We start from the raw sequence: 141,925 nt of genomic DNA, 5'->3' as shown, positions 1-141,925 counted from the left end.
CCTACTCTCTCACCTGTATCCACTTCCCCTGATCAGCCCTGCAGTTTATAACCGGCCCTTTTCCACACACTCTTTGCCAGTTTGTAAAAGCTGCCACGAGCTGCTGTACCTGCTGCCTGTTTATTGCTGTCTACCCACTCCCACTCCATCAGTGAGTGCCACTCCACCTTCACAGCTGAACCTACATCAAGGTGTGGTGGATAAACACAGCAGCAAGCTTTCCTTTTGCCATTAAAATAAATAAATCATTAGATAAATACATAAGTTTATAAATAAATAAACAATACGTAAACAGGGAATAAAACTTATCCCCGAGATTTATTGGTGACATTTCTTGTCTTTTACTTTCGTAAACATCTTCTCGTTTTTCACTCTTATGTTTATAAGCAGCTCAGTTTTTCAGAACCAGCAATACTTTATTGATCCCCAAGGGGAAATAGTGATTCATTACAATTGCTCTGATGTAAAGAATAGAGAATTATACAAGTAAGAATAAGAGTATTAAATAGAAGTATGTAAATAAAACGTAATAAAATACAATAAAAATTAAAGTAACAACAGATGCAGAGCGGCGAAAACAAGACAACCCCTAAAAAGGGAATGGTTTTAATGGTCTTGTCTAGTTTTGTGTTCTGCCAGTGTCCTTGTCACTACTGGTAGCATGAGGCGGTACCTGCAGCCCAATCAGGTTGCACAGGTAGTCCTCCAGGATGGCACATCCATATGTGTGGTTCATGGAGGATAGTCTGCCATAGCCCTACAAAATGACCTCTAGCAGGCTACTGGTGTGCATGTTTCTGACCAAACTGTCAGAAACAGACTCCATGAGGGTGGCGTGAGGGCCTGATGTCCTCTAGTGGGACCTGTGCTCACAGCCCAGCACCATGCAGCTGGATTGGCGTTGGCCAGAGAACACCAGAATTGACAGGTCTGCCACAGACGCCTAATTCTCTTCACAGATGAGAGCAGGTTCACACTGAGCACTTGTGACAGGCGTGAAAGAGTCTGGAGGTGCCGTGGTGAATGTTATGCTGCTTGTTACATCATCCAGAATGACAGGTTTGGTGGTGGGTCAGTGATGGTCTGTCGAAGCATATCCTTGGAGGGTCACACAGACCTCCATGTCATAGCCAACGGTACCCTGACTGCTGTTAGGTACCAGGATGAAATCCTTAGAGTGACTGTCAGATCTTACGCTGGTGCAGTGGGCCCTGGGCTCCTCCTGGTGCAGGACAATGCCTGGCTTCATGTGGCCAGAGTGTGTAGGCAGTTCCTGGAAGACAAAGGCACTGATACCATCGACTGGCCCTCTCATTCCCCTGACCTAAATCCAACTGAGCATCTATGGGATGTTATGTATTCGTACATCTGACGCCACCAGGTAAGTACACTCACAGATTATCCAGGAGTTCACTGATGCCCTGATCCAGGTCTGGGAGGAGATCCCCCAGGACACCATCCGCCAACTCATCAGGAGCATGCCCATTCATTGTCAGGAGTGCATACAGACACACGGGCACCATACTTTGATTTTCGGTGAAACTTTGAATCCAGTCCTCACTGGGTTGATGATTTTGGTTTCCATTGACCATTGTTATGCCATTTTGTTCTCAACGAACTATACAATATACATCGGTAAAGATTTCACACTTGAGTAATTTGTTTATTAAGATCTGATGTGCTGATTTAAGTGTTTTTGAGCAACTGGACTGTCGCATCACAGAGACTGGTGGTCAGTGGGATGTGAGGACTGACTGATCTTTAATGAAAGCTGTTGTCTTGTATTTTTTCCTCTGAAAACATTAACCTAATAGTCAAATAAAATGTATTTAGCCTATATTGTTGAGGGGGGGACAGGTCTGTTGATATGATGCTGATGTACATGAGGATTCATGTCAAATGGGGGCTGACCCATGAACACAAATTACAGATCGCCTGTAAAGCAATTTGTTAGCCTACTCTGTCATAATTAAAACAACTGCAGAATGAGAACAAACTGATAAATGAGTCTTTAATCATTCTAAAAAAAATTAAAATTTTAATAAATCAACTTCAAGTCTAACAAGATTTTCTGTGACTTCCTGCGCAGACTGAAGGCTGCTGCGTCCCCTCATGCGTCCCTGGTGGGACGGACTGACGCAAGGAAATGAAGCAAGCGCATGGAGAGAGAGTTGGAATGCACCCAATATGTTTTCCCTGTTAGGTGACTCTATAGGTGCAACATATGCCCCGCTGGTATTTCTCTCACTGACATCACAAGAAATGAAAGACAAGGAAACGAAACCTAACTCCTTAATTGCAGCGCCACCCGCAGTGTCCTCCTGATCACCTGCTATTGTAGACTCAACACGAACAACTCATTTCAGTGAAAAGTCCATGCGGTTTTATTACTTTTAAATATTTCTTCACACGAGAGAAGAAGTCTTCATCATCATCATGGCCACTCTGAACCAACAGTTTGAGGAGAAGGTGCGTCCCTGCATCGACCTCATCGACCGTATTCGCTCTTTGAATGTAGAGGAGGACTTTGAGCTGCCTGCTATCGCCGTGATAGGAGACCAGAGCTCTGGGAAGAGCTCCGTGTTGGAGGCGCTGTCAGGGGTGGCTCTGCCAAGAGGAAGTGGTAAGACCCCCCCAGTAGCTATCAGACAATATTTAAAGCTGCAGATTTTGGCCATGATGCAGAACTACAACAAGCAGAAAATCACACCACTCTGATGCATTATTGCCTTATAAAGTTTGTTGTGTGATCTGTTCCCTAGAAGTTCATCAGACACAGCACACAACACTTAAGTGCTTTGACCTAAATACTAATGTCACCATGCCTACATGATAGAAAGACTCACAATGTTGAGCAGGTATAGTGTTTACCATGCATGCATAGAGAGCTGGTGATACTGGCCTTTTTTAACATATGTGCTATGCCTGGAACATGTTTTTAGATGTTTTATAAAGATGATTTTCTAAGATAGCCCACTGCTTTTTATAATTTCAACGAGCATGTTGGATTTCACACATCATGTCCCCCTCATTAATTCAGGCATTGTGACAAGATGTCCTCTTGAACTGCAGATGAAGAGAAATGAAGAAGGACAGTGGTGGTCCGGGTGGATAATCTATCGGAACTATGAGGCAGACATAGAAGACTCTGAAACTGTGGCGATAGCAATAGTTGACCCTGAAGATGTGGAGGAAATGATAAGAGAAGGTGCAGTATGCAGCATTTTTAAAGGTCCAGGTCCAGGATTTAGGAGCGTCTATTGGCAGAAGTGGTAATATACATAACTGTTTTTATGACTGCATACTCACTTAAAACTAAGAATTGTTGTGTTTTTGTTACCTCAGAATGAGCCATTTATATCTAGATATGGAGCGGGTCCTCTGCCATGTTGTTCTACAGTAACCCAGAACAGATAAAGCAAACATATATGACCCATGGAAGCAGTTTCAGTTCTGCAACATCATGGCTAGAGGCCACTAAATCCTACACACTGGACCTTAAAATGTCACTATCAAAAGCTGAGTATCAATGGAATGACTATTTTTTTAGGTTTCAGTGATCTGCCCTTCCATCCTTTGTGATCATCAAACACCATGTCCTCTCTCTCCAGCTCAGGATAAATTGGCTGGGGACAGGCTGGGAATCAGTAATGACCTCATCAGTATGGAGATCACCTCTTCTGATGCTCCAGACCTGATGCTCATTGACCTGCCCGGCATTTCCAGGGTGGCTTTGCAGGGACAAGATGAGAACATTGGAGACCAGGTATGCTCGTTAAGTGTCCCCAAAACACACTGTCAGTATCGACAGCAAGGTGTGTGGATTATCCATATTATCCTGAGGGGGGCGGTCACCCCCCCTCGTGGCCCAATTGTTAAAAAACGCTTGCTAAAGTGCCTTCCTGGGAGCCAAAATGCGAGCTAAAGTGCCTTCCTGGGAGCCAAAATGCATGCTAAAGTGCCCTTTTTTTTCTTTTCGCCCCTGCCCTTCAAAAAGTCTGTGCACGCCACTGTAGCTGGTGACTCTAAATTGTCCGTAGGTGTGAATGTGAGTGTGAATGGCTGTCTGTCTCCAACAGGGCAGGGTGGATTTTGCCATATTTTTGAAAAAAATAATGACACCATCCCTATTTAACACCAGACAGGGCTCCTGCTGTCCTATACTTATTCCTGAAATGTTTTTCTGAGTTCTCATTACAATTGCTAGTGGTTCGATGGCCAGGATGACTAACAATGGGGACACATTTGTCTTTTTATTTGTTTTTATTTTTGTTGTTTGCTGCTTTGTGGTGCTGTAGCCTACAGACGAAGTTAGTACCATTAAAAGTCGAGTTTTAACTGACATGGATCAAAGATTTGTGGCAGTGTTTTAGTTGTTAAAAATACATTCATCCTCACAATTATTTCTAATCTATATTTCACATTTTATTTCACACAAAGCATTGAACAACTTCTAACTTAACATTGAACATGAATTAATACTTTCAGATAAAGCGACTGATCCACAAGTACATCTCAAGACGAGAAACCATCATTTTGGTAGTGGTTCCATGCAGTGTGGACATAGCAACCACAGAGGCTTTGAAGATGGCACGGGAGGTGGATCCTGATGGAGAGAGGACTCTGGGTAAATAGAGCTAACTTTAAAAAAGAGCCACCCAGCCCTTACGTTATGTTACACAATTCTTAGCCCCTCACCCACACCCCACAGGTATCTTGACCAAGCCTGACCTGGTGGACGAGGGTACAGAAGAAAAGGTGGTTGACATTGTCCATAATGAAGTCATCCCCCTGAAGATGGGCTACATGATCGTCAGGTGCAGAGGTCAGCAGGAGATCACAGAGAAGGTGTCTCTAACTGAAGCATTAGAAAGAGAGAAAGCCTTCTTCAGAGATCATGCGCATTTCCAGTAAGTTCATTCTTTTTAGGTGATTACGCAAAATTGTTATGTGGTCAAGTGTTTGATAGCTTGTGCAGCATGTAGCTACTCTGTCACTTTTTGTTATTTTTGTTGTAGGATTCTCTATGATGAAGGCCATGCCACTATTCCTAAACTGGCTGAGAGCCTTGCACTTACGCTGTCGCATCACATCAAGGTAAATTTGTCTTCCTTCCTGTGTACCGTAAAAAAAATTGTCAATATAGACATGCTACAAGCTGTTAGCTCAAGCACCAAAGTATAATACATTTAGATTTACGAACATGGTACACAAGAGATCTGAGACTTCCTAAGTTTTTAGTATTGTCATGTGAAGTCCATTGCTCAACGTCAACAAGCATCGCTGACTGTCGCTGTTGGAGGTAGGTCAAATTAATGATTTGGAATTGGCATGTTCTTCAATAGCCTAATTTTATACTAATATTGATACTGGTTTCAGTAAACAGTTTCATTGTATTTTTGATCTTTCTCAAGAGTTTTGTTTGAAAGGAATTGAAGGCTTGTCCCATATAAATATTTTGTCATTTGAGCAAATAAAAGCTTGGGATACTGATTGAAGTTTTACAGTAAATTATGATTAGTCACCTTTTGTCACATTCTGCCTCCCAGTCCTTCTCCTCAGCCACCTTTACCTTTCTCTGCCCTGTGCCCAAACATACAATAGCCATTCTCCATTTATCCACTGAATGCCCTTGGACTTTGCCTCATCTACCTGGCTGTAATCCCTTATCCACCTGGCTGTAATCCCTTATCCTGCAAATCGGAAATTAGTTTACCATTACCTGGAGGAGCTGTATTTAAAAGCACAAATGTCTTGATCAGTTCGATCAGACAGACTTTACCCTGCCAGCTTCTCGGTACAAAGTCCTAAACCAAACGGAGTATTTCCAGTAGGTGAGAACAGGTCTTATAAAGACAATCTCCTGTTGCTACATGTGTAAAAGGGAAACCTGATTCTCCAGGTGTTGTCCGAAGTTCATATGAGAAAACTGCATAGGACTCTGCCCGTTAAAGTTGTATTATTGCTTTCTGGCTTTGTATTATTGCTTACAAGCTTCTGTTACCTGAACCTGTACCTGGACCTGCCTGTAAACCTACTACATACCCTCGCTTTGACAGTAAATCATTGAAATATACCACTCTGCCTGCATTGTCTCTGTTTTGGTCCAATCCTCCATATCCTGAGTCATGATGCCTTAGCTGTTTAAGTTTTGACCCCATTTGCAGAGATCTCTACCTCAACTGGAAGAGCAGATAGAGGAGAAAATTGAACAGACTCAGGCAGAGTTGAAGACATATGGCAGTGTACCCCCATCCGATGAAGCTGGGAGGCTCGTCTTCCTCAGTGACGTGAGCTCCCTCACTCTGTATAACATTTACCTGGCTACAAAGACAAATGCTCACCATCATGCATGCATTTTAAATACTCATCAGATAAATATAAAACACCTGTAAACAACTGTTTCTGCTACAGAAATTGACAGCTTTCACTCAGGATGCCATCAGTCTGACTACAGGAGAGGAACTCAAGTGTGGAGACAAGCTCAATGTCTTTTCTGCACTCAGAAGAGAGTTTGAAAAGTGGAACGCCCACCTGGACCACGCAGGAGAAAAGTGTGAGTGTATTATTTTGATCTGGTCTACAGTTGACTGTCAGCAGGACTGTGAAATATACTTTGTTTGTTGCAGTTAACAAGAGGATTGAGAAAGAGGTGGAGAGCTATGAGGAGAAGTATCGTGGAAGAGAACTGCCGGGCTTCATCAACTACAAGACCTTCGAGGTCATGGTCAAGGAGAGGATCAGACAGCTGGAGGAACCAGCTGTCAAGAGACTCAAGGAAATAGCAGGTATATGATTAAATATGTATGACAGATTTACTCAGTAATATGTTTTTCTTTAATCCTCAAGTTTTCTTTTCTTGCCATGCAACCGCAAGTGAGTTGCTCGGTGGAGATCAAGCTGCTGTACCTTGTTGTATTTCTATTTCCTCCAGATGCTGTTAGGAAGGCGTTCATACAGCTGGCCAACAGTAGCTTCAATGGATTCATTAACATAAAGAATAGAGCCACGGTAGTCCATGAGTTTATTAGTGACATTCTTATGATTTGATTTGATAGTTGTTATCAGTATTTCAATTTCCATCATTTTCTTGGCTGTGTTCAGACTGACCAGAATCTTGTTTTTCTAGGCAAGGATAGAAACCATCATGCGAGACACAGAGTCCACTGCTGAATCCATGCTGAGAACCCAGTTCAAAATGGAGCTGATTGTTTCCTCTCAGGACTGGATCAACAGCAGCAGTTTGAGTGACAGGAAGAGAGAGGAAGACGAAGACAAACGGAAAGGCACAGACTCCCATAAAGAAAGGAGTATTGTATACAACATGGATAATCATGCAACACTTCAGGAGCTGATGTTGCACATTAAATCATATTACCAAGTAAGTTTTAATTTAGAGGGGTAATTTATGATCAAAAGCAGTAACAAGAAGGTTTAGACAATGGCTATGTCTCTCACTTAGTGGCCTCATCTGTCAAACTTTTCCTTTTCCTACATCAGATTGCCACCCAGCATCTCGCTTACCAGATCCCGCTGGTGATCCGCTACCACATGTTGCAGCAGTCTGTTGTCCAGCTGCAGAGGGAGATGCTGCAGATGCTTCAGGATAAAAGGGATATGAATACATTGCTGAAGGAACAACCTGCCTATGGCAGCAAGAGAGCTGTTCTACAGAGTCGCCTCGAACGCCTCATGCAGGCCCGCGCACACCTGGTGGAGTTCTAGAGGAGGTCCAGGCCTTACAGCAAGATTTTGTTGTTCAGACTGTGTCATACATTCATGACTGTGGAGTGGGCTTATTATCTGTCACACTGGGTTTTGAGTGTAGAATTACTATTATTATGTACAGCTAATATGTGAACATGTCATCATATCAGATCATGCTCTCAAAACCAGAAGTTACTAATAATAACTTGTTGTTATTGTGGCTGTCAAGGCATTTATGGCACAGTTGCTGAGTCCAAGACAAATTTCCCTTAGTGGGACAATAAAGTGTATCATGTCGTAATGCACTGTTTCATTATTTGGCCTGAACACTTGCCTGAACATGCAGACAATCAGAGCATGGTGTCTTAAGTGAGTGCATTACAATGACTGAATTAGATTTATCTAGCATTATTTCTGTTGCTGTGATGCATCAAATCCATTATGTGAAAAGCACCAAGAATTAGAGAGTGTGGTTTGCAGCTGAGTGTGAAGCGGTCGGGATGAGAGTCAGCACTTTCAAAACTGAGGCCATGGTTTTCTGCCCGGAAATCAGTGGATTGCCTCCTCCGGGTTGGGAGACAGTTACTGCCTCAAACAAGGGGGTTCAAGTATCTCGGAGTCTTGTTCACAAGTGAAGGTAGAATGGAGTGTGAGATGGATCAGTGGTTTGGTGTGGCTTCTGCTTTGATGCAGGCGCTGCGCCGGACCGACGTGGTGAAGAGGGAGCTGAGCTGGAAGGTGAAGTTTTGATTTACTGGTTCATCTATGTCCCAACCAACACCTATGGTCATGAGCTCTGGGTAGTGACCGAAAGAATGAGGTGGTGGATACAAGCTGCCGAAATGAGTTTCCTCCGTGGGGTGGCTGGGCTTAGCCTTAAAGACAGGTTTAGGAGCTCGGACATCCAGAGGGAGCTGGGAGTAGAGCCGCTGCTCCTTCGTGTTGAAAGGGGTCAGTTGAGGTGGTTCGGGCATCTGATTAGATTGCCTCCTGGGTGCCTCCCACTGGAGGTGTTCTGGGCACGTCCCACTGGTAGGAGGCTTCGGGGCAGACCCAGAACACGCTGGAGGGATTACATATCTCATCTGGCCTGGGAACGCCTTGGGGTCCCCCAGGAGGAGCTGGAAAGCATTGCCGGGGAGAGGAATGTCTGGGATACTTTCCTTAGCCTGCTGCCCCCACGACCTGGCCCCAAATAAGTGGATGAAAATGGATGGATGGATGAATTAAAATGGCCACTGTGATTTTCATTCAGTTTTATTCCTAAAGACCCATCAGGTTAGTACATGTGGATTATTAACACTGGTGCCCTCATCAGAGACAGTGTTTTGTGTGGCAGCTCTGGTAGGTTTCCAGTTGCTTGTACACATACTGCACCACATCACTAAATAGAAATAAATAGAAGAACTCAAGTAAAGTACAAGTATCTCAGGTTAGATGTAGACATTTCTGTTACATCAATTAGTATTACACACATAACACAACAGCTCCACTCACAACTAACCAGTCATCTCATTTGAGTGTCTTAATCGTCCCTCTGAGGAGAGACTGCAGGTGTTCCCTGCAGTCACCATCTACTGGTGCTGAAGTTTATCTGCAATTGTCCATTGTTATATTGTTAAAGTCAACTTTCATCTTTGTCAAGGACTGTAAAAGTGAGGAACTGCTGCTGATGTAAACATTTGAAAGCTTACAAAGTTGTGTCTGTGACTAAAGCAGCTGTTGCCATGATGATCACAGGATGTGCCATCAGTTACTCACCAGTGATGGTTGTTACTTATTTTGGCTCATTACTAGCAGGTGAGCTCATTGATTCTCTTTTGCAGTGGCAGGAGTAGGTATTTTCACTGTTTTTATTGTAGGAAGAGCAGTAGTTTTCCCCGTGGCCTGAGCAGGAGCAGCATGGCAAAGTAGTTGCCAGCTCTGGTCAGACTGGTCAACCAGTGACTTGTTGACCAGCTTAACCAGGTACTTAATATACATGACTTCAACGGGACTACAACGAACTACAATGGGTCGCGCGCCGGTGACGTCATAGGTGATAGAAACATGGGATTTTGACTGTCGGCAGAGCTCTTCACAAAAATAAAGTGTAAATAAAAACAAATCAGTTGAGTCCTTCCCCTTCAGATGAAATGGCCAGTCAGGCTAAAAGCTACGGAGAGAGTTTAAGAGTTCCTGATCGCCTTAGGTACGACAAGAAAGTGAAAATGATAGGAGTGTGCCCTTTCCAGCTGCCAGCCTCCATGTGGATGAATGACCCTGTCAGTTCATTCATTCAGTTCATGTCCTGTCAATTCATTACTTAACAGTCATTAGAATTTTCTTGGCTTTGAACATCTCATGTTATTGTTGAGATCAACTGACTTTAGCTAGCTAGCTAACGTTAGCCAACTAACCTGTGATGAAGTGCCTGCCACAGACGTAATGTTAGGTGTAGTGACTGGCTGGATCCCACAGCTTTCCGTCTGTACCCTGCCGTTTGATGGCTGTGAGCCACAGATTTCTTCTTTCCCCATTCTTCACTCTATCCGGGAGCAAAGAAAATTTCAACTTTTTTTAATTGTTTGCTGTGCAGTGAACAACGCAGCAACTTTTCAGCATTATGAACTCCTAGCCACGACTAGCGTCTCTCCCGGGTTGAGTTCAAAACTTTCACCCAAAAGGGGGCGTGGCCATATGGCAGTGAGTGATGTTGCGGTGAAGTCATATATACTGCTTAGTGTTGTACTCACTTTGGGACATCTCAAATTTCTTACTGAAAACAGCCATGTTGTTATTGTTTTGACAAAAAGCCATGAAACTGACCATGGTGGGGCTGCGCTGGCTACTGACTGCTCTTAACCTCATCCTCCTCTTGTGATGTTACACAAGGCTACCTAAAATACAAAAGCACAAAAAACAAAACACAAAGACAAAAAAGGAAAACATAACTAATTTCCCTTATGCCTCGTTAAAAATATGATTATCCAGGTTATGCATTATATGACCATCCTGCATCAGAGCTTAATATACAGTAATGGACACCTGTTTAAGTAACTGTTACATCTCCCTTGATGGCAAGGTAGAAAAGAGACAACACGACAATCAAAAATAAGATGGAGTCAGAGTGGGTGTATACACAAAGAAAATGGTTTATTGGATAATTAAATCTATTAACAAGATCACAGTTGTGGAGAGGGTGGGACAAGGTGGTTGTGCCAAATAAACTGAAAGAGATACAATAAAACTGGACCTAAACTGAGTTTGAACTCAAACAAAAACCTGACTCTTATCTAAAAAAGAAGCTTAACCAAAAATAAATACAGAGGTGTCACCAACCCTAAAACCTAGTGTTTTACAACAATGGATACCTACATGAATGAAGAAATGTAAAGGGTACCCCGTCTTACCTATGTCCACAAACCTCACTCACAAAACCTTGTTTTAGGCACCCAAGTTCACTCAACACGTGCAGCAGCTCTAGCAGGCAGAGGAGAAGAGAGTGATCACTGCAGGCATGGTCCTTTTCTACAAGAGCTCCGGATGTGATTGGCCAGTCTGCAAGCACCCACACTCTACAGGTGCAGGCCAATCAGGTTGATGGCACCTGGAGAGCAGAGAGGAGGAGAGAGAGAGAAGACCAGGAGGGAAAAACACACACACAAACACAACTGCAACTTTGCCCCTGCCTGGCATGTAAGAGTAATGAACACCTTTTAATATAGGCCTATACAAGAAAGAATACAAAAAAAATAGTACTGTTATAACAGTAGCCCAAACTTACTCAGTTTAAGTCATACAAAATGGTTTCAGCAATAACAAAATCAAGTGATGCCTCTTGCAAATCATAGGCAAGCTTAATGAAGCTCAGGGAGCACCACAGTTAGGCCTACCCCAGGCAGTGTACAGAAGTGGACAGTCTGGTGTGTGTGTGTGTGTGTGTGTGAAAGATGTTGGAGGGTAAAACTACAATTAACAGACTTTTTGGCTCATTTCAGCATCTACAGAAGCATTCAGTGCGGTGTGTGTGTGTGTGTGTGTGGTGAACAAACTGTTTAGAATGAAGAGGCTGATGATGATTGGTGGCAAATTGATACCTTAATTAATGTCTACAGCACTGTTCTACCTGCCAGGCCAGGTGCGTTATCATCCACCATGTCTGGTATTTCGTATAACAGGTCGTGTAAGGAATCGGCTCCATGAAATGAAAGTCGAGGAAACGAAACCTAACCTAACCTTACTTTCACTTCCCTTCACAGCTGCATCCCTGAGGTGTCCTCCACCGTGCAGGCACACTCTGTTTGTGCTTCCCAGAGAAATCGGTTGTCTACTGCTCTCTTTTAAACTCAGTTTCTTTACAGTAGACAAGAAGTTATCATCATCATGAACACTCTGAACCAACAGTATGACGAGAAGGTGCGTCCCTGCATCGACCTCATCGACTCTCTCCGCTCCCTGGGTGTAGAGAAGGACCTGGCACTGCCTGCCATCGCCGTGATAGGAGACCAGAGCTCCGGGAAGAGCTCCGTGTTGGAGGCGCTGTCAGGGGTGGCTCTGCCAAGAGGAAGTGGTAAGTTGGAGCTGCAGTCATTGATTTTTGGCCATGGGGCATAACGCCGGGTTCACACTGGAGGCAGAAGAATTGGGACCTTGTGAATCGAAATCGAATCGATTCAGGAGATCAGTGGTGAAACCCAGCCCTATTTCTCTCCATGTGTGTCCAGTCAACTTGTCTGTACAGTGTAATAGCAGTATTACAATATTTCTCCATTATTACCATCTGTTATAGGAAATGTCCCCCAACCGCATCTAAAAGTGTAGCTATACCCATTTAGAATTGCTGTATTTTGGGGCGGGGTGAGAAGCCTGTTGTCATAGCGCCCTCTAGCTGCATCTGGCGGCCTCTACAATCGCTTACCAAGAACTCTGTGACTTCTGCTTTTGCATGTCTTTGAAGTATAAATGCAATGAATCCATTTGCTAACATGCTCACATTGGCTTACAGTGTTATATCACTGATGTTGAACAGGTATACTGTTCATGCGTACATATAGAGCCACACTACAGAAATGTCCCTGTTTACATTTGGGTCGTGGATTTTGCTCAGAAAATGTTGACATAGGTGTTAGATTTTTCTAGCACATGTACTATGCCTGGAACATATTTGAAGTTGTAATATTGATCCCATCTTTATAAAGATGCTTTTCTAAGATAGCCTACTGCTTTTATAAATCTCATTTACTCTTCATTAATTCAGGCATTGTGACAAGATGTCCTCTCGAACTAAAGATGAAGAGAAAGAAAGAAGGAGAGGAGTGGTACGGAAAGATAAGCTACCAGGGCTGCGAGGAAGAGCTAGAAGACCCTTCAGATGTGGAGAACAAGATTAGAGAAGGTACAGTATACAGCATTCGAAATGTCACTAACAAGGCCAAGTATGGACTGATTTTTTTCAGGTTTCAGTGATCAACACTTCTACCCTGTGATCATCAGAAATCCTGCCTTCTCTCTCCAGCTCAGGATGAAATGGCTGGGGTCGGGGTGGGGATTAGTGATGACCTCATCAGTCTGGAGATCGCTTCTCCTGATGTTCCAGACCTGACGCTCATTGACCTGCCCGGCATTGCCAGGGTGGCTGTAAAGGGCCAACCAGAAGACATTGGAAAACAGGTATGCTAGTTAAAGCCCTGTTTCCACCAAACACTTTCAGTATGGTATCTCTGGAACCAAAAGTAACCCTTCAGACATGGTACCTAGACCCTAGTGTTTCCATCGCAAACAGTACCCTTAAATCTGGACAGGTGTTGTCACTCACTCCTCCGCCCAACATTCACTGTATTTCCTCATTACCGGTGTCACAGAGGGAAGTCTGCGCCTTGTTTATCGTCCACAGAACGAGGTTGCATGCTGACATTTTCAGAACAAAATAAAACAGGCTGCAGTGAGAGTCTCTCTCCATGGGATATTTAAAAATAGCAGGTTTGTGCATTTAGTCCTTCTCAGGCAAGCTCAGAGGTTTAGTGTTGTAGCCCACAAGAACAACGCTCCATGATGCTTTTTTTTTCCCTGAGTGAGGATTAGAATATGCTGTCCCGGTCAAAATTAATATATACATTATATAGAAATACTTCAAGATCCACTCATTACTAAAAGTGTATGTCATATAAAGTGATGGTCACATTGAAATTTAAGGTATGTTGAGGGATTCAAGTCGTCAACTCATGCATCAAGTACCAGTACAATAGGGCTGCATGATATTAAGAAACTACCATTTCAGAATTATTTTATTTGGCGCTATGGATGCTTCATATCCAGGTCAATTCACACACTTGTGAGAAACCTTATAACGTGATGGCTTATATTGTTTACACGACAGCATGTCATTTCTGTCTCTACATGGTTGCGCCTTTACAATTCTCTCTGTATCGCGCACGGCAGAATTTGGCTCCGATGCGCACACTTACACACTTACACACACACACACACACACACACAAACAGGGGAAGCTACCCTTCTAAAAATCTACTCAAGTAAAAGTAAAAAGTAGTTTGTTTAAAATGTACTTAAAGTAGAAGTTACTTAGTTACTTCCAACTGCTTGATGTGGGTCACTCCTATGCAGTGCAAAAATGGTCCAGGGGTCATAAATCCAATCCGACAAATGGTTATTTTTCTATGATGAATCATAGAATTCAATTCAGTTTAGGACTGCACAATATCATGAGAGCATCACCATCGCAATGTGTCCTTGTGCAATAGTCACATTGTGAGACTCGCAGTATAAGTTCATCATATCAATATAATATTAGTCAAAGGCAATATGCCATACTTATTTTGCTGATTAATACTTTAGATTGTGAAGTTCTCAATTTCCAGGACAGTTAGATTGTAAAATGTATATTTCATGCAAATACAGCCTTTTCAAATCCCAAATGAATGATGAAAATGATGAATTCTTTCCAAATAGAGCTATTCAAGTTATTGCAATATACTGTATATTGCAATTTCACCTTATAACGTGATGACATATTGTTTACATGACAGCATGTCATTTCTGTCTCTATGGTTGCACGTTTACAATCCTCCTCTGCTCTCTGTATCGCGCACAGCAGAGTTCGGTCCCAGTGCGTGCGTGCGCGCACACACACACACACACACACATAGAGACACGTGCGCACACACACACACACAGACGCAGACACAGGTGAGCACAGCGGACGCACAGCGCGGCGCGGATGGCATTTTTCTGACCGATAATTACAGTTACAGTTTACTAATAAAACTGTTATGAATAGTAGTAACATGAGCCTCAAAACCAGCCACAACTCAGCCCTGAGCAGAGTGACTATCCACTATTGACCAATCAACAGACTGCAGTGTTCACAGCTCCACCTTTTAGTACCAGATCTGTGTGCTAGGTACCCCAACAGAGGGGGAACCAAAAATGGGGACGGTATGAAACGGTTCCATTGGCACCATCCACAACTTTTCACAGTGGAAATATAAAGTGTCGCCAAAACACACTGTCAAAGTTGTATACTGACAGTTTCTTTGGTAGAAAGTTGTTCCAAGGAAACAGTGAGATCTGTGGTAGCTGTACGACTTATAACTTGATATACAATATGGGTTAAATCTTTCAGATAAAGGGACTGATCCAGAGGTTCATCACAAGACAAGAAACCATCAGCTTGGTGGTTGTTCCATGCAACGTGGACATAGCGACCACAGAAGCTTTGAAGATGGCACAGGAGGTGGATCCTGATGGAGAGAGGACTCTGGGTAAATAGAGATAACTTTAGAAAAGTACTTGGCCAAGTTACTCAACTTTTAGATTCACTGTCTGTTTGCTCTCTCAGGTATCTTGACTAAGCCTGACCTGGTGGACAAAGGTACAGAAGACACAGTGGTTGAAATTGTCCACAATGAGGTCATCCACCTGAAGAAGGGCTACATGATTGTCAGGTGCAGAGGTCAGAAGGAGATCACAGAGAAGGTGTCTCTTACTGAAGCATTAGAAAGAGAGAAAGCCTTCTTCAGAGATCATGCGCATTTCCAGTAAGTTCGTTGTTTTTGGTAATTTTATTTTCATGGTGATATACTACTGCTGAGGTTTGCATTTTTACATGTAATATGACATGAACTCAGTGTCTTTTTATTCTTGTTGTAGCACTCTCTATAATGACGGACAAGCTACTGTCCCTAAACTGGCTGAGAAACTCACACTGGAGCTGGTGCATCACATTGAGGTGAGTTGTTACTTTGTCGCCTTCACATATGACAGCCTTGGATATGATAGCTGTGGTGGATAATTTAGTAGAATGCTTAACAATTGAAATCTGCAATAAAAAAAAAAAAGAATATCATTATTAGCTGTATATATATAGAGCACCAGGCTCGAGCATAGAGACCTTCAAGGACTGGATGGAGGGCACGTTTTCAAAAAAGGGTAACAAAGCAGTTTTCATATGTGGAGATTTCAATATTGACCTGTTAAATCCAAATCATCACAAAACTACAGGTGAATTTATCAATACAATGTACAGTACTAGCCTTTTTCCAGAAATCACCAGACTAAGCAGAATCACATCCCACTGTGCCACTCTAATTGATAACATCTTCTCTAATGACATCGATAATAGAATAATAAGTGGTTTATTAATCAATGATATCAGTGACCACCTGCCTGTTTTCACAGTCTTTGAAAGCATTGACAGGAAAAATAAACAAGTTAAACAAACTGAATACGGAAGAGTGAGGTCTAACAAATCCATCAATGCACTAAAAAATGACTTAATGGCACAGAATTGGGATATGATATATCAAGAAAGAGACATTGATAATGCATATGAAACATTCTTAGAAACATTTAAATCATTATATGACAAACATTGTCCAATAAAAGAATATAACAGAAAACTAAAATATACTAACTGTCCATGGATCACAAAGGGATTACATAACGCATGTAAAAAGAAAAATACACTTTACAGAGATTTCCTAAGAAAGAGGCAGAAAATATATATAAACACATAAAAATAAGTTAACTCATAAGGACAAGCAAAAAAGATTATTATAAGAAAATATTAGATGAAAACAAAAACAATAGGAAAGAAATATCGAATATACTAAACAAAATTATAAGAAACAGCTCCAGACAATCAAATTATTCTTCGTATTTCATTGACAAGGATAAAGAAAATTACAATTTGGAGGATGTAGCTAACAGCTTTAATCTTTTTTTTTTTTGTAAATGTTGGACCTGATTTAGCAGGAAAAATCCCAGATCCAGGAACACCTGAAGAGGATCCATAGACAGAGAGTAATCCCAGCTCAATGTTTCTCAAAGCAGTGATTGAGAGAGAAATATTGGATATAGTTAAAAAATGTAAAAACAAAAAGACTACAGATTGTAATGATATTGATAAGACTTTATTAAAAAAAATCATTGAGGGGATTTCAAAACCATTTACATATATTTGTAACTTATCATTTCAAACAGGTTTATTTCCGAACAAAATGAAAATAGCCTAAGTCATACCTCTGTACAAAATTGGGAACAAGCACTTCACTAACTACAGACCTGTATCGTTACTGCCACAATTCTCCAAAATATTAGAAAAACTCCACAATAACAGATTGGACTCATTCATAGATAAACACAAATTACTTACCAAAAGTCAGTACAGTTTCAGAACAAACAGATCAACAGCAATGGCAATTATGGAATCAATTGAGGAAATCACTAACACAATAGAACAGAAGAAACATGCACTTGGGATATTGACACAATAAATCATGACATATTAATCAATAAACTAGAACAGTATGGGATAAGGGGTATTGCACTGAGCTGGATTAACAGCTGCTTAAGAGAAAGACAGCAGTTCGTGAGGTTGGGTTGTTTTAGTTCAGTATGTTTGGACATTGCTTGTGGTGTCCCCCAGGGGTCAGTGTTGGGGCCTAAACTATTTATCCTTTATATAAATTACATTTGTAAAGTATCCAAACTATTTAAGCTAGTGCTATTTGCAGATGATACAAATATTTTCTGTTCTGGGGATGATTTAAAACAACTACTGGAGGACGTCACTACAGAAATGAGCAAATTAAAAGTATGGTTTAACAGGAACAAATTATCATTAAACTTAAAACAAAACTAATGTTATTTGGTAACTCTAGAATGAAAACACAAATTCAGATACAGATAGATGGAGTCAAAATTGAACAAGTTCACGAAAATAAATTTCTAGGGGTAACAATAGATGAAAAACTCAACTGGAAATCACATATTCAACATGTACACAATAAAATGTCAAGAAGTATCTCAGTATTAAATAAAGCAAAGCAGGTTCTTAATCACAAGTCACTCCACATTCTCTACTGTTCACTTGTGTTACCATATTTTAATTACTGTGCAGAGATCTGGGGCAATAACTACAAGAGTTCACTACATTCATTGTCTATTCTGCAAAGAAGAGTAATAAGAATCATTCACAGTGATGGATATCTGGAACACACCAACTCCTTATTCCTACAGTCAAAATTATTAAAATTCAAAGATGTGGTTGCATATCAAACAGTACAAATAATGTTCAAGGCTAAAAATAAAACACTACCAGAAAACATCCAGACATTGTTGAGTGAAAGGCAGGGGGGTTATAATCTCAGGGAAAAACACAACTTCAAACTTAACAGTGCTCGTACAAACCGGAAGAGATTCTGTACATCCATCTATGGAGTGAGACTATGGAACAGTTTGAATGTGGAGTTAAAGCAATGTCCAAACATACACCAGTTTAAGATACAGTACAAGTACAAGGTATTCACACAGTACAGGGAGGAAGAAGAGGGTTTACAATCACAGGGTGGTTACAGGGGTTCTTTTTTTGGGTCATCGTTTGCTTTGTATTTCTTTTGTTTACTGAATGTGTTCTTTATGAATCTATCTTATCTTTAGTATGAACATGCGTATATGTGTACATGTTTATGCATGTATATGTATGTACGTAGGTATGTACAGTATACAGTATGTGTGTGTATTTATATGCACATGTACAGGAGGTATAGGAAACCAATGATCATTAATGAATGATGGAAAAGGGGTGGGATTAAATAACATTTTTGCTTCTTCCCTCTCCTTTTCGAATAAGTACAATTGAATCAATTGTGAGAATATTTCTTTTGCTTTATGCCTATTGTTTGCTTCAAACATGAATGCATGTATATGCTTCTTATTTAAATTGTGTTGTGTATTTTGGTATTGACTAATATTCTGTGCTTCATGTCAGTTTTCTGTACATATTTGAAATCAATCAATCAATCAATCAATCAATCAAAACACTTTAGGATTTGCCACTCTGCTTACTCTAGTTGTTAAAGCTTTGACCTGTGTGTGATTTGCAGAGATCTCTGCCTCGACTGGAGGAGCAGATTGAAGACAAACTTGAACAGACTCAGGCAGAACTGGAGAGATATGGCAGTGGACCCCCATCTGACGCAGCTGAGAAACTCTTCTTCCTCATTGATGTGAGCGTCCTCACGCTATATAACATTTACCTGGCAAAATGCTCACCATCATGCATGCATTTTAAATACTTATCAGATAAATATAAAACACCTGTAAACAACTGTTTCTGCTGCAGAAAGTGACAGCTTTCACTCAGGATGCCATCAGTCTGACTACAGGAGAGGAGCTCAAGTGTGGAGACAAGCTCAATGTCTTTTCTACACTCAGAAGAGAGTTTGCGAAGTGGAATGCCCACCTGGATCACTCAGGAGAAAAGTGTGAGTGTGTCGCTTTGATCTGGTCTACAGTTGACCGTCAGCAGGACTGTGAAATATACTTTGTTTGTTGCAGTTAACAAGAGGATTGAGAAAGAGGTGGAGAGCTATGAGGAGAAGTATCGTGGAAGAGAACTGCCGGGCTTCATCAACTACAAGACCTTCGAGGTCATGGTCAAGGAGCAGATCAAACAGCTGGAGGAACCAGCTGTCAAGAGACTCAAGGATATAGGAGGTATATGATTAAATATATATGACAGATTTACTCTTTATTTCTCAAGTTTTTGTTTTCATCATTCAACTGCTACAAAGTTGCTCGGTGGAGATCAAGCTACTGTATCTCGTTGTATTTCCATTTCCTCCAGATACTGTCAGGAAGGCGTTCATACAGCTGGCCCACAGTAGCTTCATTGGATTTCCTAACCTCATTAAAACAGCGAAGGTAGCCGTCTTATATGAGTCTCGCAAAATGTATTTAGCATCATTTTCCTGGCTGTGTTCAGACTGACCAGAATCTTATTGTCTAGGCCAAGATTGAAGCCATTAAGCAAGAAAAAGAGTCCACTGCTGAATCCATGCTGAGGACCCAGTTCAAGATGGAGCTGATCGTCTACACTCAGGACAGGACCTACAGCAACAGTTTGAGTGACAGGAAAAGAGAGGAGGATGAGGAAGAAGACAAATGGAAAGGCCAAGTCTTTGCTAAACAAAGGAGTATTGTATACAGAATGGATAATCATGCAACACTTGAGGAGCTGATGCTGCACATTAAATCGTATTACAAAGTAAGTTTTAATGTAGACGGATGATTCATGAACAAAAGCAATGACAGTAAAGTTTAGACCCTACCATTGTTACCCATCTGTCAAACCTTTCTTTCCTTTTCCTCCTTCAGATTGCCAGCCAGCGTCTGGCGGACCAGATCCCACTGGTGATCCGCTACCAGATGTTGCAGGAGTCTGCGGCCCAGCTGCAGAGGGAGATGCTGCAGATGCTTCAGGACAAGGAGAACATGGATTACTTGCTGAAGGAGGATTGTGACATCGGCAGCAAGAGGGCTGGTCTGCAGAGTCGCCTCAAACGCCTCATGAAGGCCCGCGCATACCTGGTGAAGTTCTAGAGAAGGTCCTGGCTTGACAGCTTGAGTCTACTATACCTCTTTTATTGGTCATATACAGGACTGTGGTTGTCTGTTGCTGTATTATTATTCTTTTTTACAGAGTCCGGTGTAGAATGGACACATCTGTAAGTCAAAACAGGTCAGTGTTGGTGCGTGGGGACTTGTTTTAAATGTACTGTAGTATCTTCTCCTGTTGTCATTCCCAATAAACAACTCCAACGCCTGTTATTTCATACTGTATGTCAAAAAACAATCATAGGAGCACACCATGTTTCCAAGATATACCTTCTCTTGACATATTATCCCCAGAAAAGATTATTAACAGTGTGTCAATACTGTGATGCTTTGCCAGTGTTTACAGCTCATGACTGGACCTCTTTAAAGAAAACAGGTAGTTAATGTTTCTTAATGTACAACCCCAGTTCCAAAAAAGTCGGTACACTGTGACATAAAAACAGAATGTGATGATTTGCAAATCGTTTTCAACCCATACACAGATACAGTGTAGAGACAAGATTTATAATGTTTTTGGTAAATATACTCTCATTCTGAATTTGATACCTACAACACATTCTGCATGTGTTACAACAGCATGGCTTCGTCGTTAAAGAGTGCAGGTATCACACAGGCCTGCCTGCAGTCCAGACCTGTCTCCAATTGAAAATGTGTGGAGCAACTGAGGTCGTATATCAAGCAAGAGCAGGAAAGAGTTTGATTTTCAAAACTTTGACTACTGGTGTCTTCAGTTCCCAGTTTTGTTTAGCTGAGTGCTGTCAAAGGAAAAGGTTTATCAGTTTAAATATTAAATATATTTTCTTTCTTCTGTTCAGTTGAATACAAATTGAAAAGTATTTGCCAATCATTGCATTATGTTTTCGTTTGCATTTTACACAGTGCCCAAACCTTTTTCAAGTCAGGGTTATATAATCACACACTTAAAAATGTTCCAGATGCATGTTTTTCGAATTTATTTGTTTAAATAAAGAAAAAATGGACTTGGATTTATTGATTATGTAATTTTGCTACTCCAATTTGATTTTACATGCAAGACTACTTCAGCTAACAATCTGTTTTCTTAAGGTGTCACACCCCAGGTGACAACATAGTTTTTTCAAGCACTGGTCAGTTTTGAGATTTTGGGCTATTTTGCGTCCATAACATTTTTGTTTGTTTGTTTGGTTTTTTTTTCAGACAAGTGGGAAAAAATGTCCAAATTACATATTCAGGTGTTATTCATTCAGATTTCTGTAGTGGAATTGTACATTAAATGCACATATTTAATTAGATAATATCTATTTTTTATATTTAAACATAAAACTTAGGAAAACTTTTAATAAAAAAAAAAATTCTTAATGTAAGTAATCAAATTGGGAAATTTAATGTTGATATCTATATGTTAAAATGTTACCCGTATCAACCTGGTGTGTCTGGCTTTAAATAAAATGCTGTCATTATGTACTCAAGAGTTACATATTCTTGATATGACCAGTTAGTTACTTTAAAGAAAATAATACATGAAGTGCTCTACTACTCCACAATGATCAAAATGAGAATTAGTACAATCCAGTCATCTTTTAGGACAGTGCTGCAGCTTCATGTTCAGCTGACCTGAGACCTGTTTTTGCAAATAGAGCAGTAAATAACGCTTTCTTATGAGTCTAACTAAAATCCATTATGCTACACTTTCTCAGGTTGTCTTACTGCAGCCTATACTGTCTCTAAGCCGTTTGAATGTTGATGGATGTGGTAGACTTTGTACATAAAACTTGCTCCTATCTATGCAGAAATACTGTCTCAGTATGAAACTGTGTACTTTAGCTCCCCCTTGTGGTGTAAAATTAAATAGTAAACAAAATCCCAGTGTGACAGCAAAACATGAGTTGTAACATAAACCCGAAGTATTGTGAAAACTAAGAACAGATATTCTATCTTATTCCACGCACACAGACATAACATCGCTTCCTCCATGTCATCAAAGAGCTAATGGTGTCTTCCACCCTCAGCAGTGAAGGATCCTCATCAGTGATGTAAATGCAAAGCTGATTCAGTTCTGACATCCAGTCCGGTAACTGTCCACCAATCCCTAATAACCAATAATCATTGCTTTCCTGTCCATCTATAATCTCAATTTAGTTCCATTGCCAAACACTTGTAAGCAGATTTTATGAGCTGTACAGACCAACATACATTTAAAAATCCACATTTAAAAAGTCAGCTTTATTCAAAAATACATACAAAAAGTCTTCTTAGACAAAAACAAAATCCTCTAAAAGCAGTTAATGTATTTCAGTCACAATCTCCACGAGTTCATTCGCCATTCTCTGCAGGGCTCTCCTGGTTGTTGTCGTCATTGTCCGATTTCTCGTCATCTGGGAAAGAAAAATGAATTAGCGAGGCATAGGTCCCTCTACTTTTTGTAAACTTAACCCATGAAACGGTAATTAGAATAAAGAATATGACACAGGGACATCAACAGGTACAAACAATGCTGAGTATCACTCACTCTCAAGTGTCTGCTGTAGCTCCTGTATGGTGCTGAGAAGCACATGGAACTGCTTCTTCCTTAACTCCAACTGTGTCACAGAGAAGAGAGGGAAAAATTAAAGTAAATTATAACTACTGATGAGGACATTAGAGGTTAAAATAGAAGATGTGATCTGTGTATTTGGCTTCACCTTTGCATCTACGTTCTCCTTGATTTGAGAAAGTTGCTGGAGTTCTTTGTCAAGCGCCTCCAACTGCCTGCAAGTGATGAAACCAACATTGAGCGCTCAATCTGGTTATCATTAAAAGCCAAACACTGCTCTAACACGAATGAGCACAACAACTCAATATGTGGATGAACCAAAGGATAGGCTGACTCACTTTAGTGTTTCATGTCGGTCTGGGTGTTGCTGGATAACCTTGGCTAAAGCATCATACTCTGGAAGAAAAGAAAAAAAGTGAGAATGACAGACAAGCAGAAACACAAACGGGTCAGCTAAGCTATTCTGCAAAAGTTTATGTACACAGTGAACATGCAGCAGCTTTAAACATCCTAAAACTGAAAATGAGAGAAAGTAAGTGTTGGCTTATGTCTAAAAACAAATAGTCAACACTTACTCACACAGGACCCAAACCCTAATTGCCTGTGTAAAAGTCATGTGCTTAACCCATTCATCCACCACATCTTAGGTCCTTCACGGGCTGTGATGGTCTTTATACTATGTCGCCTGACTTTCTGGCAGTATATTTGAGGTTTTTTCAATCATGGACCGACCAGTTTAATTTCAGAGAATATCAAAGACTGGCTAGTACAAGCCCTGACCCTGACCTCTTTACCCTGATCCTAACCACTTCTAACTTCTGCGCATCACCATGACGAGTACTAGCCAACCACAGTAAGCAATGAGATCCATAATAATGAGTTTAGGGAGGGACGTTCACAGCTGAATTGCTGCAGTGTGACTATTCTCACCTGAGTGCAAGCAGACACTCTGAAAACAAATTTCTATTTCTACATTATTTTGACAAACTATACTGACACCAATTCTTCTGAAATGACTGACTCCAGTTTTTGTCATACCTTATGTACACGATTTAAATTGGCCACTTTCATTTTGAATTGCGTCCTCTGTCCATCCGCTACAATTGCTTAAACTCATTGGATGTCTGAAGGCTGCTGGGAAAATGTTGTGTGTACTGTTTTATTTATAAAAATAAATATACAATAGTCATCCGTATGATTTATTATTTTTTATAACCCAATCTGCGAGGAACTGTTACATGAATTAGAACTCATATTGAAGCAGTATACAAAATAAAATGTAATAACCTGTGTCAGACAGGCATTACTGTGCTCCGCAAGGTAATACATTTTCCATGTCAACAACAGATTTCAGTATTAATTTATCTGTCAATATTTTAGTTAATAAGTGTAAGAAAGTAGCGAAAAATGCCTACCACAAGTCCCTAAAGCCCAATGCTAAGTTTTTAGATTGCTTGTTTAGTCCAGCCTAGTCTGAGCATCCAATCCTTATATTAAAGAAGCTGGCTGCAGAAAATGGAAGTTTTCCTTGATAAATGACTCATCCACTGTTAGAACAATTGGCAATTATTTATTTCAAATTATTTGTTTTATGTCTGAAACCATGGCATTTGTGCTGTTGTCAGTCTTGCCCAGAACACAGTTTTGATCTCAAGAAGTCTTTAACTCCTGGTGAAAAAGTACATTTTTACATTTTATTTTTTTAATTGACTGATCTATTGATCTACAGTTTTAGCACTTTGTCTACCTGTTGAATGTATTAGTTTCACTTCAATATGGGGTGGGGTGGGGGGGGTGACACCTCCAATATCGCCTTTGGTCTTTCACAATCTTTATGTAATGCCACAACGAATAAATCTCTCCTGTCCACAATTGCCTAAACAATCGAAAATATTCTCACCTTGTCGATTTTTCCGTATTCTCTTTGCCCTCTGAATTTCCTTTTTGCACTCTGCTATCTTCTCATGTGCAGATGTGATGTTTTGTTCTGCAATAAGGACAAGGTGGAGATTAGGTCATACTGCAACACCTAAAACATGCATTGTGTTGTGCCCAGATCTTCTAGTTAGCACACAGACAGTATGAAATGCAAGGAAATTTAAATATAAAAGAATATACACACAACAGGTCAGGTCAGTGATAGAAACCCCTCAGTTCATACCTATATTAGAGTAGATTTTCTCATAATTCTCCATTTCCCGTAGATTCATGTCATAAACCATCAACGTCTTTCCCATGGAGAACTCACACTGGGCCAATGTGCCCATCATCCTCTGATACTGCGTGAACCTGAACACAAGTACAAAAAGGTTTACGACTCAAAGCAAGCTCTTCATTACACCTTTATATGAATTCTCGGTGGCAAAGTCCAAGGCTGGGGTCCGCAGGGCTAACTTACCCTTCCTCCGGGGTCCCAGGCGAGTTGCACCATTTGGTGAAACTCTTCAGCAGCACGTTGATGCGACGGTCATCTCCAGCTCCGTCCCCGTCAATAAGAAGACGCTTCCGTATAACTTCATCTAGGATAAGAGCGAAAGCAGGATGAAAACAACCTCTCAGATGCAGCAGGTAAATCCAACAGCCGCTGAGCTAGCTGTTAGCTAGCTAGCGAGGCTACAGTATGCTAGCTGTTTTGAAAGTTGTCTGCTTCTTCGTGTAAAGCTGGTTTGTTTTCAACGGTAAAGCTGGGTATGTGTGGATACTTTAAGAGCTCCGGCACATATTTACATTCATGGCTTTTCCCAGAAAGCTTATCATTAAGACGTTTCTTACCGTCTGTAACGGCTCCCATGACTGTAGCGAGCTGGGTAAACTTTATTGAACAGCCGGAAGTGAACAAAGTAGCTCGCCCCGCCCCTGAAGACGGAGGGCGGTGATTGGCTGCAGGAGCCAGCTCGGTCTGAATTCAAAGTTTTTTTTAAAGCTTTATCAATAATCCTTTCCCAAGCAATTATGGAAGATGATTTAAAGACATGAGAAAAGGAGGGTAAAAGATACGTACACGACGGATATGTACATGTCACACAAGGTATGGATGAAATAACAAGCAAATGTCTTTTTTTTTGCCTGTTTCCCCAACACTTATGGTTTTTTTTTCATTTCTTTAACATGATATTTGCCCTGTAATAATATGAAATTGGCTAAATTCGTCATTAATACATAAATTCTGTTTTATAGTCTATATGATTTTTCATCCCTTTCAAAAACAGAGACAGTGTCTATTTCAAGATGTAATTTCAGGGCTTTATTCGTAGTTTATCCTCCCATTAAAAAAATCAAAGAAAATGGTAAGCAAATGGTAAATGGTGAGTAAATAAATATACACTGTTCAGGGTCAACTTGAAACCTTTTGTTCTAAAGGGTCTGTCTTTGTGATAAGGCATTTAACTTTGAAATTCATGTTAAAACTGTTTGTGTCATTAGTGGGGCTCTTACTGAAAATGTACCCTCTGCATCAGTTTTTGTATTATGATCCAAATGTCTTAGCCCTTCATATGATACTTTTATAGTTGTTTTTTTAAATTATACTAGCTATATATTATTTAAGGAGGGTTGTAGGTAGGCTATACAGCAGGCTCACCAACTCCCTCGCTCCTTCACAATATTTTGTAATGGGTTTAATTTATTTCATTTGATTTTATAACATCTCCTTCTTACAATTAATTTTCAGGCTACATCTGATTTCTGCTTTTTGTACGGTAAGTTACGTGTCAATACAGCCAGTACAAATTAATGCATCCCCATCGTCTATGAGACCATTCTCCTCACCACATGTCTCGTGACAAACATCAAACAATGCACATGATCCAATCCTTGATCTTTTTGGAGTCATTTTCTTAACCATCAGGCTCTGCAGTATTTGCAGATGTCCCAGCCATCTTAGCTTTACCCTCCATCTTCATTGATTTTTCTTTTGTTTCTTTTTTTATTTTAGCATGCTTCATTATTTATTTATTTATTTTTCAAGGCAATATTTTTGACACAAAAAGTGAAGTCAACAGCATCAAAATATGGAGCATGGACTGGTAGCTGGAGAGGTGCCAGTTCACCTCCTGGGCACTGCTGAGGTGCCCTTGAGCAAGGCACTGAACCCCCCCAACCGCTCAGAGCGCCTGTCATGGGCAGCCCACTCTGACATCTCTCCCTCGAGGATTAATAAAGTATATACAGTGTCAATATGTTGGGTGCAGTAGCTGTTGGAGCTAGATCAACTGAATGATTCATGACTGATAGATTATCTGAAGCCTAATTTTTAAAAAGGGAATATTCATACTGGTTTTAATAAACAATTTGATTATATTTCCTGATGTTTGCTGAGTAACAGTTTTGTGTGAAAGGAATTGAAGGCCTGTAGTTTTGTTGATTTCAGGGATTTAAGCAAATAATAGCCCGGGCTACTAATTGAAGTTTTATGGTAGTTTTGTCTTTTCTAGTTGTGAGCTGCTCCTTTTATATTTTACAGAATTGTACTGTATCGGATTAGTCTAATTTACAAAGTAATTTCAATTCTTTAGCAGTCAAAGGAACATAGAAAGTGAAATTTGAAGCCATGACAACATAAATAATATTCACATTGCCAGGTGTGTTGCATAACAGTCATAAGGTCAGCTGAAATGTCATGTTGTTCACAACATAAAACAAAACATGGAGAAGGTTCAGATGTGTTACAATGTGGTGCACCTGTCAAAAAGTTTAAATCAACCTTTAAAACCTGGCGCAACATCAATTTTCCTGCGTTGCTTTTGGACACCTTTTACAAGTATTTAAACCTTGAACCCTGAGCAAATTGGTGTAATTTCTTTCAAAAACATGGGTAAAAGGACAATGAACAACTTGATGAGAAAACTGCAAAAAAAATGAATAGATTTAGAAAATAATTAAAAAAAAAGAAACTGAATTGGGGAAAACGTTATATTTACAGTTAATATTATTACATATTTCAAATTTAAATGTATTTATTTTAAATTGGTGCAGAATTATTATAATTTTTAAGCACCTTTTCCAGGTCATTCCCTTGTTTGTTTTCAATTTTCACTTTTTACTAATTTCTTGCAATTTTTTGAGGGGTCATTTTGTCTTTTTGCCCATGTTTTTGACAGAAATCAAGCCAATTTGCTCAGGTTTCAAAGGATTAAGGAATAAATATATGCTGAAAAAATAAAGTGGTGCTTTCCTTGACAAATCCACAAAATTTACACTTGTAATCCGCAGAAATTTACATTTTCTAAAGTGCATCTTTCACAGAATTTTTCACAGAAAGTTAAACCTCCTTGGCCTTATTTGTAAAATAGTGCTCATTACAAAATTTCCAAGTTTTATGCCATTGTTTTTCACTCAAGATAACACACCAAAAATACTTTGATGATGGAGAAGCTGCTTTAACCCATCAGAGTGCGCGTGTGTGCGTGCGTGCGTGCGTGCTGGCGCGGTGACGTCCCTTTCCCAGAATGCAGTCTGGTAAACAGACATGGAAGCACCAGGTGAAGACCTCCACAGAGGCTGAGCACTGCACTCGCTCTTTCCCACCGTCTCCTGTCTTCTTCGCCCAGTGCATCCAGTTGATACACACCTGCCTGGTGTCACGTCTACGCCTACAGCACCCAGAGCATCGGTAAGAGTGGAGTTGTTGTCGACCCGTGACGACAGCTAATGACTTCTGCTGTGCTGTCAGCCTCCTGCCAGCTTCCTCGCTAACGCTAGTCATGGCTGGCTCCAGCTAGCAGGCTAATGTAGCCACCACTGCTCTCTAGTAACGTTTGTACCAGTCACAGACCCATACTGGATGGAGCCTGTTTCCATGACACAACTCCTCATAGACATTGTGTCTTTTTCTTCGCGTCGTATTTACCGTCAACGTTTAACTTACTGTGACTTTCCTAGTTTTTGTTTTAAATGTTAATGTGCGTTAGTAGATGTGGGAGCAACGTTAGCTAGTAAAAGATGGCTAGCTAATGTCAGCTAACTAACAGTTGTGCACCGAGTTGTCAATGACATGTACCTAGTTCCTAAAGAAATTACATAATATATTTTGCCTTTGCTATAATGTCTTTGTAGAGCTCAAATGGCAAGTACTGACATGTTTATATTGGACTGTAGCAAACTGTTTGGAAGAACAACATTACTGTGTGTTCAGTATGTTCACCCTGATGTCACTAATAGTCAGTGTGTGTGTGTGTGGGTGTGTGTGTGTAAGCTGTGGGTGACAATTCAATATGATGTTGTGCTTACTCTCAGTTGAATCATATCGAAATATTATTACGATCATATCGTGTTATGGTTGTACATGACTCTGTTGCCCAAATTACTTATTTCAAGCAATTAATCAAGCAGTTTTGATTGATATCAACAGCAAACAGCAGACCAGAGACCATGGCATTTAATGCTAGTTTACTGTGATTGTTGTATATGTGTTTTGTTTCATGAAAAATATCAGGCCATAGCAATATTGTGACACTGATTTCCACATCGTCCATCCCTTATTATTAGAGGAATGCATATGCGTCACACCACCCAGGCATTGTTTTCATCCTCATGACCAGTATTTGAATGGTGATATAAATGCATCAACAACAAACAATGGCAATAATGAAAGATCTGCTATTGGATTAAAGTTTTGGCTCAAAGGGTCATCAACGTGTTCATATCAGTGTTGTCTGAGACGTCAGGGAACCAAAGCTATTTTATGCGTAGCTCCCCAGTTTGACGACAAAACTGACTGAGCTGTATATTTGGTTGTAGGATGTAACATTATTAATATTATTAGGTAGGTTTGTGTTTGCCAAGATAAACATCTGCCATGACGTAGATCTGTTGGTTACCATTTGGTCATGTAACATCGGTGTAGTCAAAATAACGGAGCAGGACTTTTGATCAGTGACAATGGTAGAGGTGGACCTGACAAGAATTTGTGGAAGTGGTTACTTGAGCAGTATTCCTCTGTAGTGGTAGTACAGGGGATAACAGACCTGTCAAGAAAAAGCACAGAGCTCCAGTTTACTTTTAATCGACTTGACCACTTGAGAATGAAAATACAGACAGTACTTACTGACCCTCACACCGACAAGAAGTCCAGTGTAGTTTATTACTCCACAAAACTCGTTTGGGGTATCGGAGGATAACAGCAAGCCAGATTTTTCCATACACTTGAAGTGCATGGAACCCACGTAAATTATGTCTTTTCAAGTCAATTTTGCATGCTGCAGCTTCAGGGCACTTGGATTACGACGGACGAGCCATTCTGACGTTCTTGAAATGCATTAGCGGAGTTTTATTACATTTTCAAAATGTGGGTTCCATGCACTTTAAGTGTAGCTGTTATTCTGGCTAGCTGTTTACCTCCGATACCCCGAACGAGTTTTGTGGATTAAAAAACTACACTGGACTTCTTGTCAGCATGAGGGTGAATAAGTACTGTCTGTATTTTCATTCTAAAGTGGCCATTTCCTTTAAGCTTGGATTTTGATCTACATTACCCAAGCTTCTCGGAGAGCACCAGTTCACTGGCTGAAGCAAGATATAGCGATATGCAGTACCTCTGATATTCTCTGTCTCCATGATCTTACCAACACAGGTGCTGAATATAGTCACATTCAACTGCATAGCAAATTATTGGTAATCATACAAAGAAATTCAGAGTCCTTGTTGTATGTTTTCAAAAGATAAACTGATCATTCACATTGATCAGGCAAAACTTGTGTAGTAAAGTCAAAAATATATCCTGAATTTTAACTGAAGAGATCAAGCTGAGTTTGAAGTTAGTTAAATTGGTCCTGGGCTTTAGCGCCCACAGCAAGAGACTTAAAAGGTCACAGCAAAACCTCTGACAAACAACTTCTGACACATGCAAATTGAAACAAATCTAAAGCAAGTGGTTGTTATTCATACACAACTGTTATCACTGCATGGCTTTGTGTTTTGCGTAAGTCATTATCTACCTCTATATCTCGCATCAGTTATGAGGACAACAAAAACAATCAGAAAAGGGTACAGTGTCAGTGTTTCTAAGAGATTACAGTGAGGATGGAGAGGGTGGTTAGGGATGGTGCTTAATGGATTAGATTGCTGCATAGTGGTGAAGAACTCCACAACAAGGCCCGGGGGGGGGGGGCAGCGTTACCTTCCAGACATAATCTTAGAATTGTGCATTCACTCTGTCAATAGAAAAAGCAAAACAAAGAACCTGATACTGATTTGTTTTCTCTCAATGTGTGTGTGTGTGTGTGTGTGTGTGTGTGTGTAGAATTCCTCTCCAGTGTGTGTGGCGGCCAACGATCACCCAAACTGATGAGGATCGGCTGATTGAGTTAGAAATAAGTTCCTTTTTTCTTATTTTACCAAGGTAAGATCTCACAGCCACTCATTAATCTACAATCCACAGACAATTACTGTTTTCTATAGCTGTATAATGATCATAAGTAGTTGTCAAGTGTTCACAGGTGTTAACAGTTGTCGCTTACTTAGAGACAAATTGGAATTCAAAGTGAGTAAAGTAACTCACTTTGGATTTTCTTAAGCTTGATTTAAACACATATACAACCCAAACATTTGTATTGCTTGTCTGTGGGTATCAGAAACTATGGTTTAAAAACACACCTACACACGTAGTCATGATAAAATGAGTGTTCTAGAGGAAAGGAAGCTAGTGTCTAGTAAAAGGAGAAGACTTCTCTCTGCTACTCTTTCACTTTTATACATTCACTTACTTAAAAATAGAAATTCCTGTGAATTCAACAGTCCTGCAGTTAACACTATTTCTGCCTTGTCATGTGTCAGCCATCCCCAGTGACCAATGAGTATCAATCTATCTTAGAAAGCCCACACCATAATAGTATTAATGAGACATCATCAGAGCTGCTGTGTTGATGAGCCAATGACAAGAGGTTTAGTTTTAGTTTTGTTGTCGACACTACGATGACAGTGTTTTTCCTCTCCTGTTTTTTTTTCACCATTGCACTCATGCTATCTTTGTTTATTAGTGTGGGTAAATGCTTAAAGGTCAGTGTGTTGTTATTAATAGCTAAAACGCAGATATCAGCATAATTATTTGCTAGGTTATGAGGAAAATGGAAAGCAACGCTACCACTACACAAAGGCAGAATGTTAATACAGACTTTTGTATTTTACTGCCTAATATCATACAGGTGTCTAGTTGTATATCATCAGTCTGTGATGTTTAATCTGTAGTGACTGGTTCATACACTGCACACAAATATGCCTTGTGTGAGATTACAGTGCATGCCTAAAAGGGTGCCTGGGGAAATCCTGTTAATTCATTTTGTTAAACATTAAGATTTGAAATGCTATAAAAATAAAAACAAAATAAACACCAACTACACTTGTGGTCCCATCCCACAAATAGTCACTGCTGCTCATCAAGATGGACTAGCATTAAGGCATCAATATGTCATAACTTAAATGTTTTGCTGGTGTAGGCTATTAATGAACTGATATTGCTAAACTGGTAAGTTAAACATTACAGTGGAAAAAAAGATTTGCTTTGCATGCCTCATGAAAATGACTGTCAACTACTTGAGTCGGGCCTGTTCTGTCAAATCATTGATATGGTGTTCAGTTCTGTGTATACAATGGATTATATATAGAGAAGTGCCATTTCAAATCCCTGTAGATGTATGTTGACACACTGGTTGCCAAACATAATCCAATTTTAATTTGTATATTACTTCCAAAAGAAAATAACAGGGCACTGAAAGTTGAAATCTAAGTTTCCGCATGTTGTCACCCTCAAGCAACAGCATCTAGCATCATGAAAATCTAAGTCGTACAATGAAATGTCATTGACCAACCAAGTAACCTCAACGTAATATACCTGGGTTTACCCTTGAGTGCCAGTTTTAGATCCCTTCAGAATGATAACTGATGTGAAAGATAGGGCTGGACGATATGGAGAAAATCAAATATCACCATGTTTTTGACCAAATATCGATATTGTGATGATATTGTATGATTGACTATTGGTGCTTTTGCTAAATATTTACACAATGATATTTGTGATCAATAATAATCAGCAACGTGGATATAATTACTTAATGGATAAAAATTACCTCACTTTACTGTAATGCAGCCTCTAAAACCAGAAAAAGACGACACTTAGGATATTACAGTTTCTAAAATCTAAGATGATATTTAGTCTCATATCACAGTGTTTGATATAATATCAATATATTGCCCAGCTCTAGTTAAAGATGCTACATCTGTGTTTTTCTACAGTCTGTGGTTCGGCCATTTTAAGAGCTCTCACAGTAGCCAGTTTTCATTACAAAGGCTGCATGCTGAAACTTAACGTCCTCATTGTATGAACACATGCAGCTAGATTTCCTAAGTCAATAGTGGAGTCTGGAGTGTTCATATCTTTTGGAACACTTTGATACAATGGATCAGTTTGTGACTGAGGTTTACGCATATGCAATAAATACAGGCTAGAGGAAATAAAACAGTGAGAAGCTGGCAACATGTTCAGGACACACTGCTTAATTTGTATTTACTATATTTAGTGTTGGTCCAAACACAAAGCCAAGATTCTGAAATTAGCACCAAAGGGCCAAGGTCACTTTTGCTTAAGGCTCTGCAGGGTTCATGCCAAATGGGAATTCATTCAACTTTCTTTGCCATTTATTAGGAGTTTTTTTTCAGATAACCTTCATTTAATATCAGGAAAACAGAGTAGATAGCTATTTAAACTGGCCTTGTTTCATGTCAAACTGACAGATGGCTGTGTCTTCAGACTTTCTGATGATTTGAGATGGAAAAGATAAATGGTTACACAGAATCAAGCACTAAATCATTCATATAAAATAGGAATGACAGCCAGATGAGGACTAGAAGTGTTTGTGCCTTTCATAAGTCAAGTCAGTCAGTTTATTACTTTGTGTCTATACAATCAGGAGTCTTCATGCTAAATATTGTCTGCGGCAAGACGACGCAAAGAGCCTCCATTTCTTGTTTTCTTGCCTGTCATCTTTCGTCAGTTGACTATATGCCTGATCACAAACATTTCATCTTGAAAGTGAAAGTAAAGACAACCTGGCTGTGGAGAAATCTGTCTTTAGACTTCCTAAAAGCTTAGAGCCACAGGGGAGTTGGTCCAAATCTGTTACAGATCTCATTAAGTGTTATTCTTTTGTAGACATTTTGTGAGCTATATAATTTGAGTCTGACTTTATTTCAGTGGCAAAATAACTGCGACCAGTCCATCATCCACGAAGATCAACTTATGTGTAAATGTGTTTCTCCTGTGTTCTTGTGTGTGGACCCAGATCAAGTTATTATCTACAGTAGGGTTGCAAAAGTATGAGATTTTCACAGTATGATAACCATCTCAGAAAATATCAGTTTCACAGTATGTGGTCATACACAATTGTTATTATTATGATTTACATGACCCTTAAAGGAATGAAAACAGAAGGTGCTGATGTTTTGGTTTAACTCGTTCTTCATGATAATTGAACCTTGAAACCATTTAAAGTATGTGTAAAAAAATCAGACAATGAGTTGAGGAGGAAAGTAGGTGCGCTCAGGTGAGATTTTTCGTCCGTATTGTAGACAAGCAAATATACCAGGTATCACAACTATTAATTTTCATACCAAGTGTATTTCATGGTAAGCCCTGACAGTGGTACACTGCTGCAACCCCAATCTACATGCAAAGCATAATACAAATCATAGTATTACACTGTCACCAGTGGTAAGTCTAAGTATTGATCAGTACATCTTAAAAATATTGGACATTTGTCAATCAGTATGTTGGTTTATATCTGCGAAACTGTAAAGTTTGAGTCTTGTTTTGCGTATGGCTTTGCCTCTTCATGTCTGGTATGTGTTACTTTTTCTTTGCATGGAAAGTTAGTGAAAAAAATAGTGTTTTGCCCCATAAAAGTGCCATTGCAAGAAGATGTAATATTTAGGATTTGCATAAGCATGGTGCAGAATATCAGGCATCCACTAATGTCACACAGATGGTTTATATATTCAGGAAAAATCTCAAAATCAAGTCCTCATTTACTGACCAACACATATAGTCAAGTCAGTGATTTTTTAAATTTATTTATATAGCCCAATATCACAAATTTGCCTCAAAGGGCGATAATTGATAGGATGTTATAACAGAGACAGTGAATTTTTACAACTCTGCTGTAGTTATTCTAAAATAATAGCAGATATGATGCTTTTGCAACAAATGCTGACGTGCAGACTTTGTTATGCATTTTAAGCCTATATGCTGCTGTATGTATATATATATATATATGTGTATTGTGTATGTATATATATATATCTATATCTATCTATCTATCTATCTCTCTCTCTCTCTCTCTCTCTCTCTCTCTCTCTATATATATATATATATAGGATGGGGGATGATGTCTGTACACTTCCCTAAAATCTGAGATAACATTAGTTATGTCACAAATTCATTGATAGAGAAACAGACTTTGACACAGCACCGGCAGCAAAGAAACCCGAAACCACCAGCAGGTGTGTTATCATTTAATGTCATAATGTGATTCAATTCAATGGTAAACTAAGTATTCAATTCATTGTGTCAACAGTGTTGGGAAGTTTAATTTTGAATATACGAGGTTACAGACTACAAGTTACCCTGTTAAAAATGTAATAAGTAATGCAACTTTTTTAATTACTGACTTGATTACTTTTTGATTATGTCGCTAACAAACATTTGAAACTGGTCAATAAAGCTGACAAGTCCTAAGTGCAGAAGTGTTGCAGTCAAATTCGTCCCAAAGGCTTTGCTTGCCCACATTGCCCGGAAATATGCAAAAGAAGGCCTTCCTGCATAGTAAAAAGATGCAAAGCAGCACTATGAATGTTATATTCTACATAAAGTGTAAGCTTAAAAGAATACATTCAGATGTAACACCATTTTTATACACCAATATTTTTTTATTAGTAACTGTATTTACTTAGGCTACTTTTTCTTATGTCAACTAGTTACAACCCAACACTATATATATATATTCACTTCTGTTTAAGTCTATTTATAAAACCCAATATCACAGCATACAATATCCCTCCATCCCTCTGCCCTTGAACCCTTACAGCAGATGAGATAAAACAAAATAAAAAAAAAACCTTTAATGGGCAAAATATGTATAGAATAAACAAAATTATAAAAAAAAAAATCTAAAATAAAATTATATATAGCTGCTGTATAAATGAATCCTATCAATAAATAATACTACTAAATATTGCTGGTTAACCCGAGTGAACCAGAGTTTATTTATGCGTATGATCAAGCCAATTAGTTCAGTATTGCATGTAAAATAATAATAATAATAATAATACCCGTAAAGCCTCAGATAAACTGCCTCTCAGTTCGGTCCATGTCATATGTTGTATGAGCTGTGTACTTGTTGCTTGACCACACACACACACACAGACAGGTTACATTTTAAGGGGGCGGGTGTGGTGAAACAACACGCGTGTGCCGTGTCAATCAGTGGGAAAGTCCTCCTATCCCGAGCGCGACCATCGCTGACTCTCGTGTTGTTACATTGTAGCGGAAAGAATGTCGGAAAGGGCCGAGGATGACGTCAGGGGGGAGCAGCGCCGAGCGGCCAGGCAGCAGCTGAAGCAGCAGCAGATCCAGCGGGGAGAAGGCTCCACAGCAATGGCGACTGTTGCGGAGCGGAGATCCTTGCCTAGTCCAGAAATAATGCTGGGACAGCCTTGGAGCAACTGGGTCGACGCCGCCAAACTCCACGGCAACGACGGTGAGTTCCCCCGCGTCCCGAATGTGCGCGAGGAGGCGAGGTAGAGCGCGACAGTTGCCAGTCCTGTCCTGTTTTTTGGCCGATTGCATGCAGTTTTTGGTGGAATATGAAGAAACGCTACTGGTAGCAACAGCACGAGCAGGCAAGCAAGTGCAACTATTTATTTGTCTGTGTGTCGGATCGCCTCGTTTTCAGGTGCTGAATCGGAGGAAAGTTTCAAAGACTTCGGGAAAAATCGAGAAGCCATGCGTTTGTGCAGAGAAGGTGAGTGTGTTTTTTTCCCTCTAGGGCCAAAGGTGTATTTTGGTTCTGGGGGTTTGCACACATACACACAAACACACACACACATACATACATATGGATTCAAACACTTTACACGCGTCGTTCGGCCAACATGTAAACCCTACTGTATATCATGCGCATCATAAATCCACCGGACAACCGGATACAATAAGTGAAACGTGTGTCTGTTATTCGTGTGGTGGCTGACATTTACATCTGTCCCTAAAATAACTTCACGGTTAACAACTTAGACTCGCTGCACTTTGGTACATGCCCAAACATAGTAATAACAATGGCATATTATGTTGGGAGGATGCATGTAATGGACTTTATTTTAAGGCATCCACATTTCTGCCATTTTACACATGAAACCATCCACCATATTTACATGTGTCAGACCTTATCTTTAAACAACAGCAAGGTTTGTTGCCTCGAGATTCTAAGGTAGTAAAGTTAATTAAATTGTGTGATTTCTCGAAATGAAATGGACATGTCACTGGTCAAACAGCTCTTAGTCATAGTGCTATTTAAATGGTATGAAGTTACGGTCTGGTGTGCTCCTGTTTTACATGCTCCCTCAACACAAAATATGACCGACAGTGATGTTTTGTGACCTCATATCTATAAAAATATGGCGAGCAAATTGACAAAATGCTAAATTTGAGATAGCCTCTTTGTGTCTTATGAAGCACTTGCCTACCAACGAGCATGTCAGTACATTTCTTTTTTTATTCAGGAAACAGTGATCAGTTACCTCAGGATTTCTCTAAAGCTAAAACATATCATAGGTTTCTCTACCGGCAGTAAAAGGAAAGGTTCATTCATAGCAAAAAAGACACTATTCGACACTGCTGATAAAACCTACAGTATCTGAAACACACATCATCTGGCTTCTGAGCCACAGACTGATGTTTCAGAGCAGTTTGAACTGCATTTTATTTTTGGAAACACCTTGTATAGCATTAGCTGATTTGTCCTGTTGGCAGGCCTGGATTTAGAATGAGCCACGCTACAAAGGTAAATTGTTATATCAATAAAATGGCATCTTGTTTCAATATAGATCAACAATCACGCTCTATTTCAAGGCTCGCCAAGCTCTGAGAGTGACATCAGAATGAGCAAGTCGACAGGATGAGTCGGAAACCTTTTTCGTTCAACTCGGAATTTAATGAATGACTAATGAATGAACTTCGGTACAGTAGTTATACAATGATTGTAGTGTTAAACTTAGCTTCACTGAAAAACGTGTTTATGTTTTATGTCCTCTAAAATGTCTGACCTTGATTGTACTGCCACCAGAGAGATTTTATTCATTGTCCTCCACTGAATGGGATGATGTCTGTGCGCTTCCCTAAAATCTGAGATTCAAACGTACGCTGGGCAGCAAGATTAGTTACGTCACAAATACGAAAGCCAGTCGCTGTCTAATACGGGTAACACATTGACAGGGAAATAGACTTGCAAAGAACCCTGAAACCTCCAGTGCACTTGTCACCACAGAGAGTGAGAGTTAACATTGCCATAGCGAAAGTTTTGACTGCAAACATGGTAGAGCGTGTAGTATTTGGATGTAAACCAATATGAAGACGCAGTAACATCGTAGCTTATAGTATTGTATGTTTCACAGCCATTAACACTGTGTCAGTCACTGCAACTTACAAGCTAACAAGTAGAAGATGCTAACTACTCTTAGCATTCTGGTACGTCTGCTAGCCGCTGTTTTTTTTTCTCTCAACGGGCTCCTCACCTGAGTCTGGGTCTGACAGAGGCTCAAACATGTAGAGCTTAACCTGTCAGTGTTCTTGATGCATGCTGCTCTTTCACCGGTCTTATACAGCCAGACCTCCCTTCACACTTTCTTTTAGCGCTGTGCCAGTGCTGAAAAAAGCAGAAATTGAAACCAAAACCTACCATGCAGTGGTGATGGGAGAAAGCTCTCGGCCAGATTCAGATTCTCAATGTTAAACAGAGTATAAATTAATTACTTACAATTTTTACATACTTTAAAATATGTTTTTTTGGGGGGGGGGGCTTAAATGAAGTAGCTCCACTAATGTGCATTGTCTTCCACATCCACAGCTTCTTTGTATCACATTGTGGGAAGGATTTTTACCAATTGCTAAAGGACACATGAGCAAATCAAATGTGACCTTGCTGTTAGGGGACGCTGGTCATCACAGCTACTCGGACTAAGATTAACATATAGGCGTTTTTTTGAGCTGTATTTCAGAACGAAGCACAGAGTGAAAATAATTGTATTCTCTGTTGTCTGTATAATTTGGCAGAGAAAAATGGCATTAAACAAAAACCTCGAGGATCATCTTCACCGCCATTAATTCTGCAGCCAACAACAAAGCGAGCACTGTGGTGTAAATAATTGTCACTCAGTTTGACGGTTTTTAGACTTTGGTAAATCCTAACATAGAAACACCTTTGGACACTGATTTGTCCAACATTTTAGAGGCACACATGTGTCAAATGTTTCTGGATCTTTTTCATGCTGTCTGTTAATGTATTTGCAGAACAGGGCATCTGTCTGAAGTCATGTCTCAATGAAAAATGACCTTTTATTAAAATTAGATTTTATGTACAAGAATGCACAAACAATTAGTTATATCAGTTCAATTGGCAAAAAAGAAGAGTATTAGTTGCATCAGCAAGTAATATACTTAAATACATATTTTTCAGTGCTATTTATTAGTCTGTATTGATTTTGTGTGAGTTTCTGTGTTGGAGATAATCACTGTAGAGATGTCTGCCTTATCTCAAATATAATGGAACTAGATGGCACTCTGCTTGTGGTGCTCAAAACGCCAAAAAAACTCTCTTTCTAGAAATCATGACCAGTTACACAAGATAATCCACAGACCTTGTTGTGAGCAGTTTCATGTAGGGACTATTTTCTCTCTACCTAATTACACCTGCCAACCGTATCACCATGCAGGAGTAAACAAGCATCTACTCATGATGAGAGGCTTGTGCTCATGACAACACAAGTTGTAAACATTAATGGCGTCCTGCTTGGCTAAAAAGTAACATTAGCTACCTCAGTGGTGCTAGGTGAGCTAGCAGTAGATGCAGGCTTCCTTCTGAGCAGTGACACAGTTGCCGGATGCAGTTTGGAAAGGAAATAGTTCCTACATGAGACTGCTCACAACAAGGTCTGTGGATAATCTTGAGTCATGTCTTCTGGAAGGAGACATTGCTGTTGAGTTTATCAAATGTAATTTTTTTATGCTTGGAGCAACCTAAGCCAAGTGCCATCTAGTTTCATTACATTAGGAAGAAGGCAGACATCTCTACGGCCAACGCTTGAAGACAGACAAAAAAAAAAAATCAAGATCGATAAACAGCACTAAGGGGAAAAAACATGGATTTTTTATTTCTAGGTGAACTGTCCCTTTAATTATAATGGTTATAAAAAATAATATATATATATATTTTTTATCACATTCCAAATAAGTAATAACATGTACAATAATAATTACATGTGTTGATTTGCACAATGTATAATTCCTTAGGTCTTTCCAAAAATAAATCAGTATGTACAGCCATGCAGATAGGACGTTTGTTATCAACATAGGTTTCAGTTTGGTCACATGATTTTGGCCCACACTTATGACATCATCATTGTGTCCAGTTTTAGTCTTTTCTCCCTCTGTCGCCACACGTTGCTGTAAAGGAAAGGGTTAATACATTCTACTGGACAGGGCACTTATCTAATGTTGCATTTACATTGGTAAACAATGTGGGCTGTGTGCATACCCTAAGACTATTTCACAATGTGAGTAACACACGTCCTAGAGGCTCCCAGTGACAAGAAAAATAGAGCTTTCATATTTCATACTAAATATTTAAAACAGTGTGAGACACATGACACTGAGGTGACGGCTCACCTCAAGAGATTTTGTCTGCTGTGTGCTGAAGAAGGGCTGTTTAAAAAAGGACGAGATTGTTGTTTCTACAGGTCAAGAAAAGCATTTTCTAACAGGGTGGGTGATTAAAATGTAAAATGTAAGGCTGTTGGGCCAACTGACGTGTAAGTGAAACATGTCTCTATCATGTAGCAGCGTCTGTTGGCAGTGTCTGTTGTTTGTGTCATGGGCCCGATCAACACATGCTGCTCGCGACAGAAGTGCGTGCTCATAGAATGTTATTCTGCGAGTCTGTGTGTGTGTGTATGTGCCTAGTAGGGGTATTACAAGTGGATGACTACACCTCTCCGCCATGACTCACCACCAGATTCCTCTTGTGGTGTAACCGCCATTCTGACACACTCGGATGATTAGCACATTTTAAAAATGTATGGCAATTAATGACTGATGAATCCGCCTGTCGTTTGCTTCGCTTATTATACATTTTACAGTGGCTCTGTCACAGTCAGGGAATCTGGGAAATGTAGTGCCAGTGTCAGCCACAGGTCAGATTCAGCCAGCGTGTGTGCTGCTCAGAGGCAGCCAGAGCTGCTACTATTCCACCTAGATCATTCATCACTGCCACGGATGAGGATGCTGAGATTAACTGGACTCTCATTCTCCTCCTCTGTTTCGTGCTCACAGGCTCTCTTTCTCCTCCTCGAGCTCAGGTCCTCTGCTCACTCTCGCTTTGTCTTGCCGACGCCTCGGCCTGCTTCTCTTTCTCTCTGCATTTTTTTTCTCAGCACTGCTTTCTTGGCCTCGCTTGGTTGTTCTGTCTCCTCTTTCTCCTCCACGGCGACTTCCTTTCTCTCTATCCTTTTCATCTCCTCCTTGCACAAGAAGAAAATGGAGATCAAGAATGGTGGCAGACACAGTGGTATTGGACCACTTTTCAAGTCAGGCTGTTTAGTGGTACAGTTCAGACGGTGCCAGTGCGTTGAATGCAGAGTGGGGAGGCGATCTAGCCGGGCTGCTTTTATAGTTGAGCAACCCGTTTGGAGAACGCTCCCAAGTGAACAACAGCAGCAGTTTGGGAATGAGTCTTGTTTGACCTTGCTATTGATCCAGCAAGGAAATGTGGTTGGCCTGTTGGACTCCGCATTTCTTGGCCTGTTTCAATAAAGGATCTTAGAGAAGGTGGAGTTTTAATGAAGAATACATGGGAAGTTATTGATTTAGCAAATATGTGTGCTCTCTTATTATAACTTCAATTTGTTCGTGGTGCAGGAGAATGGCTCATAGAGAGTTGGATGAAAACAGAACAGAATGTAGAACTGAAATGTTATCCAGAACTCAGGCCAGCCTCCAACTATTGCCTCAATGGCGTAGGCTTGTGCAAGTGGAGACCACTGAGTACCCCCCTCTGCATCACATTTCTGCACTTGTTCTCTTTGCATAGCAGTCCGACCCCAGCTTGTGCACATAAGCAGTGCACTCCCCTACTCAAGTTCTATATAATTTACATGCCTTTGTCCATTAAGTCAAGACTTTTGCCTTTTCTCCTTGGCAGACCCCAGCCACTGTGAAAAATGAGTCTTTTCACTCCGCTGCTGTTGAAGGAGATACTTAGCAGAGTGGCTTCAGACAATTGAAACGCATTAAGTAGCATCAGGCTTGTCAATTCATCCACACAAGACTGCCACTGACCTCCCTGAGAGGGAATCCCGCCAGGTAGGCCCTTTTCATGTGGTCTGTGCTTAATGGCCCTCATCCCTTCCAGAATCGTCCAGTAGTGTTTGAAGAACCCTTGACGGCCCTGGCGGAGTACATATTGAAGAGGGGCTCCACTTCTCTCCTCTTGTATTCTGTCTTCTGCTCATCTCATCATAACACCCCAGGCAATCTCTTAATTAGCCTCCCCAATTAGGTGGTTTCGGGTTCTTTGCGCCGTGGTAAATTTTGATCACATTCTGGTGAGGAGCGGCTCTTCCCTCCGATTTGTCTGAGAGTGGCTGGAGTGGCTCATGAAGCGCGGGACTTGGTTCGTACAATTGGGTGGCTCAAGATGCTGGAGCTGCAGACACGGCATTCGTGTGTCCTGGCACTCATGCTTCTGTTGCTTTTAATTAACGTGCACCTGACAGCTGCATTGCGTAGCGGCACTACAGGACAGTTCACATCTTTGCACTTCCCTGAAATCGGCCGTGTCTTCCAGTGTCTCTTCATTTGAGCTAATCCAGATGGAGGCTCTACTATGAGTTGTATCCATGTCTAAATTGTTGGCAGGTCCGCTTTACATCAGCCGGTGTATGAAATGTCTTTATTGTTACCATGCAGCAGTTTTTATATACTATAATAATTTGGTCACATCTTTCGCCTGCCTCCAGGTGCTTTCTCAGTCTCTCTTCCTCTCCCTACAGCTCTCCTACTCATACGACTAAAGTTACATCCGCTAACTTCTTACACTGATTGTAGAACATTACCATCAGAACCGTTGGGTGTTTTTGCAATGTCAGTGTAGAGGATTATGATGTTTACTACAGGTTCAGTAATATCTGCTGTCTTTAGTTCATCAGGTAGCTCTGCTTGCTTGCTGGAGCAGCTCCAGTCTGTGTTCATCTTTGCTGTCTGTGGCATGGCAGCCTTCAGTGTTGAAAGGCTACAACTTGTGACGTGTAACCAGTCAGATAGTGCTGTGGGCAGGACAGAGACAGGTGGTGAAATCAGAGCCAAAGTAGTGCATTTTTTTAATGAGTTTAACCAAAAATTGTGTTATTGTGGTCTTGTAGTTATTGTCACAGCCCTGCCCCCAACATTTGGAGCATGAAAGGGATTCGAGAAGTTACAGAGTAGAGGAACAACATAGGAAGCATGAGGGGAAAAACAAATTGAGTTGAGTTTGTTAGTGATAGCCTCTTAACTCACAAATCATCTACAGTTGTGCTACATACATCCTATGTGCTTTGGAGAGATGTTAATTCTTTGCGAGTGGGTAACCTTTGGATTGCTGGCTTGGCCCTTTTCCTGCTTCTTATCATTAGGACGTTCTCAACGATAAATGGTGACTTGTACTTGGGAGTGATCTGTAGTTGCATGTGCAGACTTTGCTTGTCAGTTTGCCTTGAGTGATCTCTTCAGTTTTTAATATTCTTGATATGGTTATGTGTTTTCATGTGTTTGTTGTGCAATGATGTCCATTTAATTTTATCCAGGAGGTGACCAATTTTCCCTCTCCATTTTAAGCACAAAAAAAAGGATGCCATAAACTGGAGTTACCCTACCTTAAGCTATTACGGTGTTATGACAACAAATGGATGTTTCAGTGAAGAGTCAGAGTCTGCTGCCAAATGGGGCACCAGGTGAATGTAGGTCTATTTTATTTGCCTCTCCTTGACTTGTGCCCTGTCTGGTTGAATCTCTTGTGTACAGACATGCCCATATTTGGCCAGTGTCCCGCACAGGACGACTTCTACCTGGTGATGTGCAGCCACTGCGGCCAGGTAGTCAAGCCCCAAGCCTTCCAAGCACACTACGGTAAGTGTCATGCACGAGCACGCACATATATGAATATGCATGCATCGCATTTAGAGTCATTGGTCATGCAAAAGCCACGTAGAGCTGGCTTTTAAGAGTTTCTGAATCACATTGGATTACACCGTGCAAGCAGGGGAAGTAAACGTGAACAGAAGATGCAGTAGATAAGTTAAAAAAGGAAGTAAAACAGTAGCCTGCATCTGTAGGAACCATATACCACTTCAAGGCTGGTGGTGATATTTCACACATTAACACGCTCTGTGGCATTACCTCTCTCTCCGCCTTTGTCGTCCTCCACCACTTTTCCTTCTCCACACAGTAACCCGAGATGGTACAGACTTTGATTTATTTATTTATTTTTTTAACTCACTGTCTCACTTGTGTGTGTTTATAATTCCCCCGTTAATATTTGATGTGGCTCTCTTGTTCTTTGCAGCAATGTACTTTTTTTTTTTTTACACTTACAGCTCAGATCAGATTTCTGTTAAACCTTAAGCAATGTGTGTAATATGTGCTTCTCAGTGCGTGGATTTCCACTGCTTAGTCGTTAAGCTGGATCTTTGACTTAAGGACTAACGTAAATGGATGAATTGCAGATCTGTGAACAGACTGACTGCATCACTGTGGATCTCTGTAAAGTTGACAGTATTCACGGCAAGTTCACAAACGCCCACAGTCGCTGTAAGAAATAAGCCGTCTTTTCACTCCCAAACTCATTTGGTATTGCTAAAATGGTAAGGAAGGCTGCATGTTGGAGTGACACATATCATTTCCTGTCATTCAGGGCTGGTTGTTAAAAGTGAGAATATATATATTTCTTTTTTAGTTTGGGCTGCAACTAGCAATTATTTTCGTTCTTAATTATCTGTCGATTACTTTCTTGATTAATCCATTAGTTGTTTGTAGAGCTGTCGTGATGACTGAATTCTCCCTGTGGTGATTAAGGATGTCTCAGAAGTGTAATATGTGGTATTACTGCCATTTTTGTTTTGTTTTGCGAATTACTTCATCTATCCTATTTTAGTGCTTTGTAAATAAGCTGTATTGTCAGGCTATTATTAGGTAAATTGTTGCTTTTGAAATGACAGAGTTTTAAAACAAATTAAATACTCATTCACTGTTAAATGCAAAACACAATAGAGCAATGAGGCAAAAGTGTTTTCAACTGAGATGCTTTGGTTGCTATGATACAGAACATCCCCGGAAGTAAAAATATCAGCACAGGGCAAAGTAGCCTACTTGCTCTGGATGAAGGGAGGGCTGAAGCATGTATGGAGAGAGGATGGGCTGCTGGTCTGATTGGGATTAGTAGTATTTCTCCTCTATTGTTTTTCAGAGATGTGATGGTTAGTCTTCGTGATGCTTGTCTCACCCCTCCACTGTGATTGGACAGCTAGGTAGAAAGTGACGGAGATGAGCGGCCGCAGTTTTTACCCAAAGTTGAATATTTTACACCTCTTATAGACCAGAAAAAACTCCACGGTGCAACCCTTAGTGCAGAGGCTTGTCGCAGACATGTTGGCATTTATAGCAGAATGTTAATATGCCATGCTCCCGTGACAAAAAGGAAAAATATGAACATAGTGAAAGTGGTGGTTGTCTGCTCTCACATGCAATTGGCTTGTCAGTAGCTCAGTATAGCAATATTGTGGTTGTCGCAACAGCTGTAATTGTTTGGTCTATACATTTTCAGAAAATGGTGAAAAATGTCTGTTTCCCAAAGCCCAAGATCACATCCTCAAATTCAGTTTACTGTCAAAGAAGAATGGGGATCAATTTATGATTAATTGTTGCAGTTCTTATATTAGTCTTGTTAAATTCAGTTAATTTAAGAGGACAGGAATTGGTTGTGTGTTCACGTGAGAACCCTGAAGCCTTCAATCCTTCTTAGCACCAGTTTTTGTCCCATCCTACACTCTCTCACAGCCTCTGAATCACACATCTGATACCATCCTCTTCCTTTTAACTTGAGTTATAGCTTAGTCACTGAATTCCTTTCAGTGGCGAGTATTCCCCATGAAGTGTGACAGCAATTATAGTTGTCAGGGTCAGCCACAAGAGGGAGGTATAACAGCATATGGCCCCTACAGGAGCTGTCCTGCTACTCTGTCAACAATATTCAGAGAAAGGGCTCCTCCCACACAGCTTAACAATACAGACTGATACAAACCTGTCTAGACCAGACTGGCACTCATGACTATTACAGTTGAGTTGTCATACCTACAAGGGGATTAAAGAGAAGTAGACAAAGATCGGAGAGCATTACAGTGCCTGTGAAGTAAAACAGTACTATAACAGCAGGTGACCTCCGTACATCTTTAACAGGGTGGTATCTGTGAATGCAGACTGTACAGAATCTGATATATATGATGTCTGATTGATTAATTTATCTTAATCATTATGATTGTTCACCATTACCTGTATGCGACTGGATTTTTGTATAGAATGAAGTATACTAATTGTTGATTGAGCAGCTTATGGGGTCTCCCTTGACTTACATTCAAGTACAAGTTCTAAGCACTGTAGTAGAATTTTGGCATATGATCAGCTTGCTGTACAGATGGAGGGCAAGCAGCTGGAGGCAACGACAACCAACACTGCTCTCATGCTTATGGTTTGCGCTGTTTACAACTGTTGCAATTGATCAGATCAGGAAAGAACGAGAGTTTCTTTTGAGTCCCATAAAAAGGGCAGATGTGAATCAAAACATCCATGCTATGCCTGGAGGAGCGGAGTCAACAAATGTCAAACGTATATGGTGATATTTAAGTGTGGCATTATGTTATTACAATTTGCTGTGACAACTTCTCTGTGTGCTTTACCCAAGACCCAGGTTTTTACAGCATTTCACCAAACTTCTGGAAACCGCTGACATACTCGGAAGAAAATAGTACCTAAAGTTACATATCGTTGGTTAGCGGTGCATCCACGTACAGAGCTGAAATGTAAAAAAAAATCAGTAGTTCTGAAGCACATTTACTCACCCAGCCAAAAATACGGCAGTCAGGTTCTGAGGTTGCGGACACAACTACACACAAGTTTATTATCGTCCACTGGACTCTAGAACCTTTTCGTCTGGATAAATTAGCTGTATCGAAAAAGGGCTGAAGGATGAAGTAGTTTGTAACGTGATTTGTATCCACAAAAAAAATCACTTTCCTTCATTTTGTATGGATCACATCCAACATGTGTTTCAGTTTTCTGATACCTGCAGATTCGTCCAACCGTTCTATATAGTCACGTTACACTAATTTTAATTCGCACAGTGTACGGATCTATCACTTCCCGCTTCCCATCTTATTTTCACCTATCATAACAGTCAAGTGCTTGCAAACAAGCTATAGATTGGAAGCTAATGATTATTTTAGTTATCAGTTAAACTGCTGATTATATTTTTTTGATGCATGAATCCTTAAGTCTAGAAATGTCAGAAAATAGTGAGCCCAGTGTCAGGTCTTCAGATGTCTTGTATTTTCTGACCAACAGTCCATAGTCCAAAGGTTTTCCATTTACGACGATATAAACTAGAGAATGTTTGGCATATTATGTTTGATACTAAAACTGTTATTTCACTATTAAAATAGTTGTTGGTCCATTAAATTCCATCCAGTGAGATTGTATGGCTATGCTACTACACATGGCCTTACAGAGTAGGAGTGCTCTTGCTGTGATTTTCCTCCCGTCTTCCTCCCTCTGATGTCATCGTAGGAAGACCCCTTGTGGCATGAACACGGGGCAGAGGCACTGATCTCAGCACCATTGAGATGGTCTCAATATGATTTTAGCGAGCGTCTTTGAGCCCATCTGTCTCCTGTTAGGTGTTTGTGCTTCTCGGTTGAGGCAGATCCCAGCAGGGGTGACACTCACCGCAGAATGGGAAGCTGCGAGCTCGGCAGCCGTTTTATGCTTTCGCTTATGAACTTGTGGAACAAAGACTTGTCTCCTTGCAGCACATTGCCTGGGCTGAGCAAAACACACATTTCTGGATCCTGCACCTTGAGCTTAAATAGCAAGGGAAGCTAACCACAGTGTATTTGTTATTTCGACTAGAAGAACAGGGTTGTTATTGTTACACAAAGGCCAGGCTGTGCAACGGTTTGAACGTGGTGCTTGTGGTGATGCTAGTGAGGCCTCGCGCTTGTACGTTAGGGTTTCTCTCTCACTCCCCTAGCCAGGGATTCCCCTCAGCACTCAGCCAACTGTTTGACAGTGTGAAAGAGGATATTAAGGCTCCTCCTATTCCTTGTGTCGGCTTTTTTTGTCCCCCCCCACATTTTTTTTCAACTCCTCTTTCATTCTGCTGCTGGTGTTGGCTCTCTTTTCTCAGCGTTACTGCTTTGTGGACAGAGCGCTGAGTATCACACTGAGGTTTCCTGGTGTGAGTTTGTGTGCAGGGTGTGCTGTTGACTGTGACTGGGACAGGACAGGACAGCAGGGGAAGGAGGGGAGGGCAGAGGGGAGTCAAAGAAAGGCTGCTAAGTAGAAGGAGGAAAGATATCTGGTGTGTGTCATGAATGGGTGTGTAGAGAGAGGCCCTTAGGCGAGAAGAGGGCACTCTTAAAAGGATTTTCTCTCCATGGAAAGGGTCATTGGAAGAAGGCTGTACAGTTTGAAGGTGTGTGTATTTTGTATGTGTTTGGGGCTAAAGGAGACGGGGAGTGGCAGCTCTGCATGTGTGTGTGTCAGCATCTCATCCACTGTTTCTGCAGCAACAGTGTTGTTTGCAGATCACCTGCTGAGAGGGAGTTTTGGCCTACGGCCTGGTTCCCCACTACACCATGGAGTTAGCCCAGTAAAAGGTTAGCTAACCAGGCCCACGTCTCACCACATCAGCAGCTGCCAACACGAGGCTTTCTATGAAAACCTGTTTGTTCTCCTGGAGCTGTTTCCTCTTACATTTATTGTACCGGTATGTCTGCTGGAAGGATTTTTTTTTTTTTTTTTTGTGCTTTGCTGTTTTGCTCATGCCACAGTGTTGACAGGAAGAGGGTCAAGTTAACCTCCAGTCGCCTGTTTGTCCTCAGCTCAGCAGCGGACACCTCTTTCTCTCTTGCTGTATGTCTGTCGCTCTCTCTCTCCACTTATGGTCAGAGCAGCAGGAGTGTCTGTCTGTCTGTATGACCCCTCTGTGACCCCAGGGGCCCAGTGTATCCGTTAGGCCCTGTTTACACCTGGTATTAACATTCAGCTTTGGTGCTCAGATCACAAGTGACGCTTTAAGCACAGGTGTAAATGCACCAAACCGCACATGGCCACATTGTTTAAGTAGTGTCTGTGCCAGTGTGCCCTGGGCCACATTGAAGGTCTGGCTACTCTGCTGATGTCCTTGCTTATCTGACTCAAACTTACTGTTGCTGGCACTGCACAGGTTAGACACAGCACTCAAAGACTGTTTCCACAGCCGCTTTCTTCCTGTGGCAGTGAATGGTCAGTTCAGCATCTGCCTGGTTAGCAAAAGCTAATACAGCAGCAGCTGTTAAACGGTTCCAACTAAATCACACTGACGCCGAAATGGCTCCCCTTCTTAATAATTGCTAGGTAGTGTTAGTCGTGTGTTGCTACTGGTTAGCCCTGTCACTGTGTTTGTGCAGGCTTGTAGCACCGAGGAGGCGAAGGGACCGCTGTGTGGACTTGTCTCATGATAAACACAGAGAGAGCGGGGGCAAGGAGGGGCTGAGCAAATAAATGCAATGCACACAGTTCTACAACGCAATAAGATTTTTTCCATTTTAAGTAGTAAGGTTAAGGCTGTGAGTGTGCACATAGCATGACAACTGTCCCACATCGTTAGAAACAATAAGGCATTTGCTGTTTGCAAATGGAAATAATGTACATGTTTATGTCTATATAGAGTGGAGAAGTGAGAACCGATCACAAATGGTCACTCAGGATGCATTTGGAGGTGCATTACAACGCCAGGTGGAAAGAGACATACATAGAGTCATCTGTTTGTGATCCAGTCACCTGAGGCACATGTTAATAGCTGGCTTGAACAGACTTCTTTCTTGGGTAGTTTCTGGCATGGTAGTGAATGAACTCTAGACTATGATGTGGAACTGTAGTGGTAATGTCAATGAAATTATTTTGAGTGTGCTATTTCGTTGTATGCTGTTACTAAAAATAGCAAGTGATGAGAGCTTCCTTTGAAAACCCAAACCCTTGTATGATTATTGTGGGTGCACACGCAAGAGACCAATGTTAAATGATGTTTGGAAACTGTAGTGCACTTCTTTTTTTCAGAGGAAATGATATTTAGTTTTGGATGCAAGCTCTTAGTGATGAGCTTTTTTTCTCCTTTAGTCTATTTTTGTCTTTCTATCCACATCTCCGTATCACCCCAACCTCTTCTGCTGTCATGCCGCCTTTTATCAGTTTGAGCAGTAGCTGTTCTTAGAAGCTCAGGCAGGAAATGAAGTTCTTGACCTGCTGGCTGCTTCTATTTCAGGCTGAGTTGGCATGAATCACAAATGCTGGTTATTTGTTGTCGGGGTAACCTGCTCACTACTGTCAGAGGAAAATTTCAGTGCTCCCATGTGCCTTTTCTCCTGACTCATGGTCCAATTATTGCCACATTTACTCATATACATCAGTCTGTTATCGTGTTTGCTCAAAGCTTTGTGATGCCTAATGCTGATCATCTTATTGAGCTAATTATTATGTTTTAATGCCTGCCTGGTATATCCTGTTACTCCAGAGAGAAGACACAGTTCGGCCAGCAAGCCAGCCTCCACCTCGCCCTTCCCCGTGTCGGGCAGGAACCGGAGCAGTGGCAGTGGACTTGGGCCTGGGCTGGGCTCGGGGTCTGTAGCTGGAGTGGCGAGTGGAGGCATCCTTAGCCGACCTTCCACCGCTGGATCCAGCTTATCGTCCTCTTCAGCGTCCTCCTCCTCCTCCAATCCCAAACTCCTCAAACCAGCCAAAGAGAAGCTGCCAGGCACTCCGCGAAGAACCCCCTTTACACACTTCAGGACGCCGGACAAGATGTAAGTTCCACAGTGTGACATTTGCAGTGTTGTGTGTTGCTAGAGTTGTTCAATATGCCTGTAAACACCACGACTGGGGCTGAACAATTAATCACTTTACATCAAAATAGTGATTAAACAGAGGGCGTTTAAGTTGATGATTGCTGATTTCACTGGCTGTAATGACAAATGTTTCCTGTTAATTTACTCAGCTGGAGCTAATTGACATAATTTGAGTTCGCCAAGCAACAAAAAGTAAATCTTGGCTGTTGCCTGGTTATTATACTCCCTGGTGACTGTACATTTACACTCAGTCAGAAGTGGTTTTGTAGGAGAAGAAACACCACTTGGCTTCATTTTTAAAGTTTGAAAAAAATGGAGTGAGCTGTTTTAACTGTTCATAAAAGACCAAACAATGCAGCACATAAGTGTTCCTTATAGGGATGTCCCAGTCGAGTGTATTCAGCCCAGATTAATGGCCTTTAATATTAGGTATCTACTGATAGAGTCTGATCCACTTATTCTTTGTTTTGTTTTTTTACCTAAATGTTGATTTAACCATATTTATACCATGGTCTGGGTGAATATTCAGTTCTGAGTGTCTGTTAATTCCTGAGGTAGGACACCTACCAGGGAGTTCCACTTAAACCGTTTTGTCAGCTGTTTTAAGTTAATGTGTTGGCCACATATCATCAGCCTGTGTCTTAAATGAATAACCATAGCAACAGGGATGCAGTCAAAGCCTTTATAATTGATTCCCAACACTGAGTGTAGTCCGTCAGTGCCTCATCCTCTGAACACCACAGCATGGAGACTGCAACACACAAGCTCCAAGAAGTACACTGCCCCTCTTGTTGACATAATGTCATTTGTTCATGAAAATCTTGATAGTGATTTGGGCACAATAACATGGCTGGATAGCTCGCTCATCTTTGTATTAAACATAGTGTCAAATTATATTTAGTGTTTGTCAGCCGTATGCAGTGTTACTGACTTTGAATCTTGCTAGCATAACGTTGGATCTCTGGCTAATAATTGAGCCAAAGGCATCTATCAGCCGAGTGGACTAGAAATATCTCCCATTGCTAAGTCGTGTCTAAGGTTCATCCTGTTAACTGTAGCAGTGAACAATGTTTCCAAAGCATAAGAACTTTATGAGATGGTAATGATTGATCCAGGTTTTAGTCAAAACCTCAGGTGTTAGCAGGGAAACTGAGTTGCGGCTTGTGAAAGACTTTATGATTGCACACACGTTAAAATATAAATGAATGGTTAATTTATTTCTTTGGCAAGCAACCATGGAGTAAGCATGATAATGCCCTTCAAGGTGTCCATAACCAGGAATTAAAGGATGACGGGGAGGCCAGAACAGTCCGACTTGCAGCCAATATCCCTTACGTATGACACATTCAAATAATAGTCTGCTATAGTCTGTGTCAGTTTACTGATCCATACCAAGAAGTGTCAGTCAAAATCACTGTCAGTCAAACACATCTAAGCAAATGTAATACCACACTTAATTTAAAACTCTTCCAACTCTTAACTCTGGTGTTCACATCACCTTGTACAGTTTTATTGTGATTTATTCTCATATTGATAATCATATTTACAGCGCTGGCTTGTCTTTGATCAACGTCATCGTGTTTTAGAAATGATCCTACTCAAGTGATCGAAATGAAGAGTTGTAAATGCAGTGTGCCGTCATTATTGAGAAAAGAAATATATGTTGACACCTGTGCTTTTTTTGAGTCTTTGATAAATGATGGATCATGTTAGATTTATGTTTTGTCCCCCCAGCCCCCTCCATACGTGCACATCTGTCTCTTACCATGCGTTTCTCACCGGCTCCGTGTTTCTAACTCTCAGCTTCCTCCTTGCTGCCCTCTTCATCTCTGTAACCTTCTCTTCCAGCCTCACCCCGGCTGTCAAGGTGGAGAAGATGCATCTGAGGGTGGACTCGTCAGCTAAGCTGGTGCAGGCCCCGTCTGCCCCAGCCACCACCTCATCCTCCTCTACATCCTCCTCTAGCACCACTGTGAGCTCCAACACTACCACCATCACCACCTCCTCCTCCTCCTCTTCCTCATCATCATCATCATCAGCCCTTAAACCAGGCCTTAACTGTCCCTCCATACCAAAGCCTCCATTACTGGCCCCGGGTCAGATTCCCAACGGCAAGGGCCACCTCTCAGTCCTCTCAGACAAGAAGCAGGACAGCAGCAGCAGTGCCAGTAGCAGACGCCACCTTAACAAGAAAGTGACAGGTGAGTTGGAGGGGAAACAGAGGGAAACTACTGTTCCAATATTTTGTATTGGCAGATCTTATTTGTACAGTATTTTAATACTTAAATACTCATACTCTGTTTTTGTTTAAAGACCTCACATCAGAAATCCATTAAAGTTTGCTAGTAAACACCACGTCTAAGAGTTACCAGCTAGAGCGGCTGCCTGTCATCATTACGTCACACACACATCACCTTGAAAAGCTGAGGCCCAACTCAGCAAGTCACCAGAGCAGGTGATTTGTCACAGTGCATGTAAGTAACAATTTCTTCTCCTGTGCCTTCAGAACGCGAGTTCAATGCAGATATCCACTGTGGCGTTGTGGATATGACAGCTCGGAAACCATGCACAAGATCCCTAACATGCAAGGTAAGTGTTCTCTCTGCTTTGTGCCGTGCACTCAGAGTGTATAGACTTATACCTTTAGAATAACAGGCTGGCAATGTTCTTACTGTCTTATCTTATATTCAGCAAATTCCATTAAAAGACCAAATCATTAAAGGCAAGCTATTTGTTTCTATTTATCCTCACTTAACTATAAAATGTAGAGATAATGCAGCCACTGTGAATATTTTTCTATTTTTCAAAAGACATTACAACATTTTTGGACCCACTTGTGGAAACAATGTCTTAAGCATTGTGTTTTCTATGGCAGCGACTGACCGACATTTAAGGGCCAACATTTCTAGACACATTCTGTCAACTTAGGTGGTGCAGCACTGACTGTAGCACGACATAGTCCTTTGTAGCCTGCAAATGTACATACATAAGTTTCCCCTCATGTTTAACAATCCTATACAGCACTGGTTATGCAGTGTTAGCAGTTTAATCCATCTGTCCCTTTATAACTTTCAGCATGTGGGAGGTCCTCTCCTGCTGTTTAGTTTGTATTCCTCACAGAATGCGAAGGCTAGCGAGCTAGGTTTATTGGCTTTCACTCGGAAAATGGAAACCTGTTTTCCACATGATGTCACTTTTTATTCATTTTACTTCAACACCTGCTGAGTCATCGGCTGCTCCTGCCTCAGTGTTGTTCGTCCTGCAGTATAGAAAGAAGGGAGTCTAGCTAGGGCTAGCTGCCTCTGTCACTGGTTTAGTTGTGGCGATGGCAAATCATGGCAGAAGTCACAGTAACTGTTGGTAACCTCAGCACTCCATATGCTACAGAGTTTGGAGTAATATATGGCATCACAGAGTAAAGCTAGGATGGCTCAAATCTCAGATATGACCAAGCAATGGCTCTGTTTAACTGCCTTTATGGAGGTTGGAATTAGGATGATTTTGTGAACAAGATCAAGAAAAAGGCTGAATAACTTCCTAAAAACAGCTGGGCACTGTGGGTTTTAGTAAAAGTTTCTCAAACAGGAATTAACTGCATTTGTTAAGGACTGTTTTACTACTAAAATATTTGAAACAGGAAAGACGAAAACTATTTTTGATGGACTTGTTGATCTTTGAAAGTGCCTTGACGGCGCTCTCTTTACAGTCATTGTCTCAAAGATGCCCCATATTAGATAAACGGTTGTGGGTGGCCTATCAGATCTCATGTTACTGGAAATCTGTCCAAACCAGAGGGGGACCAGACACAGCTACTAGAGCGAAAAAACAGGAGCTTGCACATTTATGTGGTTCTAACGTGTGCCAAATCCCCAAACATTTTCAGAGATGTAGCTGTCATGTACAAATAAAGAAAAAAAAACAAACCCATCTACCAAAAAATAACTGACCTTTCTAATGTCCCACCAGACACATTCCTTAAGCCAGCGGAGGGCGGTGCCAGGGCGGAGGAAGCGCTTTGACACATTGCTGGCAGAGCACAAGAACAGAGCAAGGGAGCGGGAGAAGGAGAGAGAACTCCACCAACCCCATTCCCAGCAAAACCCCTCTCTCAGGGACCCACACCCCTCCTCCCACCTCAACGCTGCCCATGACACCCACCAGGTCGCTCATGGCAATGGCCCCGCCCCAGACGCCACTAAGCCTTTGCCAGTCGGCAAGCCCAAATTTCATAGCCCTGGTCTTCCACGGTAAATCCTTCTCCAGATCTATTTCTGAATTTAATTTTGTCTTGTATGCATGTATGGAGTGTAGTGACACCCCACATACTGGCCTTCATCACTGAGAGGAGAGGTCAAACAACAGTTACAGTTTTGCATTTGACACACGGTCGCACTATTTTTCTGCCAGACTAAACAGCAGTCACGGAGGTGGTACCCCCGGAGACCCTGCAGTAGTCCATGAGTCACCACACCATGCCCAAACTATCCCCGATGGGTTATCCCGGCCCTCCAGTGATGAGGGAGAGAATGAGGAGCGGGAGGACAGCGCTGACAAACTGGACTGTCACTATTCAGGTTATCACCCTCGACCGGCAGCTGTAAGTGCACCCAGCCATCACTGGAAGAAACTGTACTGTAGATTTTTTGAAAGATAATATGTTATTTTTAAATACTATTTGCTCTGTATGATTGATTTGTACTGATAATTGATACCCCCTCTCTGTTCCCAGTACTGTACATTTGGAAGTCGACTGTTTGGGAGAGGCTGTTACTCCTTTGACCGGCGATGGGACCGAGTCCGATGTGCCCTAACCTCAATGATGGATAAGCATGTCAACTCTCAGATGTGGAAGTAAGTCTGTCCTGCTGAGATGTTATTATGACTGAGGGTGGGGCTTAGGGGTGTCAACTCGTTCACAATAATACCAGTATAATTGTTAATATCTGGCAATATTTCGACTTGTTGACATACTGGCGTCAAACTGTTACCACGGCAACAACAAGCATGGCTGAAAGCAAAACTATTACCAACTCCACGGAGGTTCCAAAAAGAGGAGCAGCTTCAGTCATGTTGAATAAACGGTGTTGTCTGTGGCATTAGGTCTGGGTGTCCCTGTTAGCGAGTTACTGCTCAGAGGGAACTCATTCAGCGGCTCCTCTGGCAGCAGCACAGCATATCGTTATCGGAAAAATACCCTGAAATATTGAAATATTGTGATTATTTTAGGGCCATATAGCCCACCCCCAGTAGGGCTGTCACAATGAGGGCAGTATTGCAATATGGCGCTATTCACAAGCCAACTGTAGCGGATGACGAGCAGCCCTCACTACTGTTATGTTCGTCTTTTCTTTATTTCATGGGGGCTTTGCGTACTTACACACTGCTACAAATGCCAACAGCGTGACAAGACGCTGAGCATCTATTCTGCTGTAAGTGCAACTACTCATCACTGTCACTTTTTACTCAGCCATCCAGTTGTAGTGGATGAGGGGCGGGACAAATACCACATAGAGCGATCGTCACATCAAAGAACAACAACCACGGAGAAGAAATTAACACTGAACCCACACAGACGGTGGGTCTGTCCTCTCTCCCTACGTGCTTTAGCCCTCCGTTCATCTAGAGCAAATACTCTGCCTTTGCTAACATTTTTATTTCTGCGGATGTTCTGTATAATAGTAGTCTCGCCACCAGACAATCAGAGATCTCCGCCTTCTGATAGTCTGGGGACACTCCTTTCTAAAGTGTGTTTAACACACCAGCGACAACAGCCGGCAACAAAGCAATGCCTCTTGCATTTTTGAAAAGGACACGCCTTCTCGGAAATGTGCGCTCCCCCTTTTCTCATTCGCAAAGAAACAAACACACAGAGAGCTTGAAAATGGATGCCGAGAGATTTAACTCCGTTTTATCAAACGTGTGCTCATCCGTGAAGAAAATATTTTTTTCCAGCGGATGTTCTTAGTTATAACATGATTGAGCTAACTGGAGTAGTTTCATGTCGTATCCGACAACGGGAGGCTTTTAACAGATGTCCCTGTCAGCTGCAGCCACTGATCTTTCTAGGCATCGTGATTTCCCAAAACTGAATAAATACCTCACATAGCAACACAAAACTGCTTTGCTAGCTCAATCATGTTGTAACTAAGATATCCACTGGCAAAAATATTTTTTTCACGGACCATTTAATGAGTTATTACCTATTACAGACACCGCTAATGACTAAGAAATAGTAATGTTTGTTCAGTCATTGTATTTATAGACTTTACAAACATCAGATTAGTCTAAACGGTGATGTGAAAAATGTGATATATATATGTAGCTAAAAGCTCTGATGGTTTTCTACCCGGGAGTATTTGTAAACAACAAGGCGAATCCCTCTATAGTCTATAGTCCGGCCGGACGGATGAGTCATGGCCTTGTAAAAGATTATGTTTGTTTCTTTTAGTTGGCGAGAATGTGTCGCTGCAAATGCGACAAACATCCACTAACTTTGACGGCATTTTCTGCGAGCACGGCTGAGCCGTTTTGTACCGCTACTCATGTTTCTAGTGGGACTATATTTACAAGCACAAGAGTTCAGCGAGCCACCGAAGGACCGCCCTGCAGATTTACGATTGGTTCTGCAACGTAGGGAGTTTTTTTAAACTCTGAAATTGTATCCGCCCATCTAAACACAAAATCAGGGAGAAAGTCATCAGTCTTTAGTTAAGCAAAGCGTCTAAGATAAGATAAGATACAGCTTTATTGATCCCGTCTAAAGAGTATAATAGCAACCAGGCGTAAACAAGGTGTTTCAGCTGAGAAAACCTGCCTTATTGCAGCTCAATGACCTTCTCTGTTCTGCATTTAGAAATGAACAAGTATTGAATGTGTTTCACACTGTCATCCTTGTCATTTAAAAGCAACAATTAACCTAATAATAGCTCAACAATAAAGCTTATTTACAAAGCACTAAACTCAGGTTGAATTAAGTAGTTTGCAAAAACAACAAAAAACGGTTTTAATACTACACATCACGCTGTTGAGCCACTCTTAATCACAGCAGGGGAAATTCCCTCGCCATGATGGTCCTAGCTGGGGAACATGATAATTAGCCTCCTTGTCTTTTATTGTCTTGACTTATTAAAAGCTAATGAATGAAATTATTCCTTGTTGCAGGAAAATCCCCTTGGCCTTGGAGAACTCCTCCTCTGTTGCACCTACCCATAGGACAAGCACAAATTCTCACAGTAGCACTCCCTCGTCTGGCTTCCTGGGCCCCCCTGCCACCCTGCCCCAGACTCCTTATAGCCAATCCTACGAGGGCAAGTCCGTGCTCTCCTATGGGACCACCTTAAATGCCCGCAGCTCCCCACAGGGCGGGGCTGAGCACCCGGCCTACGGCATTACGCAGGCCCGACAAGTGTCTTCGTCGCCGCAGATGCCTTCAGCCCACTCGTCCTCATCCTCTTCTTCTTCAGCTCCTTCCCTAGCCTCAGGCCGGGCGCTTAAGTCCCGTTCCTCCAGCAGCAGCACTACCAAGTCGTCGTCATCCTTCAGGCCCAAGGAGATCTCGTCTGGTTCCTCCACACCTGTCATCCCCAACTCCACTGGTGGAGGCAGCAGTGGAGCCAACAGTAATAGTAGCAACACTAGCTTCAGCTCGGGGAAGAAGAGGAAGAACAGCTCTATTCTCTCTTCGTCCCACGGCCCCTCTGAATCCTCCTCTTCTAATGCCAACTACTCTTCTTCCTCCTCCTCTTTCAAGAAGAACTGTGCAAATGTCGGCAGCTCAGGGAGCACCTACCACCATGGCTCATTAGGTCCTTCATCCTCATCATCATTATCTTTCTCCCACAGTGGAGTCCACAGCGTGGGGCTTAACTGTGGCCCCACTGTGCGGACCAACTCGCTCAGCCTCAAGGCCGAGCCTTCTGGAGGCTCAGCAGGCGGCTCCTCAGGGCCGCCAGCACGAGGCCCTCCCTCGGGCAGCCCTGCAGAATCCATCAAGCGCATGAGTGTGGTGATGAACAGCAGTGACTCCACCCTTTCCCTGGGACCCTTTGTCCACCACCAGTCCTCATCTGACCACCACACCAACTTCAGCCACCACTCCTCAGATGGGCGCCTGGAGGGCAAGAAGCGCAAAAGTTCTCCTGCCTCCAGCAGCATTAATAGTGGAGGTGGGGGAGGAGGGCTCGGAGGAGGTGGAGGAGGAGGAGGAGGAGGGGGACCAGGACCAGGACCAGGTAGACCCAAAGTGGCCAAGTCACCTGCCATTAATAACATCCATGGGAAGCATGGGCGGAGCATTCCAGGGACGCCAGGGCTACCTAACAACTCCCATTTACATCAGGTGGGTTTTGTACTCTATCAGCTAACCAGCTGGTACCCCCTCTCACACACACACACACACACACACACACACACACACACACATTCTCACTGACTAACTAATTGGCGCTGCTTACTTATATTATTGTGGCGTATTTGCAAAGGCAGCTGCATTTAGACAATAAACTGCAGCAACTTGTTGCATCAGTGTGAATCAGCAGGTTTTTAGAAGGTTTCAGAGCGATGCGTTGCATGTTTCAACTTGTCTCTTCGCAAATCTGTGGTCTGAACTGGCATTCAATCCAGTATTACTAGCAATTTTTGGACCTCTACTAATGTCAAATATGCATGTTTTGGCAGTTTTAGAAAGTTAAACTTGATCTCTTTCAACCCATTTCTGTTAGACCTAGTTTACATTGAACTCTATAAATGAAACAGACACATCATTCCAAATATTATACTTAACACACCATAATAGACTATCTCACATCAGGTAAATTATGAACATGTAGTAACATGCCACAGAGGTGTTTTGAGCCTTAAAATGTATTAATATCATTTTACAGAATTTTTGCTTTTTATTGTAACAGCCATAAATCATACACCAACAGACAGACTGATAAAGAATACTTATTAATATTTTGGTTGTATGTTATAAAATGGGTCGTGACTTCATGGGCAACATCAAAGTTGTGTTCTGACATGAAACCACTTACAAAACCGCACAGATTTACATGTCAAGTTTTTTTTCTTTGACCATGTGACCTCAGAGGAGCTCTGTAGGTTAAAGGGCGGAGAGAAACTCCCACTCAGCCGTCAGCAAAAAGTGGTGACATAGGCTACAGCCTTGTTGCCGTCCTCTCCAGCACACATGTCAAGTGTTATCTTGGAGGTGGAAGATGGCGCCGTTTTGTTAATATTAAACCTTTCATTTAACCGGATGAAGACACTTTAATCTAATAATACTACATTTGTACTCTATGAACACATTTATAGAACCACGGTCACTATGTTACCTGATAGCTGATGTGGTCCCAGTTTGGAGAAGTAGACAGAAGACGCACACTGTAGCCTACTGCGGTAGATGTTGCTTTATTTGGGTTGCAAAAGTCACACAGTAACAAAAACAAACTAATCCATCAGAGGCAGTAGTAACTAGTGTTCTGCAAGGTAAAGTTACTCATTTGGTCAAAGGAGTCTCGCTGAACTGAAGTCGTTACCGATGCTTTCTTCAAAGCCACCAGACCTCATTGACATGAAGATTAATTTTACCTCACAGCACACAGGAGTTGTCTATGGCTGACTTGATCATTTGTTTGTGTTATTGTGTGACTTTCAGAATCGAACTAACGTGGCATTTAAATGGACCTGCATTTATATAGTGTGTTTCTAGTTATCCGACCACTCAAAGCGCTCTTTACACTGTGTCACATTTGCCTATTCACACACTGGTGGTTGAGGCTACCATAAAAGGTGCCGCCTACTACTTGTTTTTTTTTTTTTTTTGTCCTTTAAAAACACACTCCCAGACCGATGGAAGCCTAATCGGGAGCAATTTGGGGTAGCTGGGGATCAAACCGCTGATCTTCCGATTGGTGGACAACCCGCTCTACCTCTGAGCCACAGTCCCCCCACACAGAGCAATGCTTGAGTTTATATGTAGCACTTGATATTGTGCAGATGTTTAGTGAGGTCACATGGGAAAAAGTTTTTAGAAAGGTTTGGGAAAATAGCACTTTGATGCTAAATCATAAAAACATTTGTCAAAATGTGAATTCTTGGACTTGGATACAGAGGAAACATAACTGGAAAGCTACAGAATGATATTAAAACCTTAAAAAATATATAATAATAATAATAATAATGATAATTATTTAGCCACCCTTTAAGATTTTTCTACCAGGATAACTCAGACATCAACTCAGAGTCAGACACTGAAGCACAAAAAGATGAATTGATTAGATGACTTAACCATTTTGACATTGATTATTTTTTCTCCTTCCAGCCAAAGGCTCGTCCCTGACAGCGGTGTCCGGCTTCTGTGTATGGAACCGGCAGGCGGACGGGGAATAGCCCGGAGCAGTCCGCACGCTGCTCTGGACTGCACGAGGCCTTCTAAAATCAAACCCACATTACTCTCAGCTTCCCACAATCCTCAGGGTGGAGATGATCTGGACTGCCCAGTGAAGTCAATGTGGTCCTTACTATTTCTCCCAAAGCCATGTGTGTGTGTGTGTGTGTGTGTGTGTGTGTGTGTGTGTGCGCGCGTGTGTAGGGGGTGCGATGGCACTGTGTGCACAGCGTGGAGTGCCAGGGGTCTAATGAGCGAGCCAAGGACCCCCCCCCACACACGTGTTGTCCCAGTATTCTGGAAGGTCTTCCTGTCTGAAGTAGGAGGAACAATAGCAACAGCCATGGGTCTCTTGAGCTGCGGTTCAAAGCTCATCGGGTTCAGGTTAAGGGCTGCCGTCACGACGTTGAGCAACTGGGGACACAACAAGTCGATCTCTTCCGTGTTTGTTAAAAGAATGAGTGTGCGAATGCGTGTGTGCGCGTGTGTACGAGTACTTTTCTCATGTCAGATTCTGCTGGACTACTGGAATTTCCAACTTAATTACACCCCCAGCGCCTGATCTCAGAAGCCTTGGACGGAGAGCAGGAGGAGCAGCAAACTGTTACTTGCAACACCTTAAACAACACACAATCACCTTGTCTCACTTCTCGTCAGTATGACTCTCTCCGGCGACACGTCTGAGTGACCTCGGGTTACACGCAGCAGCCCGGGAGGAGCCCGTAGGGACGATCTGGTCAATTCTTTTATTACCCAGAATAATTATGCAAGTGTTACCTTTTTATGATTTCTTATGAGCTTTTTACACTGAACTACAAAGAGTCTTTGTAGACGTGGTGAAGACAAGTTGTGCTTTCAAATGTGAAAAGGACGCCTGATGTGCCCATTCGATTGAATCCTTTGTCAGAGAGATAACTCGGTCCTGAGGACACCTGTTAATTTTCTGAATCTTTTCATTGTGCAAAACGATTGCCACAGTAGACCTACCCCCAACTGTGAACAGCACTAAATAACTACTTTCTCCACAGGCACTGCTTAGTTGTCCACAAGGCTAGCCAAAAGCTGCTATCAGCTTTGCCAACTACTTTTTTTTTTTTTAAACTAAAAGGTGGGCAGTCTTGCTCATGAAGCGGTGATGGTGCATTGCCTGTGTGGATATGAAGAAAATCTGTGCAAACTCGTGTTGTTATCGCCACAACTTACCTACTTTTTACCCACGTAGCTGTGTGGAATCCGCAGCCATTGTGGGCAGATGTGAATTGTAATGTTTATTTTTCCTACATAGGGAATCAGGTATGGTACGTCTTAACTGGAGCAAACTTTTATGCACGTCACCTGTCTTCTGTGGGTTCGATTGTCCCGCCTGTGTGTAACCACTACCCAAGCTCTGGATGTTACAGTTTCAATGCCTCACCAGTAACACTATGTTGGTGCGTGTTGAAGAAAGATTTGTCACAGTAGAACGTATAATCAGGCATTATACTCTATTCCTTTGTCAAAAATGGAGTCTTAAATCAGGCAATACTTGCCCATCTCGTCGGGATGTTAGCTTATTTCGAGTGGGTTTTATAGTGCGAGATTCATGGAGATGGCTTCACGGGACTTTATTTAAACTTTTGGCAACACTTGTTGATTTATGGAACCGCCACTGATGTCAGTGTGGAAAAGTAGAGGAGACAATTTTTAAAAAAAAGAATTTAAATTTAGCTTTTTTTTCCCTCGTAGCCTAAGTATCAAACAAGTATTGAAGTATCCCTATTTGAGAATACATATTTTGTTAAATTGTACATAGTAAAATATGTATTTTTGCACAGGCATTTTTTGTGCACGCTGAATTTTTTGGTACAATTTTAAAAGAAAAGTTGTTATTTATTTAGTAAAAAAAAAAAACTTTTAAAAAAAGATGATAAGTCAGAGAACTTGATTATTTGAAGTGGTTCACTGCCAAGTCTATATAATGCAATACGCCTACATGTAGAAGCCGAAGCATCTCATGAATCGTGTACGGAGATCCTTTGAGGAACAAAAGGGTGAAGTGTTGCCACTGTAGCATGCGTCTGTATGACAGAGGATACCTTTATTCACTTTTCAAGGTCTCAATCACATGTGCTTTTACAAGACGTTTTATGTTGCCTATGAATCAACACAGAAAAAGTTACTCTATGACCCAATTAGCCTGTGATTTTGAAACGTCCTGCAGGCTTGAAGCTGTGCCCGCCATCTAACCCGGTTTCCACGGACTCTTCAGTCGCACACTTTGTAGACCTTAAACACATTTCACGATTCAAACGCTTACGTTTGTTTTTATAAAAGGCTGAAGGGACCTTAAGCAATCATTGCAAGGAAGAGGAACACTTCAAACAGTCCAACTGCTTGCATCATCGTTGCCAAACAAGTAATTTGAATCACAGCTTTTAACGAAATAGTTTCACAGCTTTTAAAAGAAATATCAAATTAAGAAAGTGCCTGAATTTGTTTCACCCTGACTGTTTGAGGACAGTATTCTTTGGGTTGTTTTACCTTACTTGAATGTTCAAAGTGTTTGAGTTTGCTTTTAAATCTGCCTATGAACCCTAAATATGGTAAAACCTGAGCTTGTCAGCTGCCCAGTATGAAACACTTTAGTGTTGTTTGTGTTTTTTTGGGGTGGGGAGGGTATCTGAGTTTTCCAACCAAGATGTCGAGATTTTCTGTTAGCCTCAGTGTGTGGCTTAAGCCCCCTCTGGTTTACTGGGATTTTTATGTCAAAACAAAACAAAAAAACAAAAAAACCTTTCAATCAAGTGTTTTGTTTACCCTCAAACTCGACTGACATCTTGACATTTGTTCCCAGTAAATGGGAACATTTTTTTATTAGCACCATAGACTTGGAATGTGAACGTGAGAGAGGATACAGCTCGTGTTTGGGAGGGAAAAATAAATCCACCATTCATACTATGTAAAAGCGTGTATAGATTTTTTTTGTATACATTATCAGAATCATTTTCAGCTGGACTTATGTATTGGCTGCTATGTAATTCATGAACAAAACATAGGTTAGAATTAATATTTAAAGAAAAAAGATTGTATAGTATATTTGTTTTGTAACAAGTTTCTGTAAATAAAATAATTTATACTGCTATTTATATGAAACGATGTCTCTGCCTCTTTCCTAAAATACAAAAAAAAAACAGCCTGGAGAAACGCAACAGTTAAACAAATTTTATTATATACACAATATAAGAGTCACTTTGTCAGACAAACTACTGGTTCGGGTATACCAAGAAGAAGAATGCAAGCTTCCCTTGCGTGAAAATGTGGCCACCGTGGTTACATGTTGATCACTCTCGACAACTTCTGGACTCTGTTCAGCAGCAAGTCTCCCTTCTTGATGGTCTCTTGGTACTGCCAGTTTTTGCTATCAGGTCTGGAAACAAGAACGGGAAGAGATTTAGAGTTCTGCCCAAGGTATTTCTGAAGTATTGAGGTTTGAGGAGTAGTGATGTTACCTATTGGTTTCCACAATCTCATTCACTTTATCAATTTTACAGTGGAGACGGCCAGCAGCGATGAATCGGGACAGTTCCCTGAGGACAGAGGAGACAAAGCTTAGTTAATCAGAAGTCAATGATAACATGACGCTTGCCTGAAATATTAACCTGAGCACATGGTGTGCCTTTAATAACAGGAATAGTTGAACTTTATATAATATGCTTATTCACGATTGAGATGATAAGATCATTCACGAAATGTTAGTAAATCTTTAGGTAGATTTGCACATAAAAAACCTTGGTACTAAAAACCTATTCCGGATTCATGAACCGCCACGGAAAAATTTGATCGTAGGCATGTGCGCATGTTTGTGATGCCAATTAATCGTGAATTGACAGCGCGCTCCCGTTTGTCAATGCAATTGGCCGTAGCATCTCTGATGCAGAGGGGGAGAGCATTGGTTTATTTTATTTATTCAGAGAACAGCGTTTTCCAGTTTGTTTGGTTTTTTTTTTAATAAAGATATTTTTTGGGGCATTTTTAGCCTTTATCTGATAGGACAGGTAAGCGTGAAGGGGGAGAGAGAGGGAGTGACATGCAGCAAAGGGCCACAGGCTGGAGTCGAACCTGGGCCGCTGCGGCAACAGCCTTGTACATGGGGCGCCTGCTCTACCACTAAGCCACCGACGCCCCAGCATTTTCCAGTTTTGATTAAAGTCAACTTCAATAACTTATTCACGTTTTTAAGAGACCTTATCTGAAGCTGAAATCTGCTAAATTCCAACTAATTTAACTAATGTATTAGATTTCTAATCTTTCGTTAAGTTTAACCTTTAAATGTTTCAAAGACATCTGCGTATTGTGAACTTAACAGAGCACAATGCAAAATAAAAATGTTATTTCTAATAATGACAAGAAACATTTAGGTGCAATATCTTATTTACACGAGCACTTCGAGCAGTCAGAAGCATGTGTAGATTTTATTGGTGCCTGCGAAAACATGGGAGCTACGTATATATTAATGAATGCCGAAACACACGTTTCTTTCCTTCTGCCAACAGTTGACACACATATTCGTTCTGCTCTTGTTTCGTGAATGAGACCCAGTGTGTTTTAGCGCTATTTAGTTGTACATGGTTTCCAGTATAATGATGATGTTCAATTTGGGAATATATCAGCAGTCAGGGAAAAGCCATTAGAAAATCTGCAGGGAAGTCACAGTTGCAGCTGTGCCAGCAAATAGCCAAAATGTAAGAGCATCTTTGTAAATTGATGATCACAAAAAAACAGATAATCATCTCTGTTTGAAGTTACAGTTGAGCATGAGTTCTCCTGGAGGTTTAAATTTGGGGTTGAGGCAAAGATTAGGCTAATAAACATCTTTTTAGGTTATGGTTTTGCTAGTTTAGGAAAAAAGCAACAAGGAAACCCAATGCAAGCCAACGAGAATGCACATCAGGCACATGACACTGTGACGCAGGACGTAAGACACAGCCCCCATGGTGAAATACAAAGTTTTAAGGGAGTAAGGCGAAGCTATAGTCAGCAGCTTGTTAGCTAAGCTTAGCATAAAGACTGTAAATGTCCTTAAATGTTCCCAGGTAGCTTTAATAAAAACATGTCATAGTCACTGGTTCCATTTTGTTGAGACTCTCTGCTGTTTTCTTTGTTTAGCTTTGACAATCCCTTCATAGAATTGGCCACTAACTCTAGCACTCTAGCAGGAGTTTCCAACCTAAAGCTCAAAAATGCCAAAACAAAAAATATCACTTCACAAGATTTTTCTGGCAGAATTACGTACATGAACTCCAACATCACCCTGCTCTAAAATCTAAACTAGACTAGACTTCACTAGAACTCAAATGTCTGCAGTGACACTGAGGCTCAACCGGTGTACAAGATACATCTGTTAAGCTGTCTCCAGAGGATGTGGCGTATGGACATAGTGTACAGGAACTCACTGGTCAATGAACTCTGTGCTGACGCCGAAGGCCTCAGCCATGTAGCCTAGAGTGAGGGAGCGGTAGGACTCTAGCAGCTGGCTGTAGGCCTGGATCCTCATCTCCCTCACGTAGTAGCGGTAGTGAGGTGCAAAGAGCCAGTCCTTCTTCATCTCCTGCTCCACCATGGCTGTGGCACGAAGAGAGCAAAGTTTCACAGTCGTTATTGGAGTCTCACAGTGTGGCACAGGAGGTAAAATACAGTAGCATGGAACACATATAAAGCCTATTCTGATTAAGAAATATTGTATCATTAAAGGACAACTTCGGTATTTCCCCATGTGTATGTGTGCGTATGATTCATGGGTACCACTCATTCTAAAATTGGTTCAGTATTGAGCCGCTAAATGAGCTATAACGGTAATGGGGGCAAATACGTCCCGTATAAAAGTGCTTTTTTTCGCCAGTTTGACCGGTTCAGAATGCCAGTGCTACCTCTGTAAATAGCATATGGTAGCGGCCCTGGGGCAGTGGTGAATGTGAATGAGTGGAGTCAGCTGTCAGTCAGTGTTGGAGCAGAAAGGCGGAAGTTGTCCCTGCTCGGTAATGTAAATGAGTATATGTGTGTGAAGTGTGTGTTACGCTAGAAGAGTCAGAGGACGGAGTCTTTTACGTGCTACCGCCTGGAGTGTTACCGGAGTTTTTGGAGTGCTCAAATAAACGGGCCTTTTTCCCGAACGCAAGAACAGGATGTCGCACAACACCCCATACAGCTTTCATAGGCTGCCTTTGTCAGATGGCAAGATGCTGAAGTTGTGGCTAGTTGTGCCACAAATGGATGCTAACACTCCTGTCCAGACACTGCACCTTGCAGACCATCGGGTCTGCAGTGCTCACTTCTCCCAAGATGACTACTGCCAGCCGGAGAAGAAAAGACATCCAATCCTCAAGAAAACAGCTGTCCCACGAGTAGAGAGAGCTACAGACACAGTGGAGCAAAGCTCGTGACATCACACAGCCCAGAGGAAGGGAAGGGCTAAGTTAGCATGCTATTTACAGAGATAGCACTGGCGATCTGAATCGGTCAGTGGCGAAAAAACACACACTTCACACACACATACTCATTTACACTACCGAGCAGGGACAACTTTCGCCTTTCTGCTCCAACACTGACTGACAGCTGACTCCACTCATTCACAGTCACCACTGCCCCAGGGCCGCTACCATATGCTATTTACAGAGATAGCACTGGCGATCTGAACCGGTCAGTGGCGGAAAAAAGCACTTTTATATGGGACGCATTTGCCCCCATTACCGTTTTAGCTCATTTCGCGGCTCAATACTGAACCAATTTTAGAACGAGTGGTACCCATGAATCATACGCACACATACACATGGGGAAATAGAGCCCAGGTTGAAAAATACCGAAGTTGTCCTTTAATAAACAGCACACTGGGAAGAACTGTATGTGTTTGAAGTGATCAACAGCCAAACAACCAACAACACAAGTGACCAGATGAAGTGTTAGGTTCGTCAGTTTTTCAGTGTTTTTGGGTCAGTAAAAGAAACGGCTTCCTCACCCAGAGACTGGAAGAAGACAGAGTAACTGCACTCGTAGAGGGAGAAGAGATACTGGCGAACAGAAGGCAGACTGTGTAGCACCTCCAAGATCTCTGCGCCCTTTATTACCTGAAGAGAAGCACATTTTATTGTAGTCACACTGCCAACATACGCATCACGTCTGTAAATATGTCATGCCAGCACTGTGACCTCAGTCTCCTACCTTTTCACGGAGGTCAGGCCTTTTGAGGGCGATCATGCACACGTAGACTGTGTAGGTGACGAAGGTCTTGTAGTCCATGAGCTCGTAGGAGGTGAAGGTGGACACTGTGTCGAGGAAGAGCTCGGCAGCTTGCTTGAAGTCCCTGATGGCAACGCAGTACAGGCCCTGGTAGACCTTCAGGCGATTCCTCCTGTCCCAGTCTCCACCCTCTTCAATGAGGCTGCGGAGAAAAGAGGTACACAGAGAGATGAGCACTGAAAACATTACAGAGAGTGTTAGTGGAGATATTTGAGAACAAACATATCTGCGCATTTACCTCTTGGCTTTCTCTGAGTTGCGTGTGATGAGGTCGCTATCCATGTAGAAGAGTCCAATCCTCAGCAGGTAGAAGACGATGTCTAGTCTGTGACCCAGAGCCACTGTCTTGTCATAGGTCTTCCTGAAGGCTGTTAGGGCGCCCTCCTGTGGACACACAAGACAGAAGCAGGCACTGTAAATTAATCTGCTACTGCAGATTGTGCAACAACTTAGACGGTCAAATATAACCATTTCTCTGGAGGGTCAGTCGCAGCCTCAATGTAACATTTAAGCGTAGTTATTATAATCCTTGTGTGTCCTGCCAACTGATGTGCTTCAGTTTCTTTCTGAAATTTAATAATCATTTTAGTATTTTTTTAAAGCCCAAAAATCAAACATTTGCTGTTTTTGTGCTTTTGTGTGACAATTTGATGCTTTTCTTTGTCATACATGATAATAACCTCAATAGTTTTTGATTTTTAGACTGCTGGTCAGATAAAATGTACAATTTGAAGACGTCACCTTGGGCTCTGGGAAATAACGGAGCCCAGACATTTTCAGACATTCTATAGATAAAACCATTCATCAATTAATTAGTAAAATAATGGGCAGATTAATCAATAATGAAAGGAATACATAATTGTTGCCCTAAAAATATGTTTAGTTGATTTAAGTGTGCAAACAATACATAAGAAATGTAACAGAAGTCATCGACCGGTAATCATGCTGGAGAGTGCTTGGATCTTGGCTCTGACACAAAGCAGTATTGATTTGGAAAAACATCAGTGAGTGATATGTTATTTAAAAATAAACTTGGCATTACCATGGTGAAGTGTTCGTGATATTAACTGGCACAAATACCAACATCAGACAAATGTAATATCTGAAAAGTGTATGAGTTTACCAATATTATAAGTGAGCATCCTTAGTGGATAATGTTGTTTAGTGTTATGAATTATGTCCATTATCTAATCAAGATAGAAATGTGTCGGTGCTAAGGAGACACCTGACACATTAGGTTTGTCTTAAAGGGAGTTTTTTCTCTATACTGTCACCACAGTGCTCGATCTTGGTGATTGGTGGGTCTTTGTAAATTAAAGGAGTATGGTCTAGACCTGCTCTATATGATAACTGTCTGAAGATTAGGGCTGCAACGATTAGTCGACTAATCGATGACTAATCGACTATTAAAATAATCGGTGACTATTCTGGTAGTCGACTAATCTGTTTGAGTCATTCTTTTTTTTTTTTTTTTTTTTTAATAAAGATACTTTTTGGGGCATTTTAGCCTTTAATCGACAGGACAGACAAGTGTGAAGGGGGGAGGGAGAGGGGGAGCGACATACAGGAAATGTCCACAGGCTGGAGTTGAACCCGGGCCCTTGCGGCAGCAGCCTTGTACATGGGGCGCCTGCTCTACCACTAAGCCACTGACGCCCCGGTTTGAGTCATTCTTCATAGAAAAGTACGATAAAAGTACCCCAAATTACTCTTATTGCAGCTTCTTACGTTCAAATATTGGCAGCTTTACACACTGTCCCATGACGGTGAACTAAAACCCTTTGGCGTGAGTACGAAACAAGACATTAGATGACATTATTTTGGGGTTTGGGAGAGACAGACCAACATTTTTCAACATTTTAACACATTTTCGATAAAATGGTTAGTCGACTAATCGAAGAAATAATTGACAGATTAGTTGACAATGAAAATAATTGTTAGTTGCAGCCCTACTCAAGATAACTTAAATGATTTTACACTATATAAATAAAACTGACCTAAACATGTATCTTTTCAGTTCTGGTACTACAATGTACTTGTCACAATGCAAAAGGTGAAACCTACTGCAAACTGTGATGACACTAAAACTCTTACTGCTTAAAAAAAATGAAAGGCAGAAATATAGGTTTTTAAAGAAAGAAAAACAGTTCAGTCCTTCAGATAACTAACAATAATTTAGTCTGACTTTATGGCTTATTGGTTACTGACCTGGCACACACACACACTCTCCATGCACACCAAATGACCAATCAGTTATTCTTAGTATGGTACAGAGATAAAGACAAAAGAAACATCATCACCTTTCCCAGATTAACAGATGATGATTCTCTAAAATTAACCCTATTTTATTATTTATATCAACATGGCCATAAAGTTTAGCCTGGATCTGTTGATGAGTATCACTGTGTCATATGTAAAAGCTGCAGTATTGAGCAGTTGTCTGTCCTTCTCATGTGTCTCTCGTAAAGGTCCAGTGTGTAGGATATAGGAGCATCTACTGGCAGAAATTGAATATAATATTCATAACCATCTTTTTATCCATTTATAATTACATGCAAATAAGAACTGTTGTGTTTTTGTTACCTCAGAATGAGCTGTTTACATCTACATATGAAGTCGATCCTCTATCACAGAGTTTGACATATTGTTGTATGCTAGCTCAGAACAGACAAATAGAACCCTGGCTCTAGATAGGGCCATTCACGTTTTCACATCGGTCACCGTAGTTCTCTTACACGCTTGGTACACAGGAGAAATTTCAGCTCAGCAACCCCATTGCCAGACGCCACTAAATCAGGGGTAAGCAACCTGCAGCTCAGGAGCCACATGGGGCTCTTTAACTCTTCTCCAGTGGCTCCCCTTTATCATTGCTGTAGCCCTGAAGTGATTATTATATTTTCCAACTGTATAAATGTGTAGCCTATACACTGAATTTAAAAACTGTTTTAACATCTCATTAAATATGTGTGTTATACGTCTATGGCCTGGTGCCTTTTCCTACAATCTGCCAAATCTCCATGGCGATGGTAGGTCTTGAGTCTCTAGCTATTGATCCCAAATCCAAAAATGAAAAATCTTGGAGGAAAATAGAGAATTTCATAGTGAGTGGGCAGGTTTGTTTGCTTTCACCGTTAACACTGCAACGTGTAAGTACCAAACAGTCATACAAAGCCCATGGCAGAGCAGCTACTTTGTTGTTAAACATACATGAATGCTCATTTAGAGCTATTAGGAATAATTATACGCTATATATATATATATAAATAGTGATTTGCTACACTAACTTAAAAGCTATTTAATACATAAAGCATATATAAAGCAATTTTTTGTTTTTCTACTGAATCCTACATCACTGCATGCTGCGTTTCAGTGGTCTGAAGACAAAAAATGTTGCCTACAGGCCGATTTCTATTAGTCACTTACAGGGCTGGAAAGTAGCACCAGCCACTGCTGGTAAAATATACATGTGGCTGCTAGATTTGCTTTACTTACCAGCAAAAAAACAATAGTAATCTATTGAGTGGCTGGTAGAATTTGAAAGCCACCAGGCACAGTGGCAGGTGGACACTGACATTAATTTCCAACACTGGTCACTTCATCAATGATACCTGCCAAACTGTCACAGAGTAGACAGACATACTTCATTAAAAAAAAAAAAAAACTCTCCCACGGGTGGCCAGTGTTAATTTTCACACTCTACAGGACATTATACCAAAGAAAGCATATGCACAGATGCTGTGAGTGTGGACTGAGGAGGACTTACCTTGTCTCCAATTCTGATGAGATATTCAGCTTTGGCCATCATGGCGTCCCGTATCTCGCTCTCTCCCAGGTTCTTCTCTGCATCCTCCAGCACATCATCCAGACGCTTCAGCTCCTCCTCATTAGCCTTCTTCATCTTACTCAACAGGTCACTGTCCAGCTGCCACTTCAGGTCCTTACACAGACCCTCATAGTACGGTGCCATGTCTGGAGCAAAGAGAAACAACGATAGTTTAATCTGAAGACTATGACAGCCATTAGTCAAAAGTTTTTTCCTCTCACGTTTACGACACAGTGACGTTTTAGATTGATGTTTCTGCAAAAAAAAAAATAAAAAAAATTACGTTACAGGTTTTTATTTTAGATTTGTGCCTGTTTCATTTCATCCCATTCAAGTTTTAGTAGGATGCCATATAAATAAAGCAGAACTTGAAAGTATGAAACAATATAACAGTAATATTGCACAAAGTTTGACACATCAGCTTGTTGGTAAGATAGCTGACGCTTGCTGATAGCATTAGCTAGTATGCTAACTCATTGAGCTGAACGTCGTGTTTAATAGGGATGCATTTAGGGAAGTTGTTAGTATTTAGGAAATAATTATCCACCAAGTGCGACACATAAGTAACGTTAAGCACAATAATGTCAGCACCATGTTTATAATGGCTTGGCTTTCGAGGCTACCGTTACAAGTCACAGAGCACAGCGATATGCTAACTCACCGTTAGCTTTGATAGCGTCCATCAGCTCGGTCTTCACTTTAGCATCCTGTCGGTGTCCGTCCATCGTGAGCAGGAACTTGAGCTGTGCTATCCTCAGGTCAGGGTTCTTGGGCAGACCCTCCTCCTCCAGGTTTTCCAGCGGCATTTTTGGTACAAAAAAAGAGAAACTAACACACGAGCTGAGGTCCTCCTTTGTGGAGCTAACGTTAGTCAGCGATGACTACGGGAAACACTGGACTGTGTTGCTTCCGCCGGAGCGTCAGTCAGTGAGGGAGGAAAGAGCGGAGCACAGCCTGACAGTTAATGACAGCGTTATTGTTTACTGCCCCCTGCTGGGGAAGAGTCTGAACAACACCCCAGGCCAACGTCAATACTGCACTCTTATTGTCTGTAGTATGTGTGTACTGGGCTATTTACTCACCTTTGTTATATTTCCTGCTGCTTTTGCAAACATTATACAAAAAAATATATATTATACAATATGTGCTCTGAAGGATGTCAGTCAAATTGCAACTTTGAAATACCACTGCTACGTAGGCCTATTTACACTTACTAAAGAATAGCTTTATTTGATGTTTGTTTTCTAAAAACTTTCTGGTGCCATCTCGCCATTTTGCAGCAGCTCTGTTTCCTGTTTGTGCTGTATTGTGGGTCAGTGGTCTCCATCAACAGCACAGTCAGGTGTTTTTAGTGTGCATGCTTGTTGACTTTTGTTACTTGATTTTTGACACACAGTGTGCCTAAAACCTGCTTTGAATGATTGTTGTATGGAACTGAGACACAGCCGCAGTTTCTATCGTTATAAAAACCTTATTATATCCCTGTTGTTTTTTTTTTTGTGTTTGTTTTGTTTCCTCCCTAAGGTTCACTTTTTGAGGAGCGTGTATGCACTGCTCATCATGATCAGTGGCTAGCACTGTTTCTTTCAAATTGTGTTTGCATTTTGAAAGTTTGTTCCTTCTCCTCATGTGTGCATGTGTCTACTGTTCAAAGACATACAGGCCAGGTCTAAACTCTGAATGATAAATTCCCACAGGTGCCAGTATGAATGTCTGTTTCTTCACCAGTGTGTGTATCTTTTGATTTATTTGGTGATTCTGTCTTAATCCCCCTTCTTCTTCTTCTTCTTCTTCTTCTTCTGTTTGTAATTCTTATTATTATAATTAATATTATTATTATTATTATTATTGTGTTTATTGCTTTTATTCCTACTATTGCATCTGTTTCATTGGTACTTTTGTATCCCTTGTATGTCTTTTTCTTATGATCATCTGTCTTTTTTTCTCATATGTTTGTTTGTTTGCTTGTTTAATTTTTTTTATTTCAGCTCCACTGTTCAGCTTTTATATTGTCTCTGTATCTTGCTTCTGCTGTCTTACTGTTCTTAAAGGTGCCTTATAAATAACATAGATACACATAGATCCTTTTTTCATCAGTTGCTTCCTCAGTTATTGGTAATGACTGATGAAAGAATTGTGGGTCAGCGCATGAACTTTTGTTTCAGAACCACTGCATTACACAAACCCACAAATCCTGATGGTAAAATCAATGAAATCCCTCAGTCACATCATGTGATTATGAGTATACATTATTACGACTGATTTCAGTCTTTGACAGACTGAGTGTACATATCATACAGTAACCGTCTGTGACCAAAGCAAGCCTGATCAGACCAGCTGTCCTGCATGGTAACATCTGTGGACTCCACCGGGCAGTGACTCACACAGGCGAAGTGTCTGTCAGGATTGCGGGGGGATTGCTAGACACTTAATTTTTAGCCAGAAAGTCTGTAAAGTTAATAATAACCAACCTGAGATACTTAAGAAGAGAGGATATGCAGTCTGAACAAGGTCTATGCCAGTAAAGACAGAATGGAGACGTTGCTCCAACAGCTGGTAGGCTTCTACTGAATTTTATTGACTCATAAATATCATTTTATATACATATATATTATACATATCAAAAATACTTGTATACAAATGTTCACAGAATGGTAGAAAAGATGATGTTAGAACTAAGATAATATATTTGTGTCACAATCTTTAATACATGTTGCTTTCCTTTGTATAAACTTAACATTATGCTGTAGCAAACTTTTATCAATGGGGAAAATGGAGGACAAACAATTTCCTTTTGAGTTTGTGTGAGCTCAGAGACTCATCCGAACCACAGTTTTAGCTGAGTCATTACTACTCGTCAATTTCTGACTTATTCTATAAAGTTGACATTCACCACAGGAAATAGAAAGGCACTCAGCACAAGTACAGCTGAGTGAAAGATGCAATTTATGATGTTTTTTTTTAGCAAGATGTAGAAATGGGGTAAGAAAGTTCCCAGTGTTGAGACTAAATGTATATTGATATAAATAATATGACATTTACCAGGTAAAATAAATTAGGCTATCAACTGGGAAACCAGTTGCTTCTAAATATCCGAGCCCTTTACTGAAACACTGAATCTATTTAATTCACTAGTGGACATTGGTCGCATGCAGATTGTTTGGCAGCAACTTACAGAACTGTGTGAAAGTAACACAAAGTGTTTATGTTGAATCGACACAAGTACTTTGTGTTGAAACGAAGTTAATAAAATTTGATTCACCATCCTAGTTGATTGCCTAATTTTATTTTAGTTGGTAAATGTCATATAACCTACATCTATGTACATGTAGTGTCTTCTTTTGCTCAGCTGTAATTGTGCTGAGTGTGTTGAACGTCAAGTTTAAAGAATAAGACAGAAACTGATGAGGTGTAATGACTCAGCTAAAACTGTGGTTTGGATGAGTCATCTCACACAGATACAAATGTTTGCCCTCTGCAGGGCACAATAAATAATTATGATAATAATAATACATGGATAATTTTACTCCGACACAATTTGTTCAATCCAACAAAATTCAATCAATTTTTTTCTTTATATTTTAGTATTTTTATTTTAGTATATTCATAGGCTTGGTGTATGATATTATATTCCATATACTGTATATTTTACAGATTTTACATATACATCTTATTTTTACAGTTTATGCCAGTTTATTTTTCTGTTGAGACATTATTTTCTCATCTGGTGATCTATCTATCTTTTATTCCAACACCGTATTATCACTGAGCTCTAACAGTATCAATATGTATGATCACTATGAATTCAAAATATTGCAATAACAGTGCAGTTTAAACAAGTCTGGGTTTTCCCCCCTTTTTCTCCACTGATGGAGGGGACAGGTGTAAATATAGACTACTAAAACCTTAGAAAACACACTGAACCATCGGCCTTATGACAAATGCTAATATTTTTTACAGTCAAAATCAATAATTAAAGACAGATTAATGAGTTGCAAATACAAGTTCTGATTTTTCTTCCTCTCGTTTCATCATGTCACTGGACTGTTAAATGTCTCTCTTTGTAAGAGCCCTAAATAGAAATATTGTAATATAGGTTACATATCTAACTGTAACAACAACACAACTTAAAAAACAGGAGGGAGGTACCAGTTCAAGTTCATGTCCAAAGCTGTTAGAATGAAAAACACATTGAGTCCACCATGAGCGATACTGTCCATAATCCAAGATGGCTAACATGGAATACTGTACGTCCTCCTCGCTGTTTCACATTGGTTACAGCACAGTGATAATCTTTGATCCAGGAGACTGTGTTTCTGTCCAGCTTCATGACACCCTCCCTTCAGGAGATCAGGAGGGTGGATTACCTTCAAACAAAATGACAGCCGCAAATGCAGTTATCCACATCTTGCAGCACCATCTTGAGGACGGTCCTGCTGTCCTCTGGTTTATACACTGGTGTCCTGGTTTTTAAAAACATGCCATCCCTCAGTGGTCTCCCCAGTGGATCCCTGGATGAGATCTCAATGATCTGCAACCTATAGAATGCACACTCACAGAATAAAACAATATGAGATCAAATAAAATACATATATGCATTATAAATATTATATAAAATACCTACCTTCGCAATATATCAGATATAGTCAGGAATGTGCAGCTGCAAAATGAGGCGACAGGGTCTGAAGGGAGCTACTGTGAGTAAAACTCTTCTTAAACATAACATGCTATATCCCTGTTGAGACATGGAGGATACAATCCATAGACCTCCTTCCAAAGTTCAAATGAAGATGAAATAATTTTAACATCTGCTGTCACCTAAAATGAAACTCTAATTTTTGCTCTGCTTTTTTTTAACTTGTAAAAACGTATCACGGGGGTCAAACAGAGCTAATCTATGTCCCTCTGGAGAGAAAACATAAGTGTAAGACTTCCATAAACTACAATTCTTCCGCACACATTTTGTTACACATTAACTTTAACAGATTTAAGCAGTTAACAGTTTATGTTTTCAAACATATGTGAGGGCATATGTTAGCATGTCTGGTAGGTCAGCAAACATTTGCATTAACATTACCAAAGGCTGGCTCAGGCTGTTTACTGGCAGATAAGATAAGATACTGTATAGGAGCTTAGTAAAAACAGTGCACCCTCAGAGACGATCCATCCAACATGAGAGAGAAAATGGTGCTGTGTGTTACAGCCCAGACTTTGTCATGTTATCCCTGACAATGTCTTGAACGCAGTGCCGTGCACAGGCATTTTGTGGGGCAGGTGCTCAAGTTAAAAAAAAAAGGCACTTGCACCACAAATAAGTTTTGCACACATGGCAAAAAATAGTCTTTGGATGCTTGCAAAGTGTCCTGCCAGGAGGTGTCTATGTGTTTGTTGACATCAGAAGGGCTCCTGAGGTCTAAGTACAGTACATTTGTGCACAGTAATGAGCAGTGGAAATGTCTGTCTAGCTTACATATGAGGTGTCTCAGTATCTGTACTATTTGCACTTAACAGCTGCCACATGTACTCATTCACTTTCTACATTTATCATTTATTTTCAGCCAACAACAAATAAATCATTGCCACAGTATGTACCCTTTAGTGGTTTATACAGTAAGTAACCAGCTAAGATCAACACATCTCTACACAAAACGGTCGGATGCTGCTCCCTGACGTAAAATACATACATAAAAACATACCATCTACTCTCCAAACTACAATGTAGGCCCATGTTTAGTTGTGACAAACAGGCAAGAACCGTTGTGCTCTCTCCCCTCAGTTTGCTCACCTATTCTCATGTTGTTCTCCTCCTCTCCTCATTTTCGTCCCCTCCTCTTTCTTTTTTTAAATAGTCAACACTAATTATTATAATTACCTTTGAAATAAGCATCAAATATTCTTCAAGAGTCGCACAAAACACGTGCAGAGCTGCTGCAGCCGCTGCAGCTCTGCACTCTTCCTCTCCTACTCTGTGCTCCTTGCGCACGTCACGTTCACGCAGCACCAAACCACGTCAAATTTGTTTAAATGAATTATCAGTGCTGCGGTGTGGGACATGTAAACATTTCAAGTTAAATTTTGGATTATTAAGGCACAAGGAAGTGGGAAAGCAGTTCAGCGTCTGTCTCCGTTCGCACCGGGCAGTTGGTGACCTTAATCAGCCAGAGAGTTGGAGTGAGACAGTGTGATTTAACGCCAGAATAGCTTACTTGATGTTCAGCTTAATGGTGGGTTATATCCTAATTTAGCCTGGATGTTTTGATAAGGTTTCATAGTGAATTAATGTCACAATAGAGATAAATAATGCCGAGGTTTAAGGCAAGCACTTTTGTTACCTGGATGTCCATGACGGCAGATTAGGGAGATGAGGCTGCTGCTCCGCAGGGCGCTAAATTTAGTTAACTGTGGTGGCTGTGACAAGGGAATTTTAAGAGGGGGGGCCAGGGGCTTGACTCAAATGCAGTTTTCAGGCCTTCAACATGCTTTCGATTGAGAATCTATGCCATGGGCCACATGAAAAAAATAAAATAAAATTATTTCAACAAACTGAAAAAAAAGTCTCGTAAAAAGAGCACTTATCTAGTCAGAGGCCAAAAGGGCAGGTGCTTGTGCACCACCTGGGGTCTATCTGTGCGGGTGCCTGCTCGCCTGGATTTTTTACTACTGTATTTGGGTTCTTGTCAAATACAGATAACTAAATATTATACCCAAAATATCCTGAATGATTAGGATAAGAAGATATTTCGAAAGCTACTTATAAATTTAGTGTGATTTTACAAAAATATCTTTTTTTATCTTTTCCACCATTTTTTGCCAGACTATCACGGGCTGACACATAGAGACAGACAACCATTCACACTCACATTCACATTCACAATAATTCAAATACAGGATAATGGTGGGACGTTACCATGGTGGAATATGATTAAGCCCATTTACTCAAGTACTGTACTGTAGGTACAAATTAGAGATACTTGTGTTTTACTTGAGTATTTCTCCTTTATGCTCCTTTATATGTCTAATCCACTGCACACCAGAGGCAAATATTGCACTCTCTACTCCACTGCATTTGTCTGGCAGCTTTTGTTAATACTAATTATTACTCAGATTACAATTTCTCATACCCTTCCTGTCCGGTTAAAACAAACAAACTGAGGGATTTATCGTCTGTAGGTTTAATTGTATATAAAAAAAAAACCTTGGATCAGCAGGAAAATGTTTCGTTACAAAGCTGAAAACAGGCAGTTTCTCTGACATATATATATGTGTCAGGAATACATTTTGACTTATAAAAATTGGTACAATCTTAGACATATACAGAGCAAAATGCAACATATACATTAATGCAGTGATCATATGAATACAACAACATCATTTGTAAAACTAAAACACTGTCAGAGAACATTTCACTACAGGATGAGTTCTTTTATTTTTGATAGTTTAACTAAATATTGCTGATAATATTTACACACTTTAAAGTAAGGGTTTGAATGCAGGACTTTTACCTGTAGTGGAATATCGTCAGAGTGTGGTATGAGTACTTTTACTTGAGTAAAGCACTAATACTTCTTCCAACACTGCCTTTTGCACAACTTAAAAAAAGTCTGATATGTTGAAGTAACACAAAAATAAGACTATGCCGTCATAAAAATCATGGAGGTTAAAATGACTGATATTATAGACGTATCTGTGTCTAATCTCTGCTAATTTACTCTGCTTTGTAGACCCGGGGTAATGCCCTGTTCTTCATCCTTATTTTGGGAATTGGAGGAAGCTTTCATAATGGCTACCACATCAGTGGACTGAGTTCTCCCTCGCCGGTGAGACTCGCAGCATTGTTTTTCAATTTGTTGTTTGATACCTCGAACTCGTACACCAAATGTTCACCTGCAGTCACTGGTGGCTGCAGAGAGAGCATGTGTTTCAATGTGAGAGGTAAAAATAGCTCTTTTTTCAACTTCTAATTGAGTTCAAGCTACAAAATGTTCCCTTTGCAGCACATTCAGCGTTTCATCAACAGCACCTGGTACAACAGATATGAAGAGCCTCCGTCTCCACAGACCATCACAGTGATCTGGTCACTTATTGTTTCCTTATTTGCTGTCGGGGGAGTTTTCGGTAGCATCAGTGTCAAACCGATATCCAACAAGCTGGGAAGGTGAGTACAAGAGACTTAATGCAGCGTTCAATTCTGCCACCTTATAAAGATTTGAAAGGATGCGTTCCTTCTTCAGAAAAAAGACCATGATGTGCAGCAGCTTTATCGCCATTGTTGCAGCAGGGATCATGTTGGCAAGTAAATATGCCAAATCATATGAAATGATTATTGTGGCCAGAATCGTCTACGGCTTCGCGACAGGTAAACCACCAGGATATATTTAACGCAACACATCATGTATTTACCTGACTGACTAGCATCCTCTCATGACCTGCAGGTTTGGGATCCAACACCCATTCAGTGTACCTGGGAGAAATCTCACCTAAAAAGTTGAGAGGGATGGTATGTCAGACCGTGGTGACGTCTTTTTCATTTGGCAAACTGTCTGGACAGGTTTTTGGACTGAGGTATGCACTTACTGTCAACACACATGAGAAGACAACAGTTGCTCAATGTATATTGAATGTACAAAGTATTATTGACAGCACATGTGGTGGAGAAACCATGCAAAAGCATCGTCCTCTTGTTCATTTTGCAACCTAATAACCACAAAAATATTGGCATTGTACATTTCTGCAAACCACAGGTATGTTACATCTGCATGTTCTTTTGTAGCAGATATGTTCAAACTTTTCAACAGTGCCGGGGTTAAGGTGTGGCTATGTTTAAGCACGAAAACCACTTGGTTATGGTTAGGGAAAGGTCACGGTTGGGCTTAAAATACCTGGTTCAGAGGAAAAGCAGCCATGTCTCAGATAAAAACAGCTTTTTGCACCGAAAATGTCAACACGTTCTCATCCTTACTCATCAAATACCACTGCTTTGTCAGTGGAACCACCTGTCAAAATATGACGCTAGGTACCCTCCTGTGTCCGTTTGGACATTTGGGGATGGCGTGTCAATTTACCTTCATAACATGCAATGTGTCTCTGCAAAATTAAGTTCCATTTTTATAGGAAGTGCAGTTTCTGCTTGTTACATACATTCAATCTAAGGTACACCTTGCTAGTACCAGGTTGGACCCCTTCTGCCTTCAGACCAGCCTTAATTCTTTGTGTCATAGATTCAACAAGGTGCTGGAAACATTCCTCAGAGATTTTGGTCCATATTGACATGATAGCATCACACAGTTGCTGCAGATTTGTCGGCTGCACATCCATGATGTGAATCTCCCGTTCGATCACATCCCACAGGTGCTCTGTTGGATTGAGATCTGGTGACTGTTGAGGCCATTGGAGTACAGTGAACTCATTGTCATGTTCAAGACACTAGTGTGATATGATTTGAGCTTTGTGACATGGTGCGTTATCCTGCTGGAAGTAGCCATCAGAAGATGGGTACACTGTGGTCATAAAGGGATGGACACGGTCAGCAACAATACTCAGGCAGGCTGCTGCATTTAAACCATGCTCAGTTGGTACTAAGGGGCCCAAAGTGTGCCAAAAAAAAAATCCTCCACACAGGATGGATCCATGATTTCTTGTTGTTTACACCAAATTCTGACCCTACCATCTGAATGTTGCAGCAGAAATCCAGACTCATCAGACCAGGCAACGTTTTTACAATATTGTCCAGTTTTGGTGAGCCCGTGTGAACTGTAGCCTCAGTTTCCTGTTGTTAGCTGACAGGAGCGGCACCCGGTGTGGTCTTCTGCTGCTGTAGCCCATCTGCTTTAAGGTTGAATATGTTGTTGGTTCAGAGATGGTCTTCTGGTTACTGTTGCCTTTCTATCATCTTGAACCAGTCTGGCCATTCTCCTCTGACCTCTGGCACCTAGAGAACTGCTGCTCACTGGATATTTCCTCTTCTTCAGACCATCCTCTGTAAACTCTAGAGATGGTTGTGTGTGAAAATCCCAGTAGATCAGTAGTTTCTGAAATACTCAGACCAGCCCGTCAGGCACCAACAACCATGCCACATTCAAAGTCACGTAAATCACCTTTCCTCCTCATTCTAATGCTCGGTTTGAACATCAACAGGTCGTCTTGACCATGTCTACATGCCTAAATGCATTGAGTTGCTGCCACATGATTGACTGATTAGCTATTTGCGCTAACAAGCAGTTGACCTACAAATTACAATGTGAGTAAGACACTTCATCTTTAGGTTTACTGTCTTAGGTTTAAGAAACAAAAGTCCCTGGTTAGGTTTAAAAAAACCCATCATGGTTTGACTTAAAATAATCATGGGACACACCTCATGTGACATGTCACTGGCGTAGCATGCTACACAGGCACACTACCTTGTTATTAAATAATTCCATAGATTTTTGGTTTCACACAGAAAATGCACAGGGGGCTCCTGGGTGAAAGACTGAGGTTTGTTTTTCATGTTTGGTGCCTAAAAAGCCACTGGAAAAACAAAATTGCCAGCAGTGTTGCAGCTTGGCAGGTGTCACACCATCCACCATCCACTCCACCTCCTGATGACAAATTAAGCTCATGCAACATCACTTTAGAAACATTTATATCATACATATGAAGCATGCAAACGTAACATATTTGTGGTTTGCAGAAACGTACAATGCCAACATTTTCTTCTGGTGACTGGGCGTCATTTTTTACAAAACAGATATTTAGATAAAGAGAAGTTAAGGAACGATTCTCAAGCTTTGAGAATTGTGCAAAGAGAGCTCCAACACAGTATTGAATGTAAATAAAGATGTAATTTTCAGCACAAAAAAACCCCCCATTTAAATTATGCTGATATACAACACTTCCCTTTGTTTTTTGCAGTGAGATCCTTGGTCGCGAGGAGCTGTGGAACATCGTCCTTATTGTCCCTTCATTTTTCTCCGCGGTTAACCTTATAGTGATGCCTTTTTTTCCTGAGGCCCCCAGATACTTGTTCATAGAGAAAGGTGATGAAAAGGCCTGCATAAAAGGTTGGTATATTTCCCCATATTCATAGATTACTTGACCAAAACCGTCTTTTACAGTTTGAGTGTTAAAAACTAGATGAGCTAACTGTCTACAAAACACCCTAACTGGTAAAGAGCTTCGTTGGGAATGAAATGTTATTTTGTGGCATACAAATGACAACATCTGTTTTCTCCCTCTTATCACTGCATAAGAAACACCCATAATATATTAATTTTAAATGTCTTTGTCTGTGTCTCTGGTCTTTCTCACCCCAGCACTCCAGAGTCTGTGGGGCCCAGGTGACTACAAACAGGAGATGGACGAGATGTTGGCTGAGCAGGCGGCTATTGAGGCAGCCCCGCAAAAAAGCAGTCTGCAGCTGCTGAGGGACAGGAATATGAGATGGCAGCTTCTCACAATCTCCTTCATCTACAGCTGCAACCAGCTCTCAGGCATTTCTGCAGTGAGGATGGAACTTATTTTGGGCATCTACTGACCACAATAGATGCCCCAACATGGCTTATTTCATGCATCCACATGACGAATAGCCTCTGAAAATCGAGTAAATGTTTCTCTCATTCCCAGATCAATACCTTCTCTTTTGACATCTTCCTGAAAGCAGGTATACCGAGACAAATAATCCGCTATGTCACTGTTGGTCTCGGAGTAACTGAAATCCTCACCTCCATCTCCTGTGTGAGTAAATCCCTCAGTCTGTATCTGAGCTCATCTCCACATCTAAAGGCCATCTACTTTCTTTTCTATTTCCTTGATTTTATAAAGAGATGTTGTCTAATTCACTTCCTGGGCTTCATAAACTGAAAAGGAAGAAAGGTAGCTTTTGTGATTTTTATTTTGCTTGTCGACTTAGAGGGAAGTGTGTTTTACAATGATAAAATTACTGGTTATTTAAATGGAGTCTGGTGGGTTTCATGATAGCGATTTCAGGGCTGCTTCCGTTTAAAAAGTATCTTAAACTTTTACGAAGAATCCCACCTCTGTAGGAATCTTTTCCATAATGTCTCCACACACTTATGACAGTCTGAGCCTGTCAGTGGCAAAAACAAGCACTTTAAGTGGACGTAAAACAATGCCTGTCACATCTTACTTTTAGAATCGGCCATCCAACCTTTCTATACAAGATGCAATGATGAGTAGAATAATGGTCCCCAGTAATAAATCTTTAGGACAGAGTGATAGCCTGAAACTAGTGGTTTATGAGTGGGGGCAGAAGTGTGTCTATAAATAACATCACCATAATCCAAGATCAGAGGTTTGGACTTGAGTCAAAATTTGAAGACTTTAAACTTGACTTGACAAAATCAATCAAGACTTGCAACTCCACTTATGACTTACAATGACTCATGACTTCACTTGGATTTGAAACTTTTGACTTTAAAACACTTGATACCTTCCCCAAAAGATCAAAAAGTATGCTGTTTAAAAAGCGTGCCATGAATCAATTTATTTCCCTCCATTTTGTGAATCAGCTGATGTTAACATTATTCACTCCCAGCAAGTCAAAAAGTTCCCATTGTTTGAACTAGATCGACAGCGTCCAGTGAAGCTGCAGAGGCAAACAATGAAGAACCAACATTACATTACTGAGCTACAGCTGGGAAAAAATTAGAAGCTACCAAAGATAATTTTGGTCATGTGAAAAATGAATTGCAGTATGCAAAACATGCAGGTCAAAAGTAATGGAGATGCAATAATTTCCAAAAAAAAAAACAGTTTTAACAAATAAAAACAAAAATTAAAAAAAACATGAATGAGTTTTGTAAATGTAATATATTATTATGATTTTGTTAAAATGATATAAAATTTTATTGGAGAGCACATTATCACTAGTTTAGGCCCTGAAACCCAAAGTTAATGACGTGGGACTTGTTAGTCTTGAATTGAAACTTTACTTGCGACTTCATGTAACTTGCAAAACAAAGACTTGGTCCCACCCAGCCTCAATTATCTGCTTCCTACTAAGCATAGGAAGATTAGCTCTGCTTCTGTACAAATAATCATCTTTTGTCATTGCTTTCTGGCAAGTGGGACAATGTTAAATTTAAATGTTTTTTTTTTTATTCAGCCAGATACCACAGCATTTATACCCTGAGACCATCTCAACACTCTGTCCATTTAGAGTGGTAATATGCAAACTACTGTCCACAAGTCTTTGGCTTTAGAGAATGCATACATTGTCTGATGGTATACCATTCTAATTCATATTATAATCAAACAGTGACCTGAACACCCATAATAGCTCTGGTGGGGAGTGTTAGCATGGAGCAGCAGAACAAATGATCTAAAGGCACATTAGTGATTGGTTCATTAGCTGGATTAATGAACTATCATACCACTAAAAACGTTGTTGCTGCTGTATATGTTTTGCAAGAGAGGTGTTTTGGCAAAGATGACAATTTTTGGCGTATTTCTTTTAATAACCTTTCCCTCTCGCAGGGGCTGCTGATTGAGCACACAGGGAGGAGGCCGTTGCTCTGGGGGGGTTACGGTGTCATATCTGCCATCATGGTGTTGGTCACTGTCACACTCAACTTGAAGGTAAACATGTTACCTTTAAAAAATTTTATGAGTGAATTGATTATAAGGAGGTGCTGTATTTTGATCCTGGTGGATCAAGGTGCATTGAAATTAAAAACAGTTTTTCTAAGTTCAGACCTAACATGTGGAGCATAAAGCAACATTCAGTCTGAGACATGAAGAAATTGTGAAAAGTAACATGGTATGGAGCTTTATCCCTATCTTTATTCAAGAGAGTAGTCTATCAGTTTGAGAGCATTATTTATTGATTTCACGTTCAAAAACCCTGCCCTTGCACTCAAATAGCCTCTGCTTGCGCTTGGATCTAACTGTGTGCTTGCACTCAGATACCATGTTGCTTGCACAGATTTCCTGCTCGTGCTTCGGCTTTTCTCCTCGTGTTCAAACTGTTTCTGTGCGCTTGTGGAATTTCTGCTCTCAGATTTCTGCCCTGTGCTTGGATTTTTTTGTGTAACAACCCTGTCAAAATCCCCCAACCAATAGAATGCCAGATTTAGCCTACTGTTGACCAATGAAATGATCTCTGCCTCCTTGTGGGCGCACTCGCTTTGGTATTAGAGCGTACCGTCCGGGCAGGTACTCTTTAACCGGGTTCATTCACTCCCACCCTCTTCCCCAGTCGGGAGTTATTTTTCAACAGTCACCGGCTCACTATACATTATCCCTTACATATATATATATATATAAAAGCAATATCTCACGAGAGGGAGTGACGTTGTACTGTATAACGTCACAACCTTGAGTGTGATATTGCTTTTATACAACAGTTCAACAACAGCTTAAACAGCAATGCTGAGTAAGGAAATGTTAACAAAAGGTGATGAAATAAATTATTTAAGTATGTTATGTAGCTCCGTGAAAAAAAAAACAGTTTCCCTGGTGTGTTGCCAGGCAACGCAGCACACACGAGCGACTCACAAGCTGCTTTGTATTTACATTGATCTGCAACTGTGTAACTTCGTCCAGTTCGGCTGATGAAACGTTGGCAGACCTGGATGTTGGCGCGGCCGGATTCAAACACACCTGGAGGTTTGCACAGAAGAGTCCTGGCTTTCCTTTTCCTCGTCCTCTCCTAACGACCACTCATAATTTAATTCTAATGTAATTTGGGGGAAAATATCCATCTTCTTGGTGTAACGCTATAATGTCAGTTTGCATCAATATAGCGAGTGTGACAGTTGGATAATTAACGGTTGTATTTATATTTGTAACACCTGTGAGCGGAGTGATTTTACTGTTACATGTTACATGATGGATGGGTGGATGGATGGATGGATGGATAGATAGATGGATAGATGGATGGATGGATGGATAGATAGATAGATAGATAGATAGATAGATAGATAGATAGATAGATAGATAGATAGATAGATATGGCGCACATGTGTAAATTAACAGTCCCTTTATTCCAAAAGTGGTAAAGAAAGCAAAGGGAGAACATTTAATAAAGCCCTGGAGGGTGGGAGTGGATAAACCCAGTTAAAGAGTAGATTGGTCAAAAAGAAATCCAACAGGGCTGACAAGTGCCAACAGTGCCGAACACACCGCAAAAACTAGGGCAACAGACACTCACCAACAGCCCAACTTTGAACAATGGCTGACCGTTGGCTTGGTGTGTCGGGGCCCTTAGAGCTGAAGAGAATGCATGCCTTTAAATTACATCACAGCAGTCTGAAATAAAAACTGCTTCAGCAACACTTTTTTTCCTACAAAACATGGGGAAGATGGGGTTTTTTCAGCCAAAATTTGCCAACATTGGCAGACAATGTTAAAGGAACACTGTACGTTTTTGTCTGCTTGATATACAGAATCAGCACTGTGTCATCTGCGTACAGGTGGACATGACAGTTTGCCAGAGAAGAAACAATAGTGTTGATATAAATAGTGAAAAAGACTGGACCTAAAATTGAACCCTGTAGAGCACCTTTCACCACTGAAAAAACTCAGAATGGTAGCTTCCCAATTTGTCAGACTGTTGTCTCTCTGAAAGGTAGTTCCTGAACCAATCACATGCATTAATATCAAATCCAGTCTTGCCTCTGCAAAAACAGACAACTGTCTACATTATCAAATACTTTGGATTCATCAACAAAAAATGCCGCACAGTGCTTTTTTAAATAATCCAAAGTGGAAACATTTACAACCAAAGTAACAGCAGTTGCAGAACTGTGCTGTGCTCAAAGTCAGTTTACGCCACATAATCACATTTTACCTCGGGCAGGTGGTTACCACAGGAATAACACGTTAATTTTGATTAACTGATATCAGAAAAAATAACATGTTAATGCTGATTAATCATGTTCTGTAGTGCCCTATTATTCAGTGCGTCATTGAAGGCCATAGTGGCTTTGTCACATGATGGATGCAGACGAGATGGCTGCACATTCCGCAGTAAGGAATTTCCGCACCACCGGAGTACTGGAAGTCCAAAATATCACCTCAACACAAAGCATTTAGCAGCGAACCCAGAGGTCCGAACCAGCACAGCCTCTGATACAAGCATTAGCAGCTGGGCTCGTCAAGCCACACTTGACTAGGCATTCAGAGGCAAACTGAGGCCAGACTGCTCTGTTTTTTTTTCAGAATATTCACATATATAATATTGTCTCCACGCAGGACTTCGCCTACTGGGTTCCATACATTACTGCTGTTTTGGTCATCCTCTCCATTATCTTCTACAACGGAGGACCTGGTTTGTGTCTTACAGCAGCTTAGTTCACATAGACAAGATGTTTGCATGCATAGAAAAGTAAGTGGATCACCTGTGTCATCTCTCTGCTTCACCCAGGTGGAGTTTCAAGTTCTATCCACAATGAGATCTTCATCCAGTCCGATCGGCTGGCGTCATTTGTCCTCATGGGGATCCAACGCTGGATTTGTCTTGGTGCTCTGAACCTAGCCTTTCCATTCCTTATTGTGAGTGCAGCAAACATAAAAATTAGCAACACACTGTAGCTTACACTGTAAACATTGCTTTGAAGGTAAACAGGATTTATTCATTGATAGTATGTTGAGATATCTTATGTATATCACAGCAGCTCTTTTCATTGACTAAAAGTTATTATCAATGGCAGAATATACTTACACTTTGTTTCTATTGTCCCAGAATACCCTGGACTCGTACTGCTTTATGCTGTTCGCCTGTGTGTGCCTGCTGGGTTGTCTTGGCACCTTTTTCATCCTGCCTGAAACCAATGGGAAAACCCTGCTAGAGATCACCAAGGAGTTTAGAGCCATCACCGTCTGTGGGAGATCTTTCTCAAAGGAAAAAATAATGGAGACCAAGTTATGAGCCAGTTATGTTTCAAACTGTCAGAGGATTAATGAATGACTCACACAAAAGGACAAGCACAGACAGCAAATGTAACAGCACTGAACAAACGGCACCTCAGTTGATTCGTTTTTAGCCATTTATATCAACGCCACCAGACTCCACTGACAAATGAATAATTTTACTTTACAGAACATAGGAGCTACTGGTCCACTGCTCCCTTGGGCAGTTAGTGTGTATGATAGAGATGAGGAATTTATTTTAAATATGATGTACACTTAAACTGATATTGACTTTTTAGGTGGGTGTTTTTAAGTGGTTTTGCTGCAGCCCTCATCCACAGTAGTACATTGCAGCCTTCGTGCTGGTCAATTTGGCTTATCAAAGACACCAGCAAATCAACAGAGTACATAAAATAAGCACCGCAGAAATGTCAGATGAGTTGGATCAAAGTGTTAATTTTATATATTTAAACACTGCAGTTACGGTTGAAAAAGAAAACAGAAATCCCCATATTTGCCTATTTCAGATATCTCTGCAATTCAAATCAATTTCCAGTTGTCTTTGGATGTTAAAATTGTTGTAAGCTCGACATTACGTTGATTTGGTCTATTTTTCGGCCATTTCCAGGCATTGTTCTTTAACAAACTCTTCCTTGAGAATTAATCAGACTGACTTTAAATTCGGTCAGTACAATGCTGTTAGCTGTTATTCCCGGCTAGCTGTTATCCTCCGATACCCCGAACGAGTTTTGCGGATTAAAAAACTACACTGGACTTCTTGTCGGCATGAGGGTCAGTAAGTACTGTCTGTATTTTCATTCTAAAGTGGTGATTTCCTTTAAGACCTTAATGTTGAAAAGTTTTTAAAATTCTAAGTGTTCGTGGAACAATGTTGCTGTGATATGGCAGCCATTTTATGTGTTTCATCATAAAACATGAAATTGTTGTAACTTGAGCGTACATTATCCAGTTCTCACCAAATTTTATGTTTTATAAGAATCCTGGCCTGATGACATCTGCATGCCAATATTGAGTCACACATTGAGTCACCTACTGGCAACAGGAAGTAGGCCTTGTGTGACAACATAAGTTGATTTACATGAATTTTACACTGTGTGGTCTTGACACGCAGCAGCATAATGCATGTAAGGAATGTGTGGCCTACTGTAGCGCCACATAGCTGACACAGGAGGTGGAACAACATTTCCAGCACCTTGCACTTCACCCAGGAAATAATGTCTAACTTGTGCTTGCAATTTCAGGTGCCCTGAATTTTTATCAGTTGCATCAGTCAGTAAACGCACATTCATTATACAGGGGAAAAACAGCACACTGAAAGAGCTGCAGTCTATCACATGTCTATTATTTATTCTTTCCTAATTAATACTCGTCCTTACAATCTAAGTCACAGAAAAACCAAAGCAATTTTAAACAGCAGATTGTCATTATATATTGATGAAAATGTTTGTTTTGATCATTTTTACTCTCACCTCAAGCTGAGGTAAAGCTAAGTTTAAAGCTAAGTAAATTTAAAACTTGCAAAAAGAGAGCGACCAGCTCTAGATCACTGCAGCTGTGTTGTCATGTAGGTAGACTAAGGCTTCCACACCTGATAAAACTGCACCTGCAGCTGCAATATGTTTGTCACTAAGAGGTCAGTGGTTTCCTTCCTGCAGCTCTCTAGCAATAAATCATCCACTGCTCCCTTTGGTCCCTTTGGGCTCTGCTGTCTGTTCTTTGACCACAACAGGGAATGAAATTAATGGAAACTGTCCCACAACATTGTGAAACAACTCGCTTTGTCTCTCTCTCTTTTCTTTTGGTTTCCCTCAGGGCCAGGTGAGTGAGCTCAAAGGGGGTGGCTGTTATTTGGAGGCATGTAGGCGACCTTGATGTTAATCGCTATCACTCTCACAAGTTCAGCTGTTTTTTTTTTTTACTCTTAAACCATATTCTTTCTTAAAGTGAGACTATGCAACTTTTGTTGAACAGCAGCAGCTGTATGGGGTGCCGTTTGTAAAGTGTCTCACGCTGAAAATAACATCAACATTTTGCCACATTTAGCTTCAAACAATGTTTAAAAAAGTATTGTGATTTTTTTAACGTCACCTTTTACCACATTTACAGCAATATTTGTTAACTTAGAAATATATTAAATAGTTAAATCTAAATATTAAATGTGGCACCTAAATGTTAAATGTTAAATCTAAATGTGGCACCTAAATGTTAAATGTTAAATCTAAATATTAAATCTAAATCTAAATGCTAAATCTAAATCTAAATATTAAATCTAAATCTAAATATTAAATCTAAATCTAAATCTAAATGTTAAATCTAAATGTTTTGGGTGAAACTAAATATTTAGCTAATATGCAAATTCACACTGCCGGTCACCGGAAGTACCAAAATAAAAGCTCGAGATGGTCAGACTGTTTATAGAATCAAATAACGAATTAAAACCAACTTATCGGGGGAAATGGACACTTGAACATACATTAGCGTGATAATAACTACCTAAAATAACAAGAAACGTGTTTGGAGAAATTTTATTTGACGTGTACTTTGAGTTGTTAGTGTCCCCTCGGAGGGATTAACAACCTAAGCTAAGCTAACAACCGTCAGCTCTTAGCCCCGTTTGCAGTGTCTGTAATGACTCATTAACTCTTAAACGGTCCGTGAAAAAAATATTTTTTTCCAGCGGATGTCTTAGTTACAACATGATTGAGCTAGCAAAGCAGTTTTGTGTTGCGATGTGTGGTATTTATTCAGTTTTGGGAAATCACGATGTCTAGAAAGCACCAGTGGCCGCAGCAGCAAAGCTATCAGGACGTCATCTGTTAAATGTCTCCCATTGTCGGATACGACATTAAACTACTCCAGTTAGCTCAATCATGTTGTAACTAAGACATCCGCTGGAAAAATATTTTCTTCACGGACCGTTTAGAGTTAGTGAGTCATTACAGACACCGCTAACGTGGCTAACAGCTAACAGTTAGCCCCGCTAATCTACGATAACCATGTTATTAATTTCAGACCGTGATAGTAATGTTTGTTCAGTCATAGTGTTTATAGGCTTTACAAACACCAGATTAGTCTAAACGGTGATACAGTGACGTGAAAAACGTGAGATGTGCATATATATATGTTGCTAAACTCCGCTGGTTTTCTACCTGGAAGTATTTGTAAACAACAAGGTGATTCCCTCAGAAGGGACACTAACAACTTAGATTTAGATTTAGATTTAATATTTAGATTTAGATTTAGCATTTAGATTTAGATTTAACATTTAGATTTAACATTTAGATTTAGATTTAGATTTAATATTTAGATTTAACATTTAGATTTAGATTTAGATTTAACATTTAGATTTAGATTTAGATTTAGCATTTAGATTTAGATTTAATATTTAGATTTAACATTTAACATTTAGGTGCCACATTTAATATTTAGATTTAACTATTTAATATATTTCTAAGTTAACAAATATTGCAGTAAATGTGGTAAAAGGTGACGTTAAAAAAATAACAATACTTTTTTAAACATTGTTTGAAGCTAAATGTGGCAAAATGTTGATGTTATTTTCAGCGTGAGACACTTTACAAACGGCACCCCATACAGCTACAGGTGATGGTTATGGGATAATGCTAAATGCTAAAATATTACTACTGTTTAGCAAATAGCTAAAATGCTATAGTATTGTAATGGTAGTGCAATTGGAGAAGAATCACAGAGTCATCAAACTGAAAAGTACTTTATACAATAAAATTTAGTTTGCTAACATTAGCCACCATAAGCTAGTGTTCAAATCAGACCAAGTAAGGCTGAAGCAGCAAAACCTCTGAGAATATTAAATTGAGCAACAGTACGTTTGATTGCTCATGAATTCAAATTTTCATTTGTTAGAGGAGGAATGTTATTTGTCCTCCCAATAGTCTCACTTTAAAGTATACAGTGTCTGTGACACTTGTTAAAGGTCCAGTGTGTGGTTTAGTGGCATTTAGTAGTGACGTAGAATCTCTCCCCATGTGTAGGAGAACTATGGTGGCCTGAGGCAAAAACGTGAATGGCTTTATCTACAGACAGTGTTTAACAGCTCATTCTAAAGATATGAAAACAGAGTGGCTCTTACTTTCAGGTGATAACACACAAAAGAAAACATAGTCATTACATTGCATAGTGATATGGAGAAATCCAATATTTGTCTTAATACCTCCCCAATTTCTGATGAGGTGGACATGATTACCCTTAACACACATAATGTTATTCATCCCTACAACAGAAAATACTGTTTCTCTAACCTGATTTTAAGTGTGTGCTGCACATGAAAGCACTGTTGATGATCGCCTCCGTCCACTCCTTTCGTCTAATCGCATTTAAGCATAGTTGTCTTTGTTTTGTTGACGGACAGTGGCGGCTGGTATGTGATCAAATTTAAGTTTAGAGCCATGACTCCTTCTATTCAGGTTCCCAATAACACAACAAGAAGACATTTTAAGACTTCTATGTAGCCTACAGCCCTGTGGTGGCCAGTCGTGTTTTGCTTCCAGCTAATAAAATGACGTCATTATCACGTTGGTCCCAAAAGTTTCTATATGCCCCCCAAATCCTACATTGGACCTTTAACTAATGATGCACCCGATTCAGACTGAAGGATTTTACATGCTCTTTCTACTCTTTTAAGGACATCAGGCATTGCTTTTCATGTATAGCCTTGCTTGCATAAGTATGCATTATGCTAATGTACCACATTGTGTCAGCATTTTCTACACCCTTACAACAAGAACACTAGAAGCAGAATTGCCCACGGGGCAGTTTCTTCCTCTGGATATTTTCCCACTATCCATGTGCCTGTGTCTCATGTGGTCATTAGTCTTTCCTCCATCATTAGTGTGAATACTGCAAACTACAAGTCCTGGCCTGTGAGTCCTCCTCACTCTCTGTGGGATCCTTGAGTAGCTCACTGATTATAATTATATATATATATATATATATATATATATATGTAAATATACGGTATATACAGTCTTTGAAGGTCCTCCCTTCCTTATCACTAGCCAGCAGCTGCTAGCAGCCACAGGGGCTTCATTAGCTGCCAAACACACTCTGTCCACAGTTCAGCACTTTGGGGACGGGAGCTGTGATTGGCAGAGTCTTGGCTTGGCCGATCATCCTGTGCTGATGTCCTGCTGTGCCTTGTTAACACTGGAGGAGGATTAACTGGAGGATTAATGGGAGAAACCACCGTGAACGGTTTACTCTTGCAAACCTGGCCAGTCCCTGTTTCCAATTTGTGTTTTTAATGGTTGCAAAATGTCAAAAATAACAGCACAGATGATAAGCAGAAAAGATTTTGGTCCAATTTAAAGCTTGTCCAAGATGATCGGATGGATCTGTCAACACTCTTGAGAAACACACTGAATATGAATTCAGCATAGTGCTATTGTGTGTCTGGGTTGTAATGGCGCCATGACATCAACAGATGGCGATGTTAACCTTCTGCTGAGATGCACCTCACTGATCAAGCCCTCACATGTACACTGACACATAAGGGAAATGAATCTAAACTCACTAATGCCACAGGTGGCTTGATCTCATTTTATACTGATATAGAGGCGGTGAATGAAGCTGATAGAGTCCAAGTAAATAATTGCATCTACTGTTAGTTCTATCATTTATATTTTAACATTTAGCACGTTTTAACTAACACGCCAACTTGAGAATATTAACTCTGCTGCCTTTCCATCACATTGTGTCAGAATATGTTGAGTTTTTATTTTATCTTACATCGCCCTTGTATGGCTTTTTTCTTTTATATTATTAAAGCAATCTAACATTTCCTTTCAGACATTATGTAAGGAAACCACCGATGATTCAGCAGAGGTCAAAAAGTAATTCAGTAACTTTCAGTACATGTACAGTTCTTAAATGTAGTACTTCTAGGGCTTATTAACCAGTGTTTGTACTGAACTCTGCCTGGGAATATATAAGTACTCCATATATTTGCAAAAGACACTCTATAGTACCCTGAAACTATTTATTATTAGATTTTTTTTTTGTCCAATGGAAAAATATAAAAAGAGACTAACGTCAGAGGACTCTGCTCTGGGTGGTGCTTTAAAAGCATCATTTCTACAGTGCCTAATGGTATTCTTGGGCCTGTTATATCTTTTACGCAGACTCCAAAAAAAGTAAAAAATCCTCCTCCAGTGGTGAACCCATGCATAGCAAAGAAAAAAGGTGAAATGAGGGCCATTATTCTTCTGTCTCTCCGCCTGGCAACACTGAGCTCACTAGCAGCGCTGCAAATCAGAGGAGAGCGAACACAGTTGGATGTATTACAGATTAAATGAGTCACTGTTTCATAAGTCTCAAGTGTGTACATCAGTCTACTTGGAAGATTTCCGGACATGCAACAACTGTGCTGATTTCTCCGGTATATAGGCCTACACATGCAGCTCTGTGTTAGCCATGTGAATATGATTATAGAAGGACACAATGGCAGTCAGTACACAGGATGCATGAAAAATTCTACCTGATTAAACTGTCCATTGTGTCTGAAGATTATCTACTTTGTCTAAGTGGAGGGGGATGAGTAGCAGATGTCAAGGGAATTAGCAGGTCACACTATTGCTAGTCAGCGGCCTCAGTGAGGGACGACTTCTACCAGTGAAACCTTTCTTGATGCTATAAGTAAAAACATTTTATAGAGCTGTTAATATGTTTATTTATTTCTCTCCTATAACCTATAGACATGGCAACAATATATTCATGGTAAGTTTGTGTGGGGATCCTCATAATAAACCAGTAACAATACCCATAGTTAGCCTGATATCCATCCTGAATGGCTATATTGTTGTGTTTAATCCACTTGTGGGTAACCATTCAGAGGTCTGCCACCAGGCTACACATAAAGAGAGTCATTTAAGAAGGAAAATACCTTGTGGTGAGCCTCGGTGTTGGGTGGACAGGCTGCAGGAGTCTGCAGAGGGCGGAGTCAGGTTGTCAAGTAGAATTTGTCTCACCTGGTCTGATTGCTGCTGACTGGTATTTACATGTAGATAAAGCCAGCAATGTTTCAAATTTCATTTCTAAAAGGGGCTTTTCTCTCTCTACACTTGTCTCCACACTTTGGTTATGTTTGATTTTTACCCTGTCGTTCAGTTTGGTTTAATTTAGATACTCTCTTTTCTCCTTTAATAAGTTAAAAATAAACCTCATGTGTTCTCCCCTTCTTGTTCTTCAAATGCCTCTGCATTGAGAAAAATACCTGCCCACAATCTGTTTAAAGGTGACCCCTTTTCTGGCAAGATAGGAGCTGGCATGGGAATAAGACTCAATACTAAATATAGCAGGAGCTAAGTTACAATGCCTAAAATTTCAGTATGTCGCTGTCCTATAGATGTGATACATAATAAAGGTTTCAGAAATCTGTTCAAAATGAAACATGTATGAACAGCTGAGGGCAGAAAATACACCTTGAGCAGCTTTTCTGTTGGAAATGCGACAGAAGAAAAGAAAATGTTTAGTGTTAAATAGTGCAGTCAAAGAAACTATAGGCTGAGAGGATGTCACATTGTTTAACAAAAAAAGACTAAGGAAGACAGCAGTGACCCAGTAATAGTGAACTTATGGCCATATATTGTTTTTAGCCTTATGTGGCATGTATGTGTGCACAGGCTTTTATCTTATGTGTAGGCATGCAAAATTAATTCTGCGTGCACTGAGCTGAACTGCCAATCAGAGTGATTTCATTCACGACTCACAATGCTGATTCAACTTGCTGAAACTGCCAAAAAAAAAAGCTGACAAGGGCCAACAAGTGTCAATAGAACCACAAAATACATGAAAAAGAAACCATTGAGATTTACAACTTTTACATCTTTTTTTGGAAAATAAAGCCTCTGTAGAGGATATGATCATCTTAAAATACAAAATAAACTTTTGTTAAATAACCAATAAACCTTCTCAAGTCGACATTTTCATGTATTTTGACCACTTTCTTCCAACATTTTTAATCTATTACAGCTACAACTGCAAATGTCGTGAAACAAAAAGGTCCATTTGCCTTTGAATAAATCATCATAAGTGTAATGATAGTTTGTAGGTCTTGGAAAGTCTTGTTAAAATGCGTCGCTGTAAAGTCAACATCACAGACCTTCTCTGCCTCATTTACAGCTGAAGGACTAATCGGTCCATCCATCATCTCTGCAAAAACACACGGACAGAGACAGCGAGAGGTGGGGGGGAGAGAAAGAAGAAAAGGCAGGAAATGAAGGGAATAGACATTTAAGTGATCTGCATGAGGAAAACATTGGAACAAATGTGAACGGTGTCCTGCGTTAAATGTTGCTATCGGTGGGGGTCTCGTACAGGTGGCACACAGATGGGACCCCTCGTGGGACCTGAGCTTGTTAATGAGCCACAGGGAGGAGGGGCAGAGTGGGCTGATATCATGAACCAGACGGAGCCCTCTGGCAGCGCAACACCAAGGCACCCAGCATGCCATTCTCCATTATGGCGAGGTGCCCCTCAGGCCATCGGAGCTGCGGATTAACCCAAACCTGGCATCATTGCACCGTGCCACGTGTCAGACTGAGCAAACACTGAAAATGAATTGTTATTTTCTCTCACTGTGGCTGAAAGACAACAATCAGGCCTAATGAGGGCCCCCATAGAGACTTATTATAAGCTCTAATTAATGGTGCAGAGTGTGTTTCACGATTCCTATTTACAGTATTTAATTGCTTTTCAAAAAAACTTTGCAAAAACTTGAAGACAAGTCTATTGAAACAGGGATTAGTTTGAGAGGTGAAGCTTAGTCGGATACAAAGTGTCGAACGGTCACATTTGAGGCCAGTGGAAGGGCAAAGGTCGCGCTTAAGTGGGTGAGAATACATTTTGAGATTAGCGGGTTTAGTCAAGGTCTACAAGTCTAATACTGTGCCTGACTGCTTAATCATTCACTGTCTTTTTTAGCGCACAAGTGGGAGCCGCTTGAATGAAAACAGCAGGGAACTTGTTGAAGATAATTACATTTTGGGTCTGGTATACAGGTTTGCAGTAAGAAAGTAGGAAGTAAAGGCACCCCCCTAATGACCATTTATATGTCAATTATTCACCCTGTGTTACACTGAATTTGTGAAGAAAACTTTGCTTTTATTGTCTGCCTCCATGGTGAACGAAGAATCCAAAAATGGAGAAAATTCGTAATAAATTCAAATCATAAGCAACCATGTTCAGCAACAGCAATACTATATCAAAACATCCATTTACAAACTCTCACACAACTCATGCAGTGTCATATATGTAGTCCCATGCTTAGTGCTACCTATAGACTGTTTAAAATAATTTACATGTATGTAGCTACTGTGATGTCACCCATTGGTTTGTGGACTTCTGTTTGTAAACCTTGGGTTCTGCATTTCGACAGTCGCCATCTTGTTTTTTTTTCGGAGCCAGAAATGATCATATTTGGACAAGAGGTTGGAGTTGTTGAGGAGCAAGTGATGGATCTGACTCACACAATGCAGTGACGTATCGCAGACAGGAAATGGTGAGTTTTATACAAATTCACTCCCCATACAGCTGTCACGACTGATTTAAAATAAGCTATGCTAGAAACTAAAACTGTTTTTGTACCATGGTGTAAACATGTTTATTTCTGATGTAAAGCTGGGCCTCTCAGCATGGGGGGATCTATGGGGTCTGACTCTGTTTTGGGGCCAGCCTCAATGTGATCTCACAGAAATACATGAAATGACCCCAATCTCTGAACCCCATATCATGTGATGGCACGGCTGGCTTTAGGCACAAAAACCATTTGGTTAGGTTTACAAAAAGTGTGTGTTTTTGGTTAAAATAGCTACTCCTTTAACATAACTACATCATAAAGTGATGTAAGTACGTAAAGGACGAAAGTATGTTAGGAAGAGTCCACGCTGACTTTTATTTTCACATGGGACACAAACAGCAGTGAAAGTCCAGTGTTTGTTGACCCATCCACCACTCTGTACATGGACTTTCACACTCTTAATACTACCAGTGGGGTTGTAATATTAACTACCACCTATTGCGTGGTGTCACTGTGTGTCCGTCATGACAAAGGATCTTCACTGACTTTCCATTCAATTTCAACACACTATATGCCACCACCACATAATGCGGTGTTTATCAGGTCATGGTTATTTTACGTATTTCTGTGAGACCAGGTTGAACTTACCTCCATTGACAAAAACAGTAATTTTCCCTCACTGGACACGGAAGTGCTGGTCTATCACTGCCTTGATTGGCAGTTTGTGTTATTTTGTTGAATCTGGACTGACCCTTCAGAACACCAAAGTGTGCTGCACGAGGTTGTGTGAGAGTTTGTAAATGGATGCTTTGATAGTTTTATTGTTAAACTAACCGCCTATGACTTCAGTTCATCAAGAATTTTCTGTGTTTTTGGATTCTTTGTTCATTATGGAGGCAAATTCAGCATAACACAGGGGGTGTCACTGATATACAAATGATCATTTTGGGGGCGGTATTCTGGGCCTTTCAGCATGGGGGGATCTATGGGGTCTGACTCTGATGATCGAGAAGAGAAAAGAAGTAGCAGATGGACAACAGGGTTACTGTCACATAATATTAACACATCCACCTCCGGAGAGGAGTGAGCTTCCAGACATGTCCGGATATTGTGTCGGGGACATAACTCCCTCAGGTAAGAGACAGAGCCTCCCGAACACTGATAGTGATTTTGGAGAGTTGCTACGTTTGCTTGAAAAAGTGATTATTGTCCCAGTCTCATGTATCCTAATGTCAGATTGTAGCTTACTGTGATATCTGTATTTGTATGTGTTGACATTGTTCTGGTGCATTCTTGCCATGGTAATTGAACACACATGATGTGGCTGAAGGAGGAGAGACTGCTGGTAAAGCCTCAGTCAGTCCTGTCACGCGTCTCTTATTCACCAGCCCACTATGTGTGTGTGTGTGTGTGTGTGTGTGTGTGTGTTTGTGTGGTGAGAGAGTTCGAGTGTACTTGCGTGCCTATGAGATCAAGCTGGTTGTGTGTTTTTGTGTGCACGAGAACACACCATTGGCATTCTTCATTTGTAAATAATTGAATCAGGCTATTTTAGTTTGCTCAGAGCGCAGCTGTAATTTGCAGCCGTTCTGCTCTTAAGGACCGGTAATTATGGCTTTTAGAGTCTCCCAAAACAACTCAAACGGCTTCAACTCATGACAGCTGTGCATCTGGGCCTTAACACACACACATACACACACAAACAGGCACCTAACATATGTGTGGCTGTTAATTAAACTTGTACATTTTCCAAATGAAGTGGATTTCAATACACAGGTACTACACACGAGTGGCACACTTTGTATACACACATTATATAAATGAATACAGTTTTTTAAATATATTTTGTAACAAATATTAATAACGATTTTTTAATTATTAGACTTTAATCCACAAGGTCTATGATATAGGCCACACAACTTCACAAAGTAGTAAAGATATGATTTTTTTTTTCATGTCTCCAGTGAAATTGTGTCCCATTATTTCAGAAATGTCAGATTTTACCAAATTAAAACAAGCTGTGTTTTTTTTTTTTCCTCAGAGCCTAGCAGCAGCCCTCTTTCTTTCAACCACCGTTACTTAAGTTGCTCCACTGTCCACCATTTCCGCTACAGATGATAGTAACTGCAAAGAACTAAGTCTGATACTCTTTGGTAACTGGGGATAGCTGCTGATAGCTACCAGGGAAAATAAAAGCTCTGTCCTCTTCCTGTTTTGATTGTACAGTGGTTAATGCACTTCCTTTGTGCTTTAAATTGAACCTTTATTTTCCTGGGAGATTGTAGCCGGTGGCAGACCGAATTGCATACTAAAAGCGAGGCTTACAGGGAAACAATTTAAACGCTCATGGTGTCATCATTCTATTGCCATCACATTGTCCAAACAACATTTACTTCAAGATAAGTTAAAGCAAAAAGCAAAGGACCTTTGTCTATTTTCACTTCATCACCTGATTTGCTTATTGTTTATCCAGTGCAGACACATACCTCTGAGTTAATGAAAAGATCGCTGCCTTTTCTTCAGACACTGTGCGTTCTGTCAGGCCTTAATACGCCAGAGAAGTCAATGTGATTCAATGGACCATTATTGAGGGAGGGAAAAATAAACAAAAGCAAATTCAGCCCCCTCAGTTGGTTTGTGTGATAGAACATCTTGCAGTACAATGCGGTAATATGAGAACTTTATCATGTATCGTATTAGTTAGGAGACTGCAGCCTTAAAGACAAAAGGGAACAACCTTAGTTTTGCTTCACTGGATCGTAAATTAGTCTCTAATAAAAAGCTTCAGTCTGAACCGACAGCTGCTTTTCAGGCTGAAAATAAAAATTTAAGACCCAACTGAAAATTAACCTGCGATGAATTATACTGAACCGTGTTTCCATGCAACAGTTGTTTTATTCTGTTCAGAACGCTGCATTAATTCTCTGATCAGGCAGAGCTTCTGCTGCGTAGCTCCATTAGTGATCCCAGTGGTTATTTTCAGTGTAATTAACGCCTGTGAAATGCATACAACCCCCCTACGCTCTATAAAAATCCACAAGTTTTATACCAACATTTTATCATGCAACTGTCAGTATAAAAGAAGCCCAATGTAATACTTTTTGAGGGGCATGTTGTGAAGAAGAATAAAAAGTGGCAAAAGCAATAATAAGGCTGAGGTTTGAAGACGTTAAATGTCCTGAATGCTGTGCCATTTTCTAAACACGATCATTGTACAATATTATAAGTTTAAAAGAAGTGATAGGCTGTGAAAATGTTCAGGTAAAGGACTTCAAACAGATAATACTGACAGTATGTTACACTGTCATTGTGTCAGACTAGGTGTATCAGTTATAAAATGGCGGATTATGTTGTGTTGAAAAGAACCATGTCTTCAAGCTTCGTATCTCACATATCCCCACGATCTGACAACAAAACCTCCTCTTCCTAACAATAATTTCAACAATATCACCAGACTCTTTGTGCATTACATTAATCCTGGACCGCTCATGGATCTAATTTACTGGCAGTCACATCTTGGGCGACAATATGACTGTCACAACTGGAAGCATCCATGCAACTTGAGGATTATCTCCCCGTCATCCACCACCTTGAATATGGCACGGCCTGGGAAGCATATGGCTGCAATCTGTGGCACCCCTCACTGTATGGCCTTCATTGCTGTTTAATTAAACACACGGAGACACCCCACGCTTGGGTAAAGGCCTGGCAAGGGACTAATAAAGAAACAAACTAATATGGGCGAAGTTAATGATGATGTAAGCTAAGCTCATGTGTCAAGGTCAATATCCACATTACTGAAGACAGGAGTGTGCGTGTTTCATTGTATGTCTCATTACACTTGGAGACACTGATTGCAGTAACACTCATCCAAACTCGCAGCTGATGTGAGTAACAGTCTGCAGCCGCAGTTTGAAGACTTGCTAAAAGCAGGGGGAAACTCCACATTTACGGACCAGGCCATCAGCAGTCTGACATAATGTATCTTATGTTTGTGCAGCTGGTTTTGTCGTATCATGGCCGACTAAATGAGGACTCTTTTCCTCCCCGTCTGGGAGCTATCGGAGTGTCCCAGAGTAAACATGAAAACTGGTGCACATGCCTTGGAAGTTGAGGTTAGGTGAAGTAAATGCACTAATGTGCCAATCATTTCAACAGCATTAGTGCTTGAATGTCTCTAATCAAGAGACTGGCGTTTACACACCTCGTTCCAAACGTGTGTGTGTTTGTGTGTGTGTGCGCGTGCGTGTGGATTATGGGGGCTAGCGGCAGTAATCCCAGGACCACATGGATGTCAGAGGCAATCCAATTTACAGTATGACACTGCTTAACTCTTACAGATACAACCTGTTATACTGTATGCCAATATTTAAAGGGACAGTTCACCCCCAAATCAAAAATACATATTTTCCCTCTTACCCGTAGTCTTATTTATCAGTCCAGATTGTTTTGGTGTGAGTTGCTGAGTGTTGGAGATATCAACTCAAATGTAATGAAACTAGTTGGCACTCGGCTTGTGGTGCTCATAAGCGCCAAAAATTACATTTGAAAAACTCAACAGCAATGTCTCTTTCCAGAAATCATGACCCAGTTACACAAAATTATCCACAGACTTTGTTGTGAGCAGTTTCATGTAGGAACTACTCTTTCGACTGAGCACCCATCACCTGTATCACTACACAGAAGGACCTACTGCTGCATCTACTGCTAGCTCACCTAGCACCCCTGAGCTAGTTAACATTACAACTTAGCTGAGGAGAATGAAATAAATGCTTACATCATGCTGTCACAAGCATGAGCCTCTTGTCCACAAATCAATGCACACTTCCTTGTGTTTGGTGACATGGTTGAGAGGTGTAGTTTGAAAATAGTTCCTACATGAAACTGCTCACAACAAGGTCTGTGGATTGTCTTGTGTAATTGGGTCACGATTTCTGGAAAGAGACATTGATGTTGATCTTCTCACATACCTCTTTTGACGCTTCGAGCACTAAAGGCTGAGTTCCATTTGGTTCCATTATATTTGAGAGAAGGCAGACATCTCTACAGCTGATATAAAATATCAAATATTTATTTGTAAGAGGTCAGCTTGTTTAGGATTTGACTTGATTCCTTCAAGTAGCCATGGCTGAGAGGCTATCGCTATGCTTGCAGCTAACTGAGACTGTAAGTGGGAACAATGGTGCATTGAGCTAAATGTTAATGTAAACACAATGACAGTGCTAACATACTGGTGATTAGCATGTTTTTTTTTTTTTTTTTTTTTACCATGGTCAACATCTGATTTTAACATATTAGCATGCTAACATTAGCCAGTTAACACTAAAATGACAGCTGGGGTAGATGGGAATGTCCTAAGTTCTGAAGGTATTTGGTCATAACCCAATTTGACATGATGACCCTACAATAAAGAAGAAGAGGATCACCAAAGTAATTAAAGTTCATCCTTAAGTGAACATGAATATCTCTGCTGTATTGTATGGATTGCAACAGTTGTTAAAATATTTCCCTTAAAGCCACAGACAATATGAGGACGGTACAAGATGTTAAGCCAGTATTGCAGATTTTAAAAAATTTCAGAGAAGAAAAATGCTGACCTGCTATTGGTCCTACGGCAAAAGTTAAGTGATCACTGAAGTCATCACAATTCATCATCTGGGCATCATGAATGTTCATCCAAATGTTGGGATATTTCAGTCTGGATCAACATGGTGGACCCACAGACTGCCATCCCTTGAGCCAAACTGGTAGCATGCCTTACATACTTACTTATCCCTGGACCTTTGTCAGCTGTCTCCAACTTGTATAGGCTGATGCAATAAACCACAATGTCAGTGGCATCCGTTTCCAGGACAATGGAGCTCTGTGTGTTCGAACGTGATGGCATCCATTACCGTCTAAAAACCCAGTGGAGGGTGACTCTCCTAATCAACCTCTACACCATATTGTCATTCATTTATGCATTTAACAGATGGAGAAGGTGACTGTTGCGCACTCTCGTGAACACCAGACACGTGTGGTCGTCCTCTGGAGAGAAACAGCAGCTGTCAGTCAAAAACACTCACTGAAATACTCCTTTATTCCAAATGCAGGACCAGGTCAGCCAAATAAAACATGCATAAGTTGTTTTTATCATTTTCTATCTCTACATCATAGATATTTAATACATAAATGATTCTATCCATACAAAATATAAAAATATGTGAGGCCTCATTTACAACCATATTTACATGGACTTCCTTAACTTAAGTGAAATTATTAATTCATTTATCTATGTACATACTATGAACTGAATACAATAGTACAGTATATCCTATATCTAAATCACATTGCATGAAAAGCTAAACTGTACCAAACCGACTACCTTGCACACTTGTTTGCCGCATTGAAATGAAGTTATGATTTTAAAAAAAGAAAAAAAATTGCACATCAGCTTTTGTTAAATGTTGTGACTTGATAGAACTGCGCATGTAAGTGTTAGCCTTAATACTCAGGAGATATTCCGAAACATTAAAATGAACAAACATGCAAACACTGTTGCTTTTTCACTGTTTACCGACTGTATTTCATCACTGACTTTCAATCACTTGATATTCAACACTCAACAACACTGAATAAATGGACTGTGAGTTTTATTTATTTTTTCGTTCCAGATGGAAGATGTTAGTGTACACAAGCTGGACAAAGTCATTTCCGTTGCCAGGCGACAGGATGTTAAGAGATAATGCAGTTCTTGCTTTTTCTGCGTTTGCGGGTGTGTAACTGCCCACTGCGGTTGGGTCCTCCGATCCCTGCGTTGTTGTACTTATGGACAAGCTCCTGGTTGCTGAGGTAGCGCAGCTGGATGGGTCTAGGGATCGGCTCACCCAGGAAGTAACCTTCATCCTCTGATTCGGAGGATGAAGAGCAAGTAGAGCACCAGCCATCATCATCATAATCATCCCAGGAGTATTGGTTCAAGCCAGTGCGTCGGCTGGCCCCAGGGTTCTGAAGAGTCAGGTCTGAAGTGGTTCTGGGGCACTGCCTGAAGGGTTGGGGCTGGTATCTTCCCCCTCCTCCTCCTATTCCGAACTGGTCCCTGGCGCTCCTTGGCGGCGGGAAACGGTCATAATCCTCACGGACACACAACTGCGGTCTTTCTTGAGGTCTCACCCTTCGCTCTGCCACCAAGTTAAGAGCGTTTTCTGAACGAGACCGACGGGATCTCCGAGAGCGGTGGTGGTGGCGGCGCCTCTGGGGAGTATCATCCGGAGCATCTATCCGGATACTGGCTCCCCTTCCACCACCGACACCACCCATCCTTCGCTCACTGATGGGTGGTAGGCGGGCAGCATTGGCGCTGCTTACCAAACTCACCCTGTCCTCCTCCTGGAAGGTGAAGCCAGGTGGTAAATGATTCATACCCATACCAACACCCATGCCTGGGGGGTCGCAGTACTGCACCTGGTACTGGGAGGACCTGGGAGGATCCATTTCCATGTAGGGCTGATTAGCCGTGAGGCTGTGAATAGACTCAGAGCTACGAAACTGCACTGAGGAATTGAGGGTGTCCATGTTGCTTTTCTCTGACACGTTCATTCCAGAGTCTTTGCTCAGGTCCGGCATGGAGAAACGAGAAAGGTGCTCCTGACGCTTTCCTCCTCCATCTGCGGAGTTGCCTGCAGGGAAATCAAGTAGAAAACAGTGTCAACTTTGCCTTTAATGTCATTCCATTAAGTTGAAGTCGATGCTTAAATACACAACTTCCCTTTGTCGTGCTTATTTGGCCAAGCAAAGGTCTAACAGCTACCATTGTACCTACCTGTTGCATTGGACAGGGCCAGGGACTCCATGGATCCTCTTGGGGTCTGCTCCAGAGGGGTCAGTTGCTCTGTGAAGTTAAGTGCATTGATGGGGTTCCTGCTTCTTGCCACCTGGGTCGCCGCTGGAGGCCCCACCTCTCTGTCCCTTTGAAAGCCGTGCAAACTGATGGAGCGCTTGTCAGAAGAGAAGCCGTTGTGGTGCTGAGAGCAATGGGACACTTCAGTGAAGCTCTTTTGGGTCCTCAGTTTGGGTGGATAATACTCTTCAGGAGCTGGCTGTTGGAACCACATCTCATTCAGGGAGTGTCCCTTCATGGCTGAGATGGGTGGTCTCTTTAAACCTCCGTTTTCCTTGATCCTATGATCCTGCTGTTGATTATTCGGACCAGAGCAGGCGGGGTTATAGGCAGTCCTGACATTGCACTGGCTGAGGAGCTGGAGAGGGGTGGGGTTGGCAACTGGGTCTGATTGGGATTCATAATCATAGCCGTCACCTGCTTGTTCTTGGTTCTGCCAGGCAGGTGGCTCGCGAGTCAAACTGGGCGTTTGGCTGGAGAGACTCAGAAGATCCATTTGTAAAGACAGAGGGTCTACCTCCCCTGAAAATCTCTCAGTCTGAACTCCACCTCCTCCACTCTTCCCTGCCTTGGAGCTGCGTCTGGACTCTCTGGTGGAACGAGCGCTTTGGAAGGCCGAATCCGAGGAGTCCGAGCCATTGGGCTCCTCCCCGAGACTGCAGGAGCGTGAGCAGAAGATTTGACCTTGCTTAGGCAAGAAAGGCCGACCCAGCAGAGAGCGTTTACAGCGGGCGCAGCAAAAGCAGCCCTCAGTGGCGTGCCAGTGCTGCCCATCATATGTCATCTGGCCTTGGTCAATGCCTGTGGGAAAGACACACATGGGTTTATGTAAAATGACAGGGGCCTTGTGTACAAATGCACCATTAAATTACAAAGCTTTATCAAAGAGCTTGAAATTAAATGTTTAATGTCTTTATTTAAAATGCTGTTTTATGTGCAAATAGTGGCATATTACAAGCTGCTTGTTGAGCTAGAAAATGGAGCTGGAGGCTGTAACTTAACTGCGCCTCGGGGCAAACTCATTATGGAGCTTTCCCAGCATTGTATAAACACATTGCATTTTGAGTATGCTTGCAGTTGATGCAGGAGGGGGGAAGAAAACCAGCTATTTGCTAATGGCTGCCATCTGGTTCCAGCATGTTTTCTGATGGTTTCAATTTATAATCAGTTGTGTTTTTTAGCCAAATACTTTTCTATATCCTGTCTAACAAATAATTACAGAGCAAATTTGTTGAGAGGTATGTGCCAAAATCACACCTGGGCATCCTGTCGGGGGATACACACACACGCAGAGTTTTAACAAGAGGTGGCGTGGGGCCAAGAGGTGCTAATATGAAGTTTTCCCGCTGAAAAATACCCCAGTTTCTCCTCTCAGTGGGTTTGCTTCTAACACTACAAGTTGTGAGATGTTTAAATTAGCATATATCTAATGCCTGGTGAATGTGTCTGTAAAAAAAAAACAAAACAAATTCTGAAAAGTATCTTGATGCAGTCATGCCTTTGCCCCAGGTGGGGTTCACGCTGCATGATATATGCTATATATATTTCTGCGGTCAGTAAGCTGAGGTGTGTGTGCTCCTCTGCTATGTGCCCGTGCTCCAAAAGCCTGACCATGACGTCATTCAGTGACAAACTGCTAAAAACCAGGCCACATCCTTTCTACTGTAGCTCTTTTCTCATCTGTGTTACTCATTGCTAAAAAATGAGGTCACCCTTTCACACTTAAAAAAAACCTGCAGCCCAATAATGGTAGACTTAATTTTTCCATGTACCATGTATCTAGCATCATATTTTTTTCCATTTACATGACCTGTTGGTGATTAATGCAGTTTGTATGAACAGTGATAGTTGCCAGCAACATACCAATGTGTTCCCCACAGGAGTCACAGTACTCTGCGTAGAGGGACTCGAAGCAGGAGCAGCAGTAGGGCCGTCCCTCCTTCATGATGTAGCGCTGGCCCCCCAGCACAGTCTCGCACTCGAAACAGCAGAAGTGCTTCATGTGCCAGTGACGCCCCTCTGCCTCAGTGCACTCGTCCGCAAGGATGATCTAAGAAAGGAGAGATAAGAAAGAGTATCGTTTATCATGGGTCCTCAGAGGTAAAACCTCGGTGGGGTTATTACTGCACGCTGAATGACAGGACAAAGGCTCGCCCTCCCTCCCCCTCCATACGCACCACTTTCCCCTCTGCAGCTTAGTACTCTTAGATCATCCTCTTTGTCACTGACTTGTGTAGGAGGCTAATGTGTGTGGGGACTTGGTGGAATCTAGATGGTGCATTTACTTTTAATTACGCTGCTGTTAAAACACCGGGGTGCCTTTTAAGTAGTAACTGTGTCCTTGTCCCCATTTGCAGGGAGTGTAAGTCAGTGCTAATGGTTGGGAGATCAGGATATTGAGAGCCGACCCCATTAGACCAGAAAAACCCTTGCATGTGTTAACTGTGACAGTGTGTGTTGGGAAGCTTCTGAGCGTCATATGACAGCATGTGCAAAATCTGTGTGTAAACGCTTATTAGATAGCCCTACCAATACCGTCCCACATTACAGGCACAGTATTATCCGTGATAAGTGTGTCAACACATGATCACTTATGTGCAGGCATGTGTGCGTGCATGTGATGGGCATCTACCTCATCACAGGCTGTGCAGCGCGGCTTGAGCCTCTCAGCGTGGTGCCGGCCACAGTAGATCTTCCCATCCTGGTAGAAGTAGATGAGGTCCACCAGGAGCTCGTTGCACATGCTGCACACGAAGCAGGCTGGATGCCAACACACGCCGTGACCTGCCCGTGATGCGAATACAGCAATGTCGCCACCATTTATCTGGCCTCCGCACTAAAAAAAAGGAAGAAGAGGAAAAGAGTTCTTGAGTAACTGGTTGTCACCATACAGCTTTTATCAGTACTTGATACGACTTAGATCTCACTTTTTTTCTCCAATACCAATTCGGATACCTAAACTTAGAGTAGTGGCTGATACCAAATACAAATTCTATTCTCCCCTACTTTTTGTAGTTCGACTTGAGATCTGTACACCTGGGCACCCAGTGGCCACGTGGTGGAGCGTTCCTGCTCCCCATTTTCCTGTCTGCCTCTTAGTGCTTTGACGCGCCAGTCCAATGGTCGGCGTGTCATTCTTTATCTGTCTGTCAGCGCCTTGTGCCCTTTTGTGCTGTGTCCCAGACCATTTCAACACTGACTGTGTCAAATGGGCTAACTGGCTAACTTGCATCTTGAATCCACCCCGTCAGTCTTCGGGTTTCCTGTCTTTGAATGACAAAACAGACTACTGCTGCCTGTTGGTTTGGGGTATTATCTCCTCCCAAACAGGCACAGAACATGCTTGATGGTTGGCTGTCAGCTGTTGTCTTTTTGTTGTGCTCAAGTGCAACTTTTTGGCTGAGACACAGGTGAGATGAAGTGACTCAACAGCTGGCCTTTGTTGCTGCTACTTCTTTGATGTCAGTTTGGTGGGTCTTGGTGTTTACACTGTCAATGTCTACTAAAGGCAAAATGCAAAACCAGAAAACGAGACAAAACAACACCAACATTCTTTAAAAGGTTTGTGTAATTCTATAATAACAACTTTTACCCTAATTACTCTCAAAAACCTTTTGGTTCCTCTGTGAGCAAAGGAATCAGAGGGCACCATCTTGAAACACAGTGTGGTATCAGTACTTCCTTATTGTGAAGTAATACCTGTCTAGAACAGGCTGATGGGCTACCAGAGACAGGAAGTGTGACTTGATAGAAAGGGCAGAATGGTGGGGTTGTTGGACAATTTATGTTGACTTAATAGGTCTGTAAAATGCTAGAAAATAGTGAAACATACCCTTCACAACTTCCTTAGACTCAAAGTCATGTGTTCATATCGCTTGTTTTGTCTGACTAACAGTCAAACCTCCAGAAATTCACATAATACAAATCAAAGCAGCACATCCTCATGAATGCAAAGCTGGAATTTGAGGATACTACAACTGAAGATGCATAGTTTTCCAAGAAGTACCATCTTTCCATGAAGTTTGCCTGCCCATTTCCTAGGATCTTCAATAAGATCCGTATTGGTGCTGATACAGATCAAGTGTAATGGATTGGTGATTATCTGTCTCCAACAAAATTTGGCGTGAAAACTGAACTAAACTGAGAGCACGAGGGTGTGTTGACATGTGTGGCCGAGGAGGGCAGCCACAGACACCGAGAGGAAGTTGAATTACTGCTGGAGGACGTTGGCGGGGCAAAGGCGAAAATAAAAACTGAGTGATATATGGGAGGATAGAAGGGAGAGCGAGATCAGCACGGAGGTGTAAAGGTAGAGAAGCCGGAAAGATAAACGAGAGGGAGTGCTAAGGAGGCGGGGGGAAAGGTCGGGTAGGCAAAGTAGATTTAGAGGGGTGGGAAGATGGAGACGAAGCGAGAGTTACAATCAGGTTATCTAACTGGAACGCAGCCTACTGCTGAAAGGAGGCCAAAGGGAAGGGGGGATTCAATCAATACACACTCTCCCAACAATCTGCTCCCTCATCGTGTGTGTGTGTGTGTGTGTGTGTGTGTGTATCTGCTGAATGAACACAAGCTATAAAGCAGCTATACACTGGGGGCACCAACACAACAGAGAGTGGCTCCATTTTGCTTGAGTTGTACGCACAGTAACAAATAACTAGTGGATGCTGAAGTGCGCTGGTTCATTGTTAAAAGAACACTCTCCATTGCACTCTGTACTCTCGTAAGACCACTACAAGAATAGATGTAAACAACACATTAAATATTTGATGGGACAGGAGGTACTACTGAAACACAGGAGGAGTTAGAGCAGGTTTAACTGTAGCTTAGTTCTCCTAAGTCTTATGTAAGGCTATGTTTTAAGACAAACAAACTGTTGACATTACTTGTTTGTCTTACACAAATATTATGTTGACAGCTATTATGGCAGAGGGGGAACTGAGACACGACATACACATGCAACACCTCAGGATCCTCTCATGAACAACACTTTGAGGTGAGACTGACAAGGTCACAATGTTTTTATAAAAGCAGATTCTCTGCCCTTTATATGTCAACATGAAACACCTCTCATACATCATTACAAAGACCCGAAATGCCAGCAGGCTGTTCCGTATGTCTGTCACACAATTCATTGCTTTCATTCCACCGGCCACATGACACACCTTTGAACCCGACACACTTAATTTGCTCATGTCACGGGATGCGACACAGAAATGACATTTAGAAGTGAGACGATGGGCGGCTCTCAGATCATCTTTGATCTCGTCATGTCTCTTGCCTGCTCGGAGGGGAAGCAGTACAAAAATGTATGTTTTTTGATATTTCTTTCAGCTACCTGTTCGCAGATTGCTCCCGTCATCGTCACGGGGAACGGACGGACGTTGCCGCGGCCCAGGTTCTCCCGTTTCCGTTGGTTACTGAAGAGCTTCAGTTCTCGCTTTTCCTCGTCATCCAGACCATTACAGTAGCGTACCTAGAAACACAAACACACACACATACACATTTGTAAATATTGATCTGTTATGCAAACACAGAGAGTTTATGATGGTTGTCTGTCTTTTTAAAATGCATACAGCATCGTCAAACTTGTCAAACTTTGGTATTGTTGCTGCAATAAAAGGCAGCACTTATTTCAAATCACTAGTGATAGCAGTTCATGATGAAGACAATCTTATTAATACTGAATGATGTTATTTCAGCCAAGAGTTCTCCCAGTTGGCTCCACAGAGGAGGGTGAGCATGCTGGAATTAATTTTTCTATCAGCGTTTTATTATTTCCATTATCTTCCATTTTTAGAAACGGAGATAGGTTCCATCTATTTTCTGAGTCAATTGTGAGTCACTGTTTGCATTGATTCAAATACGTCTGGTGTCGTGCTCATCGACACCATCCAATTAAAGCTAAATAGATGGGGTGACATCATCTTCCTACATCGCTAGCTAGCTACGCAGCTTCACTCATGGAGAGCTGCAGAAAAATGGCCACAAAATAGAAACAAGTGTGGATGAGATAGACAAAGCTCTTGGAGTTGTTGTGAGCTAACTTACAGAAACAGCAATTATTACATTGGCATGTTATCATGGAAAACATATAAAAAACATCAAGATAACTTTTGTCATTTTGCCTTGCATGGAAAAGCTGACAATATAGTGGCAGACATGAAATAACAAGAGAGAGGGAGGTATGACATGCAATAAGGGTCTGCAGCTGTGGACTCTTAATGTTGCAGCTATGTGGTATGCATCTAAACTGTTTGGTGACCTCATGCTCACAAAAACATTAATTAACTGCTCTTGGCAACCGCTACTGCCGCGTCCCTGATTTCATTCCCTGCAAAACAAAATAAGCACCTTCTAAAACAGAAATTGGCCAACATGCTCATGATGTTACACTGAAGAGTGAAGTGAAAAAAGATGGCACCAGCAGATCTTCTTAGTGACACTACCACATGTTTATGGCAATCACACTAATGTCTCAACATTAATTGTGGTTTATCTATGTAAACCACTTAAACAGGAAGCCACACACACACAAACACCTTGCTATCTCTTTCCTGTCCATTAAGAAGACAGACTTCAGACTTTTTTTTCTGTTTGTCTTCTCCCCTCTCTTATCTCTGTATCGCCCTGAGGGAGGGGAGGAAGGGAGGGGTGGATAGATGGATGGATGGACGGATGGAGGTGGTGGGGGAGGGGGTCAGATTGGACTCTCACCTCATTGTCGTGGGGTGGGAGCTGATGGAGCAGCTGTTTGATGCGGTATTTCTCTCCAGGGCTGTTCACATAGGGCACCTTGTCCTCGGGCAGGGAGCTGTAGTACTGGTGGACCTGAGACAGAGGCGGAGATGAGGAGTGGGTGAGAGTGACGAACAACAAAATACCTGTAACATGTAAACTAGCTAACAAACCCAAATACACATGAGCTGCAGCCAGTCAGTAAAGCTCTCTGTTACTGTTTTTGATTTATTATTTAGTCTATTAAATATCACAAAATGTCAAGAGCTCCCAAACTCTCTCTTCCAAATGCCTAATGCAGATTATAAGGATATGAGAAAGAGAAAAACTACAAATCTTCATTTAGAGAAGCTACAACCTGCACGTTTCTATTTGATAAATTACACAAAATGGTTAAATTATTATTCCAGTGCTGTCTATTACTCATTTCAGCACTTAAAAGGTACAACTGTGCAGAGACAAATTTAACAGGATCCACAACCTCGAGTGACCAACACACACACACACACACACACACACACACACACACTTACTTAAAATCACTTTGATTTATGGCCCTCCAGCGGAGACTTAATGGAACCTCACCTCTCTATCTTTGCACATTGACACGGGAATGTATTGCTGACCTGTCAAATGTGCGAACACACTCACGCGCACACATGATTACCGCACGGGAATGTATGCGACAGCAGGATTAATGCTAATCTGGCTATTTCAAATTGCTATAAACATTCCTTACATTACAGCGGCAGACAATGAGTGTCATCTCCGGGTTATTTATTGCAGTCTTTTTTATTACACTGTAACGGGGGGCTGGGGTATTACAGGGGTCAGGCGGTCATATATGAATGTGACTGGAGGGGGTGCAAACCATGAAAGCCACAGAATTTAAAATGGAGATTTGATGGAGAAAGAGGAGGAGGATGAGAGGTGTGGTGAGGGGAATAAAGATGAAAATGTTAGATGGATGAGGAGGGAGTAAAAGTAGAAGGATGGCCATGATAAAATTTGGTTAAATAATGGAAACAAAAACAAAACAGCAGAAAACATAATGAATATAGAGAGAGACAACATGATCGATTCCTGCTGACGAGGTCAGGCCAATCTTAATGACCTATCTGTCTACAGAATGGATCTACTGACTAGAAGCCATCAGCTTTGTCCTTGGCAATAACACCGACTCTGTCACAAAAAAACAGATTAACTTGAACAACGCAGACATGTGTTGGTACAGAGGGACCAAAATTGAAAATATACCTTTAAAAAACTCTTATATCTAAAAGTTTAATTGTCCTGATGCTGCTGTGTCACAGTCTACAAACATGTTTGTTGTTGATGATGAATTTACAACAGAACATCTTGTTGTAAGTGTAACCTAATTCCTTCTGTCCTGCTTTTGTTGGCTTCCACCGGTGTTGGCGAGGGACACGGGATCCGTGTCCAGCAGCATGGCTTGGGACGCCAAGGGGGATCTCAGGATAGTCCATGAAAGACTGACTGTGGTCAAGCACTGATAAATCACACAGTGCCTATGCTTCCAGATGCACACACGCGCGTGCGCGCGCGCACACACACACGTACACACACACACACACACACACACACACACACACAGCTAATGATAAATTACGAAACAGGGTTCCAACAACAACAGGGTTACAATCTGGAGGTGAAAGGCACGTTGCCCCGAGGAAAAGATCTAAAGACAGATACATACACGCATGCTTACATGCACATAATGGACACAGTCGCAGTGAGAGCCAGGAGGAGCAGCTTGTGATAATAACTGTAATCGAAAGCAGACGAAACTAAAGACAGGGCAGAATTTCTAACTGTACTGAAAGGAGTGTTTTTAAAAGCTAAAGCAAATGGTAGGACTGAGGCAACTGAGTGACAAGAGCGATCGCTTCACACAGCTGGTTTCTATTGCTGTTAATGGCCAGACAGCCAGAGGAAAAGACACCACCAGGCACCAGTCTAACATTCTCTCAACAAGCCACTTTACAGTGGTTAGTGGACATTGATATTATATTGTTGAGAAAACACTGGTAGCTACAGCCAAACATGGTGGGAAAAGATGGTGTTTTCATAAGTGAAGTGAGCTGATTTAATGACCGTGTTTTGGTTCTCTGTCCTTCTCTTCTCACGTCTTTGCCGAGTTGTGCCCACGGCTCAGCACTGCAGTCAGCACAGTTGTGGGAGAAAATTCAATGTGTTTGGAAGTTAAAAGGCCTGAGATTGGTTAATTAAGCACGAATGGGATACTGAATGTACTAAAAGTCTACAGCCCAGCTGGCAGTTCTGTGAAGTTGTATTTAGGACAGCAATGTGACTGCCCCCTGAAAGTCGGAAGTCTGAATCATCAGTCAGAGACCCGTCATTCGACTGAGATTCCATCATGTTGAGTTTTTTTTTTTAATTTGTCAGTCAGTCAGCAGTGTACTCTTGTACTCTTGGGGATGTTTCAGTCCCCAGATTTAGCTGCAGGGTGAGCGCTCCTCGCTTTCACGCTGCTCTTTAGCACAGGTAGCTGCAGACACAGAGACAGCTGCCTGAAGGATGAGAGGTTTTGTACGGACAGGCTCGCAGATATTGTTGTCTTCTGCCTCCTGCTTAGAATTTACAGCACACAGCAACATAATACAATGCAGTCTCTGGCTTTTGTTTGATATCTAGTGTTAGTGACGTTAGCATGATTAGCTTGTTTACTATATTATGTGAACATCACTGTCACACTGAACGTCCCCCTGAACCCCATTCAAACTCTCACACTCTATATGGGGACAAAAACAAATAGTTGAATATTTGTGCTGAACAGCAAAATCTGAATTGACTGACATAATTCTGAGGCAGGCGCAGCCCTAAACATTAGCATGCTAAAATGCTCACCATTATTAAATTGTGGTGCTAGAGGAAGAGGCAGAGGATCACGTGAGTCACTGGACCTTTGCAGAGCCCCCAAGGATTACGGCAAGTTTTCTGTGTTCCCTTGCAGTATGTTTTGCATTATTCATTCATTCATTTTCAGTAGTATCCTGGTACGGCGTCGCAGGGGGCCGGGGCCTATCTCAGCTGTCACTGGGTGAGAGGCTGCATCACAGGCTGTCACAGGGCTGACACATAGAGACAGACAACCACTCATGCTGACATTTACACCCACGGGCAACTTAAAGTCACCTATGAACCTAACTTGCACATCTTTGGACTGTGTGTGCAAACTCCACACACAAGGGTGGGTTCATACCAGGAACCCTCTTGCAGTGAGGTGACAGTGCTAACCACTGCAACACCATCTTTTGCCTTCTCTACCAATAAATATAGAATTCTCCCTTCTTCCATTCCTTCTGAGCCATATGTCTATTTCTGCTCAGCTGCTCCCAGCGCAATGCCCTAGTGTGGATCAGCTCATTGAATTTTAATTTGAACTGGGCATTAAGTATGCTGATAGAGTACTACTGCTCAATATGCATGTTTAAGTAATTAGTGAAAGTAAACTTAAAACAAATTGGGCTGCCTGTCCTCAGCGTATGAGTAACTTTAGGCCGTGGCAAGATGAAATGACAATGTTGCATGGGAATGCAAAATTATTCCAAGAGAAAGCAAAGAATTGCAAGGTAACACAAAATTTAATGCGGGATAATAAAAAAAACCATTAGGTGGCCCTGTACACTTAATCCTCTGGGGACCATGAATATCTGTTAAAAAATTAATGTCAGTTCATCCATTAGTTGTTAAAATATTTTAGTCTGGGTTAGGGTTAAGACATTTTCATCTTTTGAACCATGCTGCGAGCATGGACAAAAATTAGTTTGATTAATTTTCAACAGATCTAGTCTGACATGATCATTTAGTGGTGTGTGAAAGCATTTTTATAGCTCCCATTCACAGCTACTGGCTGTAATCAGGTCAGGGGCTGACAGTTTTCTTGGTCCTTGAACTCGGACAGGAATGAGTCTAATTGTATTTAGGTCCATTTTGGAACAGGTCAGGCCTCAGGTCCCTTTCAGACTGGCTCGTAATTTATCCACATCAAAGATGTGGGTCTCTCAGAACCTGGAAACACCTCTAGCTTGCATGAATAACCTTGAAGTCAATTTCCATTCAAATATCCTGCATGTTAACCGCCTGAAAAAGCAGACTTAATGCTCAAATGCAAATTTAAATCAGATCCTGGTACATGCTGAGTAGCATCTGCACATTAGAATGCAGCTCTCGCTACATGATGGAGAAAAAAATAAAATAAAACACCAGATACAGGCCAATGCTGAGTAACATTCTTGGCCTTGAAAAGCTGTAACTTGGCAACATTGGAGAATTTTATTTGAGAAGGATGGAGAAAGGAGAGCAAGAGGAGAGAATATTGGCAGGCCCCCCTTCACACTGCAGCTCAATAACATCGCCTCAGCACACTCAGTAATGGCCGAGTTTGGTGATAAAAATTCATATTCTTTTTATGAGTCTGTATTTCAGCGATTGTTGACAGAATTGCGAACACACACTGCAGAGTTAAACATTCCAAAGTGAGTGCTGAGCTATCCCTCATAATCCTCAGATATATCTGATTGAATACTGCAGTCCTGGTCTGAAATCTCTCGTTACAGAGTAGTGACTTTACACCACTGCTGGCTGAATAGCAGCCTCATACACAGCCTGGCTCCCTACGGGGAAACCTAAACCCACAGTTTAGATCCTGGAGATTAGCTTTGTGTTTACCATCTCCCTCTATTCTCACTCTGTCTCTACCTTGTGCAGAGGAAGGCCGGGTGTTGAAAAGCCCCACATCAGGCGTACTTCCGCTCCTCCGTGAGAGGTCACACAACATGTTTCCACAGCTTGAATGACTTGGACGTCAAGTTGGGGAAAATAGAATTAACTGTAGCGAATGCACACTTTTCATCTAGGCTGTTAGAAATGCTCTAAATCGTCACAAGTTTTCCACAAAATACAAAAATAGCCAATAATTTTCAAGGTCGTTTAGTATTGTGCTCATGCTACACTGCACAGTCCAGTTTTCATTTAACCCGACTGTTCCTGAGGTCCTATCACCGCCAGACGAGAACCTAATTGACTTCAGGGTTAGATGTGTGACCCTGGAGGGGGATGAAAAATAGCTGCGCTCAGTGCTCGGAGGTGAAAACAGGGGGCTGTGCTAATATTGTATTGACCAGTTCATTGCTTTCAGCTCATCAACAAAATGAAACCAGCTTCCATAAACGCTTCTATTGTCCTATAAAACTGGGAACCCTCCCACATGTGCACACCTATGGTTCAATGAGTATAGTAAAAGGGGATTTTCTTCAACATGCATGGGACCATTTAATGCGTTTGTGTATTACTCAGGCTTAGCTTAGCTGCCGTGAGGGCGATGAAACCCAATTTGAACATGTTTTCAGGCGGTGTGAATTGGAGATTAATTTGACTGCTGGAGCCACACGATCCTTGTTATCCATTAGCCTGCAGAAGGAGCAGTCAGCATAACTGGTGAGCTATCATATAGTGAGGTGCAGCTCTAACTGAACAATTACAGAATACAGGCATGAGGTGTTACATGATACACAGGAACTTTCATTAGGTTAACACTCTACTGGGATGTCTGAAATTATATAACAGAAATCTGTCCTTGCATATCACTGGAATCCTCCCCCCTTCTGTTTTTGGCTTTACATCCACACTAAATTGTTTTACACCTCTAAACATGTGTATAAATTTGAACTCCCTGAACTCTCATTGTAGTGTGTACAGTGAAATCAGAGCTTTTTGATGATTGTGACTGTTATGTGACTCTCTTTATCATTTGATCCGTTTTTAAGAGTCTTGATGCACCACTCTGTTCCTAACACCTGCTGTTGGAAGACAAACAAACACCAACAAGCCTCAAATGCTTAAACTGAACCATTTTCTCGACTCTTAAGGTGTATTCACACCAAATCAGGCTTTGCAGTGATTACCCACAGGGCTGTGCAGCGGTGTGGGAGTGTCACTTAAATGGCGCATTTGTGGGGGAGTGGAGGGGGGACAGAAAGCCAATCTCACCATTTTTGCAACTGCGGATTTGTCTTCAGTTAGTTTGTTTGTGATGGCTTAAAAGATCTGAGAAATTTGTTTTGATTATGATTTCTGTAACATCTTTGCTGATACAAAAGACCTGCTTATGCACACACACAAACAAAGCTAGTACACATGAGCTGTACTTTATTTCTTTTACTTAATATAATATTTAACAACAGTCTGAGTCTTCTGGTCTCTTCGCCGGTTATGTGATTGGCCATCACAGCATGACATCGGTTTGAGTTTCTTCAAAAGTTGATTCTGAACTTTTTGCTTCAAGTTGCTACATTTTTCCCACCGTCCCCCGTGGCCCCACTGCTGCAGCCTAGATGTGCTAGCCACATTAAAATGAATGGGAAGAGTGGCATTTTTACAGCACGTCATTTGGTGTGAATGCAGTCTAAGTGCGGGCAGTCAAAGTTTCTGGTGTGGATGCAAAATTTGGACGCACAAACTGCATATTCAGATTTATTCACACCACAGCAGATGAGGCCTGAAGGTTGGGTCACTATGTGATGCCTACAATCCAGCTTGATTGCCAACAGCTGACAAAACTGCACAAGATATCTGACATTAACCTCGGTAGTGCCGTCCAGTGTAACTGTGAGGTGGCCCAGATGAGTGTAAGATGCCAATACCTGCTCAGGTTTGAGTCCAGGTGGAACCCAGGCGTACTCCTCCAGGGCACAGCCGGAGTCGTCGTCCGACGTGGAGTTCCTCTGGAAGTCGTACATCAGCTTGGTGACCGTCTTCTCCATCTCTACAGGCATGGCTGTCACAGCATGCTCCTCACGGCGACACTTACAGTGCACACAGATCTTCCTACCATGGAAAAACACAGAGAAAGAGCATCTGTCAAGCCAGTGTCGTATGTAGACTACACTTTTGTTCAACAGGCATACATTAATAAAAGGCTTAATGGAGTAAGAGTCTCAGAGTAGAATTGAAAGCTGTTGTTATTTGACCTCCTAAATGACACTGTTGAAAAGTGTGATTTGTGGCTTGCAAATAGCTTTCTTACACTTAAACTCATTATACCCCAGAATACACCACTGTTAGAGTGAAAACAAACCTTCAGTTTAATAAATCACTGTGTAAACAGAGATACATTTGGGCTGATAGAGTTTCAACAGAAACAAGACGTCATACTGCAGTTGCTGTTTGGGCCTCTGAAGCTGCCATTAATCACAGAAAATAAAAATAACCCAAATTGCTTCTTTCAAAGGCAACCTCAGACTACCTGTGAAAAAAGGAAAATCCATCACCCAACCTTGTCTGTAGACATAATAAAGTAAAAATATGTGAAACTCTTGACTTTTGTTCAAAACCGCATGGAGTCTGTTTGCTGAACCTCTACCCGTAAAGCATGTGAACTCCATTAAGTTCAGAGGTCAAGGTTTCCCACTGCAGCTCTCACAGTAAAATGAAGGTACCACAAATACAATGCTCAACAATCCTCCGAGGTTCCAAGAACAAGGATATAATCACAAACAGCCTATGGAAATTAGCAAAATACAGCCAATGACAGTGATGGAAAGCAGCACTGTACAAACACACTAACACACACACACTGCACATGCACAAGGTTAGCAAGAAACACTAGCAGATGCTTAGCCAGGACAGTGCTCCACTCTCATTAGTCAGGCAGACCCACCCAGCTATAAAATGGAAAGTATCCATGTGTGACTTTCCACAGAAAAGATGGTTGGGAGTTATTTGACGCCGACACTCCTCCTGCTTGCTGCTCTTTCATCTCCAGTAGTGTCCAGAGAGTAATAAAGAGACTTGTTATATTTCATAGACTCAAACAACTATTCTGGAGTGTTGTTTTACAAAATATTGGGATTCAGAGACAGGAATTACTCCTTGGAGAATGACACCATGCCTGTGAGACGTCTCACAAAAAGCCAAAAGGGATGTGGGTTTAATACCTGAATGCATGGATTAAAATTAAAATATAGGCCACCTTCGCCAGGTCTGTGCTCGGATCCGGAGGGAGAAGACACTGCTTACATACAGATTCCCGTGTCCTTGACAGCTATAAGCTCCTGCATGAAGAGAAAACTCAGGGTGGCCAGAAGGTTGCATCCCACTAACCCTTTCTACCCCTCAGGCGGCCAAACCAGGGAGACAATCCCATTACCTTCCCAGACGGATGCCTGCTCGTCTGACAGACAGCCCTACGGAGGAGCTTAAGGACACTGAGGACACTGTTTGACAGACTGACAGCTTGGCCGGCTGAGGATCTGTTAGTATAAAGTGCTTGGAGTGCAGACAGCACCATGTGGAGAGCTGGCCAAGTCTCACCTTGTCTCCTGTTCAAAGGAACACTTCTCGTCCAAGGGTTGAGTCTTGCTTAACAAAGCACTTCAGTCTGTTTGGCTGAGCGCTGATGGATTTTGATGATAGAATGGACACTGGAAATAACTTGTCGCTCTCTAAGCAAAACATCCCACTGACATGCCACAACGTGTGATCCTTAGAAAGAAAACTTACAAAAATATAGGCCTAAAGTTGAATTCTCCATCACCACTTGAGATTCTTTGCCATCCGCCAGGAACCTAACAGCCTATTACTGTCAGCTCCAGCTTTCAACGCCACCCTGCAGAGAGGCAGACCTCTGCAACTTCTGTGGTCATTGTGGTAGGGCAGGCAACAGGCTTCACAAACTGACTCCATGAATATTACGCAAAAAGCGGCCAGATATTGTCATAAATATTAATGTTATGATAAACAGAGCAGTGATACAGCTCAGCCAGACGAAGTCATCAAACAGCTGTCAAGCAGGCCGACTGGTAAATCCCCGTCCCAGCAGCATGATGCTATAGCCAGGGGCGACACAGCTTGCCTCATTACAACCCAGCACCTTCACCATCATTACTAATTTAGGGCTGATTAACTGGCTGACACACACAAAGACGCTTGCATCCACAACAACACACACTGGTAGAGAGGATGATGATTGAAAGTGAAAGACAAAGACACCAAAGGTGAAGACAGAGAGGATTAAGCTCGTATGGACACCTCTTCCTGTCTTCTGACATTCTGCCAGGTGGTTATTTCTGCCTTGAGGCAAGGAGGGACTCTTGGAGATAAGAGTATACAAATAGCCAGAGCTGAAGGAAAGCATTTCACACCGCATTCCTTCTGAAAGGACACACTTTAACGTCCCTGCCCCGCACCCGCCTGTACAGTCTCTGTGGGGTTCAGTCTGAAGGCAGAGACTTGATGGAGAAATGCACCTCTTCGACCCATTCTCTCAATCCAGATGTGCGATGATGACCTTCTCTTCGGTGATTCACCTCGCAAACATCTGATCTCCCCACATCAGCGCTGGCAGAGACACTGTAGGGGCCTGTTGCTCCTTCCCTCCCCTTCTATCCTCATGATTTACGACACGCTTCATGCACATGCCTGGGATTTCCCCTCTGCGGAAACTTAATCCCCGAGCTTCCCCTTGTAATCTACATGATTTCAATTAGGGGAGATTTGGCGACTTTGGTAACACAAGTCAAGTGCATCACTGACGCCTCATAAATGACTGCGAGGTAAAGAGAGGGAAGTTAAAAGGCTTGTTCTTTAGTCAAACGTGACCGGGCTTTCATCCCCCGGGAGATGTAAATGCTGATGTATCACTGGTCGGTTGGAGTGTGAGGTTTGTTCAAGACTTGGGGGGTATTGTTGTTGGATAGTAATCCCTGTGACCATGATGTCAGTGGACAATGATTCACTGTGTCGGGTTAATTATCATCGGCTTGCTCCTCTAGATTAGCTTGTAACCCTGGTAACGTGTAGTTTTAATGCGTAACTAGAGTCTGTTAGGCCCCTCTGACAGTTACATAGACTTTGTTCAACTGCTTTAGGGCAGTGCTGCAAGATCTTCAGCAAGCAAGTTTGGCCAAACAAGCTGTCTTAAAACTTGGATCAACTGTAGCATTTTAGTAAATGTGCTTCAAAGCAAAAGTTGTTTAAAAACTACAGGTCCGATATCAATACTCGGAAATGCCTCCGATACTGCCTGGATTGGGTATGGGTGAGTATGCAAGTCTATACCCCAATCTGATACCACTTAATTTATCAATAAACTTTAAAGTAGTTTAACAGCCAGTCAAAACGGCAGTTGTTCACGGAAATCAAGTCTTCTTTGACGTTCTGAAACAGTAGCCTTCACAGCGAGTAATGTTGTACAGCATCTGGAAACTACTGTTTCAGAGCGGCACAGAAGAATTGCTTTCCAGAACACCAAGTGGCTGTTGCACTTCTGTTTCACACTGTGTGAACTTTTACATGTCTTTTATTTACTAAGGAGTTGCTGTCACGAGTGAAGTTCTTATTTGTTCATGTTTAACAAAGGGTTGAACCAGAGACATGCCATACAACAACAGTTAGAAGTATACAGCTGCTATTTCTTTAGGGCAATGCTATTGAATCAGTACTCTATATCAGTTCAGGTATCAAAACCATTGTCACATAGGAAAAATGGTAACGGCATCTTTCCGCAAAACTGTCTCCGTAAGGCACCAACAAACAAACAAAAACTAGCGCAAAGGGTTCCTAGAGACTCTACTCAACCCGAGCTTTAGAAAAACATCTGATTCAACCATATCCAAGAGTCACCCGAGGAAGTGCAGCCTTGGAGAGTTTGCAGCAGACGTCTCATTCCACTCCCATTCCTCAGCAGCTCCCCAAAACCGCTGCAGCTTTTCCATGGCATCACTCTAGATGGTCAGATTAAAATCCCATCTTCAAATGGCAGCTCTGCGCAAAAGCGGAGGCTGGATGACAAGAGAGGAGAGCACAGAGAGGAGAACAGCTGGGAGCACGCTGCAGCCAAGTCTCGTCTTCTTTTTTCCTGCTTCTGCTTTTGTTTTCTCTGGAAGAAGTTTGGGGGGGAAGAGGAGGACAGACTCTTTTCTCTTTAGCGGCCTTTTTTGTTTGGTGAATAAAACATTTCCGTTCGGTGTTTTGAAGCTGTTATTGGATTTTTCAGGTTCTTTGATGATTAACCCTGCTTTCACAAATGACCAATACATACAAGCAAAAAAGTCTTTGCAGCTCCACTGGGCTGCACGTTGACTTCCAGACATTAGGAGCTAATCACAGTTGAACATGACTTGAGGTGTTCCCGACAAGGATCAGGCCCGACAAAGACATTTTCCATTAGCGGCCAATTAGTGAGAACCAGATGCGGTGTGTTGCAGAGGACAGAGATTAGGCCTGCATCCACCTGTCATAACAAATTATAGAGAGCCAAAGTGTTGCTCTATTTTCGGCTAGCCTCTAGTCAACTAGCCTCAACCTGATGATGTGTTTCCTCGCCTGTTAATGGACAGCAACAAACAAGCATCTTTGCATGTTTATTTAAACACAACAACTACTTCATTACGGCCTTCACCTGCAAAACTTCCCTCAGGAAGAGACACAAAATGACCACAATGAGTTGCAAACAACTGCAAGAGACAAGATAACTAGAGAAACAGGCCAAACAACCAAAAACAGACACAAAATGAGAAAACACACACACACAAAAAAACACCAAAAATACACAATATGACCATGAAGAGACACAAAACTCCAATAAAGAGGCACAAAGTGAGGTGGTGGGGCCTTGTGTGCAGCTATGCCCAGGGGCCCACTGTCTCATAATCTGCCCATGACTCCACTAATTGTGCCCATGAATTGGAATTGGGCTTTAAAAGTACGTTTTTAACAGAAAGCCTACATTACAAACTGGTGTGGGGTTGAAGAGAGGAGGGCATTTAGGAGGTCTAATTATAGATACTATTGAGTTGTATTGTGGAAAATGTAGGAGCCAGTCTTTTTGGAACTTGACTCATACTAATTACTAAAAAAAAGATTGCAAATCTCGACCTCTGCTGCTTCAACTTCAACCACTCGTTTTTTAAGCCCTCTCTTGTATGCCCCCAACTGTATGGACATACAATGTTTCCTTCAAGCTCTAGTTGGGTAAATGAAAAAGTACCGAGAATCATAACTTCCCATATTAACGCTCTCGAAGAATTGAAGGTACTGGACTTATGCAGGAAGTGGGAAGAAGAAAGAGGAGAAATATAGGCTATTTATATGTAACATCAGACTGGGACGCTTTTCAGCTGCAGCCACACCATGCTTCAGACTGGATCACATTACTTATTCATTCAGTGTTGACTTGTTCCATAAAGTGACACTACTTTGGATGGGAACAGTGGGGAGTCATGGAAGGGACAGGCTTCCAAGGCAACCTCAGCACAGACTTCACAAGCATACTCTCGTAACACAGCGCCAAATCACTGGGGATTTTTTTTTTTACCAGCAGCATATATTAAAAGGCTTTGGTCTACTGGCTTATGGGGAATTTTTGAAGAAACTGTCTCAGGAAATCTGTCGGCCCTTCTAGGAGCTTCATTGGAATATTATGTTGACATTTCTTCCTTGTCATTGGGAAAACCAGCAACCAGTACAGGGCTGATTTTTTCCCCCAGAAGCAGTTGCTGATGTCAGAAATAATGTTGACTTGGCGTTAGGGCTCCTGTCAGTCCAGTTAATGTTTGGGCTGCTCTCAGACCCGAGGAGCCCAATGATATTGCAGCCAGCTGCTGAAGCCACATTATTCATTATCCCCCAGTCGGTCCATTCATGTGCTAATCCAGTGACCCTTTACACTGCTAAAAAGTAGCCATCTAAATGGGTCAATTAGCCTGCATTGAGTCTTATAATGTTCTCCTTAACACAACTGGCATGGAGCTGCGATTATGCCACCTGTTTCCAGTGCAGTTTGCTGCAAACTTCAGGAAATAATTACAGCCGTTAAGAAGGAAGACTCAAATAATGACAACATAATAACACTTGGCTGGAGAGACATCATAGAACAAGTTGATTTAGAAGGCAGGCAAATGAAATATTATACTAAGGCCTGTTTCTTTTTATGTGCACTAAGCTGTCTATAAAGAATATGGCACAGATTCTGAACAACAAAGACTTTCTGGCTGGAAGGCGCACAGTAGCTTGACCATTGCGCCACAGGGGGGTGGGTGGGGGATATAAACAGTCTATAGAGGGAGAGCTGCGGTGAGAGTCCGGCAACTCTGCACTTTGGGTGTCATTTACATCCAAATACGCCCAGTTAAAGTCATAAAGGCGCAGAGTGGCGATTTAAGCCCCTTACTAGAATCCATGGGAAGGTGAAACTTAGATAAAAAGCCACCTGGTTTCAATATTTAGTACTGTGGTTAGTATTTTACGCACACATTTCAAAGAGGTTAAAGTCGGAAGTGAAGTCGACTTCATACAGAGACATATGTGTTACAAATCTCCTTTCCATTACGCATTTAAAGCTCCAACATGGATGGTCCGTCCCGCTCCAAAACGTCTCCAAACGCAACATAAACACGATCAATAATGTACTGCTTACCTTCTTACAAACTGCGGCGGAGGGAAGCCATAGCCCTGACCTCGGTGCTGCTTGCGGTGGTGCGGTTTTTAAAACACTTTCTTCCTCATTGCAGAATGTGTCACACAACTCCAACGCCACAGCTTTGCCACGAAAACACCCGACTCTCACCCGCTGCGTGGTGTCCGCACCCCTCTGCTACATTTAACCCCCCCGTTTAAAAGCCTTTTGTCAACCCCCCCCCCCCCCGCTCTCCGCAAACACACTCGGGGAGTTCAGCAAATGAGGAGAAAGCGAAGACGAAGAGCCAACTTAAAGTGCGTAAAACCAGATCCCCGTTTACAGATCCAAACAAGAGCGCAGACTCCGACAAAATAATTGAAATCCAAATAAATAAGACAGAAGTCTTCCTCGGATGCGGGTTTATCTGACTGCTGTCGGCTGTGAGGGAAGAGCCGGGCGGACTTTCGCTGCGTAAAAAGCACGGAGCGCTGGTGACGGTCTGCTCGCTGCTGACTGACCCACTGAATAACAGCGCTTTAAGCCCCAGCCGGTGTCAAGAGGGTATAAATCACACCATCACTTCCGGTTTGCACTTTCAAAAGAAAAGCACCATTGGCAAACGGTTGGGGTCATTATTCTGAATTAATAGTTATTTTGAACAATAAATAAATAAATAAATAAAATAACATAATAAAAAACAAACAACAAAGATGCCAGTGTCCGAAAAGGAGTAGGTAGAAGTAAAACGTATATGTCCCTACCCCTTTCTTACATGTCTTATTTTAACTCATATATTATTTCAACAAATTCCCAAATGTATTTACAACTAATACACAATTATCCCCAGTCTATTTACCACCCAAATAAATACATAAGTAATAAACCCAGTTTATTTACAATCCAAAAAATACAAAATTTACAAAATAAGACAAAATAAAATAAAATAAATTTAGTTTAATCAAATAACTATGAAAACAATATTCTACTTAATTAAAACTAAAACTTATGTTCTATCCTATTAAAAGAGAGAATGCAAAACTTTCAAAAGGAATAGCTAATTTAAATTTCGTATATTTTCACGTATCTTTCCTCTCTTGCAAGGAGCACCTGTAACATAAATAATTTCCCCTCGGGGATCAATAAAGTATTTCTGATTCTGATTCTAAGTGACAGCTAAACACTGCTGAGGAAGACCATGACATGCGGTTGAAAGCTCTCGAAAAAAACTGAATGGACCTTAAATTTCAATTTTACTTATTTTCTTTCTAATTATAAAATTGACTGTCACTGTCTGAGATCAATAATACACTTTCACACTTGTTTTCCTGACCTTCCAACAGCCATTGGCCTCTATTCATGTCCGCACAGAGTGGAAATTAATGGTTAAATAAAACCTTTTATAGTTCAGAGCTTTTGTTTCAAGGCAAAGTTGCTTACTTCCTGTCTTAAGGGCCCTCTCTGGTTGGCTTGACACACACACACACACACACACACACACACACACACACACACACACACCCTCCTCCCTGCATGCTAATATCCTGGTGTGATGTCAGCAAGTCAGCGTCCCAACACTGGTGTAATTAGCAGCGTGAATGGTTGGTGTTCTGGCGGGATTTGCATGTGAATTAAACCACTTCCCTGACTCAACTGGCCCGGGACAAGGAGAGGGAAAGAGGGAGAGGGAGGAGGGAGAGGAGCTGCAGGGTGCTGACCTGCATGGGGAAATGGGGAGGTAAGCCCCTGTAAACACAACAGCAGTGTTTAACATAAGAAGCGGACAAAAGGCTTACAGACCAATGAAAATCCACTGAATCAAAAACAAATGTGAAGCCAATTTAGAAGGATCTCAAAACTCCAGTGCACTTATTGGGTCTGTTATTATTTTAGGCTGACTTGTTTGCCAGGGATTCATTAACAGAGGACAGCATAGACTATAATTATATATATTTACCATCTATGCATTTGTATTATGTCATTATGAGCATAAAATACTGTCGTCTCTACTCCAGTTTCTACTCAGATGTTGTCACCTTTGCTATGAAAAGTGCCTCTAAATAAAGTTTGCTTCCCACATTGATATGATTATCAAAATACAACTGACCAAAATTCGCTCAGCCACAAGGAAATTAAAGCATGGGACTCATTAATATGACCACCACATGGAGTCAGTTAGCTCAGCTATTAGCAACAACATAAACAGCAGCTTGTTCCCTAACAGACTGCCACCATCTCAGCTATTTTGGTTCCCCTCTAATCTCTCAAACACTAGCATGACAATAAGCTGTGTAATGCTCTTCACTTAGCTCCTACAATGAGTGGTAGGAGTGTTAAACTACGTCCCACTGATGCTTCTCATTTGTGTAACGCAAAATGTGTCAAGTAAAAAGGAAAAACAGCCAAAAGTTTTCTGGCAATCACAGCTGAACAGATTTGTGGAAGATTTCAAAAGGCAACTTGGAGGATGGATGGAAGTAGGTTAGAAAGTAATTAAATCAAGATTTGTGTATATTTTTTTCCCAAAGTGCCCTGCTGCTGCCTGTTGGCCAAACACAAGTAAAGAAAATGTGGAGAGCAATATAAAAACGCTTGCTTTTAAATAACATATGCAAAGCTGCACGAGGGAGAATTTTGCTGTTGCGGCTGAAAACAGCCAGCAGCTTGAAACGACCTCCTCGGTTTTTAAGGACAGTGCTGCAGTCTCTTTTCTCCTTTCAGGAACTGTTCCTCTGGCTTCCCTGGAGTCAGACTCTGCTTTTCTTTTTCGTGAAAGCCGTCTTTCTGCCCTGGATTCTCCTCTCACACGTGGCGGGGCGACTCTCGCTATGACTTGGTCTCATACATAAGAACATATAATCGCGGCCCCTTTACAAACACAAGAATATCAATTACAGCTCAGGCTGTACTTACGGCCTATCCACAAGATTTTATGAGGAGCCCTAAGTGACAGTGTCCTCCGCTCGGAGCAACCACAGAATGGGTCAACTGGTTTGGGGCCAGCCATTTACCTCAATAAGTCATTCCCTTTTCCCCAATAAACCGTTCCTCGACCTGCAGTGTGCTGTTTTAAATGCCACGAGAGGACGGAATAAAAGCATAGAGGCCAGCTTGGGGGACATGCCACAGATAGCATTGCCTGCACAGACTCCTGGCATGCACCAAGAGCCTCTGCTTGGTAATTTTAGACAGTGAGCCAAACAGGTTTACTCCCTTCCTAAGCATGCATAAGCATATTGGGGTTTTTGTCTCTATCAAAGGAGAGGATGAGCGATATTGTAAATACATGTTCCCCCGGGGCCGAGAGCCCTATCTGAAGTATGCAAGAAAGTTGTACTGCCTCAAAGGGTCTTATCCTACAAGAACATTATTCATATCTTACCAGGAAAGGAACTGATTTATACACTGCATGATATGGTCAGAAAAACACTCCTGATAAATCTATGCCTTTATCTAGATTTGAAACGTAGCCAACATCCCAACATGGCCTCCTCATCTTTATTTCTCATCTGCTTTTTTAGGAACACCAGTCTCCTCTCCTTTCATGTGGCAAATGCTGATAGCTATCACTCTAGAGTCAACACACGAGGCAGCTGGGACTCACCCCAACAGCTGATAGCTCAGACATGTTGGGAGGGAGGGAGAGAACCAGCTTCCTCTCCCATATAGCTTTCCTATCCCACTGCTGCAGAAGTTTCTTTAGGCAAATTTCTAACTTTACACCACCCAGAATCGGATCCCCAGCTCGCTACTGAACTGTGTTGCAGCCTCTTAATCCAACTGGTCTAGAACTGAGGCAGCCATGATTTTTTTTTACAATCACACCATATCATTCTTTGGCAACCAGACCTGTCTTTGGCAATGAGAAGGATAGCGAGCAGCAAAGGGATTTTTGAGGTTTAGTATGAGAAATAAAAGACCAAAATTAATTGTAAAACTGCAATCAGAGCTCTGGGAAATCAAACATAAATCGTAAAGAAGTAAAACGTGTACAGATGGGTTGAGATCAGGTCTACAGAGCCACAAAGCAGATTGTTATCAAGTTGAAGAATAACTTTAATAAAGACAACTGGAAGTACTAATGTACAAGCATGCCTTAAAGAGAAGTGCTTGTCAGAGTGTTGAAAGCTAGATTTATGCTTGACGCTGGGGGTTAACAAAATTCCTGCTGTAGAGACCACTACACCTACTCATGTAGCCACCATGAAGCTATGGTGTAACCCCTTACTTTACAACTATAAATATGCGTTAACAACATCTGAACCAACAGGTTATCTCCGGGTCTAAAAAGGGAAGCCAATGTCAAAGTGGTTTAAACCTGTGTTCTTTGTAATGGCCAGCAGGGGGCGATTCTACTGAACGCAAAAAGAAGTCCAACTTTGTAGAAGTCTTCGAGAAAATGACCCTACTTCTAACTTTGATTTATTACATCAGTAAACATTTTCCAAATCAGTTTATGATCTCAATCGCTAGTTTCAAATATTCTTTAATACAGCATTAGTTCATTTTGCATGTTATGGTCCCATTTTTGAGTAAATTGATGATAAAGCAGAGAATGCTTTGAGGCATGGCTACCTTGTGATTGACAAGTTGCTATCACAATGTAGTCCTCATGTTTTCAGTCAGATCCACCCCTCACTCATCTACAGCTCCAACCCCTTGTCCAAATATGGTCAACTATGGCTCCAAAAAAAACCAAGATTGCGACAACCAACATGCCCAACTAGGGGCTTCAAAATGAGCCCAGTCTCACTCCAAAGTCGTTGAAATCTGGGGCTTAGGCAGTGACTTGCAGCATCAGAAACCAAGGAAAAAGGCGTCCTTTATTGTCGGCATGATACGCAGCCAGTTGCTGTTATAATGTCATGGTGCCTAGCGGTGTCAGGGGGAAACGTGGTGGGACAAGGACGAAAGTTGAGGTGGCGAAAGTGTGACTGGGGTTTGCGGAGAGGTGGTGGATGGGTCCAACAAACACCAACTTTCACCCGAGAGAGCAGTGTTCGTGTATTTGTTGCCTAAACCCAACCATGTGTGTTTGTTGTTGAAGGGAAAAGAACATCAATTCACGGTGTTGTACCAATGTAGTGCGTTTATTTTGAAAGAGACTGTATGCAAAACATTGAATGTCCTGTGGAAATGGAAGTGCATCTTGAAAGAAGAGAACTTGACACGGTGTCCCAGAGCATCAACAACCAATGCACCTAGGGTACCTTGCACATTGTATGTTGACGTGGAAAGTCCATGAGCAAAACGTCAGTATGTGATGAGGTAGGTGTGAGAGTGTGTTGTTCAAAACAAAGCACTCTCAGCACTGGGTGATGCCACAGCGGCTAAGTACACTTCTTTTATACAGTCTATGGTCCAAAGCCATGTCTTGTACGCCTTTTTTGGCTTGCGGATTAGTGGGGAGAAAGAAAGCATGATTTCAACTTTTCTCTCAGGCTCTCTTTTTCATTCTTTGCACAACTATTTCTGTCACTTGTGTGTAATAGAGCGTAACACCATCCAAGTTTAACTGTTAATCACGTCTTGTCCGTCTCCATAAAGGCAGGATATTCACCCCACCAAGTGTGGCCATTCAGAGTGGCTATCAACTCTTTAGCCTCTGGATGTGGTCTCTATTTTTTTTTAAACACAACCCACCCAAAAAGAAAACCTGGAGCAGAATTGAGTTAATCTTTAATTGCAGACCAACACATCAAGCAACCAGAGTGTTAAACTCAGTGAATGGCACATTGGAGATGATGTGGAAGTTGTTGCCCACCACAGCACATAATCCTGGTAGGTTTGTTTGCGTACCTGCTGTTGGATAACTGTCCTTCTGCTACATTAAGGGTGTAATGATTCATGTGAACACTCGCATCCAGTCACAAAGAAGAGGAAACAGTTTGTATAAAGGTTCACTGGTTTTCCCAACCCATTCAGTGAGAGCTTTGTCACCCTGAAGACACACTGGCCTCCCCTCTACCATGAACTAGCAGTACTTTGGCCCAACTACTCTGCCCAGAAAGCAGATTTAGTGTGACATCAGACTGGGGGCTCACTATGGGTCCTCCACCCAAGAGCCACCTCTGAACCCATGTTCCCAGCAGATAAGTGGCCATTATTCATCCCGTGTTGAACATTAACTGGATTAATTCTACGCGGGCTGAGGGGTGAAATTGTATTTGTCCAAAGGGAGGGAAATGGCAAGGAAATGAGGAGAGTAGCCAGCTTGGCTGAAATTCTAATTAGCTTGGGGGTTCGTTAGCACACAAACTCAACTCTTGCTGCAGAGACCTTGCTGGTGCAGAGGCCTGGGTAAGCCATTAAGCCACAGAGCGGAAAACAGAGGGAGACAGAGAGAAAGAAAAAGAGAGAGAAAAGGGGGAAGAAAGAAAAAGCATGGACACTGAGTTTCACGCACAAAGGCCCAGGGCAAGGAGGTGACCTTGTGGAGTGACTCCTCAAGGGGACTGGAGCTATTTTTTGCCCCTCCTGGCCCACTTACACAAGGGCTCTTCAGCACAGAGGAAAAACACACTCCAAGCCCTCCACCTTCGTCTATCCATTAGACCATCCATCTCCAACGTAGACAGCGCTCTCCAGGGCGACGCAGCTCAATTTCCAGCGTGCTGTGCCCAACAACGGCGGTTTGTCAATGAGCTTTTCTCAGCCATACTGTACATGTGGATTCTGATTCAAAACATAACTAGGTCATGCGCTGGTTTGAAAAAAATGAAGAGGGAGGAACAGTTTAGGAAGTAAAGAAATACTGTAGCGGACGCAGAGGGATATGAGGAATGGCAAACAAGAGACAGTGAAAAATGAGTTCTGACATTATTATTCCTGTCTTCATGCCTTAGAAATATAGAGACATTTGGGAGGGGAGATTGAGCTTTCTGAGTGCTCAACCCTCCCATCTGTGCTGAAAAGTAATCTCCTTTAAAAAAATGTTGTGAAGTGATACACAAAAATCTCTCATTTCTCTCACAGCAACACATAAAGCCACAGCTCTGATGCAGAATGATCTTGTGGCTCCATGAATGAACCACCCACCTCCGAACCTCCCACATTCAGCACCCTGCAGCACATTTCTCTGACTCAACTCTCTCATTCAGCCTCCACTGATGTTCCTCTTCCTCACCTTGTCATCATGACCCAGATGAGTGGTGTGGGTGTCGATACTGATTTGCTGACTCTCTCTCTCTCCCTCACCCTCTCAGTGTGGGTTTTTGTTTCATTCACTACATCGCTCCATCAGCTAAACCTCTCCTGACTTTTTATTTCTGGTACTTTCTCTGCAACAAATCATCTCGCAGCCCTCGCCCGTGGCCACAGTCACATGCCGACTGACCAGATGTTCCATCATTAATAATGAATATTAGCATACTCATTAGCCGGACCACAATTGCAGGGTGGCAGCCGCAGCCTTGATATATGATCTAACCATTTATTTTCAGAAGGCAAGCCAACACAAAAGCCTTTACGTGGAGTTTGAGGGTTCGTACATGCTGGTCTTTGTGAAGAAGGCAGGTAAAACCAACATATCCAGTTGGGGTGAGAAAGTGCAACAAAAGAAACACATGTTGAATGTGTATTTGGCTGGTAAGCCTCTGGAGCAGGCCTGATGCTCAGTAGGTTTTGGGCACTTCCATGAATTCTAAATCTATAGATAATATGAGATAAAAGTAAAGGAAAAGGGAAAGAAACAGAGGTTGCGTCAGGTATGAGCAGAGGAGTAAGGAGACTGCAAAAACTCTTTGCCATAGCGATGTAAACATAGTCTGTATTTGCAAAAAATATTCTTTGCCAAGGGGAAGGTTTGAACTCCACTTTCTCCAGAGTTCTGCCATAATGGTTTAAACCCAAACTTTTAGTTAAATAAACCCTAACACTCAGCTATGCCCCGTTTAAATATTTAGCTTTAGAGGACTTGTGGGTAGAGCAGCGACAGACAGGATCAGTCCATCAAAAAGAGTTGGCCTGAGGGCGTTCGATCCACTCTGGAACAAACTAGAAAAATGTACATGAGCAGGGAACTGAGCTTATGAAAAACTACACCATAAGTTTGGTTTGCAATTTGTTATCAACGCAATGCGACTGGATGGAAAAAGATTCTTTCAGCACACAGACTGGACGTCTGAGTTTTCCCAGCACGAGACAAGTCTGTGTTTTTGTGTGAGGCTCCGGGTAAAATAATTAATAGCAACAGAGAATGTGAGTCATGACAGTCAATTATGAGAATACCCTCAGGTTCAATTTACCCTATTTATATTGTACCTTCAAACTGGCTACAAGTGGTAACATGTTTGTGGTGGGAAGAGCAGCAGGGCATTGTTCAAAGCATTTTAGGCTTTCCATGAGGAGCATTTAATTAGCAACTGAAAGTGGAAGGGCGATTTTGCTTCATGACAATGCACACACATATAAACTGATCTATGACTACAGATGCAGACATACCCATACAGGGTTCACACGGTACTGGGCTTGTGAGGACAGACAAATCAAAAAGTATGCACTTTGTCTTCGAACACCTGTAATGTTCTGATGGTTAAAACAGTCTGATCAGACTTAAAGTCCCTGAAAACTTGGTTTCAAATCTTCAGTATGTCTCTGTAACATTAAATATTAAGTGAATAAGCAACAACCAAAGTTAATATTTAAAGAGAGTTGCAAGAGTCAAACAATAGGGCTCTTAAGGTATGGTTTGATCAGATCTGATTGACAGTGAAAATGAAAGCAAATAACATGCCTTCATTACATTCTGACAGACTGAAATGTTGCTAAATCCTGATTGGTACATGAAAGTATGTCACATCACCTTTCCCAACTGAGACCCTCATAGTTTAAATCAGTTAAAGTAGCCCAGACAAAAGCACAGAAATCTCTCATGTGAAAAAAGCAAAAGGGTTTTTTCAACTTTCATACTGTGTTCATGTAGGACCAGTCTCACGACCCACTGGCTATCACTCTGACAGTGATAAGCCTCTGGAGGCAACAGCCGATATCTAGAGATCCAGTGTAGGAAGCAGATATCTAAGCCAAGATGTCAAATTCTAAAATATGGATGCTTCAGACACATCTTCAACCCTGCAGCACAGATTATCTATACAGTCGGCATAGTTTCAAGATGGACACCCAAGAGAAGTATCACCAATTCAGTATCCAACCACATGTCTCCCCCTCTGTTCCTGAGTTGTGACTTTGAGTAATGGCCCGAAAAGTACCAAAACATATTTTTTGTGAGGTCACATTGAACTTCGAGCTTTGACCACCGAAATCTGATCAGTTCATCACTGAGACCAAGTCCACATTTGTGCCAAATTTGAAGAAATATCCTCAAGGCGTTTTTGAGATATCAACTCAGACGTACAAACACACTGATGGACACACAGACAACTCGTAATCATAATGCTTCCAGCATCACCGGTGCAGAGACAAAAGAAAAGCTCATAAGAAACCTAAATCATCGTCGGACAATAGCTAATGGGTTTAAGATTGCAAGTCATCCAACGCATTGTCTCTTCATACAGACTGTTTACTTGCCACTCAGACGTGACTGATCAATACTACTCTGACTACAGACAGACACTTCTGACACCAAAACCTTGTCCTGTTGCTGACATATTCTTCATACATACACATATCTGTTTATAGAAGTTAATGTAGGACCACATTGCTTTTAGTAATAAGATGATTGAGAAAGTAGTTTTCAGCGCATTTCTTTATTTTATTAAAGCTGCTTTGTTGTAAATTTTCTGCCCTAACAGGTGGTCTCACAGCAGGAAGTTTCACTTACATACACAGATATAATAATACCCAAACATAGTAGATTCTAAATGGCACTGCAACGGTGGAAGGGGACAGTCTTTCCTTCAATTTGCTCCTTCTCATCCCAGTAATCCAGCTCAAAGTGCGTCAGTAGATATACATCTCTCGGGGGGCGACTGTGTTTATATAAAATAGCCTATTGGAGAAAGGAAGTAAATGAGTTGTATGAGAAAGACACAGATAATCTCCAGATGAGGTCATGAGTCTTAACAATGAACAGATGAATCTGAAAGAAATAAGGAGATTAAACTTAAATCGGATTCAGACTAAGCAAAAAACCTGAGTCACTCGAGCTAACAGACTGGTAAAACCACAGACAACATATTCTGAAAACCTACACAAATTCTTCAAAGGTCGCATTTGTTGCAATAGCAGCGTTTCATCTTGAAATGATTTCTCTCAGTCAGGTTCATGCAATTTAATTTCCCCCTATTTCATCTTGTTACACTGTTTACCCTAACAAAGGGGGATAGATGATGAGCAGATCTCTCTCTCTGTCACACACAGACACACACAGACACACACACACACACACACACACAAAACACACCATGTCCATGTCAATGAGGCCACCACAGCCCTCTCTCCACAGGGTCTTGAAGGCCTGTGGAGATTATGGATTGGAACAGAAATTGCCGATTCCAGGACGTGACAGACTGGCAGTGTGTTTCATCACGGGCTGATAGAGACGGTGAACCCAGTGCTTTATTGACTGATCGCTGCCGAGAGCTGGAACTGTGGGCAGCAAACACACATATATACACACAAGGACAGACAAGACTGCGGAGAAAGCACGGAAGGAGGAATGAGTCACACTGAGCGATCTGCACACGCAGACAAATCCCATTAAACAACTTTTATCAAACTGAGGTCAAACTTTCAGAGTGAGCACATTTCTGAGCAAAGACCAACTTTCAATCTGTCACTTCTCGTACCTTTTTTAAAGGACACTAGGCTTGTTTTAAAGAGCAGCTCTCAGCAAACTTCTTCACAAGGCAGTCACATTGAAGTCTTCATCCATCTGTAGCTTTTTTTTCACCCACTTTATTCCCCACTTACTGCTGCTCCCCTACGTTCCCCATTTAAAGCATGGCCCATTAGGAAGCAGAGAGTGAGCAGTGCCCTGAGAGAAACTAAATCACCAAGGCCCACTGCTGTTTACACCAGACCCAGCCCTGCTGCTTGAGCCGCTGTTTATTTGAACTGTGAACCTCCATGTGAGGTGTGTATGAAAGAAAAAGTGTAAGCGTGAGTGTGTGTGTGAGGGAGAAAGAAAGAGAGAGTATGTACGGTGGAGGCGAGGGGGGGAGGAAACTGTTCCACACAAAACCCAGTGTCTCGCCCTGCGATTTCTTTCACACCTCTCTTAACACGCTTTTCACAGTGCATTTATTCGCCCCGCGGGCTCCTGGCGCTCCTCAGGTTCTCCGGGCCACAGACGGGCCTCTGTGTTGCGCCACTCGGGCACAAGGAGCCCGAAAACAGGCCTCTCGCACCACCCGTGGAGCTCCAGACACAATAATGTCCTCCTGCTGACCCACATATGACATCACAGCCTGTTTCTCACACATTCACATATGTTCACGCGGAAAACATACAGACACTTCTGCTACAGAGCATGCACACACATATGTGAGCAAGAATGTATGAAATTGTATGCTTATTTGGTATGTATGGACCTCCACGTGGACACACACACACACACACACACACACACACACACACACAAACTGGGGAACAGTAAGGTTAGTGTAGGATCGGTTTAAACTGTCCAAGGCAAGAGCAAAGGATAAGAAGACCTGAGCATCAATGAAGCCACTGTTCAAAAAGGCGCAGACTAACTGGAGGAGTAACGTCAAATATGAAAGGCTGCCAAGTATCCAGACACGAAAACAAGGACACACACTGAGGAGACACACACATACACATGAAATAAGAGCACAATATGTACACAAACACATATGCACAGAGAGTCGGTCTTATCTAAATCCAGGTTGAATGTTTTCAAAGCATTTTATCTGTGGTATTTTTTTAAAAAAAGAGAGACTAGCTGTTGCTCTCTCAGCTCCGTTTATGTGTGGGTGGCTCTGAACACGGGCGTCACTGGCCATAAACACGCCATTCATTCTCACGATCAAACTATCAAACTAACAATAAAGATGATAAAACATCACAGTTTTTTCATCTGATTCCAACGCGTGTGAGGCATGAACACGTAGAAGACCACAGGGGAAGGAGCAACCAAAGCCTGGTTTGAGTTGAAAGGATGACAAATAGGTGATCATCAGCATCATTTCCCTTAAGAATATTCACACATGCTCGCTAACTTGAAGCTAGTTCATGGACATCAGATAGAAAAAAGAAAACCCCTGTGGCTGCTGACGCGTGGAGCAGCTAATCACTGTGTATCATTCTTCTCGCCTCTCTTGCTGGGCTCCACATGTCTCCACATAAACACATGTTGTGGCCAGACAGAAACATACAGAGAGATAGTGCAAACACACGATGCTGCACAGTCATGCGCTGGGCACGTGCGTACCAAAAAGCACATGTACGACACATTCTCTCACACACACAAAACCAAACAATCGTATCAGTGTCTCTACAAGCTACTGTTGTCTCTAAAATGCATGCAAACTCAACAGCTCTGGGTCGCACAACAGAGGCTGACATGCTAATCTGTGAAAAGGCGCTGTCGATATCCTCCATGTCTAATCACATCACAGCACTGAAGCTCAAGTATGTTTGGTGCCTGCTCTGGCTCCTCTCTCTGGTATCTGGGGCAGCCAGTAGAGTAAACTCTGGACAGGAAAGGCTGTGTGTGTGTGTGTGTGTGTGTGTGTGTGTGTGTGTGTGTATCTGCATGCCAAGACTGTGCCAGCCACAAGACTGATGCTGGCGTCAGAATGAATCACACTCAGTCCGCTGTTCCTTCCCCGCAGCAGCACACCAAGAGGTTAGCCGAGAGAGAAAGACAGAGAGAGATCATAAAAACAGATCATAAAAGCTACATCAATGGGTGATAGACCGAGAGAGAGAGAGGGAGAGAGAGAGAGAGAGAAACATAAAAGGGAGTGTGAAAAGCAGGAGGGCTTGTGAGACAAAGCTTGAGAGGGAAACACAATGAGGAAGAAACACAACAGGGAGGGAGAGCACATGGTAACACCAAGCCCATCCATCTGCAGCCAAGCTACATGCCAATACATTCATGCCTTCTCTGGATCTGACCTATGGATTTGTCTAATTGCTGTTTCACCTCCCATTGTATGTAAAACACCCACATTTGGAGGATACTGTTTAGACTGAGTGTATGATAGATTAGACCACAGACACGAGGCTAATGCAACAGTATCAGCCAATAAATGGGCAAGATTTTTAAGACACTTATGGGAGTCCCATTAGTTGCCTGTGGCCAGCAGTTACAGCCCGCTCACACTGGCCATTAAAACATCCAAATTTTGTGGAAAAAAATCAATCACTTTCAATTTAACTGCTGCAATCAGATTCACTCGTGGGGTAGAGATAAATTTGACCAATAACAAGCAATCTTAGTGGTTAACTTTGAGTTAGCGGAGAGCAAGAGAGTCAAAACAGAACCTCCTCCAGATATAAACAGCTCTACAAAAGAAACACGGTTGGTGGACATTTATGTTGTACATGTAGACACCTATTGAATAAACTTTTACTGTCCTTTTTACCGCTTGTAAATTTAGTTTGCATGCTAGCTAGTCCTGGGACACATTGTCATGAACCATCAGGCTCCCTGAGTTCATGTTTATTTGTCATCCGCGTGTTTCCTGTTATATTTTGATAACCATTCTCTCATCTTGTTTCAGATCGCACGTCCTGTCAAGTTTTCCTACTTTATGATTGCTTGCCCCGCCCTAATGTGTTTCACCTGTGTCTCACTGTCTGTCTTAAGCCCTTTTAAGACAGGAATTGTGCAAATTTGCAGGAAAGCCCAATCAGTCTTTTTTCAGCATTGGCAGTATAAAAACAAAATTGGGGAGTCCAGCAAAATGTTGTCTACCTACTTTTGTTTATACAGAACGCGCCTTTTTCGGGCCAATGGGGGGTGTGAGCAAGTAACAAAACGTGTAGCTCAGCGTGTGACGTAAAGAGTGACATGGGAGGGAAGCCACGGCTGGTCAGCCCTTCAGCAATTCTCTCATAAGTCGGCCTGTTCTTCACCGTCCCCGTCATCTGACGGTTAATGGCCTCTTCATTTGTGAGGGCAAGGAGGGTGCGCAATTCCTTGTCTCCCCAGTTGCTCATCTTTACAGTGTCTGTCAGGTTTGTGTTTCCCTCTTGCTACTAGCTGCTCGCTAATTCCTGCTATCAGCTGTTTCCTGTTTATCCACCGCCAGTGGCTCACACGTGTGGCATCATCAACAGCTCCTCCTACAAGTCTTCAACAGCCCCTCCCGTTGTGGAAGGCCGCTTCGGTCTTTTTAAACTAAAAGGGTTCTGCCAATATGACTACCCCTACTTTGTTGCCAGATGGTCTTTATCTTCGAGTTAGAGTTTAAGCCTTTTTTCCTAGTGTTTTTGGCTGTTTTTGCCTTTTGACCACCCTTTTTGCCTGTCGATTTAGATA

At 41.5% G+C, this 141,925-nt stretch overlaps 7 protein-coding genes across 8 annotated transcripts; 4 read left to right on the top strand and 3 right to left on the bottom strand.

Moving 5' to 3' along the window:
- Positions 1 to 2,117: 2,117 nt before the first annotated feature.
- LOC125893534 (interferon-induced GTP-binding protein Mx-like) lies at positions 2,118 to 8,008 on the top strand. Its single transcript, XM_049584296.1, has 12 exons — positions 2,118 to 2,623; positions 3,041 to 3,208; positions 3,612 to 3,766; positions 4,489 to 4,627; positions 4,712 to 4,910; positions 5,019 to 5,097; positions 6,168 to 6,290; positions 6,415 to 6,556; positions 6,630 to 6,788; positions 6,935 to 7,011; positions 7,130 to 7,381; positions 7,501 to 8,008. The coding sequence occupies exons 1-12, from the start codon at positions 2,437 to 2,439 to the stop codon at positions 7,723 to 7,725; spliced, it is 1,905 nt and encodes a 634-aa protein (XP_049440253.1). The 5' UTR covers positions 2,118 to 2,436; the 3' UTR covers positions 7,726 to 8,008.
- A 3,920-nt stretch (positions 8,009 to 11,928) lies between these two features.
- On the top strand, positions 11,929 to 21,590 carry LOC125893616 (interferon-induced GTP-binding protein Mx). 2 transcript variants are annotated; one of them, XM_049584416.1, is made up of 12 exons: positions 11,929 to 12,259; positions 12,947 to 13,084; positions 13,205 to 13,359; positions 15,329 to 15,467; positions 15,545 to 15,743; positions 15,856 to 15,934; positions 19,092 to 19,214; positions 19,331 to 19,472; positions 19,546 to 19,704; positions 19,835 to 19,911; positions 19,997 to 20,254; positions 20,365 to 21,590. In XM_049584416.1, exons 1-12 carry the CDS (start codon positions 12,073 to 12,075, stop codon positions 20,587 to 20,589), a joined length of 1,881 nt encoding a protein of 626 aa, XP_049440373.1. In that variant the 5' UTR covers positions 11,929 to 12,072; the 3' UTR covers positions 20,590 to 21,590. The 2 variants fall into 2 exon arrangements, with proteins under 2 accessions (XP_049440373.1, XP_049440464.1); XM_049584507.1 differs by having other exon boundaries at positions 12,120 to 12,259; positions 13,183 to 13,359.
- A 1,195-nt stretch (positions 21,591 to 22,785) lies between these two features.
- On the bottom strand, positions 22,786 to 25,955 carry thoc7 (THO complex 7). The gene is made up of 8 exons (XM_049578245.1): positions 25,889 to 25,955; positions 25,515 to 25,635; positions 25,278 to 25,405; positions 25,017 to 25,103; positions 23,455 to 23,512; positions 23,265 to 23,331; positions 23,093 to 23,162; positions 22,786 to 22,958 (listed from the first exon to the last, which is right to left on the bottom strand). Exons 1-8 carry the CDS (start codon positions 25,905 to 25,907, stop codon positions 22,897 to 22,899), a joined length of 612 nt encoding a protein of 203 aa, XP_049434202.1. The 5' UTR covers positions 25,908 to 25,955; the 3' UTR covers positions 22,786 to 22,896.
- Positions 25,956 to 28,581: 2,626 nt separating this feature from the next.
- On the top strand, positions 28,582 to 65,031 carry LOC125887367 (ataxin-7). Its single transcript, XM_049574128.1, has 13 exons — positions 28,582 to 28,727; positions 31,356 to 31,454; positions 36,649 to 36,861; positions 37,057 to 37,125; positions 44,430 to 44,534; positions 51,229 to 51,517; positions 53,408 to 53,760; positions 54,066 to 54,148; positions 55,526 to 55,806; positions 55,967 to 56,156; positions 56,289 to 56,410; positions 58,721 to 59,897; positions 61,881 to 65,031. Exons 3-13 carry the CDS (start codon positions 36,657 to 36,659, stop codon positions 61,896 to 61,898), a joined length of 2,892 nt encoding a protein of 963 aa, XP_049430085.1. The 5' UTR covers positions 28,582 to 28,727; positions 31,356 to 31,454; positions 36,649 to 36,656; the 3' UTR covers positions 61,899 to 65,031.
- Positions 65,032 to 65,132: 101 nt separating this feature from the next.
- psmd6 (proteasome 26S subunit, non-ATPase 6) lies at positions 65,133 to 73,961 on the bottom strand. The gene is made up of 8 exons (XM_049574140.1): positions 73,703 to 73,961; positions 72,982 to 73,187; positions 69,457 to 69,602; positions 69,141 to 69,360; positions 68,938 to 69,046; positions 67,379 to 67,547; positions 65,435 to 65,512; positions 65,133 to 65,352 (listed from the first exon to the last, which is right to left on the bottom strand). Exons 1-8 carry the CDS (start codon positions 73,845 to 73,847, stop codon positions 65,256 to 65,258), a joined length of 1,170 nt encoding a protein of 389 aa, XP_049430097.1. The 5' UTR covers positions 73,848 to 73,961; the 3' UTR covers positions 65,133 to 65,255.
- A 1,493-nt stretch (positions 73,962 to 75,454) lies between these two features.
- Positions 75,455 to 90,730, top strand: slc2a9l1 (solute carrier family 2 member 9, like 1). Its single transcript, XM_049587208.1, has 12 exons — positions 75,455 to 75,597; positions 80,763 to 80,858; positions 81,036 to 81,196; positions 81,273 to 81,397; positions 81,474 to 81,603; positions 83,932 to 84,080; positions 84,333 to 84,520; positions 84,643 to 84,753; positions 86,515 to 86,616; positions 89,233 to 89,308; positions 89,405 to 89,532; positions 89,723 to 90,730. The coding sequence occupies exons 1-12, from the start codon at positions 75,574 to 75,576 to the stop codon at positions 89,906 to 89,908; spliced, it is 1,476 nt and encodes a 491-aa protein (XP_049443165.1). The 5' UTR covers positions 75,455 to 75,573; the 3' UTR covers positions 89,909 to 90,730.
- Positions 90,731 to 106,075: 15,345 nt separating this feature from the next.
- prickle2b (prickle homolog 2b) lies at positions 106,076 to 128,057 on the bottom strand. The gene is made up of 8 exons (XM_049580239.1): positions 127,537 to 128,057; positions 120,764 to 120,947; positions 114,057 to 114,170; positions 112,678 to 112,815; positions 109,972 to 110,175; positions 109,203 to 109,389; positions 107,262 to 108,140; positions 106,076 to 107,118 (listed from the first exon to the last, which is right to left on the bottom strand). Exons 2-8 carry the CDS (start codon positions 120,893 to 120,895, stop codon positions 106,175 to 106,177), a joined length of 2,598 nt encoding a protein of 865 aa, XP_049436196.1. The 5' UTR covers positions 120,896 to 120,947; positions 127,537 to 128,057; the 3' UTR covers positions 106,076 to 106,174.
- Between the last annotated feature and the right edge of the window lie 13,868 nt (positions 128,058 to 141,925).

The sequence above is a fragment of the Epinephelus fuscoguttatus genome, linkage group LG1 (genome assembly GCF_011397635.1).
Source record: "Epinephelus fuscoguttatus linkage group LG1, E.fuscoguttatus.final_Chr_v1".
Taxonomy (NCBI): Eukaryota; Metazoa; Chordata; class Actinopteri; order Perciformes; family Serranidae; genus Epinephelus; species Epinephelus fuscoguttatus.
This window is presented reverse-complemented; position numbering and strand designations above follow the sequence as displayed.

Bases quoted from the DNA above. Each gene is read 5' to 3' on its own strand.
- prickle2b (XM_049580239.1), bottom strand. From the start codon at position 120,895: ATGCCTGTAGAGATGGAGAAGACGGTCACCAAGCTGATGTACGACTTC. The intron at 114,171-120,763 runs GTATTGGCATCT...CCTCTGTCTCAG, and splicing joins CTGGACTCAAACCTGAGCAG to GTCCACCAGTACTACAGCTC. The intron at 108,141-109,202 runs GTATGTTGCTGG...TCTTTCCCACAG, and splicing joins CTCCTGTGGGGAACACATTG to GCATTGACCAAGGCCAGATG.
- LOC125887367 (XM_049574128.1), top strand. From the start codon at position 36,657: ATGTCGGAAAGGGCCGAGGATGACGTCAGGGGGGAGCAGCGCCGAGCG. The intron at 56,157-56,288 runs GTAAGTGCACCC...CTCTGTTCCCAG, and splicing joins ATCACCCTCGACCGGCAGCT to TACTGTACATTTGGAAGTCG. The intron at 56,411-58,720 runs GTAAGTCTGTCC...TCCTTGTTGCAG, and splicing joins GTCAACTCTCAGATGTGGAA to GAAAATCCCCTTGGCCTTGG.
- slc2a9l1 (XM_049587208.1), top strand. From the start codon at position 75,574: ATGGAGACGTTGCTCCAACAGCTG. The intron at 75,598-80,762 runs GTAGGCTTCTAC...TCTGCTTTGTAG, and splicing joins AGACGTTGCTCCAACAGCTG to ACCCGGGGTAATGCCCTGTT. The intron at 89,533-89,722 runs GTGAGTGCAGCA...CTATTGTCCCAG, and splicing joins TAGCCTTTCCATTCCTTATT to AATACCCTGGACTCGTACTG.
- psmd6 (XM_049574140.1), bottom strand. From the start codon at position 73,847: ATGCCGCTGGAAAACCTGGAGGAGGAGGGTCTGCCCAAGAACCCTGAC. The intron at 69,047-69,140 runs GTAGGAGACTGA...GCTTCTCTTCAG, and splicing joins GGCCTGACCTCCGTGAAAAG to GTAATAAAGGGCGCAGAGAT. The intron at 65,353-65,434 runs GTAACATCACTA...TCTTGTTTCCAG, and splicing joins GAGATTGTGGAAACCAATAG to ACCTGATAGCAAAAACTGGC.
- LOC125893534 (XM_049584296.1), top strand. From the start codon at position 2,437: ATGGCCACTCTGAACCAACAGTTTGAGGAGAAGGTGCGTCCCTGCATC. The intron at 4,911-5,018 runs GTAAGTTCATTC...TTTTTGTTGTAG, and splicing joins AGAGATCATGCGCATTTCCA to GATTCTCTATGATGAAGGCC. The intron at 6,557-6,629 runs GTGAGTGTATTA...TGTTTGTTGCAG, and splicing joins GGACCACGCAGGAGAAAAGT to TTAACAAGAGGATTGAGAAA.
- LOC125893616 (XM_049584416.1), top strand. From the start codon at position 12,073: ATGAACACTCTGAACCAACAGTATGACGAGAAGGTGCGTCCCTGCATC. The intron at 19,473-19,545 runs GTGAGTGTGTCG...TGTTTGTTGCAG, and splicing joins GGATCACTCAGGAGAAAAGT to TTAACAAGAGGATTGAGAAA. The intron at 19,705-19,834 runs GTATATGATTAA...CATTTCCTCCAG, and splicing joins GAGACTCAAGGATATAGGAG to ATACTGTCAGGAAGGCGTTC.
- thoc7 (XM_049578245.1), bottom strand. The intron at 23,513-25,016 runs GTGAGAATATTT...CTTTTCTTCCAG, and splicing joins AATACGGAAAAATCGACAAG to AGTATGATGCTTTAGCCAAG. The intron at 23,332-23,454 runs GTGAGTCAGCCT...CATCACTTGCAG, and splicing joins GACCGACATGAAACACTAAA to GCAGTTGGAGGCGCTTGACA.